This window comes from Carya illinoinensis, chromosome 5, assembly GCF_018687715.1.
Source record: "Carya illinoinensis cultivar Pawnee chromosome 5, C.illinoinensisPawnee_v1, whole genome shotgun sequence".
Taxonomy (NCBI): Eukaryota; Viridiplantae; Streptophyta; class Magnoliopsida; order Fagales; family Juglandaceae; genus Carya; species Carya illinoinensis.
In genome coordinates this window covers 31976832-32100644 of record NC_056756.1, presented here as the reverse complement: position 1 = coordinate 32100644, position 123813 = coordinate 31976832, and the positions used below count along the sequence as shown (strand labels likewise).

The 123813-nt window shown below is 36.9% G+C and overlaps 6 protein-coding genes across 15 annotated transcripts; 5 read left to right on the top strand and 1 right to left on the bottom strand.

The window, feature by feature from the left end:
• The first annotated feature begins 44222 nt into the window (after positions 1 to 44222).
• On the top strand, positions 44223 to 52976 carry LOC122309814 (60S ribosomal export protein NMD3-like). 8 transcript variants are annotated; one of them, XR_006242532.1, is made up of 6 exons: positions 44223 to 44468; positions 45799 to 45930; positions 46248 to 47839; positions 48159 to 48554; positions 48635 to 48702; positions 51891 to 52976. XR_006242532.1 is itself a non-coding variant. In XM_043123484.1 (4 exons), the coding sequence occupies exon 4, from the start codon at positions 46250 to 46252 to the stop codon at positions 47783 to 47785; it is 1536 nt and encodes a 511-aa protein (XP_042979418.1). In that variant the 5' UTR covers positions 44223 to 44468; positions 45578 to 45667; positions 45799 to 45930; positions 46248 to 46249; the 3' UTR covers positions 47786 to 48133. The 8 variants fall into 8 exon arrangements, 5 of the variants coding, with proteins under 5 accessions (XP_042979418.1, XP_042979417.1, XP_042979419.1 ...); XR_006242531.1 differs by having other exon boundaries at positions 48159 to 48702; XR_006242533.1 differs by lacking the exons at positions 48159 to 48554; positions 48635 to 48702.
• Positions 52977 to 58392: 5416 nt separating this feature from the next.
• Positions 58393 to 60258, top strand: LOC122311154. 2 transcript variants are annotated; one of them, XM_043125586.1, is made up of 2 exons: positions 58393 to 58662; positions 58869 to 60258. In XM_043125586.1, exon 2 carries the CDS (start codon positions 58888 to 58890, stop codon positions 59740 to 59742), a length of 855 nt encoding a protein of 284 aa, XP_042981520.1. In that variant the 5' UTR covers positions 58393 to 58662; positions 58869 to 58887; the 3' UTR covers positions 59743 to 60258. The 2 variants fall into 2 exon arrangements, with proteins under 2 accessions (XP_042981520.1, XP_042981518.1); XM_043125584.1 differs by having other exon boundaries at positions 58395 to 60258.
• A 313-nt stretch (positions 60259 to 60571) lies between these two features.
• Positions 60572 to 62908, bottom strand: LOC122311153 (GDSL esterase/lipase At3g26430-like). Its single transcript, XM_043125583.1, has 5 exons — positions 62571 to 62908; positions 61914 to 62123; positions 61651 to 61820; positions 61296 to 61566; positions 60572 to 61172 (listed from the first exon to the last, which is right to left on the bottom strand). The coding sequence occupies exons 1-5, from the start codon at positions 62812 to 62814 to the stop codon at positions 60916 to 60918; spliced, it is 1152 nt and encodes a 383-aa protein (XP_042981517.1). The 5' UTR covers positions 62815 to 62908; the 3' UTR covers positions 60572 to 60915.
• A 23132-nt stretch (positions 62909 to 86040) lies between these two features.
• On the top strand, positions 86041 to 95374 carry LOC122310722 (protein PECTIC ARABINOGALACTAN SYNTHESIS-RELATED-like). 2 transcript variants are annotated; one of them, XM_043124842.1, is made up of 11 exons: positions 86041 to 86524; positions 87351 to 87401; positions 87491 to 87581; positions 88811 to 88887; positions 90052 to 90140; positions 92047 to 92166; positions 92853 to 92969; positions 93080 to 93223; positions 93309 to 93432; positions 93530 to 93721; positions 94534 to 94741. In XM_043124842.1, the coding sequence occupies exons 1-11, from the start codon at positions 86228 to 86230 to the stop codon at positions 94585 to 94587; spliced, it is 1356 nt and encodes a 451-aa protein (XP_042980776.1). In that variant the 5' UTR covers positions 86041 to 86227; the 3' UTR covers positions 94588 to 94741. The 2 variants fall into 2 exon arrangements, with proteins under 2 accessions (XP_042980776.1, XP_042980775.1); XM_043124841.1 differs by having other exon boundaries at positions 86049 to 86524; positions 94487 to 95374.
• A 1265-nt stretch (positions 95375 to 96639) lies between these two features.
• On the top strand, positions 96640 to 101928 carry LOC122311202 (probable alpha-galactosidase B). The gene is made up of 14 exons (XM_043125643.1): positions 96640 to 96988; positions 97455 to 97614; positions 98142 to 98399; positions 98611 to 98785; positions 99070 to 99131; positions 99230 to 99393; positions 99529 to 99626; positions 100107 to 100165; positions 100259 to 100393; positions 100488 to 100741; positions 100876 to 101035; positions 101222 to 101297; positions 101402 to 101452; positions 101601 to 101928. The coding sequence occupies exons 1-14, from the start codon at positions 96936 to 96938 to the stop codon at positions 101819 to 101821; spliced, it is 1926 nt and encodes a 641-aa protein (XP_042981577.1). The 5' UTR covers positions 96640 to 96935; the 3' UTR covers positions 101822 to 101928.
• A 3602-nt stretch (positions 101929 to 105530) lies between these two features.
• LOC122308978 (sufE-like protein 2, chloroplastic) lies at positions 105531 to 109665 on the top strand. Its single transcript, XM_043122273.1, has 3 exons — positions 105531 to 106535; positions 107990 to 108200; positions 108300 to 109665. Exon 1 carries the CDS (start codon positions 105773 to 105775, stop codon positions 106457 to 106459), a length of 687 nt encoding a protein of 228 aa, XP_042978207.1. The 5' UTR covers positions 105531 to 105772; the 3' UTR covers positions 106460 to 106535; positions 107990 to 108200; positions 108300 to 109665.
• Positions 109666 to 123813: the final 14148 nt, after the last annotated feature.

The following is a 123813-nucleotide window of genomic DNA, read 5'->3' as shown; positions in this document are numbered from 1 at the left end:
TTTGGTTCTGTAGATTTTGGTGTAGAATTCGAGGAGGAGGAGGAGGAGGAGGCTGAGCCCGAGGATGCGGCTCCGCCGGAGTTTTGAGTCGAAGTTATGCTTTATAGTTTGGTTTAAAACTATATTTGTGTTTTTGTAATATTTTATTTATGTATGTTTTAAACAGCTTGTAGTATACTAAGAAAAATTCTGGTACTTAGTTGTGACTTTCGTTATCCGCTGCGTGTTTTTTCGTGCACATATGTTGCTTTTGCACACACTTGGCACTCGTCGATAGGGTGGTGACCCGGGTTGTCACCATCCGGACGTCTCGATTTCCCCGTGTCCATGCGTGGGGATTTGGGGGCATCACACCTAATCTCTCCAAATCTTTGTATTCCAAGGCATATTGGTAGTTTTAGGTCTAACCCATCCTTTGGAAAGACACATTCAATTGAGGCAAGGATTTATAAAACGGACTAGAAGAATATTTCTATCTTTTTCATCATGATTGTTACCATGATGCATAGACTTTCAACTAAACCAAAGTGGAATAGACAAAAGTAGACCATGGCTATTGCGAAATATCAGCACTACTAATAAAAAAAAGGGTTAGTAGATCACAAACTTAGACTATTACAAATGAAAATCATTCAGTTATATTATAAACTAAAATTGACACTCAAGACAATTAAACGATGATAATTTGAATAGTTCTGACATAGCTTCTTTGGCACATGAGTTAACTTTTATTTATTTTTAGTCTGGTGACCAAATTAAGGGTAGATTTAAAAAACAACTCTACCAACAAAGGCTTCGTTTAGATGTGAACAACTCTACCATATGTGAATAGTAATGAAATAATTTATAAATAATAGTGAATAGTTTATAAATGGTAGTGAAGTAATCTGAGAACAGTTTGTCCCAAACACAGCCTAAGGCTATTATGAAAAAATAATGATAAAATATTGAATAATAGTAAAAAGTAATAAAAATCAGAGGTATCTCATTCAGCTACTGACTCACATTCTTCCTCATTACCACTATTACTTAATATGAACAATTAGTTTGTACGCCTGATATCTAATCTAAACTCTCAAAAAGTTTAATAAAGTAATATATATATATATATAATTGAAATACATATTTTTGTTGCTGCTACTATTTTAATTCAAATGCAATCATGTGGATGATTGTTAATGGTACACACGTTGCTGCCGAGATTCAATGTCTCTGGTAGAGTCATTTTTTTCTTTTTTGAATTGAAAATCGTTGCATTGCATTTATAAATCATCATAGTGTTCCTTTGCGATACAACTCATTATCTGAGGAGGACCCTCCTCCAACCATACATATTCATCATCAAAATCTAAAGCTAGTTTGGCCAAAAGATGAGCTGCACCATTCCCATCTCCAGGAGTAAACTGCAATTTCCTGCATGAGTTATTTCCTACATGAGTTATGAATGCCTCCGCAAGAGTTAAAAATTATAAAAGTAAAGATACATAAAATATACTTTATAATATGGATAGTTGAAGGTGAAAATTTAATTATCTTTTGAACTTAGCAATCTGCAGTGAGTAAAGATAGCTAGCCACTAATGTGATTTTCTTCTAGATTCAAAAATCTCAAAGTTTCATGGCAATGCAATAGTTTCGATTTTATTTAGTACAAAATAATAGACATGTTTATTATTTAAAAATAATAAAAGTATCTATATATTTTATATTAAATAATTCATCCCTACCTATCTAAAATTGATGTTTAAAAAAAAAGGGGGGAAAATGAGATAGAAAAGGAACATATAGCTTGAGTAATAGAAAAAAAAAAAATCTATTCTAAAATCCATAACTGAAAAATATTTATATTACATAATTTGATTTGAAAGATAAATTTTAAAATTTAAGTCTTATAAATTAAATCTTACCATTTAAGTACTGTGAATGATGTTTATTTTGTTCCAAGCATGCGTATATGCTAAGTATTTATAATGACTAGGACTAATACAAGTAATCATATGTATAGAATTCGTAGCCTGCAACTTTGCAAGATTTAATTTATAAGAGATTTGAATTATAAACTTTTTTTGTAAATCAAAATTTTTCATGTCAACGACATGAAATGTGTGTTTTATACAATGGTTTATAAATAGAATTTTTCAATGTGAACAAAAGTTTATTACTTCAATGAAAATGAGAATGCAGGGTTAATTTATATCTCCAGTTATATTATTATTTTATTCTCTAATTAATCTCATAATAATTTTGTCTTTTATTTTACTAATCCTAGCTGTAGGCTGTGTGAACCTCACATTAACTTCCAGCCAAAAATTGGGAAAATTCTTAACTTCGGTCGTATGACCACCTGCATGTCCATACGTACACCTGATGAATAGGTAGCTCATAGCAAATCAAGCTCGACCTTGCATTCCAATTGAGGATTATTGGCCTAAAAATGAGACAGACCGCAGCTTTACAATTAGTAAAGGATCACGACATATTATATAACATGAAAGAAATGGCTGTTTGGGTATAGCAGCTGTACCTTTGCAAGGCATTCTTTGACTGCAAAGGCATTCACAAAGGACCTGTGGCTGCATATTTCAGCCATACTCATACTCACATATCCTTGATTTCAGCATATATACATATATATGAAAATGAAGCACATGGGGATGGCTAAGCTTTATTGTTTTGCACTGGTCCTTGTCTTGGCCTTTGACTTGAGCACCTCCACAAGAGTGCCTGGTGTGAGAAAGCACTACGTGAAATTTATCAACAATCTCAACAACAAAGTACTTAATGTCAACTGCAAAAATCAGAAACCCTACATTGATCTGAACCTTCACATTCTTTTACCCAAGGAGGAGTACGAATTCAATTACATTATTGGGCGAGACATGGCTTTCAGCTGTAACCTTCGACATGGGTTTACAAGCACGGACTTCCCTGTAAGTGATAGGGCAATCAAAAGAGAATGCGGTGGAAACCATTGCATTTGGAAAGCACAAGATGATGGAGTTTACCTACTCAACCGAAAAACGAATCAATACAAGTACAAGTATGGATGGGATAAGTGACCATGATGGTGATGATCAAGGTGATCGATGCTTTGAGCTGAAAGATAAAACAAAGCTATCTGGTTAATTAATTAGAGCGCGCACTACCAAAATGGGTTTTGTATTTTGTTCTCTAAAATACATCATTAAAAATCTCTTTTCCTATATAAATTCTTTTTACAATATCTTTTAGCAAATTTATTTTTTCTCTATATCATTTAAATATTTTTTTAATTAAAAGATTTTCCCTAACAAACAATAAATTTGCAATATCTTTGTAATTTTTTTTTTAATTTTTTATATTTGCAATATATTTCTCCATTAACAAACTCTAGAGCATTAATGATAGATAAATACTTGTTGAAATAAGGCAATGAAATAAGAGCAAAGTCATATCCACTTTCACATGATATAACCTTCAAGCCCAAGATGAAAGTGGAACTATTTATTACAAGTAAATATACATAAATTAGATTATAATATGGATAATTGAAGGTGAAAATTTAATTATCTTTAATTTTTGAACTTAGCAATATGCAATGAGTAAAGATAGCTAGCCACTAATGTATTTTCTTCTAGATTAAAAGATCTCAAAGTTTCATAGCACTACAATATATGGTTCCCATTTTATTTAGTACAAAATAAGAGATATGTTTATTATTTAAAAATAATAAAAATATCTATATATTTTCAATTAAATAATTCATCCATGCCTATCTAAAATTGATGTATTTATAAAAAAAAAAGGAAAAGGAAAATGAGATAGAAAAGGAACATACAGCTTGAGTAATAGAAAAAAAAAAAAAAACTATTCTAAAGTTAATGACTATAGAATACTGACATAACATAATTTGATTTGAAATAGAATTTGCAAACTTTTACACTATGTTTGTAATTATTGGATCTAGGACAATCCCAGTTGTGGTCAAACCTTTTAGTCTTTCTTTGACAAAGACACCAACTTTTCACCCAATATCCTAAAGAAGCCTATTCAAGTTATTCCAACACTAAACGTACGTGAATCTCATCCTGAAAATTACAATCTTTTCCCACCAACCAATAAAGAGCTACAATCCTAGTTCATATCTGGTAAGTGAAAGAAGATGCTAACACTTCCATTAGCCATACAACTTTGTACAAATAGATTACAAATTCTATGACAATCACTCCCATAGACTGAACTTAATTTGAAAGAAAAAAATTTAACTTATTCTACCAGCCGACAATGGAATCCAAAGCCTAATACAAAGAAAAAAAATAAAATAAAAAACCTAGGTACAACCTAGATAACCGGGTATCAAAATTCGATTTCATGCAAGTTCCAATTTCGAGTATACCTAAGTATCTGGGCCAAAACTCGGATAAACAGTCTTAACACTAATGGCCAATCTAATCTTTGCAAAGCTAATGATATACATAACCAAACCAAACAATCAACATGACACAACTCTAATGATTGGAAGTCTTGGCTTTGCCACATATTTGATCACAAAAATATGCCCATAGATTTAAAATAATGCATCAAAATTAGAATCTCAAGTATTTGCACTAATTTGAAATGAAACAACATATTAACTAACTCCAACAACCATGTCAAATAAGAATAATTTTTAGGAAATATCATTCAAATATCTATATATATAGATATATAATGGACAATAGCCATCAGAGATGTCAGTATCTGTATATATATATATATATATATATATATGCATCATGGTTATCCACATGGTAGAGCTTTGTCCTCGTAAAAATCAATGGAGAAAAATGATGTGTAAAGTTGTATAGAAAGAGAAGACTATACTTTCATTCATCTCATTTAGTGGCTTTTTCCATGGTAGAGAATGGTCGGAAAAAGCTAGGATTAAGTGGCAAAAAACTTTTTCCCACCAAAATCTTTCGTGGGACGTTCATGACATATAATAAGGGGCAAATACTATTTTTGCTATAAATTTTTTTTCTTTTTTTGCGAGAAAAGATATATTTTTTCCACGAATTCAATTTGTGGTAAAAACTAGTTTGGTCCATGCCAAAAACTGTTTAGATTTAAGTCCTTGTGGTTCTTTAAATTTATTTACCCACTAATGTTTTTGGTTAAAAATAATATAATTCCCACAATAATATTCATGAACAATATGGTGGCATAAAGTTTTTTGTGATATATCTTGTTGTGCCAAAAACATGTTTGTAATAGACTTCGTGATGTCAATTATATCACAAAATGAATTATAGTTGTCAAACTCTATCTTTTTCTGCCATCTTGTATGATTGCTAATGTTCATTTTTTATGAAAGTCTCTAATTTGGTGGCAAATACGTATTAGCTACCAAGCATATAGTGGTAAAAAGTATTTGCCACAAGTTATGTTCATGGAAAATGCTAAGATATTTTAGAAAAAGAAGAAGAAGAAGAGAGATTTAGCCAAAAATACATAAAAAAAAAAAAAGTTTAATATAGGCTTAAATAAATATTTTCCAACATTAGAGATCAAAATTGACACTTATAATAATTTTTAAAAAAAATATTAGAAAAATTTTTTTTTTTTTTACAAACTTATCCATTCCCAATACATTCAAATTTTAGAAGCCAATACCAAATCATGCTTTACAAACTCAAAACTGCTCTATCACTTAATCCAACACTTTAAAATAATTCAACTAATTCAACTTTATCCAACTCCATTCTATGCTCAAACATCAACACAAATGAAACCAAATTACCTATAAAATAATGGGTGTCTAATCAGCTTGATCTACAAACAACTAAAATTCAATATTTATCAATAAAAAAGAAACTAGCAAAAATGAACACTATTGTAAATATCATTTTCAATTAACATTGCTGCAATGAACACATATTTCAATGAACACTCCTTCAACCACGAGTAAACACTTTGACAAAAGGATATTATCAGTTGAATTGGGGGGCAATTATGGTCATCAAACGAGAAACAAGCCACTTAGAGAAAGACTTGAGGATTGATATATTATAAAATATAAGCATTTGTCATTGAAAAGCTTTTCCATAATGCCCTTATAATACCTCGTTGACCATTGTCGTCTGTTTCACCATGTAGGATTATACCTAGAGGGAAGTCTAAATCATTTTGTCATGTCAACTGTGAATTATGATTTATTAATAATCTAAGTCACTTGAGAGCTGTATGCAATACCTTCCAAGCTACATTCAAACGTCAAAATATCCCTCTAAAGCTATGGAATCTGATTTAAATCATGCAATGACTCAAACCATATATTTTCCACCCAGTAAATTAAGTAACAAATCATGGTACATCTTTCCTTCAAATAAGGACGCATCATACAACCTCTCAAAACAAAGATTGTACACTTTATAATTGCCCTACATGTTAAGCAAGTAAAATAGTTTATATCCATACAAATAGTAAGGGGAGGTTTGAGAATAGAGATGAGAATTTTGAGTTTGAGATGAAAGTTTAAAATATTATTTTTGGTAATATTATTGTTTTAGAATTTGAAAAAGTTGTATTAAGATTTGAAAAAATTAAATTATTTATTATATTTTATATGAGAATTTGGAAAATGTGTAATGATGAGATGAGAATTTTGAGTTTGATATGAGAATTCTTTAACCCCAAACCTACCCTAAGACAAGGACAAAATTTCATAGCACCAAAAAAACATTTTATTTCTAGTACACAATAGCAATCACAATGATAGCAACAGTACCTGAACTTGCATTCCATTTCCACTAGACAAACAAACTAACAAAAAGGTAGACTTATAGAGTGTTTAAACTTTTTTCTGATAAGTATACACATTGTTTACACTTGAACCAAATAAGGTCATAACCAATCTTAATTTATAAAAACATTACCCAAATCAAATTTTGTCCACTCTAATTTGATAGAATAGATTAAAATCAATTAGCGGCTGTATCAATCTTGATAAACATCGAAACAAAATACCAGTTAAACATTTTGTATGTCAAAATAATCTTGATACAATAAAAGAAATATCAATTTCTTAGAAAATAAATTTGCTTTCCATTTCCCATGAACATCTGTAGTGAATATTGCACCACAATTAACTATATCATGAGAAAAAAAAAAAATAGCCTAGTTGCTATGAAATGAAATGAAGGATGAACACTTCCAAGAGAGAAACTTGGATATTTCAATGATGAATCAAATATTCTTATATCAACAGAGTTGAGAATATATTCTCAACACAAATTTGCAATATATAATATTCCTAAAATTTATTTTCCAACCCTTTACCAAGTATTTTTAGTAATATGGCCAGTAACTTCTACCAAATTATTATACGTAAAATTTACTTTAAAATATCAAAATTTTCAGCATATTCACACTAGATTGTTCCACTTCATAATTAGAGATAGTTAGGAAGAATTTTTAGAGAAAGGGGTAAAAATAGTGGTGAGCACAAAATTATCTACCTTCCAAATCAAGCTGGCCAGATTAGGATCTAAAAGATAAAATGTCTAAAATAATTTAAATTTGACATTTTTACATGCAGTAAGATCAAATAATCATTGATAGGGGCTATCTAAACCTGTACATGAATATCAGAACCAAACACACCATAAGAAAACTAATCTTATTACATGCATAATGTCTTATACAAGGAAAGACAACCAAAAGACAAAACTTCATCACAAACTGTACAAAGATGCTAGCATTAATATACATTTTTATGATCTTCATGGTAAAAACATCAGAGAAATCCTGATGATAAAACAAAGACAGAGTTGAACATTGAGCCCCATGGCTTTGACATTAAATAACTGTATGGGATGAGCACATATGTTTCATAGCTCATAGAGAGATAAGATCTGTGATGACCCGCTTTCGCATGTATTTTCACTGAAAAGGTTGTTTTTATTTTAATTAATATATTAGTTTATTTATTTTAATTTATTGCGTTTTAAAATTGGTTTTTAATTTATTTGATGATGTGTTTTATTTCTTTTAGTTGTTTACGGTTTTTAATCTTGTTGCGGCGGTCTAGTTTTACTTTCCGGAATGAGGATTAGACCTCATCTTCTTTTCCCTACACCTCTTTTCTTTTTTTCCTTTTTCTTTTTCCTTTTTCTCTTTTTTCTTCTTTCTTTTTCCTTTCTTTTTCTCTTTTTTCTTTCTTTTCTTTTTTTTTTCTTTTCCCTTCCCGCGTCGACCCCCCGTCTCTCTCTCTCTTCTCTCTCTCTCTCTCACGCCGGAGCCCCTTTCAGCCTCGACCCGCCGCCGTCCGGCCACCGTGCGGCTCACCGCCGCCACCGTTCGACTCCTCTCCCTCCGGCGCACCTCCCCACCAAAACCCACCCCCATCCGGCCGGCCGTTTGGCAGGAAAACCCCTTCAAAGCCCACACGGTTTTTGGCTCGATCCGCCGCCGTCGCTCCACCTCCGGCCACCATTTCTTCACCACTTCATCACCGGTCCCTTGCCGTCCTAACCCACCTATTTTCGGCCTCCAACGACCACCGGAACAGCTCCCACGAGCTAGCTTTCCTTTTTGGGAAATCCGACCTCCCACCGCCGTTTCTGCCGCCACCCACGGCCAACCACCACTTCCAATAGCTTCACAATCATCCCTAGACCATTCCCTATCGATCCCAAGCCCTGGTTTGTCCCCGTTCAAAAGTGGGTATTTCACAACCCACGGCCACAGTGATTTTTCACTGTAACGTTGCTTTTTCTCCGCCGTTTGCAACGCCGAGTGTTTTCTAAAATTACCGTATAGCACTGTAAGTATTTTCCAAACCCTATTTTCAGATTTAAATATATATCGCTCATTCAATTTATTTTATCTGCTGGTTGGTTGATTCCGAACTGAGTCCGAGGAGTTCGGGGGTCAGATGGATGGAGGACGGAGTTGCTTGATTTATTGTTTTATGGTTGGTTGTTTGTTTTGTGCATTGATAATTGCATTTGCATGGTGCATGCACGTGTATTTTATTTTATTTGAGAAATCCTGTTTTGTTGGCGTGAATGGGTTTTCAGGTGCGTGTGTCTCACGAGCCCAAGCCGGGATGGGTTATTATCTCGGTGGAGCTCCTCTGGTCACTCGGGAGTGGATAATACTGAGTGACGTCCCCTGAGTTGTCGCTGGGCGACGACGGGAGTAGGGCTAGAGGATGGCCCGGCCAGGTACGCGCTGGGCGCGAGTCTGGGCATCGCTCTACTCACCGACTCAGTGGCCCTTCGCTGGCGAGGGCTAGAGGATGGCCTGGTCAGGTACGAACCGGATTGTTTTTATGGTTTTCAGATGTGGGTCATTTTCTGGAAAAATGGCGATGTTGGTTTTTCGAGGCTTTTGATCCATTTTTTGGGAAAATGGTGGTCTGGGCCATTATCTGGGATAATGGCGAGGCGTGGTTTTTAAGGATATGTTTTTTATGGGCCAAATGGGTTTTTTTGGCGTGCGTGGTAAAAATGTGGTTTTGCGGGACATGTGCATTGGCTTTTCTTGCATCCATGTTGCTTGAGTTCTATGTGTTTTTATTTGGTGGTGTTTGGGTTTTACTTACCTGCGGCACCATTTTTAGTTCTGTAGCTTTTGGTGCAGAGTTCGAGGATGAGGAGGAGGAGGCTGAGCCCGAGGATGCGGCTCCGCCGGGTTGCTGATGTGATGCTTTGTATTTGATATTATATTATATGTGTGTTTTGTAATATTTTATTTATGTACGTTTTGGAATAGTTTTGTATTAAACAAGAAAAATTCTGGTATTTAGTTATTGACTTGCTTTTCGCTGCGTATTTCTCGTGCACATTGTTGTTTTTGCACACACTTGGCACACGTTGTTAGGGTGGTGACCCGGGATGTCATCATCCGGACGTCTCGATTTCCCCGTGTCCGTGCGTGGGGATTTGGGGGCGTCACAAGATCCCTAACTCAAATTAAATAGGAAATGTATCCAGAATTCTTACTCAATATGAAAGAGATATTATTAATAAAGACTACTGCAATTCATGTAAAGTATGTCCCAAGTAACTCGTGAATTATTTTGTTTTATAAGTTGATTCCAATGTTAATATTTCTAGAATCAACAACATATAACTATTTGCATTGGATCTTAATAATATAACATTTTTGTTATTTATGCAGTAAATGGAAACACCAAAATATAACAATTCTGGGCCACAATAACCCAAAACAAAGACTATAGATACAAATCAGACAACTCAAACATTCAAGAGCCACAAAATCTTTGTTTTCACAGGTAATAGATGGTCAAACGGCTAGTCTGGAGCTAATCCAAGCATGATGAGTTTAACAAACTTGAAATTGAAGAAAAATTTCAAGCACAAAGTATAAGATATATTTTTTTTGTTAAGATAGACATAATGCATCCATATGTGGAAAATAAAAATCTCTTCTTTGTTTTATTCTAACGAGAAATATCTTAAAACCATATGCCAATGTAATACTAAAATATATTTCATTTAGCTCTTTTGTAAAAGACCACACCATTTACCTTGAAAAAATAATATACCCACAAAAACTATATTATCTTAGTGGAAATATACTCATCAACTACTTCAGTGTACCCAAAAAATTACCGAAGGCTAAATTAAGAAATAAGGTGAATCAATTCAACAAGAATAGAGTTATAGTATTCAACTTGTCATATGGATGAGAGCCAAAGGGTAATCAGTAATCTATTGTTGTACTGAGCAATGAGAAGGGAGAATTTTTTCTTGTAAAAAAAAAACCCACATTTATCTTATGATCTAAACATATCTGAAACAATGCTCAATCATGACAGAAAATATGAAAAAGGAGAAAGTTGAGAGGGGGGAGCAAGTAAAGGTAGCCCTAGTTCAAACCACAAGTTATTTTCAGAAAAATAAAAAATTCATATCTCTAAAACTTTCCTCCACAATTACAAAAACAAACCAAAATCGTGATAGCAAATTTAATTAAATTACAATTGCATCATATTATAAATACATGTTAAAAATTAACCAACCAAGCAATCCAATTTTGTTGAAAACAATGATAGTATGTAAGGAAATATTGACCATCAACCATAAATAGGCAAATAGGTAAAACAACAACCATATAAATAGACACTATATTCAAAACCCATGCTAAACTAATTATATAGAAGCTAACAAGACCTATAACCCATGGCACATCTTAAATTAAACACTTAAATGAATATGTCATCCCGCGCAGTGATTAAGGAAAGGAAAAAATACTTTATCTTCAACAAGCAATGGAAGATGGAGAAGAATCTCAAGCGGCTCTGTTTCCTAACAACCCATCACCCTCGAGTTCCACTCATAACATTGAAATCATAAACAAGTTTTCAAATTTTAGTTTTTTGGAGACAAAACTAAAGAAAACTACTTTCTTTAAAGTGCAAAGCAAAGACATCAATATGTAATTGAGGAGAAGAAAGCAGAGACCTTCATTAGCACCCTTCCTGAGCTGCTTGTAGTTGGCGGCTTGTTGAACAAGATTCATTATTGTGATTGTGAGTTGCGAATCCGCCAAAGGGTATACTTTTGGATTTATTGCCTCTCATGTCTGAAAATTCATATATAACAGAAAAATGCATGATCAACAAACAGATCCCAAACCAAACAAATCTCATGAGAGAGAGAGAGAGAGAGAGAGAGAGAGAGAGAGAGAGAGAGAGAGAGAGAGAGAGAGAGTGGTGGTTTGATGGTGATGGCTAATGGGCTGATTTACAAGATGAAAAATGCCAAGGATGATGGCTTGAAAATGGTACACGGCAAGAGAGAAAAATAACCAAGCAAGATCACATCAAAACGCACAGTTTTAGGGGCTAAAAAACAAAGCATAACCAGACTCAAAGCACACGGATTTGGCAAGAAACAGGGCATGGTTTGAGCCAAAAAACAACTGAACATGCAAGGATTTTTCAACCTAAATTCATAATACCAAAGGGCGACAAAAATAGAGAAAACTGAGCATGGAATGACTCATGGCTTGACCTACAAAACCAACAAAATAGAGGAAAGAAAAAGCAAAAGAGAGAAGGAGAAGCACAGCCAAACACCAGAAGAAGGGAAGAAAATAACCAAAAGAGAAAAAGAAATAAAATACCATAAGAAGAAGAGAAGCAACTGGCACAAGAGAAAGAAGAAAAAAAATGAAGAAGAAGAAGAAAGAAGCAGCGGCGTGCAGCAATAGAAAGAAGAATAAAATAAATAAGTCCTAAGTGCTATAGGCCAAAACGCACCGTTTGAGGAGAAAACGGGAAAAAATAATGGAAGTTAGGGGGTAAAATAGAAAAAAAATGGATAAAATGGGCATATGATGATAAAATGGAAAATGAAAATGTAGATATTTTTTGCAGTGCGTAATATTTGTGGGAATTACTCATTTAGTTGCAAGCAAAAGCAAATAAGCCACGTTGATGAAGGTAGAAATTAAATAGTTTTTTGCGGCGACTTTATTCCGCAATAAAAAGACAATTAACTCATCACAATAACTTATTTTCCCACTAAAGGTCCATATGCTGCCCATGTTTATTATCCAGGAAACAAGTTGATCACAAAAACTACGGACGTGGTAGGAAAAAATCTTTTGCCATCAAACATTATCGATCATGACAATCTCATGGGACAATACCTATGTTTATTCTCTTCAACAATTTTAGTGGCAAAGTGCCACTTTTTCTCACGATAGTATGCCACGGAAAAAAAATCGTGGCAAAAGCTACTCTATGTTGTAGCACGATCTATGGAAAACCTAGGAAGTTTGTGATAATGGAGGATAAAGTAAAGTAGTGAACATACACTTATTTAACTACATGTAGATGTCTCTTGCCTGAGATCACAAGTTTGAAATAGCTTACCTTAGTAAAACTTGTGAACCAAATTTTAGGGAACTTTTGCATGTTGGCACCTTGATGGGGTTGTAGTGATGGACTGCTCCACCTAGGGCTAGTAACTATGGCTCAAACTAAACATGCTGCAACGAGTGACGCTCCTTATGGTCACACCCAGATGGGGAAGCTATACTGGCCGCCCCTCCCCACTCTTTTGCGAAAAAAAAAAAAAAGAAGAACTAAATCGAATCAAGCCCAAACAAAATTATGTTATAAAAAATGTTATATTAATTTTATGTTATATAATTAATAGAAATAAATAATAAGATTAAAATTTAGAGTTATATTAGCTAGAAGTTAACATATAATATAAAAAAAAAAACTATGTGTAATATAAAAAATCATATGAAAATATTTAATATAGAATATAAAATATAAAAATATATATACCAACTGATCTGGTCCGGTTCAAATCGATATTCTAAATATCAAACCTGAAACCAGACTGATTCTTAACTGGTTTTGATCATTAGGAACTAGAACTGGATTGGGCCAGTTCTGAACTCGATCAAACACATTTGTTTGGTCTGGTTCAATCAGTTTTACCGATTCATTAGTTTTTTTTCACATCTAGTCAGTCATACTCTTGCCCCATAAAAAGAGTAAAATAGTTAATGCAAAACTTCAACTAGATAAGTAATAATTAATCTTTATTTTGTTTCCATTGTAGATGATGGGTGTTAGAGAGAAAATTAGCTTCCACAAATGTGCCTAAAGAGGAAAATATCAATCTAATCAAAGATTTAGAGTAGAAAGAGACATAGTTTATGCTACTAAAAAGGCATAAATTCTTAGTAGGTATATAGCTTAGTCATTTTTTTTATTTTGTTTTTCGGTGGAGTTTATCATTAAAAAATATTTTTTTATATATGGATTTCAAATTTATCCACATTTTTCAAAGTGAATACATAGAATTTTTATACCCTAAAAATGCAAATATTATTTATATATAATTTATTCATCAAAACTTCTAAGCTATCGGCATCATTGGAAACGTAAATTAGCCTAATATATAAAGTTGAGCAAAAATCTAAAAATCTGACTCTCACTTCAACTTTAAATTTGACATTCGATTTTGATATTTTACATATGTTATAAAAATATATGTATTTATCTATATATTGATAATATACTATTATAGTTATATAGTTATACAAATAAAACTTATATACTTAGATTCAATAATATTCAAGTATTATAATATGCTTACACTATAATATAAATAGACTAATAATAGTATATGTAAACAATGAACATCCTAGTACTACTACAATATAATACTAATGTATAATAAAACAAGTATAATAACATATAATACTAAGTCTAGTTTATAACGAAGTTAGAAATAAATAGATACTATTACGCTAACATGTAATCAAACACTATAGTACAAGTCTATAATAGGAACAAGTTAGACAGTAGTCTAGTACAAGTATAATGAGTTAATAATGTGTAATACTGTAATATAATAATATGTAATTTTCAATAATCAATATTATAGTACAAATATAAATACTAACAATTGTATTTAAACCTTATAGTACAAGTCTATTTACGATAATGTATAATAACATTATAGTATATGTAATATTAATGTATAATGTATAACACTAGTATTATAAATTATATTTAAACAATATAGTACAAGTTGATTTAAATATTAATTATTAATAAGCAATACTAACAACTAAATTGAGGGATGAAAAAAATTATAAAAACCATAAATAGAATGATAACATATAATTTGACACTATTGTATGATAAAAAGTTAAAACTATAATATGATAACATGTAATTAAACACTAGTGAATTAATATTTAATAATAATCAATACTAACAATTATAAAAACCATAAATAAATAAATAACTTAGGGTTAAAACAAAGATTAAGATTAAAATTAAATTTAGGGTTTTAACATATAATAACACCAACGCAGTTTATTTTAATTTTTTGGTTCATCTTTTATTTCTGGTTTATTGCTTCCAAATTTTGGTTCACCACACTCACCACAGTACATCTCTACATTGCCCCTTATTAACTTTTGGTTGATTTTAGTTTATTACATGTTATATGACTGATTTTGGTTGTGATTAGAATGATCATTTGGTTAGGAAAAAGGTTCATTACTTTCATTTTGTTAAAAAAATTATCATTAACAATTCATTAAATCTAGTTGAAATGGCATCTTTAGATTTTACAAAAAAATAAATAATTATAAGATTTTACCCGATTCAACATTTTAGTACATCTTTATAAATATGTAAGTTTATTATTTATATGGAGTAGCTTCTTTTGATTTTCCATATTTTTATTTATGTGGAGTCCGTAATAAGTTTTCATAAGTATGTAAGTATTATTTCATTGATATTTTATAGTCGATGTTATTTTGTGGACAAACATACATATATGTTTGTGAGTGGTGAATTTTGTGTTGTGTTGTGTTGTGTGACTTTATATTATGTAAACTTTTTGGGGCTGTTTGTGAATAAATTTAAGCTGGCGTGAAGATGTTTTTGAGCTAGAGTGGAGATGGGGTTATGTGAACGTTTTGCATGGGGCTGTTTTTGTGTTATATGATCTTGTTTTACGGTGTTTTTGGGTTGTATGAACTTGTTTTGGGGTTGTGTCTAGGTTGAGTTTTGGTTGTTTTTGGAGCTATTTTAGTTAATAACTGAAAATTTTGGAGTTGCTTTTGTGTTGTATAATTAATAGTATTCTATCTGTGTGTTGTGTTTTAATTCTTAAGACCTCATTTGGTTATACGGATGAGATGGAATAAAAGTTAAAAGTTGAATAAAATATTGTTAAAATATAATTTTTTAGTATAATTTTTTTTGAATTTGAAATAGTTGAATTATTTATTATATTTTAGGTGAGAGTTTGAAAAAATTGTAATGATTATATAAGATGAGATTAAACATCTCGGTAACCAAACCAAGCCTAAATCAAGAATTGTGAATGCACAAGCATTCCTAGTCCACCTTCGCATTTTGTCCAAAATGACCATAACTACAACAGTCTATCGAGGATACCATAATCGATAGGTATTCCTACTACCTTTCATTCTACCCAATGACCATAACTACAACTTGTAGCCATTTTGGGAGAACGTGGAAATGCCATCTTACAAGGCAAGGCACTTAGGCCATGATAGTACACACCCACCTTTGCCCCAAAAACCATAAGAGTAAATTTGACAAAAGTCAACAATTCTTAATTCTAGAGGTAAGAGTTGAATAAGGGAAAGAGGAAAAGAATCTAGGGATGACAAAGTAAAATGAGAAAGAAATTAAGGCTGAGAGGGAATGATAGTTTGAGGAAAATTTTTTTGACAACCAAACAAAGAATGTGTTTAACCACTAACACTTAGATTTCTATCCAAAACATTAATTATATGAGTGTTGTGACGACCCGCTTTTGAGTGTATTTTCACTGAAATGGTTGTTTTTATTTTAATTAATATATTAGTTTATTATTTTAATTTACATGCGTTTTAAAATTGGTTTTTAATTTACTTGATGTTGTGTTTTATTTCTTTTAGTTGTTTTGTGGTTTTTAATCTCTTTTCGGCGGTTTGTTTTGTTTTCCCGGAATGAGGATTGGATCTCATTTCTTTTCACATCTTTTTCCTTTTTCCTTTTTCTCTTTCCTTTTTCTTCTTCTTTCTTTTTTTTCTTTTTTCTTTTTCTTCTCCTGCTTTTCTTCCCGTGCGTCGACCCCTCCCCCCCCGTGCGTTTTTCTCTCATTTATCCATCCCGTCGCTGCCCCTTTGACCGGCCGGTTCTCTGCCGTCCGGCCACCGTTTGATGCACCGTCACCACCATTCTCTTCCCCTTCCACCATAGATCATCCTCACCAATTTTCAGAGCCATTGGACCAGCCGTTAGCTTTCGAGAGCCACCGGAAGTCGCTGCACCTGCTCTGTTTTTGCCCCTGTCGTCGGAATCTTCTTCAGCCCAGACCGCCGCCGTCCGGCCACCGTTTGGCTCGCCGCCGGTCTCATTCGAACCCCCTCCCTCCGGCGCACCTTCCCACCAAATATCTCCCCCATCCGGCCGGCCATTTGGCCGGAAAAGCCCTTTGAAGCCACACGGTTTTTCACCGATTCCGGCGCTGTCGCACCACCTCCGGCCACCATCTCTTCACAGCTTCTTCCCCTACCTCTTGCCGACCTAACCCACCTAGTTTCGGCCCCGATCCGTTGCCGGAGTAGCTCCCACGAGCTCATCTCCGTTCAGCCCCTTTTTGGCCTTCGACCGCCGTTTCCACCACCACCCACGGCCAAAACTCGTTTCCTTTAGCTTCATAAATATCTCAAGACCCTTCCCTATCAATCCCGAGCTTTGGTTTGTCCTCGTTCGAAAGTGGGTAATTTATTACCCACGGCAACAGTGTAAATTACACTGTTACGTTGCTTTTCCTCCGCCGTTTGCAACGCCGCTTGTTTTCTAAAATTGCCATATAGCGCCGTAAGTATTTTCCCAACCCTATTTTCAGATTTTAATATATATAGCTCATTCAATTATTTACTGTTGTTGGTTGTTGATTCCGGACTGAGTCCGAGGAGTTTCGGGGGTCGGATGGATGGAGGACGGAGTTGCCTGTTTATTTGATTTATGATTGTTGGATTATTTTATTATGCATTGTTATGGCATTACATGGTGCATGCACGTGTGTTTGTGGATTTATGTGAAAAGCCTGTGTATTGGCGTAAGTGTATTGCGGGTGCGTGTTGTGACGCCCCCAAATCCCCACGCCCGAACACGGGGAAATTGAGACGTCCGGATGGTGACAACCCGGGTCACCATCCCATCGACGGGTGCCGAGTGTGTGTCAGGCAACAAATGTGTACAGAGAAACACGCAGCGGATAAAGAAAGTCATAACTAAGTACCAGAATTTTTCTTAACGTAATACAAGCTGTTTAAAACGTACATAAATAAAATATTATAAAAACACAAATACATGTTTTAAAACAGATAAAAAGCACAGCATCAGCAACCCGGCGGAGCCGCATCCTCGGGCTCAGCCTCCTCCTCCTCTTCCTCGAACTCTGCACCAAAAGCTACGGAACCAAAAATGGTTCCGCAGGTAAGTATAACCCAAACACTACCAGATAAAAACACATATAGCTCAAACAACATGCATGCAAGAACAACCTAAACACATGCCCCGCAAAACCACATTTTTTTCCACGCACGCCAAAATCCATATGGCCCACAAAACATCCAAGAAGTCAAACCTCGCCATTATCCCCGATAATGGCCCAAACCACCATTTTCCCAGAAAATAGATCATAACCGAAAACCATACCACACCCACACTGTATGCACCATGATCTCCCCTAGGGATCATCCGCACACCCTGGCTCAGTGCCACACCGTAGAGAACGGCTACGCGTGTGACACCTAAACAAGTGATGCCCAGACTCACGTCACACGCGCGAACCATCTGGGCCATCCTCTAGCCCTCACCAGCGAAAGGCCACGGAGTCGGTGAGTAGGGCGATGCCCGGTTCCGCGCCCTGCGCGTTCGTAGCCAAGCATCCCCTAGCCCCGCTCCCGTCATCGCTCTCGACAACACAGGGGACGCCACTCAGTATTAACCACTCCCGAGTGACCAGAGGAGTTCCGATTACGCATACACCATGATCTCCCCTAGGGATCATCCGTATACATGGCTCTGTACCACACCGCAGGTAACGACTGCGCATGTGGCACCTAAACGAGTGATGCCCAGACTCACGACACGAGCGCGAACCATCTGGGCCATCCTCTAGTCCCCGCCACTAGAAGGACCAAGGAGTCGACACGACATCGTCACCCTATCGTGCGATCCGGTCGTCGCCCTGCGACAACCCAGGGGATGTCACTCAGTATTATTCGCTCCCGAGTGACCAGAGGAGCTCCACCGTGATAATAACCCATCCCGGCTTGGGCTCGTGAGACACATGCAACCAAAGACCAAAACGCTGATAAACATGAATTACACAAATAAAGCAAAACGCACATGCACGCAAATAAAATGCAACGCACGCCACACGGTCCAATCAAAACAACCAGTCACAACCAATCAAACAAACACTCCATCCTCAATCCATCCGACCCCCGAAACTCCTCGGACTCAGTCCGGAATCAACAACCAACAACAGATAAAATAAATAAATGCTTAATTAAATAAAACAATTGAATGAGCAATATACATTAAAATCTGAAAATAGGGTTTGGAAAATACTTACAGCGCTATACGGTATTTTTAGAAAGCTCGCGGCGTTGCTAACGGCGGAAAAACAGCAACGTCACAGTGAAAATTCACTGTGGCCGTGGGTCCGAAAAACCCACTTTTGAACGGGGACAAACTAGGACACGGGATTGATAGGGAATGGTCTAGAGGTGGTTGTGAAGCTATAGGAAGTGACGGACGGCCGTGGGTGGCGGCGGAATGGCCGGAAATGGCCAAAAAGGGCAAATCGGAAAACAAGCTCGTGGGAGCTGCTCCGGTGGTCGATGGAGGCCGGAAATGGGTGGGTTAGGACGGCAAGAGGTCGGTGATGAAGTGGTGAAGAAATGGTGGCCGGAGGTGGAGCGACGGCGGCGGATCGAGCTGAAAACCGTGCGGCCTTTGGAGGGCTTTTCCGGCCAAACGGCCGGCCGGATGGGGGAGGAAACCGGTGGGGAGGTGCGCCGGAGGTGGACGAAGAGGATGGTGGGGGAGGTGTCGCCCACGGTGGCCGGACGGCACTGGGTCGACGGTGGGAAGGGGTTCGGCCGTGGGTGAGGAGAGAGAAGAGAGAGAGAGAGCACGGGGGGGGGGGGTCCGAACGCGGGAGAGAAAGGAGAGAAAGAAAAAAAAGAAAAAAAGAAAAAGAGGGAAAAAGGAAAAGAAGGGAAAAAGAAAAAAAGGAAAAAAGAAAAGAAAAAAAAAAAAAAAAAAGGAAAAGGATGTGAAAAGAGATGAGGTCCAATCCTCACTCCGGGAAAACGAAACAAACCGCCAAAAAGATTAAAATCGCAAAACAACTAAAAGAAATAAAACACAACCTCAAATAAAATAAATTAAATTAAAAACCAACTTTAAAAACGCAAATAAATTAAAATAAATAGCTAATATATTAATTAAAATAAAAACAAATATTTCAGCGAAAATACACTTAAAAACGGGTCATCACATCCTCCCCTCCTTAAAAACAATTTCGTCCTCGAAATTGCAAGATCACCACCAACTTAAACCAAACCACACAAACGCACATGAACCAACTGAGACCAAGATTAAATTACATACCTTCATCATTCAAACAAATATGGATATAGCTCCCTCATGTCCGCCACTCGCTCCCATGAGAAGTCTTGTGCTAACGGATCTCCCCAAGCCACTTTAACCAACGGTATCGTCTTGGACCTCAACTGCTGCTCCTTCCAATCCATAATCTGTGACGGAACAACTTCATAAGTGAGATCCGGTTGCAACTGAATACTTGCTGGGTCGACGAAGCGTGGCTCTTGCTGTCCAAAGCTCTTCTTCAGGGATGATACGTGGAAGACGTCATGAACATCCCCAAAATAATCTGGCAAAGCAACTCTGTAGGCGACGGACCCTACTCTCTCCAGAATCTGAAAAGGGCCGACGTACCTCGGATCTAGTTTCCTTTTCTTACCAAAACGCTTAACACCTCTCATGGGAGAGACTTTAAGATAAACCCAATCACCTACTTCAAAAGACAATTCTCTCCTCCTGGTATCAGCGTAGCTTTTCTGGCGACTCTGAGCTGCCGCCATTTTATCTCTGATGATCCGGATTTGGCTTTGCATCTCTTGAATTATTTCGGGTCCAATAATTCTACTCTCCCCAACTTCATCCCAACACAAGGGCGACCTGCACTTTCTCCCATAAAGAGCTTCGTAGGGAGCCATCTGAATGGTCGCATGGAAGCTGTTATTGTAGGCAAACTCAATGAGCGGCAAATGATTTTCCCAACTCCCTTGGAATTCCATGACACACGCTCGCAGCATGTCTTCCAGAGTTTGAATGGTGCGTTCTGACTGGCCGTCTGTCTGCGGGTGATAAGCAGTACTGAACTTCAATTTAGTACCCAAAGCTGCCTGCAAACTCTTCCAGAACTGCGATGTGAACCTCGGGTCCCGATCCGACACTATACTCTTTGGTATGCCGTGTAGCCGCACTATCTCCTTAACATACAAACGGGTCAACTTACCCAAAGAGTCGGTGTTATTAACAGGCAGAAAATGAGCACTCTTCGTTAACCGATCCACAATCACCCAAACCGAATTCTTCCCACTAGGCGTTCTCGGCAAACCCACAACAAAGTCCATCGTGATGTCATCCCATTTCCACTCAGGAATTGGGAGGGGTTGGAGCATACCTGCAGGTCTCTGATGTTCGGCCTTTACCTGTCGGCATGTGTGGCATTTCTCCACATGTAAGGCAATGTCCCTCTTCATTCCATCCCACCAGTAATTTTTCTTCAAGTCCCGATACATCTTTGTACTACCGGGATGAACCGAATAAGGGGCCGCATGAGCTTCCGCCATGATCCGCTCTTTGAAATCTGAGTCCTTTGGAACCACTCTGCGATCTCGGAACCGTAATATCCCATCACTATCCATGCTATAGTGCAACGGCCCTCGAGACTTTCGAACTCTTTTCCTGATGTTCAGCAGCTTCGGATCCTTTCTTTGGAGAGCTTTCAATTCTTCAAAATCGGTTACCCGAATATCAAGAACTGATGATAAAATTTCCACTTGCTGCGAACTCTCTAGTAGGAGCCTTCTCATCCCACAAAGTAACGAATCCACTTCCGACGGCTCAGCTTCGTCTTCCAAATGTGACTTCCGGCTCAAAGCATCAGCAACTATATTAGCCTTTCCTGGATGGTACTTGATCTCACACTGATAGTCACTGATTAGCTCCAGCCACCGCCTTTGCCTCATATTTAAATTTTTCTGGGAAAACAAATGCTTCAAACTCTTATGATCAGTAAATACCTCACAAGCTTCCCCATACAAGAAATGCCGCCAGATCTTGAGTGCAAAAACAATCGCAGCCAATTCTAGATCGTGCGTCGGGTAATTCTTTTCATGGTCCTTAAGCTGACGAGATGCATAGGCTACAACCCGTCCTTCCTGCATAAGGACACAACCCAACCCAAACTTGGACGCATCGCTGAAGACTACGAAAGGCTTATGCGGTTCTGGGAGTGCTAACACTGGTGCCGTCGTCAACCGATTCTTTAATTCCTGGAAGCTTCTCTCACATTTGTCTGACCATACAAATTCTGTATTTTTCCGAGTCAAGGCTGTGAGAGGTCCGGATAGGCGAGCAAAACCTTCTACAAATCTTCGATAATAACCGGCGAGCCCCAAGAAACTCCTGATCTCCCGTACTGTAGTCGGGCGTGGCCATGACAAAATGGCTTCTATCTTACTGGGATCAACAGCCACTCCGTCTCTGGAAATAACATGCCCAAGAAATTTAACTTCTTCCAACCAGAACTCACACTTGCTAAGCTTGGCATAAAGCCGGTGTTCTCTCAATTTCTCAAGCACCAAGCTAAGATGATACACATGCTCTTCAACATCTCGAGAATAAATCAGTATATCATCAATAAATACTACCATAAAAGAATCCAGATAAGGTTGGAACACCCGATTCATTAAATCCATGAAAGCGGCAGGGGCATTAGCTAACCCAAACGGCATCACCTTAAATTCATAGTGTCCATACCTCGACCTGAAAGCAGTTTTTGGCACATCCTGCTCTCTGATTCTCAGCTGGTAGTATCCCGACCTCAGATCAATTTTAGAGAACACGGCTGCTCCCTGAAGCTGGTCAAACAAATCATCTATCCGCGGGAGAGGATATTTATTTTTGATGGTCACCTTGTTCAACTCCCGATAGTCAATGCACATACGAAGGGTTCCATCTTTCTTTTTAACAAATAAAACTGGAGCACCCCACGGCGACGTACTAGGCTGAATAAATCCCTTCTCTACCAGTTCTTGCAACTGAGTCTTCAACTCTTTCAATTCAGCCGGTGCCATGCGATAAGGAGCTTTATGCACAGGAGCCGCTCCAGGTTCCAAATCTATGACAAACTCCATCTCCCGAACAGGGGGTAGTCCGGGCAAGTCATCCACAAATACATCGGGGAACTCTTCTACAATTGGAATGTCTGCCAAGGACTTCTTCTCAGACGGCGTGGACACCATCTGAACCAAGAATGCATCCGCTCCCCATGCAATCTCTCTTCTTGCCTGTATCGCCGATATAATCATCGGCTTCTCTTTTAATCTACTCCCCGCAAATTCCAGACAATCTCCATCCGGAAGCTGAAAGCTAACTGTCCGACTTCTGCAATTAATAGTCGCAGAATATCGGTATAGCCAATCCATCCCGAGGATGATGTCAAAACCCAACAGCTTGAACACCACCAGATCAGCATCCAAAGACCTTCCCTCAAAATTTAACGGGCATCCCAAAGCAACCTTGGAACACCACACCATCTCACCATCGGGTAGTGCCACTACCATGGCCTTCGGCAACGGTTCCGTAATCAAGTTACACACCCGAGCAAACGTGGAAGATACAAACGATTGTGAAGCACCGGAATCAAACAAAGTACAAGCATAAAACTCATACAAACGGACCCTTCCTGAACCAAACACACAACCCATGAAATCCAAAAAAGCAAAGAAAGAGCCAAATGCACCAAAAATTAAATCCAACTTAAAATTAATTTAATCCATACCTGTGATTACTCCAGCATCATGGGTCGCTGGTGCCTCATCATCCACCTCTCCGGGTGTGACAGCATAAACCCGAGCTTGCACTGTTTGCCTCGGGTTGGTCCTTCCACCGCGCCTACCTCCACGGCTCCCTTGGGCTATTCGTGTACATTCTCGGGCAATGTGACCCTGCTGGCCACAACTATAACATCGAACCCCACCAGAAGTGCACTCGCCCACATGGGCTCTATTACAAACTCCACAAACAGGTACACGTCCTCCCATGCGAACACTTGAGGATGCTTGCGGTCGAGTCCCGGACCGCTGAACAAACTTCTGGGGCGAACTCGAGCTGCTTCCTTCACCAGAAAAACTCCGCCTCTTTTGCCCTGGAGGGGAGCCCATACTCAGATTATTTTCCCGCTCTATAAGGGTGGCCACATCCACTAACTCCTGAAAAGTGGATATCCGATGGCTGACCACCAAACGGCGTATATCAGGGCGTAGCCCTTCCTGAAAACGATCTGCTCGCATCTCCTCAGTGGCAACAAGATGAGGAGCAAATCGCTCAAGTTCTATAAACCTCCGGGCGTATTGTTCCACTGTTGCGCCCCCTTGGACCAGATTGGAGAACTCTCTTGCCTTTTGCTTCCTTACCGATGCGGGAAAGAAGCGGTCATTGAACTCCTTCTTGAAACGCTGCCAAGTCACCGCAGCGAAAGATCCCAATTCAGATTCCAACAGCACCCTCTTGGTATCCCACCAATCAGAAGCGATACCCTGCAAAAGATAACTGGCGTAGAGTACTTGCTGATCTTCAGTGCATCCACACACCTCAAAGGTTTTCTCCAGATCTTTGATCCATTTTCCAGCCTGAAGAGGATCCTCATTTCCAGTAAAATGTGGAGTCCGATGCGCTAGGAAGCGCTCATAGGTGCATCCGGCTTGCACCATGCTACTGGACCCTCCTGGATACATCCAAGGTCCTCCCTGATATGGCCAAGGACCTCCTGGTTGGGGCCAATACCCTCCTTGTGGTGGACAGGGCCCTCCTGGTGGTGGATAAGGCCCTCCTGGTGGTGGATAAGGCCCTCCTTGTTGTGGCCAAGGACCCCCTTGTTGTGGCCAAGGTCCTTGTGGTGGCCAAGGCCCTGCCTGTTGTGGCCTAATATTCTGTTGCATAAACTCCGTCATCTGCCTTATTGCCTCGGCTAAGGAGTCATCTCTGGAGGTATGGTCTTGCGGTTCCTGAGTATTTTTCCTTGGTCTTCCTGGTCTTCCCATTTTCCTGACACAACACCACACTTGACCCTCCTTTAAGAAAACAAATAAAACCATCACAAAACCAACATAAACAAAAACAACACAACACAACAAGAAACAAAAGAAACCGGCATGTTAAAACATAACTAAATAAATAAAAACAAGCAACCAAGCTCAAACAAATAAACAAATAAAACAACTATACTTAACATAATTTTTAAAACACAACTTCAAAACATTCTGGTACTACCTACGGGACATGTGGTTTTACCCAGAGCCAAACTGCTCTGATACCACCTGTGACGCCCCCAAATCCCCACGCCCGAACACGGGGAAATTGAGACGTCCGGATGGTGACAACCCGGGTCACCATCCCATCGACGGGTGCCGAGTGTGTGTCAGGCAACAAATGTGTACAGAGAAACACGCAGCGGATAAAGAAAGTCATAACTAAGTACCAGAATTTTTCTTAACGTAATACAAGCTGTTTAAAACGTACATAAATAAAATATTATAAAAACACAAATACATGTTTTAAAACAGATAAAAAGCACAGCATCAGCAACCCGGCGGAGCCGCATCCTCGGGCTCAGCCTCCTCCTCCTCTTCCTCGAACTCTGCACCAAAAGCTACGGAACCAAAAATGGTTCCGCAGGTAAGTATAACCCAAACACTACCAGATAAAAACACATATAGCTCAAACAACATGCATGCAAGAACAACCTAAACACATGCCCCGCAAAACCACATTTTTTTCCACGCACGCCAAAACCCATATGGCCCACAAAACATCCAAGAAGTCAAACCTCGCCATTATCCCCGATAATGGCCCAAACCACCATTTTCCCAGAAAATAGATCATAACCGAAAACCATACCACACCCACACTGTATGCACCATGATCTCCCCTAGGGATCATCCGCACACCCTGGCTCAGTGCCACACCGTAGAGAACGGCTACGCGTGTGACACCTAAACAAGTGATGCCCAGACTCACGTCACACGCGCGAACCATCTGGGCCATCCTCTAGCCCTCACCAGCGAAAGGCCACGGAGTCGGTGAGTAGGGCGATGCCCGGTTCCGCGCCCTGCGCGTTCGTAGCCAAGCATCCCCTAGCCCCGCTCCCGTCATCGCTCTCGACAACACAGGGGACGCCACTCAGTATTAACCACTCCCGAGTGACCAGAGGAGTTCCGATTACGCATACACCATGATCTCCCCTAGGGATCATCCGTATACATGGCTCTGTACCACACCGCAGGTAACGACTGCGCATGTGGCACCTAAACGAGTGATGCCCAGACTCACGACACGAGCGCGAACCATCTGGGCCATCCTCTAGTCCCCGCCACTAGAAGGACCAAGGAGTCGACACGACATCGTCACCCTATCGTGCGATCCGGTCGTCGCCCTGCGACAACCCAGGGGATGTCACTCAGTATTATTCGCTCCCGAGTGACCAGAGGAGCTCCACCGTGATAATAACCCATCCCGGCTTGGGCTCGTGAGACACATGCAACCAAAGACCAAAACGCTGATAAACATGAATTACACAAATAAAGCAAAACGCACATGCACGCAAATAAAATGCAACGCACGCCACACGGTCCAATCAAAACAACCAGTCACAACCAATCAAACAAACACTCCATCCTCAATCCATCCGACCCCCGAAACTCCTCGGACTCAGTCCGGAATCAACAACCAACAACAGATAAAATAAATAAATGCTTAATTAAATAAAACAATTGAATGAGCAATATACATTAAAATCTGAAAATAGGGTTTGGAAAATACTTACAGCGCTATACGGTATTTTTAGAAAGCTCGCGGCGTTGCTAACGGCGGAAAAACAGCAACGTCACAGTGAAAATTCACTGTGGCCGTGGGTCCGAAAAACCCACTTTTGAACGGGGACAAACTAGGACACGGGATTGATAGGGAATGGTCTAGAGGTGGTTGTGAAGCTATAGGAAGTGACGGACGGCCGTGGGTGGCGGCGGAATGGCCGGAAATGGCCAAAAAGGGCAAATCGGAAAACAAGCTCGTGGGAGCTGCTCCGGTGGTCGATGGAGGCCGGAAATGGGTGGGTTAGGACGGCAAGAGGTCGGTGATGAAGTGGTGAAGAAATGGTGGCCGGAGGTGGAGCGACGGCGGCGGATCGAGCTGAAAACCGTGCGGCCTTTGGAGGGCTTTTCCGGCCAAACGGCCGGCCGGATGGGGGAGGAAACCGGTGGGGAGGTGCGCCGGAGGTGGACGAAGAGGATGGTGGGGGAGGTGTCGCCCACGGTGGCCGGACGGCACTGGGTCGACGGTGGGAAGGGGTTCGGCCGTGGGTGAGGAGAGAGAAGAGAGAGAGAGAGCACGGGGGGGGGGGGGTCCGAACGCGGGAGAGAAAGGAGAGAAAGAAAAAAAAGAAAAAAAGAAAAAGAGGGAAAAAGGAAAAGAAGGGAAAAAGAAAAAAAGGAAAAAAGAAAAGAAAAAAAAAAAAAAGGAAAAGGATGTGAAAAGAGATGAGGTCCAATCCTCACTCCGGGAAAACGAAACAAACCGCCAAAAAGATTAAAATCGCAAAACAACTAAAAGAAATAAAACACAACCTCAAATAAAATAAATTAAATTAAAAACCAACTTTAAAAACGCAAATAAATTAAAATAAATAGCTAATATATTAATTAAAATAAAAACAAATATTTCAGCGAAAATACACTTAAAAACGGGTCATCACACGTGTGTATCACGACCCCAAGCCGGGATGGGGTATTATCCCGGTGGAGCTCCTCTGGTCACTCGGGAGCGGAATAAACTGAGTGATGTCCCCTGAGTTGTCGCTAGACGACGGGAGCGGGGGCTAGGGGTTGCTTGGCTACGAACGCGCCGGGCGCGGAACCGAGCATCGCTCTACGCACCGACTCCGTGGCCCTTCGCTGGTGAGGGCTAGAGAATGCTTGGCTACGAACGTGCGGGGCACGGAACTGGGCATCGCTCGTAGGTGTCACATGCGTGGTGGTACTCTGCGGTGTGGCACTGGAGCCAGGGTGTGCGGATGACCCCTAGGGGAGGTCATGGTGCATACGGATAAAAAATGTGATTTTTGGCGTGTGTGGAAAACTGTGTCTTTGGGTTTTGTGCATTGGGCATGGTTCATGCATATTGTTTGAGTCCTATGTGTTTTTATTTGGTAGCGTTTGGGTTTACTTACCTGCGGAACCATTTGTGGTTCCGTAGCTTTTGGTGCAGGTGATGGGTATGAGGAGGAGGAGGTTGAGCCCGAGGATGCGGCTCCGCCAGGTTGCTGATGATATGTTTTATATTTGTTTAAAACTGTATTTGGGTTTTTGTAATATTTTATTTACGTATGTTTTAAACAGCTTGTATTACATTAAGAAAAAAATTCTGGTACTTAGTTATATGACTTTCGTTATCCGCTGCGTTTCCTTTTGCACATTTGTTGCCTTTGCACACACTTGGCACCCGTCGATGGGATGGTGACCCGGGTTGCCACCATCCGGACGTCTCGATTTCTCCGTGTTCGGGCGTGGGGATTTGGGGGCGTCACAAGTGTCACGGCTCATTTATTGATAGTAGTTGAAAGTTATATAAGTGGATCATTTCATTTACTTAGATTAGTGATCACACAACAATTGGGAGAGAGTTAGAGGAGTGTATGCTTGACTAGGGTATCAACAAAATTTTTACAATTACAGTGGACAATGCTACCTTTAACGACTCTGCTATTGATTGGTTGAGAACAAAGGAAATAGGAAGTGAAAAATGTGTTGCAGATCATGAGTTTATTCATATAAATTGTACTATACACATTTTAAACCTTATTATGAGTGAATGTTTAAAAGATATTGATGACTTAATCATAAGGGTCTGCAATTTGATTAAGTATGTGAAGTTTTCTTCTTAAAAACTTGCCACTTTCAAGTCTTGTGTTAATAAGTCAAAAGTTCCATGTTCTAGTTTCTTGTGTCTTGATGTGCCTATCAAATAAAACATGACTTATCTTTTGTATGATGTGGCTGAGAAGTATAAAAAAACCTTCCAACTTATACTTGATAAAGATCCCTACTCATGAGTTCACTTGTCTAAGGATGGGCCTAGGAAAAGGGTTTGGGAGCTCCTAGGTTTGATAATTGGGAAATCATAAGAAACTTTACGAAGTTTCTTCATGTATTTTATAATGTCACATTACGTGTTTATAGTAAAGTATATGTCACATTGAATCTATATTTCTAAGAGTTTATTTATATTCATTTAAACTTAAAAATAGTTTTTGTGAAAATAATAATCGATGCTTGAGTTCAATGGCTTTTAGAATGAAAACAAAATATGAAAAATATTGGATGTGTTCAAAAGATAAATGAGTTGTTGTTTATTAATGTCATTCTTGATCCATAGTACAATTTGGTTAATTATATTGGTTCAACTAAACATTGGGGAATGAGAGGGATCAGGAATTTGTTGCACTCCTCAAGGGGGATATGGAGTTCTTGTATGAACAATATGTTACATTTGGTAGTGGGTGCACAAGTGGGTCTAAGTCAAATATGTCTCACACTTGTAATGAGGGTAGTACATCAATAGGGAGTAGTTGTACAATTGATATATTGGCCTTTTTGAGAAACTTCCATAAAGAGTGGAAATCAACAACCTTCATGGATTGTAAGTTGGAGTTCGAATGATATTTGTTAGAATATGTGAAGGTTCCTAGAGAGAGTTTCAACATTTTAATTTAATTTAGTGAAGGGTCAACTCTATCAGATATTCGGTTCTTGCTCTAATAATAAGAGATATCTTGGCCATTTTGATTACTACCCTAGTATCTGAATTAGCATTTATCACAAGAGGCCATGTCCTACATACGTTTTGGAGCTCTTTGGCTCCTAGAATTGTAGGGGCTTTCGTGTGTGCGTAAAACTGGTTGAAGTCCATTCCTATATTCTTGAGTCAAAATTATTGTGATACAATTGATGATCTAGACAACTATAAGTTAGGACTAGATAATATATTTAGAGATTTTTTAGTTTTTATTATATATCTTGACTTTGTCATTTTTTTATACTAATGTTTTATATTTTAACATCTTAGTGTAGAATTGATCACCAGTATGACGAGTTTACTACATGAATATGATTGAGGTTTGAGATGCATTTGTAAAACCGTGTAACTTCTTGTTTGTTCAATTTTGTTTGCTTTATTTTTATTAATTAATGTAGATATGTCTTATTTACTCACTATCTTGCCTTATTTTCTTTACGCATAACTTGAAATGACACTCAGAGTTTGGTTATTTTATTGATAGAAATTTGGAATAGGAAGATTTAATTTGGCTGGCACACGATATTTGTTGTTGTTGTTGTTTTTCTTTATTATTGGAATGAGAACTTCTTGTTGTTGCAGATGATGAATGATGGGTTGATTTGGATAATTTGGGAGGATGAATGATGGGTTGGTTGTAAGTTGTAGTAAATTAGTAGTGCTTATTTGTAGATTTAATTATTGTTTTTTAACTTATAGTGAATGATTTAGTTTTGTAATTTTGGTTAGGTTTTCTAACTTGTAGTGGATGATTTAGTTTTGCAATTTTGGTTATCGTTTTAGTAAAATTGAAGTAAATAGCAATGAATGATTTATTTTTACATGTTAAATATATTTTTGAAATAATTGAAATTTGAAAGCTCATAAAAATTATTTTTTTAAAAATAGGTTAAATATGAAGCTAAGAAAAAAGCCGGATAAAAAAGTCCAACCAAAAAACCCAATAGAGAAGCCTAAATCTAACTCCGACAAGTTGAAGTTGGAGTTGGATTTGGAGTGAAGGATACAGAAGGGGGAGTCAGAGTTGGAAAGCCCTACTAATACATGCCAATTTCACCTGTGACGCCCCCAAATCCCCACGCACGGACACGGGGAAATCGAGACGTCCGAATGGTGACAACCTGGGTCACCACCCTATCGACGAGTGCCAAGTGTGTGCAAAAGCAACATATGTGCACGAAGAAACACGCAGCGGATAACGAAAGTCATATAACTAAGTACCAGAATTTTCTTAATATAATACAAGCTGTTTAAAACATACATAAATAAAATATTACAAAAAACACAAATATAATTTTAAACCAAACTATAAAGCATAACTTCGACTCAAAACTCTGGCGGAGCCGCATCCTCGGGCTTAGCCTCCTCCTCCTCCTCGAATCCTGCACCAAAATCTACGGAACCAAAAATGGTACCGCAGGTAAGTAAAATCCAAACACCACCAGATAAAAACATATAGAACTCAAACAATATGCATGAAGTGATGCCAATGCGCAATCCCATAAAAACATATTTTTATCACGCACGCCAAAAATCTCATTTGGCCCAAAAACATATCCTTTCCAAATATCACGCCAAAAGTCACATTTGCCCCATATCCATCTCAAACCATTATCCAGTTTATCCGTATGCACCATGACCTTCCCTAGGGGTTATCCGCATACCCTGGCTCCAGTGCCACACCGCAGAGTACCACCACGCATGTGACACCTAACGAGCGATGCCCAGTTTCGCGCCCCGCGCGTTTGTAACCAAGCATCCTCTAGCCCTCACCAGCGAAGGGCCACAGAGTCGGTACTTAGAGCGATGCCCGGTTCTGTGCCCGGCTCGTTCGTAGCCAAGTATCCCCTAGCCCCCACTCCCTTTGTCGCCCAGCAACAACCCAGGTGACATCACTCAGTTTATTTCGCTCCCGAGTGACCAAATGAGCTCCACCGAGATAATACCCCATCCCGGCTTGGGGTCGTGATACACACGCACCCGTAAGTCCACTTACGCCAATAAACAGGCTTTTCTCAATTAACTAAAAACACACGTGCATGCACAATGTAAATGCCATAACAATGCACAAAAATAATCAACCAACATAAATCAATAAAACAAGCAACTCCGTCCTCCATCCATCCGACCCCCGAACTCCTCGGACTCAGTCCGGAATCAACCAACCAGCAGATAAATTATTGAAAGAACAATATATATTTAAATCTGAAAATAGGGTTTGGAAAATACTTACAGCGCTATATGGTATTTTTAGAAAGCTTGCAGCGTTGCAAACGGCGGAGAAAAAACAACGTAACAGTGAAAATTCACTGTGGTCGTGGGTTGTAAAATACCCACTTTTGAACGGGGACAAACCAGGGCTTGGGATTGATAGGGAATGGTCTAAGGATGATTATGAAGCTATTGGAAGTGGGTGTTGGTCGTGGGTGGCGGCGAAAACGGCGGAGGGAGGCCGGATTTTCTAAAATGGAAAGTTAGCTCGTGGGAGCTGTTCCGGTGGCTATTAGGGGCCGGAAATGGGTGGGTTAGGACGGTAAGGGACCGGTGATGAAGTGGTGGCCGGAGGTGGAGCGACGGCGGGGAATCGGGACAAAAACCGTGGGGGCTTCAAGGGCGTTTTCCGGCCAAACGGCTGGCCGGATGGGGCTGAGATTTGGTGGGGAGGTGCGCCGGAGGGAGGGGCTTCGACCGGTGGGGGCGGTGTGCCGCACGGCGGCCGGACGGCAGCGGGTCGAGGGGTTGAGCTGTTTACGGCGTGGGAGAGGAGAGAGAGAGGGTCGACGGACGCATGGGGAAGAGGAAGGAAGAAGAAAAAGAAAAGAAAAAAAAAAAGAAAAAAGAAAAGGAAAGAAGAAAAAAAAAGAAAAGAGAAAAAGGAAAAAGGAAAAAAAGGAAAAAGGAAGAAAAAGAGATGTAGGAAGAAATGAGGTCCAATCCTCACTCCGGACAACAAAACAAAACCGTTGAGAAAGAGATTAAAAAAAACCGTAAAACAAATAAATAAATAAAACACAACATCCAATAAATTAAAAACTAATTTTAAAACGTAATAAATTAAAATAAATAAACTAATATATTAATTAGAATAAAAACAACCCTTAAGTGAAAATACACGCGAAAGCGGTCATCACATCCTCCCCCCCTTAAAAACAAATTTCGTCCTCGAAATTTGCAAGATCAACCACCAACTTAAAACAAGCCACATAAAAACACATAAACCAGCTGTGACCAAGATTAAGATACATACCTTCATTATTCAAACAAGTACGGGTACTGCTCCCTCATGTTCGCTACTCGCTCCCAAGAGAAGTCTTGAGCTAACGGATCTTCCCAAGCCACCTTAACCAGAGGTATCGTCTTGGACCTCAACTGTTGCTCCTTCCAATCCATGATCTGCGACGAAACAACCTCATAAGTGAGATCAGGTTGCAATAGAATACCCTCTGGGTCGACGAAGCGTGGCTCTTGCTGTCCAAAGCTCTTCTTCAGGGATGATACGTGGAAGACATCATGAAAATTCCCAAAATACTCTGGCAAAGCAACTCTATAGGCGATGGACTCTACCTTCTCCAGAATCTGAAAATGGCCGACATACCTCGGATCTAACTTCCTCTTCTTACCAAAATGCTTAACACCTCTCATGGGAGAGACTTTAAGGTAAACCCAATCACCAACTTCAAAAGATAACTCTCTCCTCCTGGTATCAGCGTAACTTTTCTGGCGACTCTGAGCTGCCGCCATTTTATCTCTGATGATCCGGACTTGGCTTTGCATCTCTTGAATTATTTTGGGTCCAATTATCCGACTCTCCCCGACTTCATCCCAACACAAGGGCGACCTACACTTTCTCCCATAAAGAGCTTCATAGGGAGCCATCTGAATGGTCGCATGAAAGCTATTATTATATGCAAACTCGATGAGCGGCAAATGGTTTTCCCAACTCTCTTGAAATTCCATGACACATGCTCGCAACATGTCTTCAAGGGTCTGAATCGTGCGCTCTGATTGGCCGTCTGTCTGCGGGTGATATGCAGTACTGAACTTCAACTTAGTACCCAAAGCTGCCTGCAAACTCTTCCAGAACTGCGACGTGAACCTCGGGTCTCGATCCGACACTATACTCTTTGGTATGCCGTGCAGCCGCACTATCTCCTTGACATACAAGCGGGTCAACTTACCTAAGAAATCGGTGTTATTAACAGGCAAGAAATGAGCACTTTTCGTTAACCGATCAACAATCACCCAAACAGAATTTTTCCCACTAGGCGTTCTCAGCAAACCCACTACAAAGTCCATTGTGATGTCATCCCATTTCCACTCAGGAATAGGGAGGGGTTGGAGCATACCTGTAGGTCTTTGATGCTTGGCCTTCACTTGACGACATGTGTGACATTTCTCAACATATAAGGCAATGTCCTTCTTCATTCCATCCCACCAGTAATTTTTCTTCAAGTCCCGATACATCTTTGTACTGCCGGGATGAACTGAATAAGGGGCCGCATGAGCTTCTGCCATGATCCGCTTCTTGAATTCCGAATCTTTGGGGACCACTCTGCGATCTCGGAACCGAAGTATCCCATCTTTATCCATGCTATAATGCAACAGCCCTCGAGATTTTCTGACTCTTTTCGGATATTCAGTAGCTTTGGATCCTTCCTTTGAAGAGTCTTCAATTCTTCAAAATCAGTTACCCGAATATCAAGAACTGAAGATAAAATCTCTTCTTGCTGCGAACTCTCAATAAGGAGCCTTCTCATCCCACAGAGCAACGAATCCAATTCTGACGGCTCAGCTTCATCTTCCAAGTGCGACTTTCGGCTTAAAGCATCAGCAACTATATTAGCCTTCCCCGGATGGTACTTGATCTCACACTGATAGTCACTGATTAGCTCTAGCCATCGCCTCTGCCTCATGTTCAGATTTTTCTGGGAAAACAAATGCTTCAAGCTCTTGTGATCAGTAAATACCTTGCAAGCTTCCCCATATAAGAAGTGCCGCTAGATCTTGAGAGCAAAAACAATCGCAGCCAATTCTAAATTGTGCATCGGATAATTCTTCTCATGGTCCTTTAGCTGACGAGATGCATAGGCAACAACCCGTCCTTCCTGCATAAGGACACAACCCAAACCAAACTTAGACGCATCACTGAAGACTACGAATGGCTTATGCGGTTCTAGGAGCGCTAACACTGGTGCCGTCGTCAACCTGTTCTTTAATTCTTGGAAGCTTCTCTTACACTTATCTGACCAAACAAATTCTGTATTCTTCCGAGTCAAAGCTGTGAGAGGTCCGGATAGGCGAGCAAATCCCTCCACAAATCTTCGGTAGTATCCGGCGAGCCCCAAGAAACTCCGAATCTCGTGCACTGTAGTCGAGCGCTGCCATGACAAAATGGCTTCTACCTTACTAGGATCAACAGCCACTCCGTCTCGGGAAATCACATGTCCAAGAAATCTAACTTCTTCCAACCAGAATTCACACTTATTGAGCTTGGCGTACAACTGGTGTTCTTTCAATTTCCCAAGTACCAGACGAAGATGATACACATGCTCTTCAACATCTCGGGAATAAATCAGAATATCATCGATGAATACTACCACAAAGGAATCCAGATAAGGTCGAAATACTCGATTCATTAAATCCATGAAAGCAGCAGGGGCATTAGCTAACCCAAACGGCATCACCTTAAATTCATAATGCCCATACCTCGACCTGAAAGCAGTTTTAGGCACATCATTGTCTCTGATCCTCAGCTGGTAGTATCCTGACCTCAGATCAATTTTAGAAAACACGGCTGCTCCTTGAAGTTGATCAAATAAATCATCTATCCGCGAGAGAGGGTATTTATTTTTTATGGTCACCTTATTCAATTCCCGATAATCTATGCATATACGGAGGGTTCCATTTTTCTTTTTAACAAACAAAACTGGTGCACCCCACGGTGAAGTACTAGGCTGAATAAATCCCTTCTCTACCAGCTCTTGCAACTGAGTTTTCAACTCTTTTGATTCAGCCGGTGCCATGCGATAAGGAACTTTATGCACAGGAGCAGCTCCAGGTTCCAAGTCTATAACAAATTCCATTTCCCACACAGGGGGTAGTCCGGGCAAGTCATCCACAAACACATCGGGGAATTCTTCCACAACTGGAATGTCTGCCAAAGACTTCTTCTCAGACGGCGTGGACACCATCTGAACCAAGAATGCATCCGCTCCCCATGCAATCTCCCTTCTTGCTTAAATTGCCGATATAATTACCGGCTTTTCTTTCAATTTACTCCCCGCAAATTCCAGACAATCACCATCTGGAAGCTGAAAGCTAATTATCCGACTTCTGCAATTAATACTCGCAGAATATCGGTATAGCCAATCCATCCCGAGGATGATATCAAAACCCAACAGCTTAAACACCACCAAATCAGCATCCAAGAACCTTCCCTCAAAATTTAACGGGCATCCCAAAGCAACCTTGGAACACCACACCATTTCACCATCGGGTAGAGCCACTACCATAGACTTCAGCAACGGTTCCGTGACCAAATTACACTCCCGAGCAAAAGTGGAAGATACAAACGACTGTGACGCACCGGAATCAAACAAAGTGCAAGCATAAAACTCATACAAACGGACTCTTCCTGAACCAACACATTAACCCATGAAATCCAAAAAAGCAAAGGAGAAACCAAAAATACCAAAAATTAAATCCAACTTAAAATTAAATTAACCCATACCTGTAATTACTCCAGCATCATGGGTCGCTGGCGCCTCATCATCCACCTCTCCGGGTGTGACAGCATAAATCCGGGCTTGCACTGCTTGTCTCGGGTTGGTTCTTCCACCGTGTCTACCTCCACGGCTTCCTTGAACTCTGACGGGGTACTCCCGAGCAATATGTCTCACTTGGCTGCACCGGTAACACTAGGGTCCACTACTCAGCCGACACTCGCCCTCATGAGCTCTATTACATGCTCCACAAATTGGCACCCGTCCTCCCATACGAACACCTGAGGACGTTTGAGGTCGAGTTCCGGTCCACTGAACAAATTTCTGAGGTGAACCCGTGCTGCTTCTTTCACCAGAAAAACTCCGCCTCTTATGTCCTGGAGGGGAGCCCATGCTCAGATTATTTTCTCGCTCCACAAGAGTGGTCACATCCACTAATTCCTGAAAAATGGATATCCGATGGCTGACCACCATACGACGTATATCAGGGCGTAGTCCCTCTTGAAAACGATCAGCTCGCATCTCCTCTGTGGCGATAAGGTGGGGAGTAAATCGCCCAAGTTCTATGAATCTCCGGGCGTACTGTTCCACTGTCGCGCCCCCTTGGACCAAATTTGAGAACTCTCTTGCCTTTTGCTTCCTTACCGCTGCGCGAAAGAAGCGGTCATTAAATTCCTTCTTAAAGCGCTGCCAGGTCACAGCAGCGAAAGATCCCAATTCTGATTCCAGCATCACCCTCTTGGTATCCCACCAATCAGACGCGATACCTTGCAATAGATAGCTGGCGTAGAGTACCTGTTGCGCCTCGGTGCAACCACACACCTCAAATGTTCTTTCCAGGTCTTTGATCCATTTTCCAGCTTGAAGTGGATCCTCTTCTCCAGTGAAGTGTGGAGTTTTATGCGCCAGAAAGCGCTCATAGGTGCATCCGGCTTGCACCATGCTACTGGACCCTCCTGGGTACATCCAAGGCCCTTCCCTGATGTGGCCAAGGACCTCCTGGTTGTGGCCAAAACCCTCCTTGCTGTGGACAAGGCCCTCCTTGTTGTGGCCAGGGACCCCCTTGTTGTGGCCAAGGTCCTCCTTGTTATGGCCAAGGCCCTGTCTGTTGTGGCCTAATATTCTGCTGCATAAACTCCGTCATCTGCCGTATTATTTCGGCTATGGAGTCATCCCTTGAGGTATTGTCCCGTGGCTCCTGAATAAATTTCCTTGGTCTCCCCATTTTTTTCCTGTCACCACAACCTTTGACCCTCTTTCAGAAAACAAAAACAAATAAAACCAACAACAAACAAAAACACGGCGGCAGGTCGAGGGGTTGAGCTGTTTATGGCGTGGGAGAGGAGAGAGAGAGGGTCGACGGACGCACGGGGAAGAGGAAGGAAGAAGAAAAAGAAAAGAAAGAAAAAAAGAAAAAAGAAAAGGAAAGAAGAAAAAAAAGAAAAGAGAAAAAGGAAAAAGGAAAAAAAGGAAAAAGGAAGAAAAAGAGACGTAGGAAGAAATGAGGTCCAATCCTCACTCCGGACAACAAAACAAAACTGCCGAGAAAGAAATTAAAAAAAACCGTAAAACAAATAAATAAATAAAACACAACATCCAATAAATTAAAAACTAATTTTAAAACGCAATAAATTAAAATAAATAAACTAATATATTAATTAGAATAAAAACAACCCTTCAGTGAAAATACACGCGAAAGCGGGTCATCACATCACCTCTTCTCATATATGAGATTTATTAATAAAGAGATACCATATTTAAATTTAAGCGTATGCAGAGACACCATGTGTCCAGATTGCTCGTGAGACCCACTCCGACCATCTTGATAAAGTCGAGTTGACCTTAAAATTAGGTTAGGCATAATCAATTTAATAAAGGTCGGGCGAAACCATACCCCAAACATTTTAAGTTACTTATTGCATTGGCACTGACCTAGCCATTGCCAAGTCCAAAGTTTAACTAAAACTAGAGCTTTTGGTTAAAACCAAAACCAATGGAGATATTAATCCAAATTAGATTATCCATCTTAAAGTTAAAATAATAATATAATATTATATTTTAATAATACTTTTTTTATGCTTTTATTTTTTGTAAATACACTCTATATATTAATTAATAATTTAATTTTTACTTAAAATTATTATTTTTCAACTATTTTTTTCTCAACCTAATTACATATTTGGAAATATTTTTAAAGTAAAATATTTTTTTGGAGATGAATAGTGGCTAACCAAGTTTGAAAAAAGATTTGAAATTACTGTAGCTCAAGGCTCAAGCCATGGAGCTCAAAGTTACAATGTCTCCACATATTTGGATATATATTGTTCACCATCTATTAATTATTTTATCACTTATTTCTCTCTCATCTAAAATATTATTAACTTGACAAAAAATGATAGTTGGCAATTAATAATTTACTTAAATATAAGTAAATTATTAATTAACATATAGTCAGTATAATTACAAAATATAAAATATTTTATTATTATTTTGATTAACAAATGGATAATCCAATGTTAAAAGTTCTTTTAAATATAATAAGTAAAAGGTAAAATATATAGTTTTAATTAAATTTTATCTTTACTTTTACCTATACCAATGCTAATGTTGGTAGTTCTTTCTCCAGTAATCCAGTAATGAGCATTGAGCAATCCGTAGCCCCCACCCAAGACAGCTCTTTATTGATCTCTCTTTTGCTCTCTCTCTCTCTCTCTCTCTCTCTCTCTCTCTCTCTCTCTCTCTCTCTCTCTCTCTATATATATATAGATATAGGGAGAGAAATAATAGCTACAATCATGTGTGCGCAAAGTATACAAGTGCCGTGTAATCATTTTGAAAAGAGTAAATAAATATGAAATCCATATGAAAATAAATAAATTTTTTATTAGCGAACCCCATTCTTTTTCAAAGCGATTGTACGATACTTGCGCACTTATGTAGCATTACTCATGTATATATATATATATATATGAATGTATGAGTAATGTTACATACAATCATGAAGTGTGTAAACAATGTGCAGTTGTTTTGAAAAAGAGTAGGGATTCTTATTAAAAAAATTAATTTTCTTTTTGTATGGGTCTCATATTTATTCACTTTTTTCAAAGTGATTGCACGGCGCTTGTATAATTTAAAAGAAGCTCAACATGTTATGAACTTTGTTGTGAATTTGTTGTAATGTAGAATGTAGTTGTCGTAATGTAATAAGGGAACCAATAAGATGTAATAAAATGCTTTAGTAATGCAATAAGACCACGTAGGGAAGGTTTTTGATGAATATTCTCATAGACTCACATGTATTGATAAGGAAGACTTCGAGGGCTTCCAACCTCCATACAATAGATCAAGCTTTCACAAAATTCCAGAACGAATCTTCCCTCTTATCTATCCCTCCCCATATGCTCATGCAGAATAACAAATCACACAAATAACAGATTGACATGTGGAAACTAAGTAACTAACTATTGAAAGATAGAATACAAGTAACAAGCTGTAATTTTTTTCAAATGCAAAACGATGCGCTTCACATTGGTTATTTAAACGATGCATTTCTTTTGGGTTTCCAAAACAGTGCGCTACCTGCTTCCACTTCTCCCCATGCTAAAAGGTGTGTTCCTCTTCCTTAATACACTATGTTTTGAGTTCCTGTTTAGTTTACTTCATCTCTGCAGTTCCACAAAGGCCTTTAAAACTGTCCCTTCCTTTCTCAACTGCAACCCTCCCATTTTCTTGGCTTTTCCAAACCCTTCTCTAGAAGAGGCTATAACAATTTCTCACCCTTAAAGAACCTTGCCCACAAGGCTTGAGTAAAGCGCTTGCATCTTTTTTAACACCTCCCAACTATTTTCTTCAGCTGATGCCCCAACCCATTTGATTAGTACCTTGGCGACAGCTACGTGGCCCTACATCCTCAGGCCTCGATTCATGATGACCTTAGGTTCTGGCTATATTTCTCCCTGAGCGTTGACTGGGGGCAAGGACGGTAGTGCTCAAATCAGAATTCCAAGTTTCCTCTTGAGGCAGGAAACATGGAACACAAGGTGGATACGGGCGTCTGCTTGCAGATCAAGGAGATACGCCACCCTTCCCAAGCGTTCAAGTTATAATAAGCTGCGACAAACTTTTGACAATAGGGCTGTAATCATAGGTGAACCCAGTCCCTTTCTTAAATCCCCTCTCCATTCTCTTTCGATTTGCATAAAGTTTCATTTTTTACTGCGCAAACTCTAGACTAGCCTTGAGTAGTGTTTTGATTTGCTATTTGGTTCTTAGTTGTTGTCCCTAGCACATAGGTAGTGAGTTTTGGAGGGGGTACCCGTACATTGCCCCAAATGGGGACATCTTGGCTGAAGTGTGGTACGAGGTATTGTATCACCATTCAACCATGGGTAGCCACTGGGCCGAGCTTATGGGCTTCAAGTCGAAATAGCACCTCAAATAGCCCTTCAAGCTCTTGTTCAAGGCCTCTGCTTGGCCTTCGGTCTCTGGGTGGTAGGCTAAACTATATTTTAGAATTGACCCTATAACTCAAACAAGGTTTTCCAAAAAGAACTTAGGAAAATTGGGTCTTTATTTGAGACTACGGCCTTGGGCAAGTCATGTAGTTTGAACACTTCTCTTAAGAAAATCTAAGCCATTGTAGAGGCTATGTAAGGATGAGCGAGGGCCACAAAATGGCCGTACCTAGTTAGCCTGTCCACCACCACTAAAATCACACTGACTCCTTATGAAATTGGCAACCCATCTATAAAATCTAAGGAAATTTCTTCCCAAGCCCTCTCGGGTATAAGTAGTGGTTGGAGAAGCCTTAGAGATGGTATAGTTTTAGACTTGTCAACTTGGCAAGTGCCACACTCGAGCACCATCCTTTTATGTCTTTCTTCATACCCTTCCACCAAAAATTAGCCCTCATACAAGTCTTAATATACCCGAAATGTCCTGCTTGGGGGTCTTCATGAATGAACTTCAAAACCTTCTCTTTAAATGGAGATTGCTGGTTAATCATCACCCTTCCCTGTTTCAGTATAATACCGTGTTGGACAATAACTCCCTTAGGAATTTCCTCCTTAGCCTAGAACTTGGACAGAATTTGCCATAGGTCCGTGGAGGAGCAATAACTCTCATTTAGCTCCTCAATTCAACTTAGAGTAGGAAACGTAATGAGGGCCAACATACCTTCAGAACTGTTGTTAGATTCATGCATTCTAGAGAAGGCATTGGCCACCTTGTTCTCTTTACCCACCTTATCCTTAATTTAGAAATCGTACCCCATTAGTTTGGTAATCCGTTTTTGTTAGGCTATGGTTCCCACTTAATGTTCCAGTAGGAACTTAAGGGCCTGCTAGTCCATTTTGATGATGAATGCCTAGCCCAACAAGTAGGGTCGCCACTTTTAAACCGTTGTTACCAAGGCTATATCTCTTTTTTATAGGTGAAGAGGTCTAACACCTTCCCCTTTAAAGCCTTACTTAGGAAGGCTATAGGCTGCCCATGTTGTATTAAAACAATTCATATTCCACGCACACTAGCATCACATTTAATGGTAAATGGTTGAGAAAAATTTGATAGTTTAAGTACCAAGGGTGTTGTCACCAGCTCCTGAAAAGCATTAACTGCCTACTCATCCCACACAAATGTATTTTTCTTTAAGAGGGTTGTTAAAGGGGCTGTAATGAGCCCATACTCGCGTATAAACTTGCAGTAATACCCCGTTAAATCAAGGAATCCCCATAAAAACTGGTGTTCTTTGGAGTTGGCCATTCAACCATGGTTGCCACCTTCTTAGGATTTGCCTTAACTCCTTTCCTCGTCACAATGTGCCCCAAGTACTCCACTTCAGTCACCCCAAAGTGACATTTAGATCTCTTAGCAAACAAATTATGGTGTGACAGAATTTCCAGCACTTGTCTTACATGCCCAATATGCTCTTTCCAACTACTGCTATAAAATAAGATGTCGTCAAAAAATGCCAAGACACACCTTCATAACAAAAGTTTAAAAATTGCATTCATCAACCCCTGAAATGAGGAGAGGGCGTTGGTAAGCTCAAAGGGCATTACCAAAAATTCATAGTGGCCTTTATGAGTACGAAATGCCATTTTAGGGATATCTTCTGGCACCACTCGGATTTGATGATACTTGGATCTTAGGTCCAACTTTGAAAACACTTCAGCCCTATGTAACTCATCCAACAATTCATTGATGACGGGAATAGGAAACTTGTCTATAACGGTTTCTTGGTTCAAGGCATGATAATCCATGCATAGGCATCAATTACTGCCATAAGATTTTCTCACCAAGAGGACAAGGGATGAAAAAGGGTTGGAACTAGACCTTATCACCCCTGTTTTGAGAAGTTCAGCCACTATCTTGTATATTTTTGCCTTCTAGTAATAAGGATATCTGTAGGGGTGGGTAGAAATTGGGCTAGTGCCTTCCTTCAGCACTATTTTATGATCATGATCTGTCTTAGGAGGTAGACCTAGGGGTTCCTGGAATAATGGCTCAAAATCGAGTAGAAGCTGGTCCTTTTTTGGGTAGAGTTTTTTGTTGTTTTCTTGAATTTCTTGGGAAACCAGCTGTACCACGATAGCTTTTCCCTTAGTAAAAATATTTAGGGCCATTTTATTTCCCTCTACGAAGGAAGTTCCTATTAGCTTCAGCTCTGTTAATTCCACAAGGTTCCCTCCCATCGAAATTCCATGTGTAAGTTTGAGAAATCTCAAATGATGGGACCCAAGGTTTCAAGCAATTGCATCCCTAGGACAGCATCACAACCCATTATAGGTAAGACACAATATGACGGGCTGAACCAAGACCCCTAAATTTTAGTCATCACATTGCTACAGCTACCTTGGCTTTGTATGACAACACCATTAGCTACTTTCACCTTTAATTGTTTACCCCTCGTTAATGGTATATGATTCTTTCTAACAATAAAGGAATCGAGGAAGTTGTGGATACCAATATCACAACCATGCTACTTCCAATTTTCCCATATAATCTCATAGTGTTATGATAAGGTATACCAGTTTAAGCATTGAAAGAAGTTTCAATCTTACCTTTGGGCACTATTGTAATAGCCACCTTGCTGAAATCATAAAATACCACTTGACCCTTGTTCTACTGCCCTTTCTCACTCGCGAGCATTAAGTAAACCCTTGGGTCTTGCATATGTGGGAGGCGTTCCTGGCCCTCTTGCCTGCGATCCTGTGCATCTTGCCTAAGGACAATATCTTGGTGCTTCATTCTAGTGCTTTTGGCCATGGAGGATTGGTGTTTTAATTACCACTTGTTATGAACTTTGTTGTGAATATGTTGTAATGTAGAATGTGGTGACTGTAGCGTAATAAGGGAACCAAAGGGATGTAATAAAATGCTTCAATAATGAAATAAGAGCACAGGGAAGGTGTTTGATGAATGTTCTCATAGATCCATATGTATTGATGAGGAAGATTTTGAGGGCTTCCAAGTCCAAACCTCCACAGTAGATCAAGCTTTTATAAAATTTCGAAATGAATCTTCCGTTTGATCCGTCCCTCCCATATGCTCATGCAGAATAACAAACCAAAGCAATAACAGACCAACACGTGGACACTTAGTGAATAATTACTGTAAGATAAAATTCTAGTAATAAGCTGTAATTTTCTTCAGATGCAAAACGGTGTGTTTCTTCTCCAAAACCGTACGCTGCCTGCTTCCCCTTCTCCCCATGCTAAACGGTGCGTTCCACTCCCTTAATACACTGCCTTTTGAGTTCCCTTTTAGTTCACCGTCCCTTCAGTTCCACAGAGGCCTTCGAAGTTCGAAACCGTCCCTGCGTTTTGACTGCAACCCTCCCCCTTCCTTGCCTCTTCCAAACCCTTCTCTAGAAGAGGCCATAACACGACGCGTCAAGATAGGGTCTAGGGATTCCCTCTCTCGCTTCTGAATCAGCTTTACTTTTTCGGGATTCGCAGATTTCTCTCATAAACCAGCCAAAGCAACGCTCGCGATTCTTTCATCTCATTCCAGGTACCTTTTTTTTTTTTTTTTTTCCTCTCGTTTCTTTCATTATCCTTTTTCGTATTTCTGCTTTTTTATCCAATAATCACTGGTTACTGTATGGATGTCATATCCTCTCGGACTGTTATGGTCATCAGCTATTTAATCTGTTTGGCAGCCTAGAAAATTTCACACGTGAAACGGCGAAAGTTTGGGACTGCCGTGTTTAGGGCTTTTTTTTTAATATATTTATTTTTAATATCGGTTTTAGATTTTACAGATGCATATTTGAAATTAGAATTCTCCATTACCTAATACTTTACTGTATTTTCTGAGGAGCCAGCCAAATTGAGGAACTTATTCGTCGGCATTTTTTTTTTTCACGGTTTTTTCTCTTCATACCTTTAACAAGGTAAAGGCTATCACGAAGTTGGTGATTTGGATTACACATTAAGTGATTTTTTCGTGAGCCTCGGCTTTCCAAACCGCTTCTCTTAACCGGATCATTCTCCGGTTATTAGGGTTTAGCTCTAGGTTCGCATTTTATTTTATTTATTTATATAAGTAGGTTCGCTTTTATTAGTCTTCTATATATTTTTGTCTGTAAATTTTCTCTTTGGGTTGGTTACTCAGTTTTAGTATAGTTTGATGTTCTCGGGATTTGCTTTAATCGTTTGAAACCCGGTAAAACAGCCAAGAAAGAACAAAAACACCTCCACTTAGCTGAAGCAAATTTGAGTCCGACTCTTAAGCTTTGATTTTGGTTCCAAGTTTACTCTTTTTCTTTTGGTTTAATAATTTTTTGAGTTTTCTCTGTATTCTAAGGGAGGCTGTCAAATTTGATGGAACTGACTATATATTGAAAACTTTAGTTTGGCTGCCAGGGATTTGAGATTTTATTAATTGGGTTTAAATTTTTAGTTGTAATTGGGGTCGTGTGACAGGTCTTTATTTTTTGAAGTTGCTGCCCTGCTCTATTGAACAAACAATCTTGGATAAATGCAAAGCCGATAATAGTATATTCAATCCCAAATACTTTTCGAATTATTTACTTTTAATTCCTGAGCTAAATTTGTGCTGTAGTTTGTTGGGGACCTCCTATTGTATTTCTCTTTTTATTAAGGTTGTTTTTGTATCAGCTGAACGTATTCTTTTGGAAAACATATTCATCTCTTGACCTGTTTGAGAAGGGGAAAAAGTGAGGTCAACAGGAAAGGAAGCCGATAATAGTATATTCAATCCCAAATACTTTTTGAATTATTTACTTTTAATTCCTGAGCTAAATTTGTGCTGTAGTTTGTTGGGGAAAACCAGCGTCTCTTATTGTATTTCTCTTTTATTAAGGTTGTTTTTGTATCAGCTGGTATTTTCTTGGAAAATATATTCATCTCTTGACCTGTTTGAGAAGGAGAAAAAGAGAGGTCAACAGAAAAGAATCCTTCGACGTTGGGCATCTTCATCCCTCGTTTTCCTCCATTACCCTACATCAAAGGTAACTATTTTTCTGCAAACTAACTCAACTTTATACAAGGGTCGGTATAAGCTTGTCATCGATGTTGATTTCAATGGGATGGTCCTTCATGATTTCCTTGTCTCTCTTGCGCCCGATTAATTAGGGCTGTTTCTTGTATATACTGGGCTAGGCCTATTCTTTGAGTAATATAGTTTTGTTTACTTATTAAAAAAAAGTTTATCATCGATGAAATTTTTCTGTTTGAATTATCATATAGGATAGCCACTTGTATCTGTTCTAGTTGGTGTTGTTTTGTGCATTTCTAAGTGTAATGTTTTTTTGTTATCTCTTATCAGCCATGGCTGAAGAATCAGGTATGTTTATGGTTCCCCAAACAGTTGGAAGCGTTCTTTGTTGCAGATGCGGCATTCCAATGGCACCAAATGCTGCCAATATGTGTGTCAAGTGTTTGCGCTCTGAAGTTGACATCACAGAAGGTCTTCAGAAGCATGTAATCATAATCCATTGCCCTGAGTGTGACAGCTACTTGCAGCCACCGAGAACTTGGCTCAAAGCCCAATTGGAATCGAAGGAACTGTTGACATTCTGTGTAAAGAGGCTGAAGAATTTGAATAAAGTAAGATTGGTGCATGCAGAGTTCATTTGGACTGAACCCCATTCCAAGAGGATCAAGGTCAGATTGAAAGTTCAGAAAGAGGTTCTTAACGGAGCAATACTTGAACAATCGTATGTGGTCGAGTATGTTCAGCAAGAACATATGTGTGAATCCTGTTCAAGGATTCAGGCCAATCCAGACCAGTGGGTTGCAGCCGTGCAACTGCGCCAACATGTTTCTCACAGGCGTACTTTCTTTTACTTGGAGCAGCTGATTCTGAAGCACAATGCTGCTGCCTCTGCCATAAAGATCAAGCAGATGGATCAAGGGATTGACTTCTTTTTCTCGAACCGGAGTCATGGTGTGAAGTTTGTGGAGTTCGTTGGTAAAGTTGCTCCAGTGAGGAGTCGCAATGACAAACAGCTTGTTTCCCATGATACTAAGAGCAATAACTACAATTACAAGTACACTTTCTCCGTTGAAATCTGTCCGATATGTCGTGAGGATTTGATCTGTTTGCCTCCAAAGGTTGCAGCTAGTTTGGGAAATCTAGGTCCTCTTGTGATTTGCACCAAAGTCACCAACAGCATTGCTTTGCTTGACCCTTTCACCTTAAGGATCAGTTTCTTGGATGCTGATCAGTATTGGAGGGTGCCATTCAAATCTCTATCCACTAGCAGGCAGCTAGTGGAGTATATAGTGTTAGATGTGGAGATTGTTTCTTCTGAAGTTAACGTTGGTGGCTCCAAATATTGCTTAGCTGATGCACAAGTGGCTCGTGTATCAGATTTCGGGAAAAATGATACAATTTTCTCCATCAGAACGCATCTGGGCCATCTTTTGAACCCTGGGGATTATGCGCTTGGTTACGACTTATATGGAGCTAACAGTAATGATGGTGAGCTAGAGAAGCACAAGGGTCTGATCCTCCCAGAGGCAATTCTGATAAAGAAGAGCTACGAAGAGAAGCGCCAGAAGAAGCGTGGGAAGCCTCGTGCATGGAAGCTTAAATCCCTTGACATGGAAGTTGATGATAGGAAGGGAAGAGCTGAGCAAGAGAAGATGAACACCGAGTATGAACAGTTCTTGAAAGATCTGGAGGAGAACCCTGAAATGAGGTTTAATATGTCATTGTACCGTAATAAAGATTACCAGCCATCAGAGATGACGTCTGTGGCTGATGGAGATGACTTGCCTTCTGTTCCACTGGAAGAGTTGCTTGCTGATCTCGAACTAAGTGAAGAGGAGGAAGGTGGGAGTGATAGCATGATGGAGTGATGAGAAGCTTTTGCTCTTAAAATTTATTTTCCTTCCTCAACTTCTATCGTATAGGTAGCTTTTGCTCTTAAACATGTTTTGTTTGAGACAAACATTTGCGTTGTCTTTTTTTTTTTTTCTTTGCATTGTTGGTCAGGGTTGTTTGTTTTCCAGTAACTAAATTATATTGTTGCAATAGATGGTCTTTACCCACTTTTGTTCCCGTTCTCTATTGTAATGGCCATTATGTTTTAATGTTGTAAGTTGATTTATTCTTGATAGTCATGTTTTGGGATTGTTGGATGTGACGGAAGTATAAATGCAATGATTTCAATGAAATAAACCATAGAAGTTAGAAGTTTGCTTTTACATGAAGTACATCATTATTTTGTAGGTCAATTCATCCATATTTCTCAAGGAACCATAGAAAGATCGTATCATATCTTATTGTCTACCTGCACTAAGACTGTTCATCCAAGCGGGTTTTTTCTTGATCTGGTATGGAACCCGGATAATCAGATTCTGGATGCGGTTTCTGGCCTGGGTTATACCCGGGCCTAAAACCGGATCACCCTACACAAAAACCTTGTACTTGGGTTTTTTAAAAAAATTGATCCTAGTATCAAAATGACATCGTTTTAGGCTGAGAGTTAAAATCACTTACCCCGTTCGATCTCTCAACTCTCAACCTCAAAATCTCTCTCTCTCTCTCTCACTGAAACCCTAGCCTCCTGGCACTCTTCTTTTGCCGATCACTCTATTGCTCCGTCGTCGGCTTCAAGAACCCAAGGTTAGTTTTTCTCCATCTCTCTCTCTCTCTCTCTTTGATCTTTTATAACTGATGAATTCTTGTAACTCTGCCAATCGAAGCTCCGTTGCCTTGTCTCTGTTGTCTTCATCACTCTGTGTCGCTCTGTTGTCGATGTCAATAACCCAAGGTTAGTTTTTCTCTGTTTCTCTCTCTCTCACTCTCTCTCTTTGTGTTGGAGCTTTTATAACTGATGGATTCTTGTATATCTCTTAGCTTGTTTTCGAAGAGTGTTGGATTGGTAGATGTTGTATGTCCTTTTGATTCTAGCTTGGTTTGTTCTCTGCATTTTATTTTGATTTGGGTCTGTTTTGTTCTCTGTGCGTCCTATTGTTTTGTTCAATTTCTTTCCTAAACAGATTAGATTTTTTCTGTAATATTTGAGGGTTTTCGGTGTTAGCATTTTTCTTCCCAGTTTTTGGTGTGTTGGATGACTTGTTATGTCTGGCAGTCTTACTCAGATTATTGGTTTCGTTCCTTTTTGTTTTGTCTAATTGAACTCGGAATGGGCTTTATTTCCTTTTTATTTTGTTTTGTCAATTGCAAGATTGGTTGAACTAGATTGGGCTGCTGGAATCTGAATTGAATGTTGTTCATGCATGATTGGCGTTTGGGCAAACTATGGGGTTTTTTGTTGGTGTGGTTCTGTCATATAAAGTTTGGAGCCTTTTTTGTATACCATCTTGTGTACTTGAGCTATGTCTATTCTATTAATATAATCGTGTACTTATAAAAAAAAAAAAAAAAAAAAAAAAAAGAAGTTTGGAGCCATTTGCACTTGAACAAAGAAGATGGGGATAGTACCTGTGAAATAATTAGTATTTAGAAACAAAAATTGGGTTTGTTGACAGGAAAAAAAATATAATTCACTAAAACAAGACTAAGCATGCATACCATCAAAGTTGTTGGAAAGGTCTAAATCTAAAAGTATGGTTAATTTTCCAACTTCCAGGGGTATTCTTTGAAATTATTTGTTCCTAAATCCAAACTTTGCAGATGTTTGCACTTGAACAGGGTGGATGGGATAAAACCTGTGAAAAAGTTAGCATTTAGAAGTAAATATTGGGGTTTGCTAGAGAGAGAGAGAGAGAGAGAGAGAGAGAGAGAGAGAGAGATTGTCCATCGAAATTATTGTAGCTGTTTGCACTGGAACAAAGATGATGAGATTGTCCCTGTGAAAAAATTACCATTTGGAAAAATATTATTGGAGTTTGCAAACCAACTAAAGATTATAATCGAGCTATCAAGACTAAATATACCTGCAAAGTTGTTTTGACTAAGGTTTAACTCTGTAAGCTTGGTTAAGTTCTCCATTTCTGGGAGTTCACCTGAGAAATTTTTAGGAGCGACAAAAAAAAAAAATTGTAAAGTTGGAAAGCTAATTAAACAAATGTGCTGGTACTCCACCTAATATCATATTACTTCATAATTCAATAAATTTGAAGTGTAGACACAATGAAGAAAACAGAAGGCATTGAACAGAAAACTTATTTGATTTTTGGTTTTGCTGCTGTCTTTATCTTAAAAACCTGTATGTTCTTTTTTTTTTTTTAATTATTATTTGTCATAATATATGGTGGTGGTCAGCTCACTTTGCCAATTTATCATATTACTCAGATTATTGGATTTGCTGCTATCTATATCTTAAAAACTGTATGTTCAATTTTAAATTATTATTTGCCATAATATATGGTGGTGGTCTGTCGTGCTTTTAACTTGTAAGTTTGTAACTCCATTTTAATAGCAATCCAATTGCACTTTAACAGATGGAAGAAGATACTATGAGTTGTAACGTTGGTACAACCTAGGGAATTGGTGGTGACTCCTCTTCTATTTCATTGGATGTAGAGGAGCATGGGAGTCTTTCAACCCCTTCATCCACAGATACACAACACCCTACCTGTTTCTTCCCACATTTACCCAAGAAATCCAAAAAAGCACCTAGCAATTAATCAGTGGTATAGGAACATTTTACTAGAGCGGAACCTATTGACCATGATAGCTTGAAAGCTAATTAGCTTGAAAGCTTAGTGCAATTATTGCACTAAGCTATTCAATTGCCACTACAAGAATGACACTTCATACATGATGCACCACCTCTAGAATGCGTGTGAAACCTCTCCTCTTAGAATTGAAGGAGTTGGAAAAAGTCAAACTTGGAGTACTAAGAGGGATGCAAAGGGAAGAGTGTGTAGCCCACAAGAGACTTTATTTTTGTGGGCCATGGCTTTAGAGTTCAATGGTCTCAGCTTCCATGATTTCCTTGTAACTTTTTCTACCTCTTAAAACGGTGTATTCGCATGTATACTTCCAGTGTACCTGGCTTACGCCTTCTTCTCATTAATAAAATTTAATATTACTTATCAAAAAAAAAAAAAAGTGTGTATCCCACAAGGACTAGTAAAGTATGATGCAGAAAAACTTAGGGTGTCAACTACTAAGTTTTTTATTAAGTGTGAATTGCCTTTTTGGTTTGTAGAGCACGATGAGTTTATTGAGTTTATGGCCGATTTGGAGTCTAGATTTTCATGGCCATCTTGAACCACTTTACGAAGGGATTGTGTTAAAGTGTATATCGAAGAGAAGATATAGTTAAAAAAGTTTTTAGATGGTCAAAAAATTTGTCTTACTACCGATACTTGGACATCGGTGCAAAATCTGAACTACATGTGCATTACCGCACATTTTCTTGACTATAGGGGTGAAACTATTGGGAGTGTGTTAGACTTGGGATTGCATGAATGGGGTATTGATGAGATTTTGACCATCACAGTTGATAATGCCTCCTATAATGATGTTGCTGTTGATTACATGCGGATGAGAATAATTGCATGAACTTCATTTTGTTGACGCATGTATTTTCTTTCGAAGTTCATCAATGAAGATTGATACATCCAATCCCTTGGTACATTTTTCGAAAAATTTTCATTTGACTTTTTTTTATGGCTGAATTAAAGCACAAAATTTTCACCTCACTTGTTATTTCTTTTTGTAGCCCATGTTTCTAAGAGGAGAGAAGTATGTACTTGAGGGACTGATCAATGTTGAGTCTAGCACAATTAATAGTGTGTTTGAAGTAACCGAGAGTATCACTGTGGACATTCTGAACAGTGAGGGAAGTGTAGTTAATGGTACCATAGATTTAGTTCCAATGACAATGATCAAACCAGTAAAGTTAGATCTTGATTGTTTCAATCACCTTCTGATTGCTGTTAGAAGCTGTTTTTGCCTTCTGCTTTATTTATGATTCTAATGCAATGTTGTGCTTGATTACAATGGATTGAAACATAAACCAATTCCTAACACTTTCTCTTCCAGAGCCAGCTCTACTTTCTTCGCTGAGACCCCTGAGTGAGCTCAATCTGCTGTGGTTAAGCTCCAAAAGGTCTACAAGAGTTACATTACTTGAAGCAACCTTGCAGATTGTGCAGTGGTTGTGGAGGAGCTATGTTTAGTTTCTCTCAGCGTTATCTAAACATGTGAATTCTTTTATGTTCTTTAGTTCTGAATTTTGAGAACTTGATTCGATGAGTAGGAGGAAAGCATTGGACTTTGCTGCTCTAAAGCAGGGTTCTGTGTCATCCTTCGATGTTGAGAAACTAGAAACCATTGTTTCAAGGTGGGTGAGGGCAAAGAATACAGCAGCCAAGGTGCTTGTACACCATAAGAATTCCAAGCTTCTGCATAACGTGATTTTATATCTTCTTGATCTGCTGGAGAATTATTTCGATATTGATTAAGAAGAATTACTAACAGAAAAATTAAGAAGGCTAAGAAATCAAGAGATTCCAAGTATGAGAAGGCTCAAAAACTGGCGCTGCAATAGTGGGTTAATGGTTCCCACTTCAAGATCAAGGCCATTGGCTTTCCTGCAAGACCATGGACATGGAGCAGCCTGGCCTTCAACATAGCTTGAGAAGCGGTAGTGCTGAAATGTCTAAACCTTGTGTGAAGCTGGGAATGGGAATTTAAAGAAAACTGAGAAGATTGGTGGTTAAACATAAAGGGTACGGGTGGGAGGTTGAAATAAAACATGATGATGTATGGTTTATGCCATTAGTTACTGTGGATTACAGTTGGAGATGTGGGCTGATGCCGGTGGTAACCTGGATGCTTACTGCTGCTTCGGCCATTGCTGGCATTCTATTTCTTCAAGCTGTATGCTGCTTTGATGCTTGCCGCTGTTCCTTATGTTTGCTGCCTGGATATTTGTTGCTGCTGTTGTAGCTAGCAATATTGTCATGCTATTCATTTCTATGGAGCCGTGGGGTACTTCATTGTTATTAATAGAATATTTTGTATTTTGTAATGTAATGTATATATATCAAACAATGTATTATGTAGTGGATTGTATTGTAGTGCATGCATTTTACATGATGAATATAGGATTTTTCTTTTGTTTTACACGCATTTAGTTAAAAGGGTAATTAGTTATTTCTAGCATTAGTTTTTATTTTTATTTTTTATTTATAAAATTTAGTTTTCCATTTTGATATATTTCTATTACTATGTACCATGTTCAATACATTAATGTATTATGCTTTTCAACATTATTATTTTCTTAAAATAATCTAATACATATAGGCTTTTATATATACGGAAAAAAAAAAATACTGGAACTCAATCAAAGTTTTGAATGTTGTTCAGCTGGCCGTCTCGGTTAAGGCACTTGAATGAAATATTTTGATATCGGTACCATTTTAAGATAGTTTATATGTAGATAAATTAATTATATATATAAATTATATCTCAAAATAACATCAAAACAAGTTTTAAAAAGTTAAAACTCATATATATAAAATGTAATAATACTTATAAGTTTTCAATCCAACTATTTAATAAAAATAATCACTCATCTTCAATATGAAAAGTGGAGTATGGATTTGATTTTCAATCCTCGAGAAAATGGGATAAAAAAAGTTAAAAAAAGATAGACTTTAGGTGTGCGAATTGAAGTGAAAGTTACAAATAAGTAAGGATTTTTATATTAATTATAAAAATACATTAATGATCGGTACTTCAAAAATTAGCTAGTATTGACCAAAATGTATCTGTATGACCGGCATTTAAATCGATACGAAACATATATCTTCTTTATGCTGGTCATTACTTCGGTATAGTAAATACTAGTCGTATTGGCTAGTATAGCACGGTATTCAAAACCTTGACTTGGATTCCTAGGTATCAAAATTCTGTTTCATGTAGGTTTCTGTTCAAGTCATAACCCAAGTCAACCTGGGTCGGGTTAGAAATTCGATTCTGAGCCGAAATTCGGGAGAGCAGTCTTAACCTGTACAAGATGTTAGGAAGAGTGACTTATCACAAATTTTGTTCATTTTAACTCTACTTTTCATAGTTCTTTTGACCTACCAAAACAAAATCTTAGGAAAAATTCTGAAAAATATATGTTTGCAGATTTTATTTTCAAACCCAACCTATTCAATTTATAAGTGAAGGAAACGTACATGTACAACATTTTAGAGCCAATTGTCCTCATTATTTAGTAACCATTATTTCTTATCTTATCATTTAAAAATTTAGCTATCAAGTTCTTCGACCCAATTACAAGTCCTAAAAGAATCATAGACTAATGATAGGTAAAATCTCCTAATTGAAGTTGACAATTAATTTCACACGATACTCCCAAGTTTTATTCAAAAATTAATATGATCATGGATTGTGTGTAAAGTAAATATTTATAACGGTAACTTGTGGAACATTTTTTTGAAGAATAATGATAAGTGTATTACCTTCCTACCGCCCTTTTACTACTCTTTTTATTTTATTTTATTTTTTTAATTTTTTTGTTTACTTAATGGTTAAGGAAGTAATTATTAGTAAAAATACTTATATATATATATTTTAATTTTTTCTTAATGATTAAGGATGTTAAAAAATACTTAAAAGAAAATAATAAAAAAAATAAAAATTTCAAATACACTAGAGTAATAAATAAGTAATAAGAGGGTAGTAAGTATATCATCTAAACTTTAAATTGGTAACTGTTTTCACGACTCCTATCAGCATCATTTACAAAACCTACTTTCATCCGGGAAGTACTCAATGAGAGAGACTTAGCATGTTTAGCTATTTTTATATGTGGGTTGGTTTACTAATGAAGTTATGATTGTAATCTGGACTCAAGACAATATCCACTAGTTTGGAAAGTTGAATTGCAAAACACAAATCATATTCATTATTTCTCTAATCATAATTCTTTCGTCTCATGTCATTTTCAGAGGTAGCATGTGCGAACCAACCAAGTGGGGGGCTTAAAACGTCCGAGTCATCCGTGCATTTGGTTCGTTGGGTTCACCAATGGGATAATAAGTAAAACAAAAATCGAAATATGCATAAAGATGGCTGAAACTCTTGGCTCGTGCTTCTTTAAGGACCAATCCACGCTCTTTCATTTTTTATTTTAGTTTTTCAAGCACATATCGAGAGTTTTATATATATGGCCATACCGAGAGTAAACTCCAATTACAACTACGAGTGGATTTTATTAATATTATTTTCAGGCTCAGAGGAAAAAAATAAAAGAAATAAAAAGATGAGATAAACTACCGCTTGATAAATCATAAGCCAGAAGAGACATGTTAACCTCCAGTTGCTTGACAATATATGTAAGATTGGGTAACTACAGAGCAAAACATATAATAGACCTTAACATACAGGATCTATATGTTCAGGTTCAATGTATTTTCTCTTAACTCACCTTGGTAAAGGCTTACTGTATGACAAAGACAGAATTTTTAGCTTTCTCTAGAGGATGAAAACCCACACACAGAGAGAGAGAGAGAGGGGGGGGGGGGGGGAACTTTGCATGCTAGTCGCCATCAAAATCCAACGGTATGGTGCTTAGGAGTGTTCACCACCCCGCCCCGCCCCTAAAACACATGTTTCAACCCCGACCTGGTTCAAGCTATTCTGATTAAACGATTATCCGATCTGGAAATAATTTTGGAAGAATCGGGTGTTCTGACCTGATTCCCTCCTGAATGTTAAAAACATATCGACCACTTTATTAGCTCTATCTTTTTTCTAAGAGAGAGAGAAGAGAGAGAGAGATCTTCATGAAATCTTGTAGAGCCAATTGTCAAAATTTAATCTTTTATAATGAATTAAAGCATTGAGGGCACTGCAAGTACACTTGAGCAGCTCGGTTTACATGGCACTGTGCCCATTACTATGAAATTGTGTTGCATCAAGCAGCTTTGGTTTGATAGTGGAATTTGTGGTGTTGTTGCTTGAAATTGTGGTGTTGTTGATATAGATGCCTCCCATAAATGCAGGGGTGGCTCAATACAAATTGAGACCTAAGGTAGAATTGGAGTTAGAATTCGTAATTATAATACAATAAAATATAAATTATTATATGGAATACTTTTAAAATTTTCAATAAAATGAGATTTTATTTAAAATCTTTAAATAAAGTGTTTTTGAATTTATATTAAATACTATAACTTAAAATGAAGTCTCAATGCAAATTTAGCACCTCAATTTAGTAAGATCTTAAAAAATTATTTAAAATATAAATAATTCATTGTATTAAATATTAAATTTAGTATTATGAGGCCTTGCACATATTGAAAAATAAAAAAGTTATTTAAAATTTTATATAATGAGATGGTTTTTTTTTTTTCAAAAAAAATTAAGAAAAAAATACCTTATTTCTAATTTTCGAGGCCTTACATAGAATGGGGGCCTAAGGCAATGGCCTAACTGGCCTTGCCATTGAACCGGCCCTGCATAAATGAGAACACAAAAGATATGTAAAAATAAAAATATTGCATTTGTGTGAGTTTTAACATTTAGCCAACACTAAAGCAGCCATGATCCAATAACTTATGAGATGTCTCACAATTCATATATTTTACTCTCTTACTAACTTCTTTGTGGGTTTGGAATTATATAGTCACTGGCCCACTAAAGTACTGTTCATCCGAGTTTCAAATTGGGAACTTGGGTATACCTAACAGAAACCTGGGTTTTAAACTCTAGCTGGGTTAGACCTGGTTCGAAACCTAGATGAAACAGGTTATAAAAATTTGGAAGCCGGTTTTTATTTTTTATTTTTTTATTTTTTTATTTTTAATTTAAAAAAAAATGATAAGATAAGTAGGTCAAGCCTTGGTCTTTCAATTTTTACTCGAACACAAGTTAAATTGAAAATTTTTATTCTGAATTTTGTATTCATGAATAACTCATTTAATATTAGAGCAAGTTCTAATTTATTTGCAACCTGGCCTGCTTCATTTTGCTCTAATAGATTATATTATTTTATAATAACATAGTGTACATGAAGATTTATAAAACTATAAAATCTTTGTGTTTTTCTTTTGAATCAACAATTTCTCATTCTCATTCATTCATAATTGAAACATGTTCATTACAAATCATCTCTCTATTTACAATAAAATTGATCTCAGCGGGTCCATCTCCAATCCAGCAGCTTTCTCCCTTTGTCTGCAAAGCTCTCTTAACAAGTTCATGAGCAAAACTATTTCATTCTCTGAAAATAAAGCCAAACTCCCAATCTGATCTTTTAGTCAAAACACATTTGATGTCTTCTACAATCTGCCCCATCCAAGCATTTATAGGAGCCTTTTATTGATCTCTTTAACCTCCTTTTGTGCATATCCTTCAAAAATTACATTTCTTATGTTCAGTTCTAAGACCAACTCCATAGCCCTCAGCGCGTGAGTTTCACGCATTATCGTACCAGAGAGAGCTTATAGCCATTACGCGCGGCACCACTAGAATCAATGACTTCGGTTCTCTTAGAACCAACCACTAGCTTTTTTCCTAGAGTGGCGCGTGGACCACAGACAGTGAAGGTCTAATAACGACGTATCGACGCATCATTCAGTTGCTATGTTTCTGTTTTCCCTAACTAATGATTAATACAAAGTGGTCGGGGAAGACTCATACAATCATTCTAGACGAACAAAATGCAGCACACTTCATTTCACTGTGACTTTTTAGTCGCAGTTTGATAGTCTATTTATTAAACTATTCTAAAACCGCTTCAAGCGGCTTCTCCTTAGTGGGAAATGGGTGGGTCATTTTTTGGCTCTAGATTCTTTTTTTTTTTTTTTTCAATTTGGTGTTGCATTTGTTTGTTTTGGGATGATAGTTGGGGACTCCCACCCTATTGAATCTTGTATCATGTAACCTTTTAATTTATCTATAAACTTACTTGCTTACGGAAAAAAAAAAAAATAAAAATAAAAATAGGGGGAAAGAGCCCATTGATAGCATAGGATGAATGCTAAGAGAACCATTCAATCTTTAGATCCATACTCCAACTGACTGAATTATTTGTTATCAACAAGTTGTGTAATTTAGTCGTTTGTCCGGACCTGCCTTGTTTTTCTTTTGTTCCCCAGTTCAAACTTCTGAAAAGTTGGTTCACTGTTCATTTATTTTCTTTTTACTTGAACTCAAGTGCAGTGAAGACTGAGAGTTTGGACCCGATCTGTACAGATTCCTCACATTTTTCTACCCGTCAATCCTAGATTCCTTGGCTAGTCACTTTTCTACATCAGTTCCACTCAAAAGTTAAGGAAAACCCCAAATAAAAAATACACACCGTAAATACATAAAATAAGTAGAATTGTAACGGCGCACATCGTAAATCCAAATTCTGTTTAATGTCTACTACATCTTTTTCATCACCAGCCTCCTTTTCATCCCCACCCACATGCTCGTGCCTAAAGGACTGGCTCCCGCTTCCTCTCATGAACTTTTGGTTGGTACACTCGTCACATGATATACAAGACTGATCTGAAGGGGTTGGTTTCCTTTTTTACCGTTATGAGAGAGAAATCTTGGAGATAAAACCTTATCATTGAAACCAAACCGCTTTGAAGAAGGAAAAAGTAGGAAAAACAGAGAGAAAAGGGAAACACAGCTAAAAGCTTACACGGCTATGCACATAATGAATATAAAAGGTGTTGTTCTGCCATAATTCTCACTCCTCTCCAGATTTCCAATTTCCAGTTTAGAGATTGAGGACCCTCCAGTGGATGACAGCATGTAGATAAAAGAGCCCTCGGCTTTAGCATCAACGAGCCAGATCTTGTGGGTGAGACCTTGATCAAATTCTTTCATCCTTCTCTGTTTTAACAAGTGTTTGATCCTCTGTTCTTTGTCCAAAGTCAAAGTCTTTCATAGTATAAGTCGATTGATTCTCTTGCAACCTCAATTAAGTGCCATGCATGATTCAATTGGAATTCCTGCTTGTTTTTCATCCGGGGAGAGGCCAGCTGATGACCCAGCAAATGTAATCAGGTCAGGTCAGAGTGTATCTATGTCAGTATATCTAACAAAGATTGCCGGTCAGTGTCGTCTGATCAACATAACATGGTGTAAGAACGTGTTACAACATGGCCTATATGTTTCTGTTCGAGGACCAGATGGAGATGAGCATCATCGGTGCAAGGTCGAGCTCAAGGCTTGGTATTTTGGGAGGAAACAAGGCTCAAAGCATTTTGTGATTGATGGTAAAACAGTCTATGTGTTTTGGGACCTTAAAGCTGCAAAATTCAACAGCGAGACTGAGCCACAATCAGATTACTATGTTGCCATTGTTTGCGAAGAAGAGGTGGTTTTAGTTGTTGGTGATCTAAAGAAAGACGCCTTCAGAAAAACGGGTTGTAGGCCAGCTCTTATCGAACCCACTTTGGTTTCAAGGAAGGAGCATGTGTTTGGCAAAAGGAAATTCTCCACAAGAGCCAAATTTCAAGAGAAAGGTAATGTTCATGACCTCTCAATTGAGTGTAATAGCGCTATCAGCAATGAGAACTCTTTAGTTGGGTTTGATCCAAAAATGGAGATTAGGGTAGATGGGAATCTAGCAGTTCATATTAAGCACCTTCAATGGAAGTTTAGAGGTAACGAGTGCATCAGTGTAAACGACACTAAAATAGAAGTTTATTGGGATGTCCACGACTGGCTCTTTAGCTCTGGTACAAGGCATGGTCTGTTCATATTTAGGCCAATTTCATTATCTGTACCTCAGTCATCAACATCAGCACCGTCTTCTTCACCTACATCAACACATTTGTCAAATCAGGAATCCAATATTTCTGCTTCTGGAGATGAAGATAAGGCAGGTGGGTCTTCCAGGTATTCCTTGTTTTTCTATGCCTGGAGGGTAGAATGAATTTGCAGAGTGACCTCTCTGGTAATCACCATCATCAACGTCACAAAAAACACAGGCATAGCCATGTAGTTGAAGACAAAGATGCATGTTCCAAGTTCATTGAAATTTTAAATGGTGGTCTTTGAATTGAGCTCTCACAAAGAGGAAGTAGAGAAAGAGAAAGTTTGGTCTTTGGAAGCTTAATGACCAACACAAAGGGCCCAAAGTGAGTTGGTGTCGTGGTACGTATCTATAGCTGGGATTGAATAATATGGACATGATTGGACGTGCCAGATTGGATCACATCCATCTGCTAATAGTTTGATAATTCTCCAATCCCCATTACCCATCGTTAGTTGCTCTATTATGATGTGTGTGTTTTCTTTTCTTTCTTTTTTCTTTTCTTGAGTATCCGTCCAGAGGAAAAGGTTAATGAAGACCCATATAGGTGACAGAAGCACCAAACAAAAAGAGCTTGGATATATATGTGTGATGTATATATTGATATTGTATAAACTCTTCTTGTTATTGTCCTAACAGATTCTTACTAGGACCATTTTCTGCTTTGCAGGGGAAATAGATAAAACAAGGCTGAATCTGAAATAGTAATTAAAATAAAAATGCGAGTCTTCAACACTTTGGAGGATACTGATTTTTCAATCCTCTTTACCAACTCATCATCACTAAAATCCAACAAAAACAAACAGTCATTGAGCCATCTAATTCTGCAGGAAATCCTTCTTAATTTTTTCCCCTTGGAGCCTTTAACGATAGGAATTGTAGTTTTGAACCACCTCACCTCATATACTATCGTGAGTTTGTCACTTTTCTGAACACCCAGCACTCGAGATTGTGAAATCATTGTCATGATACATTATTTATTTATTTATTAAAAGAAATGTAACAAATGACACAAAAACAGAAAAAGACTACAGATGACCCATTACAGGAGGATTCTCACATGCGGGTGTAGCCATAAAGATGGAGGGGTGATGGATGCTTGCATGATTTAGGCCTGTGGTGGCCAATCTCTCTAAAAGGTTGTTACCTCCCTCCCTGTTGTGAAAAAGTTCTTTGGAAGATGAAAAAGAGCAGTGAGAAGATGATAAAGCTCACTAAGCCTGACCCCAAATAAATAAAACGGAGAGAGAGAAAGAGAGAGAGAATGTTCCAAGTGATTTCAGTGGTCCATTCCTATGAATGACAGGATATTTTCAATGAAATTGGTGGGTCTGAAAATGAGCCATTAGCTATTTGTTGGAATATCCACTTGTTAGCCGCCTCAGTGTAATGGACCCCATCCCAATTAATCCGAACCGTCGGATCTTCGCATGATTTTGCAATCACAATCTCTTTGCCATTTACAGTCTTCTTTGCTCCACACTTCATTAACCTATTGAAATTGTATTTCCCACCGTGCCCGCAGCATGCTATCAGTGGGTCCTGGAATCCTTCAAATTAAACCCCAATCAAATAATTAATTGGTGATCAAGTTCTCAACTTATCAAACCAAAGCAATTCTTCAATTAAATTTTCTGTAATGGAGAAAGAGGACACGAGGAAATTAAAAATACCATTTTCTTGGGCTTGGGTTATGAGGGTGTATTTCACTGAGTAGACATCAATGTAGGTGATTGTGGCCTCGGGAAGTTCCTTTCTGAGTTGGGCTAGTGTTTCTTTCAACCGGAGGTTGAAATATTGGGCCACCTCATTAAATGGACTGGCGCACCCATATTTATCTATCTGGGCCGCCGTGACAAGATAGCGGTCCAAAATGTATGGTAGGCAGCCCACAGGGCCTGTGTTGTGTATCCAAAATGACCTTCCCCCTTCACCATAAATCTTCTGCAATGTTAAAGAAAGCAAAGCAACCCGTGATTAAACTATATAGGCTGAGAGAAAAAACAAAAAGAAAGCCATTTGTTTTACCCTAATGACATTTGAGAACTGGCCCAATACATCAGGAATATATGCCTTGACTTGTTCAGTGGTCATGTTGAGTTTGTAACCAGCAGTGAGATCATTTTGACCAATGTCAAAAGTGTAGAGAGCTTCAGAGAAATAATCTTCCTTTGGCAACAAATTCTCAAAGATACCTCCTGTGCCAGATTTTGAAACAGTCCCATTGAGAATAATAGCCTAAACCAAGTAAAGCAATTGGCAGGAAAGGAGAGAGCAGTTATAACACCTACCCTGTTTTTTGAATACTTGGGATCTTCTGTGAAAATCTGAGAATTGAACAAACTGCACGTCCAATGAAATGGGGCTATATCCACTTTGTGATATGGTTGTGTTTTGGGGTCTGATGGTTGATCCAGCAGTAGCAAAATTGGCTCCATGGCTAAAGTTTGAACCCACCGAGTCCAGATAAGCACTTAGATAAGGTAATCCTAAGCTTTCCGCTGAAAACCAACAAGACAAGCAGTATGCTACTTATTTCTGTTTCATTCTTTGAGAAATTTTACTTATAAACAGACGTGGATAACGAAATGGGTAAAGTGTTTACGTAAAGTAATTTGATTTGGAAGATAAATTTAAAAATTTAAATTTAAATTTCATTCTCAACAAAAGCTCCTGTACTTAGTGAAAGTTGATTCTTGAGATCTAAGGCAAACAAAATAGAAAAACAGATCGTTTTCCTAATATCACAAACATCTATGCAGCCATGCTTGATTTGTTTTAGGTTTTTGATTTGCCAATTTCGAAGCTTTGAAGCAGTGTTGATCATGCCAGCAGTAGCAGTGCCATGAATCCATCTTAATTAAAATGGATAGATGATTCAAGCAACAAAATGAAATCAATAAAAATCGAAGGAAAGGGGAGAAAAGAAAGAAGAGAAACTGAAGTACCAATGAAATCGATTACTAGACGCCCATCAGAATACCGTCCTGCTGGAGAGTGGAAATAGGTTTCTCCGTTGGGTGGAGGAGCTGCTCCAAATGCTGCCGATAAACCGCCGGTGTCTGAATTTGAGTCACCAAAGTTGAAGATGGCCGGAAAATTGCATTTGGTTATGGATACAGTTGGACTTGGTAGTAGTAACATTGACATTACAAGGGGAAAGATGCCATAAATCATGTATTTAGGTTCCATGAGAGAGAGAGAGAGAGAGAGAGAGAGGAATTACATAAAGAACTTATAGAGACGAGGAATTTGCAACCGCTAATGTCTTTCTATATTTGTCTGGTCTAAAAATATGCTTCGGGCCCGTTTCTTTTTACAATGGAGAATCGGGGATTGACCCCCTTTTTTTTTTTTTTTTTTTTTATTTATTTAAATTTTTTAAAAGGAGCAAATATTTTTCTTGTTTAAAATAAGTTTTATTTTTTTATTTTAGATTCAAATATTGCTTCATTCACTATAAAGAAGCAGGTACATGGAAATACTGAAATAAAAATAGTCATTAGTCCTGGCATTACACTCTAGAACAACCCTCTGCATTCACGGCTAAACTTGCTTGAATAAAATTAAGAGGATGAAACCACCATTAGCGAGTATCTACAACAATCCATGCATTCCGGCTCAATATATGTGCTGTCTCATTCCGTGTCATCCAATATGAAGAACATCAAAAGATTGGAAATAAGATAATAATAACTTAATCTCCCTAATAATAGGACTATAGCTAAATTCTTGGTTAGTGGTTGATTGAATGGCTTTAATTACAGTAAGAGAATCTCCCTCCAAAATCAAATGGGAGATCCCCATATAAGGAAGAATTTATAAAACCCTTATGTCTTCCACCAAAAATATTCATTCTTCCTTTTTTGACATGGTCATAATCATACTCCATTTGTCATTCTGCAAGACTGCACCCACCCCAGACTTATACTGCTGGTTGAAAATAGCCCAATTGAAATTCAATTTGCACTGCCCACTTGGTGGAGGTTTTCAACATAAAGAAGTTAGTCAACAAATAACTTCCAACATAGAAAAAACAATTGCTCACAACATCACAAACAGAAACTTATTTATGCTGGAAAATATTTAAGTTTCTAAATTTCCAAACACTCCAAACAATAATCACAAACCATGTAAAAAAACACTAGGATCATTGAGATCCATCACTGCCCCAACCACTCTATCAAACCGAGAGTGCTCATCCAAAAAATTCATATCCTTTTCAAAATAATTAACCAAGACTTTTGAAATACTAGAGCATTTGTATAGTGCACGGTAAACATCTTCATTCTCCACAAGACATAAATCACACATATAGGAATCAATTATCTTACGATGATATAGCTGTCTTTTGGTGGGTAAGCCATCTACCCTTCAGGAAATTTTTTTTACTTTATTAGGTAACTGCAAATGCCAAATACTCTTACAGAATGATTTATGTGAGTTCGCATGTGAACTAGTTCTATCTATAGTAACATTTCGTAAATGAAGCACTAAATGATAGGTTGATTTCGTACTAAACTAACAATTCCGCGTACAACCCCACACTATCTTATTAGCATTCCAATGAGAAAATAATAGAATTTTAAGGAATTCAACAGCCTCAAATGGAAGAAATACCTGGTGTATCAAATTTGTCTTCCATTGACCCAACTATGAAGAGTCCAATAAATCACTAACACATGCATCAGAAGCAAGAAAATTACAAGCACTAATAACTTTCCTGTTTGGTGAACTCGACAACCTATTATTTGGCCAAATCCACACTTGTACTCCTCTTGCAATATGCTACAAATGATCAGATTGAATAACAGATTTAGACTCAAATATACTGTGCCACACATAAGATGGATTAGAGCCGAGATTAAATGATAAAAAATCAGAGTGTGGAAAATATTTGATCTTGAAAACCAAATAAAAAAGAGAGATTTGGTATGTTTGCAACCGCCAACCTTGCTTAGCTAAAAGAGCCATGTTAGGTGCTTCCAAATCCCAAAATCTCATCCCACTAGAAATTTTAGAACGACATAATGTTTCTAGCTCATCAAATGAACCCTCCTATTGTGCTCTCTTTGTCCCCACCAAAAACATGCAACTAGCCCTTCTAAATCACAAAACATCCCTTTTGGTATTTTGAAGCAATTCATGGCATATGTGGGAATGACCCAACCCACAGTTTTAATCAAAACCTCACGACCAACCTACGAAAATAACTTCTCCTTCCAGCCTCATAACTTTACCCAGACCTTGTCTTTAATATCTCTAAAAGTGGTTAATTTCGATTTGCCAACAAAAGAAGGTAATCCAAGATACCTATTTTGAGATTGAATAAAGTGAACTCCCCATAATTCCTTTATGGCATTTCTTACTTCTACATTCACATTTCGTCAATAATAACTTAGTTTTCTCCCTATTCAATAGTTGGCTTGAGGCAACCCCATAAAGAGATAAAATATTTTGAAGATTCCTATTTTCTACCATAGAAGCTCGACAAAAGATAATACTATCATCAACAAAAACTCCCTTCATCAAATATTGTAATTCAACCTGTTGCAACATTGAAGACAAAGCCTCAGCATATATAACAAATAAATAAGGGAAAAATATGATAAGCTGGTGTTGGTTTGATAAGCATTCTAAGACATATAATACTCTCTACATAGTTTCCCATTTGCTAGAACTACCGTGAACCTGAAAATAGAAAATGAGTGGCTAGGTGATCCCAATGAAGATACCTCCAACAATCAAGTTAGATTTTCGGATAATGAGTTAATCAAGATTCAAAGGTTCTAAGTCATTAGTCATACCTGCTCAGAGCACTGTCATTGGATTATCTAAATGCCAGTGAAATGCATAATTTGACATATTTTACATAAAAATATATGGATTATCCAAATACAAAATTATATGACTTTTACCTACAGTAACAACCATCCCTTCATATTTGACTCTTCATTGTTCAAAGGCCAAAGCAATAATTAATAAAACATCAAATCCAATGCTATTTTATTTCTCTCGAAAATTTCTCTTCTTTGCTGGCAAATCCATCTTCACCATTTTCGCTCTTTCCCTCTTCCCTCTTCTCTTTCCCCCTTCTCTCCATCCAGATTTTTACTTCCAAATCATCATTTTTGCTTCGATCTATGTTTATAAATGAAGTGTGGAAATTTCTCTCATAACTAATTATTTCAAGAAATCGTCCCAGGTGCGTCATTATTTCTCTGATTTTGCTTCTGGTTTCTTACTCTCTCTCGGTTTTGTGGCATAACACTCTCTTATTTTCGTGGTTCATTACACATATTCAACATCAAAGAAATATCAGCTCATGCTTGTTAAGTCTTGATATTCCATGGGACATTCACTTCAGCTAAGCTATTGGGAAGCTCTCTCACTCTTCACTCTGCTCTTGATGTTTCATTTCCCTTTTATGCTTTTGAGTTAGGAAAAAAGAGGAAAAAAAAAATACGTCTTATAAGTTTGACATATTTAAATGTATATAAGTTTTTTTTGCTAGCGCTTCTGTGGGAAACGATTGAGAGGTGCCATTGTTTTTTAATATGAGAGAGGGTACCAGAATGTTTTGGGTAGAAAAATGAGTTAATGCCCTTCATTATTACTAAGCATGGGATGATTGTAGGCATTACTTTCAATAACATCATCTTATTGCAGGTTCAATAAATCTCCCATTTCAAAAATTTCAAAAGTTTGTTGTGGACCAAAGCATGACTTCTCATATTTGGAGGAAGTGGCAAGAATCAAAGAGCAATAAAAATACTATGAAGAAGGTAGATCTTTGCTTGTTCACAATGAGTGTTGTCTATTTTGGACTATCATAACTTAAAGAATGGGACAGTGGTTCATTTTGTGTATGGTACTTACGTGCAAGAATTATTTGGTAACACTGTCATTTTGAGACTAGGTAGTATTTTTCTTATGCATTCTTATGTGTTTTGAACAGTTGGAATTACCTGCTAGATTTAGGCAGTTGGAATGATAGTTATGTGTTTTGAAAATAAGGAAGTACTACTGGTGATGGTTACCTGCTACTGTTTTCATTGTGGAATGTTGTTGTCAAATTACCTACTGCTAGGGCTGTAAGCCAATCGGTCCAGACCAGAGAAATCGATCAGATTGAGTGGTTCGGTTTGCACCGGATTGGACCAAATTTGGGACTGATCAGTTTTGGTCCCAAAATGTGTGGATCGATTGACATTCGGTCCGGTCCAGGGGTCTACAAATTTTGGACTGGATCGGGCTGAATGGACTGAACTGTATATATATATTTCTAAAAATAATTTTAATAATTTAATGTATTATTTTTATATAGTAATTATATAAATTAATGATATAATTTTCATCTAATTTATTATTATTGACCATATAAAATACTTTTTTAATGAGTTAGTTACATAATTTACATTAATAATTCACTTAATTTAAATTTAATAATTTAAATTTTTTTATTAATTTATTTGAAGAAAAAAAGAAGAAAATAATAATTTGGCCAGATTGAATGGACCGACTAATAACTACTGGTCTCATCTGGTCCCTATGCATGTTCGATTTGGTTCGATTTGGAGAAAATGATGGACCGAAAATTTTGGTCCATCATCCCCCCAGATCGAACTGGATTGATTTATACCCCTACCTCCTGCTGATGGTATTGATGTTGTGGAATTGTGGAATTAGTTACCTGCTGCTGTTGTGCTTTAATTATGGAGCATTGTTATGGAATTAGTTATTTTGTTGATGTGAATTAGCTGTCGCTTAACTCATTGGCAACATGATTAAATAACTAAGTTTTGATTTATCCATATTTACAGTTGGTATGTGGATAAACCAAAACAAATTGTGCAACTTATTCTCAGCCAATCATTTAAAGATGAATCCCGTTGCAAAGTCTCAGGGGTTTATGAATCCAAAAAAAAAAAAAAATCCATAAATTATTGATTAGTGCAATTAGATGTTGTAATTTTATTGTCTCTAGTGTAGAATATTTGTTTTGTCTAATTATAGAGTTTGTCTCTACCAGTCATATGTTAATTATAATTTGATTATTAATTACATATGATTATTAAAATTACATAGTATGACAAAAATAAATTAGAAAAAAATATTATATATCAATAATATTTTATTAATATTTTGGTTAATAGAGGGATAATTCAACGAGGAAATATCTCTAGAATGGAATAGCCAAAATGAAAAACAAACCATATTAGCCAAATTATGACTTTGCATTTGCATTTACTAGGTGAGACATTTGGTAGGAAGCTATCTCCTTCATGTTCGTCACTTCTCATTTTTGGAGTCACTTGGCTAGATGCATTTAACGTCGCTCTTGCAAAAGTTTAACGCATCACATCTAAGTCTCTTAATTATATTTCTCCAACTATCAAATGGCTATGGATCCACTTTTTGTCCCTCGAAGGATAATTATCCCCTGAGAAGTACGAGCTAAACCTCCATGACCCAGGGGCCTAGAATTGTCAGTCCACCCAACAAGAGGCCTTGGTTATAACTAGCAATCGTGCGAAAGTAAAACCCTGAACTAACCATCACCAAATAACTGGATGATAAGGTTGTTATTAATTGATTTCAATAGGATGAAGGTCTGAATTAGGCACTGAGGATAATAATCTTGCCTAACCTGTCGGCACGTTCAAAGCGCTAACAACTTGCAACCTAATATGGATCAGGATGGTTAACCGTTAGACAAGCTCTATCACTTTAATAATCGCTCTATATGTATGAAGAGAATACACAATTATATGATAACTTCTAAATTATTCTCATTCTTGAGATAAGCAGCCTATATATACTTCCCTAACTTAGGCATATGAGGTATCACATAAAACCCGAGCCTTCACTTGGTTTTTCTGGTGTAGGTCTATGAACACTCGTGAGTAGGAGTGTGAAACACATCCTTAATAGTCGGCATCGTTTGTGGGATCTTCAAAAGAAAGTACCATGTGCTTTTCGCATGCTTGACACGACGCGTTCCCAAATGACTTGAGATTAAGAGGCCACCTCGCCAAAATGGAAGGGAGGCTTGCCAAGATGGAGAAAAGATTGAGGAAACTGATGGTGAAGATGGAGACTCTTCAGTGTGAGAATGAAGCCTTAAAGTGGAGGAACACTGGTTCTAAAGGTGACACCACTCCAAGCCACAACAAGTAGGCCTAAGTAGAGTCATAAAGCACGGATAGAACCCCCCTCCCCCCCCCCCCAGGAACACTGGTTCTAAAGGTGACACCACTCCAAGCCACAACAAGTAGGCCTAAGTAGAGTCATAAAGCACGGATAGAACCCCCCTCCCCCCCCCCCCCCAGGAACACTGGTTCTAAAGGTGACACCACTCCAAGCCACAACAAGTAGGCCTAAGTAGAGTCATAAAGCACGGATAGAACCCCCCTCCCCCCCCCCCCCCGCGCCGTGGCGGTGAATAACGATGAGAAGAAAAAGATGCACCATGACTTACGCAGCCTTATAAACAAATTTGAAGATGGCCAGAAGGACCGGCGCATCCTCGTCTGTTGACTAGCTGCTTATTAGCACAGTGCATAAATAATGGCAATGTCGCTCCCACTCAAATTCAAGGTCATGTAAGTTGAAATGTGCAACTGGTCTAAAGATCCCATCAAGCATCTAGAGACTTTTAAGGCCTACATAATGCTCCACGGCTTTCTTGTGGAGATTGCCTGCCGAGCCTTTTCCTTGACATTCAAGAGAACGACAAAAGGGTAGTTTGGAGCGTTACAACCAGGCTCTATAGACAACTTCGAGGAATTGAGCAGGTAGTTCCTGACCCAATTCAAGGCCAACAGAAGGAGGAGGTAACCTGTGGCATATCTCCTTATTGCAAAGTAAAAGGAAGATGATAGCCTGAAAGCATACCTCATCAGGTTCAACAAAGAACGCATAATAGTAGATGACTAAGATAAGAAGATCACCTTGGTAGCACTATTTGGAGGAATATAGCCTAGAAACCATTTTATGGCAGAATTAGCGAGGAAGACCCTAACCACATTGTGGAAGTTTATAGACCATGCAAACAATTTCGTCAATGCCGAAGACACCCTTTGAGCTTTAATCACCCCAAGGAAGTTAGAGGTAGAGCAAGTATAAGATTGAGCGAAGAGGACCAATAGTTGGAAAGGTCGAGATAAGAAGCAAAAGGGAAAAAAGGGCTAATACGATAAAAGGAGAATTTTCCTACGAGGACTCTGAGCACTAGGGTGGCGTACTAGAACATGAACATCCAAACTAAGGGCAAGGAATAGACCCAGGGTAGTAGTGGCCATAGAGAAAGAACCCGCTGGTTTTGTACATAACATACGGAGGACTACCACTCCCTGAAATGAAGGATTGAAGAGATGCAAGAGAGTGGGGGGAATTGGAGCAGTTAGTTGCCTAGAACTCCTTGTCGCCGAGGTGAGCAGATGAAAGGAAACAAGAGCAGGAGTAAAGGAATGACATGAGTAAGAGTCTGGAAAAGGAGAACTAAGTGAGAAAACCCACTAGAGCCCCTCATCAAAGCCAAGACAGGGATGCAGCTTTGAGGAAATCCATATGATCTCAGGAGGATTGGTTGGGGGTGACTCGACGTCCTCGAAAGGAAGCTTATGCACGTAGAGCAAGGTATGAAGAGGTCTTTAACTTCAAGAGGTTGGCTAAGCAAGCGAAATCATGACAAATAGTCGCCATCTCCTTCAGCGATATGATTGTGAATGAGTCATCTATCTGCATGGCGATGCACTAGTAGAAACAATGTTGGTGGCAAACTTTACCACACAAAAGATACTTGTTGCAATGGGAGTTTGGTCAATATCATTTTTTGGGATGCTTTTGTGAAGATAGGAATTGACCAAGGTCGGCTACGGCCATCGCACACTCTATAAAAGGGTTCTCAGGGTAAGCAGTACAACCCATAGACATCATCACCCTACTAGTATCGGCAAGAGCAAGCATGCGCACTGCCACAACCATGACCAATTTTCTAGTGGTCAAGACCCGATCCTCCTACCATGCCATTATTGGGTGATCACCAATGTTGAACACTTTTCAGGCCATTACCTCAACATACCATCTAAAGATGAAGTTTTCTACGGAAGGTAGTGTTGGATAGGTGTGTGGCAAACAGGTCCTGGCCAGAGATGTGCTATGTATAGGAACTCAGGGGCGGGTGAGGAGGATGTGAAAGTATCCAAGTCATCCACACTCGATGACCGACCACCATGACCGCCTCCCAAACTCATCGAGTGAGGGATCAAGACTGAGGATGAGCAAAGCTTGAGGCAAGGTGACGCCCCCCTTAAGCTGGTCTCTTTAGATAGAACTCGCTTGCAAAAAACAATAAAAATTGGGAGCCAAGATGGGGCCTAAAGTAAGGGAACAAATGAAGCAACTGCTCATCGAGTACAAGGACGTCTTTGCTTGGAGCCATAAAGATACCTAGGATCAATGCGAAGGTGATAGAACACCAAAGTTAGACAAAAAAGGAGGAGTCTCAGCACAAAGAAGCATGAGACGATTGCAGAGGAAGTTGATCACCTCTTGGCTATGGGTTTTGTCTGGGAAACTCATTATCTAGAGTGGCTCTTGAGCATGATTCTCATCAAGAAACCCAATAGAAAGTGGAGGATATGATTGTCAATTTAAACAAAACTTGCCCAAAAATAATTTTCTTCTACCATTTATTGACTTGATTGTAGACTCAACATCGGGTCACAAGATGTTAAATTTCATGAACACCTATTCCAAATATAACCCAGATGAGACAAGGCGATCAAGAGAAGATCGCCTTCATAACAGATAAGGGATTATACTACTATCAAGTAATGTCCTTTGGCTTGAAAAATGGAGGGGTGACAAACCGGAGGTTAGTGAACCACGTGTTTAAATAACAAACATGTAAATCTGTGTAGAAGACTTAATTGTCAAAAGCAGTGAACCACAACAACACATATTAGACTTTCAGGAGGCCTTCAATGTGTTACAACGTTACAAAATGAAACTCAACCCAATGAAATGTGCATTTGGAGTATGATTTAGCAAGTTCCTAGGATTTATAGTGTTAGAAAGGGGGATCAAAGCCAAACAAAGAAGATCCAGGTTATTATCGATATGAAGTTGCCTAAAAGCCTAAACAAAGTACAAAAGCTAATAGGAAGAATAGTGGCGCTCAACATATTCTTGTCCAGATCAATAGACAACTGTTTGCCCTCCTTCCAAGTCCTACAAAAGACTTGCAACTGGGGTGGCAATGAATGCAAAAAGACGTTCAACTAGTTAAAGGAGTATTTTTCCGGCCCTCCACTCCTAAGCCAAACTAGACAAGGGAAAAACCTATACTTGTGCCTGTCGGTCATGCTAGAGGCCTTGTCAACTACCCTGGTTCAAGAAGAGAAGAAGATACAGAAGCTGGCTTATTTCCCAAGTTGAGCCTTGAAGGGAGTTGAGACCAGGTTCCCTGGGATGGAGATGTTGGTGTTCACCCTGGTGGTGGTTGCTTTCAAACTAAGACCATATTTCCACACAAATCCAATAAAAGTCTTAATGAAGGCACTACTTAAAGAGGTACTACAACGGTCGGACACATCCAGCTGCTTAGTAAACTAGTCGATCGAGATGAGTAAATTCACAATCGACTACCTTCCCTAAATCACAGTAAAGGGGAAAGCATTGCCCGAATTCATAGTCGGTTCACCAACTTTTCCAAAGAAGTACAAAGAACTTATGTTAGAAGGCCCTAGCAAGTGTATGTCAATGGCTCGTCCTGTCAAATTGGTAGGGGAATTGGTGTATATATGGTGACCAGCGACGGTGAAGAAATGTATTATGCCGTAAGGCTTGAATTTAGGATCACCAATAACGAAGCAGAATACTAGGTCGTCCTGATAAGACTCTTTGTGATGGAAGCCATGGGAGCCAAGGAGGTAGATGTGAAAGTAGGCTTTCAAGTAGTGGTCAACTAGATCATGGGAGAGTATATGGCAAAGGGCGAAAAACTTAAGAAATGCCTACAACAGGTGCTTGAGCAACGTGATTGCTTAAGCTATTTCCATTTTAGCTAGATGCCTTGAGAAGATAATTGGAAGGCCAATAGATTGGCATGGGCCCCATTGGGTATAGACGACATGACTCTACGTTGGAAGGTAACCACTAGAATGATAGGCAGCCTAGAAGTCGGGTTTGAGATCTAGGAGGTAAGGACAGAAGCCCTAGAATAGGCATTAGACATTACAAAATTCTTGTCTACTAGGGAACTCTCAGGCGAGATTTGGGAAGCGAGAAAAGTGAGGAATATGGTAGCCCGATTCACCTTGGTAGGTGGAGTGTTGTATAAAAGGGGTTTCTCCACACCCATTCTTAGATCCATCTCAAGAGAAGAGACTCAATATGTCATGACAGAATACAAGAGAGGGTATGTGGGGAACCACTCGGGCGGAAGGGCGCTAGAAACAAAGGCCATGAGAGCAAGGTATTACTAGCCACAAGCCCTTATGGACGCGGAAGAGTTAGTCAAGAAATGTGCTAAGTGCTAGCTGTACGCACTAGTACCACATTGCCCGCCTGATGGGCTTACGTCCATTATGTTGCCCTCATCATTTGCCAATGGGGGGTTGATCTGGTCGGACCCATGCCTTCGGTAAAGGGGGGAGTCAAGTTCATGATCATCGTCGTGGACTACTTCACCAAGTGGGTAGAAGCAAAGACTCTAACAACCATAACTACTAACAACATCACAAGATTCCAATGGAAGGCAGTCATATGTCGATTTGGGATACCGTGAAGCATCATTTCGGACAATGGTTGGCAGTTCGACTTTGACCACTATTGAAGCCAATGCTGCGAACTCTGAATCAAGGTGAAATATTCCTCCCTAAAGCATCCTTAAGCCAATGGACAAGTCGAGGTGACCATGTGCAATTGAGCCCATCTTTCGCCTAGTCTCAAAAGTTGAGTTTTGGACTCGCACTGTTGACCAAAGGAGGAAACAAATTTCCTAAGTGTTTCACTCCACGCTACCTGGCATGGTCGGGTCCATCTCCCACCTAGTCTTTAAAGCCAAGTTCCGTACTTGCACTGACGACCAAAGGAGGAAACAACTTTCCTAAATGTTTCATTCCTCACCATCTAGAGTAGTTGAGCCTATCTCTCACCTAGTCACTAATACATAGTGCCCTTACTCACACCCACGATCAAAAGAGGAAACAACTCCTGAATGTTTTATTCCTCGCCACCTAGAGTGGTTGAGCCCATATATTGCCTAAGCTAAAAAATTGAGAACTTGACGAGAGCACGCACACCTACAAATAGCTTCTCCATGCAAATCAGAACAACACAAACATATTCACCATTCCAACACTCAAGGCACAAACATACCCGTCATGCCCTAATTAAGGCGTAGGCACATGCACACTCACCAAGCACAACATATAAGCTAAAACGAATAAATTGCCATTACTATATGAGAAGTATTGTTGTCGAAACAGTGATATAATGCAAAGGAAAGCAGAAGGAAGAAAATCAAGGGTTGCAGTGAGCGGGAGGAGGAAAAGTATCAAACATCATATCTCTATCTAAGAAGTCAAAAACTTGGTAAGCGGCACGACTAGCCTAGATGAACTTCAAATTTAGAGATTTCAGATATAAACCAAGGTTCTTTAGCAAGTGATCCTTCAACCTTTTTATGGCCAAGTGTGTAGCCCAGACCCCATGCTCTATTACGGACACCCTAGGTAGCAACAAGTTTGTTGCCCAAATGACTAACACAAGAGGGGGGTGAATTGAGTTGTATTAAAAAAATAACAATTATAAATCAAATATATAATATAAAATATAAACAAAATATGAAATAACAATAAATATAAAGAGTAAGGGTAAGAGAGAAGCAAATTCAGTATGTTAACGAGGTTCGGCCCCACTGCCTACGTCCTCGCCTCAAGCTACCCCTTGAGGATTCCCAAATTCACTATTCAACCTCCTTCAGGTGGAAATAGAAACCTATTACACCTTTGAACAACACCGCTACAAAGGATCCGTGTAGAACACCCTCTACACTTGCAATCACCTTACAAGTGGTGATTCAACTATTCCCCGTATAGAATACTTTCTACACGCACAAGGGTTATACACACCATTTTTCTGATACAAAAGCTGATAGTGGGTAGGTTATCAGAAAACACTCCTCAATGAATGAAATAAGAACAATACAGCGCAAACTATATCTCTCAAAATGAATAAGAATTAAGGCTCAATGCTTAGAAAAGAGAGAATGAAAGCTTTGAATGAATGTTGTATGCTCTGGATGTTGTAAATGTGAAGCTCTCAAATGATCTATTTATAGGCATATGAGACTTCATATTCAAATTTAAAAAGATTCACATGTCAAAGACAACATCATTCACTTTTTCAAAAAATTCAAATAAAAGGTTCTTCTTTTTCACTTGTCAAAAACAATATCATTCACTTTTTCAAAAAAATCAAACCTAATCGTTTACTTTGGCATATGACAAAATGAGCACACTTTCCTTTTCAAAAAATTCAAACCTAATCTTTTACTTTTTGTATATGACAAAATGAGCACACTTTACTTTTTAAATTTTTCAAAAAAAATCATCTACCTTTTATATAAGTCTAAAAAAGCATCAATCACTTTTGAAAATATTCAAATAAAACATGCACATGTGAAAGATGACAATCAATCATCTTTAATATTTTCAAAGTTCAACCCTTTAATCAAGGCATGCACATGCAAAAGATGACAATCAATCATCTTTCAAAATTTTCAAATTTAATTTTCAAAAAAATTCATGCAGATGTGGAAAATGTATTTTAATGTTTTATGATAAAATATTAATTTTGAGTATTAATCCTAATTTCGAATTTTAAGAGATTTACAACATTACTCTATGACTTTAATGTGAACTTATTTCCTTTTTGCTCATGCTTGGTTCTTTGATGTGCTTGATTCCATTGTGTGAACAACTTGAGTTTGAAACTCCTTTATTCTTTGAATTCATTTGTTATCATCAAAATCCATGTGTAGATTTATAATCACATAAAACTTGAAACCTTGGGTTCAACAATCTCCCCCTTTTTGATGATGACAAATACTTGATAGAACTTGAAACCTGTATTAATACTTAAGCTCCCTCTGAAAATATGCGTTAGTTTTTCAAGCAAAAGTATAAATATAATTCCAAGCATATATAACAAGTTTAGTAATTTAAACAATGTTAATGTTCTAGTCTAAAACTTCTCCCCCTTTTGGCATCATTAAAAAGGATCGGCAGCAAGTAAATGGACTGAAGAAAATGATACGTTTAATAGTCACTGTAGATAGTTGAAAAAAGGAGCCATCCGTGACCCGACAAATGCTGCAAAGTCTCAAGGCCTAACTCCATGAATTTAGTGCGGCTGAAGATTTAAACAATCACTTGATGTTGTTGACAAACGTGATTGAAGGTTCTGAATTGCTATAAAAAAATGATCATTTTCATCTATTGGATGCCAAAAAAATAATCGCTCTTGACCTGAGTTTTGTTTTTCCACAACGATAAAATGGCTGAGCAATTCTCTTCCACTAATGTTTCAGACTTGAATCAGAAACCCTTGACGCATCAATCATCAATCTTCTCTCCTGAGACCGTCAATACTATGATAGGAGCAGTGAACCGTTTTTCTAGTAAGGCTGATTATGAGATTATTGCAGAATCAAGAATGCTCAGTAGTCAATATGCTGCCTCTGTTACGATCATGTCTCGAAGGTTAATGGCGAGGGTGAGTGAGATTGATCATCTGAACATGCAAATATTTGAGTTACGACAGAAGCTTGCTAATAAGGATAGTGAGAATAAAAGGCTAAAGCAAAAAAACCAAAAGTTGAAAAAATTTACAGATTGGTATGCTCATGATCTGCAACCACGAATAGAGGAGCTGGAACGAGAAAGGGTTCAGATACAAGGTCAACATCGGCAGATAACAGCAGAGGTTCATCGTTTACTAGAAAAATAGGGACAATCTACTGTTAATCTCGCTGGCTTAGTAAGAAAACTTTTGACAATGTGTGTCCAACATATCTTGTATTTCTTTTGACTAAATAAGATTTGAAGAGACAATAGTTTGTCTTATTCTTTATGCTATCTCTATAAAATCAATCCTGAAGTTCATCCAATCCGCATCAAGTTTTCATCTCATCTCTATAACTCATCTGCATTCTTTCAACATTCTCGTTTTAAGCCTTCTATTCTTTTCTCAATGGCTCATTCTTCTAACATTTCTCTAAATCCATCCATGAAGCATTCTACATCTCAACCTCCTGTCCTTTCTGCAGCTGTCATTGGTGCCATGTTGCAGCAAGAAAATAATAATCTGACTAATAAGTCAGATTCTGATGCTATTTATGACTTGATGAGTCTTGGGACTCACTACTCTTCCTCTATTGTTGCTTTTTCTCAGCGGCTACAAGCCAAAAATCACGAAGTTGAAAAGCTCAAAGAACAAATTTTTGTACTTCAACGAATTGTTCAAGAGTCTCACACAAGGGAAGGAATCATTTAGCAGAAGAATAAACAGTTAAAATCTTTATTAGATTCTTCATTCTGCTTGCCGGTTCCCATGGATAAGAATGACATGATATTGTATGAAGAGAATTAGCGTCTCAAACATGAGGCTAAGAATCTCAAGTTTATGTAAAAGTATTTAAAAAATTTATCTCTATTTTTATTAACTCTAGTCTATCTTTTAAGACATATTCATAGCATGCATCATACCTATTTCTCTTCTGATCATACATAATCTATCTTCTGGTAAAGGCTTTGTGAAAATATCTGCTAACTAATCGTGTGTGTTTGTGAATTCTAGTATTATATCGCCTTTCTGCACATGATCTAAGAAAATGATATCTTATTTCAATATGCTTAGTTCTAGAATGTTGTATTGAGTTATTTGAAAGATTTATAGCACTTGTATTATCACATTTGATTAGAATGTGATTATACTTGAGTTTAAAATCTTCAAGTTGTTGCTTCATGTAGAGAACTTGAGCACAACAACTACCCGCAGTAACATATTCTTCCTCAGCAGTAGATAGTGCAATAGAATTTTGTTTTTTACTAAATCAGGAAACTAATGCATGACCTAAGAAATGGCATACTCCACTAGTGCTTTTTCGATCTATTTTACAGCCAGCATAATCTGCATCTGTGTAGCTGATTAAATCGAAAGATGTGTGCTTAGGGTACCATAACCCTAGGTTAATTGTACCACTAAGATATCTAAGAATGCGCTTAACTGCAATTAAATGTGATTCTTTTGGAGATGATTAAAAGCGTGCACATAAGCACGCACTAAACATAATATCTGGTCTACTGGCTGTTAAATATAATAAGCTACCAATCATACCTCGATATATCTTCGAGTCAACTGGCTTACCGGATTCATCTTTATCAAGTTTAGTTGATGGGCTCATTGGTGTTTCAATTTCCTTAGCATTTTCCATCCCAAACTTTTTCAGTAATTCCTTAATATATTTTGATTGATTGATGAATGTCCCACTTTTTGCTTGCTTAATTTGCAATCCGAGAAAGAATGTAAGTTCTCCCATCATGCTCATCTCAAATTCTTCCTGCATAGTCTTAGCAAAAACTTGACACATATTTTCATTAGTAGCACCGAATATTATATCATCAACATAAATCTGAATCAAAAGAATATCATCATTTTCATATTTAATGAAAAGAGTTGTGTCGATTTTTCCTCTTTAAAAAACCTTTTTCAATCAAGAAACCACTAAGTCTTTCGTACCAAGCTCTAGGAGCTTGTTTAAGTCCATATAGTGCTTTTGTGAGTTTGAAAACATGATTTGGAGAAATATGATTTTCAAAACCTGGAGGTTGCTCAACATATACCTCTTCATTTATAAAACCATTTAAGAAAGCACTTTTAACATCCATTTGAAAAAGTTTGAAATCTTTATAGCAAGCATATGCAAGTAGCATTCGAATAGCTTCTAATCTTGCGACAGGTGCATATGTCTCATCATAATCGATTCATTCTTCTTGATTAAAACCTTGGGCTACAAGTCGAGCCTTATTTCTAGTAATGACTCCGGACTCATCTTTCTTTTTTCTAAAAACCCATTTTGTTCCAATAATAGTATGATTTTTGGGTCTAGGAACAAGTGTCTAAACATCATTTCTTTCAAATTGATTCAACTCTTCTTGCATAGCTAGAATCCAAGATTCATCAAGAAGTGCGTCATCAATATTTTTGGGTTCAATTTGAGATAGAAAAGCAGTATGATTGCAAATATTTCTAAGAGATAATCGAGTATTTACACCTTGTGAAGGTTCTCCCAAAATTTGTTCCACTGGATGATCGTTCACAAATTTTCACTGTTTGGTTGCATCTTGTATTACATTTTGATGATCTTTCCTGATGGCTCCATGTTGAACTTCCTCTATTGTTTTCTCTTTGTTGAGATTGAGACTTTCCGTATTATTTATACCTCCTGTTTCTTCATCAATAGATTTATTGGAGAGTGAAGAATTAGATTTATCAAATACTACGTGCATAGATTCTTATACAGTCAAAGTCTTTTTATTGAATACTCTATAAGCTTTACTATTAGTAGAATACCCGAGAAAGATACCTTCATCAGATTTTGCATCAAACTTGCCTAAATTATCCCTGTCATTCAAAATAAAACATTTGCATCTAAATACATGAAAGTAACCAATGTTGGGCTTTTTCTCATTCTAAAGCTCATATGGGGTTTTATCTAATTTAGACCTTAGCATAACTCTATTTATAACATAACATGCAGTACTTACTGCTTCGGCCCAAAAATAACTAGGCAAGTTATTCTCATTGAGCATTGTTCTTGCCATCTCTTGAAGAGATCTATTTTTCCTCTCTACTACCCCATTTTGTTGAGGAGTTCGAGGAGCAGAAAAATTATGTACAAAACCGTTTTCATCACAAAATGTTTCAATATTTTCATTAACAAACTCTTTTCCCCTATCACTTCGGATACTTGAAATAGTATAGCCCTTTTCATTTTGAATTCTCTTGCATAACTTGGTAAAGGCATTATGTGCCTCATCTTTATGAGCAAGAAAGATGACCCAAGTATATCTAAAGAAATCATCAACAATAACAAATGCATAATATTTTCCTCCTAGACCTGCAACTCTATTTGGTCCAAAAAGATCTATGTGTATAAGTTGCAATGGTCTAGTAGTGGAAATATATTTCTTAGTTTTAAAAGAAGTTTTTGTTTGTTTACCAAATTGACATGCATCACAAATTTTGTCTTTAAGAAAATTTGTTTTTGGTAAACCTCTCACAATATCATTTTTTGAAAGTTTGGAAATAAGTTCCATATTGGCATGACCTAATCTTCTATGCCATAGCCAACTAGTTTCATTTTGAATTGAAAAGCAAATAGCATCTTGTGAGGTAATTTCTTCAAAATCGATTGTATAAACATTATTGTTTCTAAAAGCAATAAAACAAATATTACAATCATAATCATTCAAAATAATGCATTTATCCATTTTGAAAGTAACTGTAAATTCTTTATCACATAATTGACTTATGCTCAAAAGATTATATTTTAAACCTTCAACAAGTAGAACATCTTCAATTATGAGAGAAGATTCATTACCAATTTTACCTATTCCCACGATCTTCCCTTTCGAGTTGTCTCCAAATGTCACGTGTCCTTCTTCTTTAGATCTAAGTTCAAAGAATTTAGTCTTGTCTCCCGTCATGTGTCTTGAACATCCACTATCTAAAAACCACTTCTTTTTGCTTGTGGATGACTTCATGCATACCTATAAAAACAATTAAAATGATTTTTCTTGGTACCCAAGTTCTTTGGGTCCTTTATTTATTAGTATTAGAAGAAACAAGATTTTTAGGTACCCATATGGCCCTAACAGTCATTGTATGATTTCTTCTAATAGGACAAGTATGATAATTATGACAATCTTGCCCTTGTTTCGATCTTTCTTTAGCAGAGGACAATCTGACTTGATATGACCAGGTTTATTGCATTTATAACAAATTAAAGTGTCATTTTTACCTGAATCTTTCTTGAAAAACTTTTTGAAGGATTTCCTCGGAGGAGTTCTATTTTTCTTCAAGAACCTCTGAATTCTTCTTGTTATCATCGCAACTTCTTCATCTTTATCGTCATTTTCCTCATCTTCATCACTTTCACTTTCATGAGGAACAGTTTTAAGTGCTAAGCTCTTCTTTGGCTTTCCTTCTTCTTCTCCTCTTTTCAATGTGTACTCATGAGTGATAAGTAACCCGATGAGTTCATTGACTTTGAGCTTCTTGGGGTCTCTAGCTTCAAGAATCGCTGTAACTTTTGATTCCCAACGTTTTGGTAAAGAGTTGAGAATTTTTCTTACTATCTCCGCCTTGGAATAAACTTTGCCAAGAGCTGTCAAGCTGTTTATGATGTTAGTAAAACGAGTGTGCATACTAAAAATTGATTCATCATCATTCATCTTAAACATTTCATATTCATGAGTAAGAATATAAATTTTTGATTCCTTGACTTGCGAAATTCCTTCATAAGTTACTTCCAAGTTATCCCAAATTTCCTTTGCCGTAGCGCAATTCATTATTCTATTAAATTCATTTCCATTAAGAACATTATATAATAAATTCATAGCAGTTAAATTTAAAGTATAAAGTCTATCGTCTTCACGATCAAACTCTTCTTCTTCCTTTTTGATCTTTACTCAATCAACCACTTTTGTTGGAATATAAGGTTCATTTACAATACATTTTCAGATTTCTCTATCTTGAGCTTGAAGAAATATTCTCATTCTAACTTTCTAAAATGAGTAATTATCTCCACAAAAGAGTGGAGGCCGACTGCTAGATTGACTTTCACCAAATGAAGCTGCAATGTTAGCCATAAGATCTTAACTCAAAAGATAGTTAATCTTATAATAGAGCTCTTAGCTCTGATACCAATTGTTGCCCAGATGACTAACACAAGAGGGGGGTGAATTAAGTTGTATTAAAAAAATAACAATTATAAATCAAATATATAATATAAAATATAAACAAAATATGAAATAACAATAAATATAAAGAGTAAGGGTAAGAGAGAAGCAAACTCAGTATGTTAACGAGGTTCGGCCCCACTGCCTACGTCCTCGTCTCAAGCTACCCCTTGAGGATTCCCAAATTTACTATTCAACCTCCTTCAGGTGGAGATAGAAACCTATTACACTTTTGAACAACACCGCTATAAAGGATCCGTGTAGAACACCCTCTACACTTGCAATCACCTTACAAGTGGTGATTCAACTATTCCCCGTATAGAATACTTTCTACACGCACAAGGGTTATACACACCATTTTTTTGATATAAAAGCTGATAGTGGGTAGGTTATCAGAAAATACTCCTTAATGAGTGAAATAAGAACAATACATCGCAAACTATATCTCTCAAAATGAATAAGGATTAAGGCTCAATGCTTAGAGAAGAGAGAATGAAAGCTTTGAATGAATGTTGTATGCTCTAGATGTTGTAAATGTGAAGCTCTCAAATGATCTATTTATAGGCATATGAGATTTCATATTCAAATTTAAAAAGATTCACATGTCAAAGACAACATCATTCACTTTTTCAAAAAATTCAAATAAAAGGTTCTTATTTTTCAATTGTCAAAGACAACATCATTCACTTTTTAAAAAAAATCAAACCTAATCTTTTACTTTTGGCATATGACAAAATGAGCACACTTTCATTTTCAAAAAATTCAAACCTAATCTTTTACTTTTTGTATATGACAAAATGAGTACACTTTACTTTTCAAAATTTTCAAACAAATTTGTATAAGTCTAAAAAAGCATCAATCACTTTTGAAAATATTCAAATAAAACATGCACATGTGAAAGATGACAATCAATCATCTTTAATATTTTCAAAGTTCAACCCTTTAATCAAGGCATGCACATGCAAAAGATGACAATCAATCATCTTTCAAAATTTTCAAATTTAATTTTTAAAAAAATTCATGCAGATGTGGAAAATGTATTTTAATGCTTTATGATAAAATATTAATTTTGAACATTAATCCTAATTTCAAATTTTAAGAAATTTACAACATTACTCTATGACTTTATTGTGAACTTATTTTCTTCTTGCTCATACTTGGTTCTTTGATGTGCTTGATTCTATTGTGTGAACAACTTGAGCTTGAAACTCCTTTATTCTTTGAATTCATTTGTTATCATCAAAATCCATGTGTAGATTTATAATCACATGAAACTTGAAACCTTGGGTTCAACAAAGTTCTTCTCTAAAGGCCTCCAACTCAGCTTCCAGCTCAACCACCTTCAGCTCAAAAACAACCAACTTCCACTTGTAGCCTTCTGAAACCTCACTCAGCTACATAAAACTTTGGTCGTGCTTCTTAAGATTCTGACTCACTTTCTCGAGTTAAGCCTTAGTGTGAGCTTTCTCGCCTTGAGCATTGCTAAGCTAAATGGAAAACTCCCAGCGAGCCTCCTCAGATTGAGTCACGTAGGCAGCATACTCAAGGCTGCGCTGCTTAGTCTCCTCTAGCTCCTTGTCTAGGCGGTAAAGATGATCTTGAAGCATGTCATGCTCCTCTTCCATGATTTTTTACTCAAAATAGCAGTGTGCCACCTCTTCATGGAATTTCTCTAGGTCATTCTAGAAATCTACCACCTTTACCTAAAGAAAAGATGTCATCTAGAATGGGGATACAATTCTGCTTGGGAGAGAGTCCTCGCCTCCCTATCCTGCTCTTCCAGAGCCATTATAACAATGTGGTAGGCCCCCTAAACATATGAGCACATCGAGTGATTTTCCTCTAGGCCGCTAGGTGGTCTACTCCTTAGAAAGCAAAAGGATAAAATGTAAAACTCAAGAACAAGAGACTCACTGAAGATAGAAAGCCTTACTGTATCGCAAACACACTCATCCCTGTAATCGTCTACTGTATCGCAAACACACTCATCCCTTTAATCGTCTGCTCACAAGGTAGCACCCTGAAGGCCCAAAGAAGTTAAGTGCTCCATTGGCAAAAGACCTGGAACTACCCACCTCACAACAACCCTAAGGCAAAAAAGGAGCAGAAAAAGGTTGCGGAGAGGTGGCCGAGTCCATAGAAGCCTCCTCAACCAGTCGCTTAGCCTAGTCCAAGGATTGAGAAAGGGTTAAGGGGTCGCTCAAAAGTTGAGATGAAGGAACCTCACCCCTTATGGGCAAGGTGTTGAAGGGTGATGAATGAATGGACACCCGGCCTCTGTTGAAGTCCACCCTCAAGGGTCCATTAGGGGATAACCCATGGTGGATCAAGGGATCTCAGGAGTTAAGCTTCTTGACCTCCGTTGAAGTCCACCCTTGAGGGTTCTTTTGGAATATAGGCTTAGATGTGGGTTAGGTCTCCCTTGGTGTGTTACAAATTAATCATGTCACTTATTTTTATAGTTGAAATGAGGCAAGAGATTTACATAAATAAAATAAATATCTCTTTATTGCATAAAATATTATTAAATGAACTTTATCTTAAATGAAAACACAATTAGAGATTTAATTTTGTAAATAAAAGAAAATGAAATAATTGTTAAGTTAACATAAATCAATTATAACGTCTGAAACTAGGTAACATTAGACTGCTCTGTTTAAGCTTAGCTCGCTTACTCGTCCTGATCATCTTCCTCACTTAGGTGATTAAAAACATAAAATAAATTTAAAATGAGTCGAAAACTCAATAAGTAACACACTATACAATAAATATAATAAAACGTAAGGTTTTTCAAAAAATGCTTGATTGAAATGAAAATTTGATTCATTCATACTCATGCTCATAACATGCATGCTTTTAAAACTTTACTTCTTTTATCTTATCTTGATTGGTCAACACACATTAACCTCACGTGTTAGGTTATGCATTGGTTCTACTGCCTGTGGCCAAAGGGGGAATTGTTAATCATATCATAATATATATGTTAGACTACGCTTAGGTTTGTGGTTTGAATGTCTACTCATGATATGTGTTGGTATCATGCATCTCTATGGCCATGCATTGTTACGTTTAGGTTTGTGGTTTGCATGTCTACCCATAATTTGCATTGGTACTATGCATTTCTATGGCCATCTTAGGCTTTTCCTATACTTACCATAAGAAGGCTTACAGAACTTATGCCATGTGAGATGTATGAATTCCATGCTTATGTATATACTCTACATGTCTTACATATTTCATGTCACACGTGGTACATAAAAAGCTAGCTTTCAAAAGAATGACTTTAATCATTATATTAACTAAAACAGCTAATTTTATGGAGAGAGGTGTGAGATTTATACGCACCACAAGATCTTGAAGTTCCTTTCATTAAAATAATTTTGTGGTTCTAATAGTCGGCCACCCTACTTATTTCGTTGGTTTTGCCCAATTGAGGTAGCCATGCCACGTTTCTGCCATCCAGATAAATGATTAAAAAACAAAAAAAAAAAAAAACAAAAACAAAAACAAAAGGCGTTCGGTTGTTTGAGAGCAAAACCCTGTGGATGAAATTTACATAGCTACCCTGAAAAATTCCAAACCAAATCACAAATACTCCTAACATTCAAATATGCATGAGCTACATTTTGCACTTCCAATGACAGAGACAGTACTCTGTATGCTTAATACACGCTATGACTCGACAATGTTGTCATCCATACTAACACATTTTGAAGCAAAGATCATTTTTGTAGACTGCTAGCTACTTGAAATTGCTGGCGAAGCATTCTAGCTTCGTGGAATGACATGCACCCTTACATCAAAGCTTCTATGGGAATGAAATTTACATAGTTTTGATACTGAGTTGAGATAATTTTTTTTAGTAATAATAAGATATTTAAGTTAAGATGAAATGAGTTAGAAATAGTTTGAATTAAAATACTTTATAAGATTTTAAAAACTGAGATAGAAAAAGTTAAATAAAAGTATTATAAAATTAAAATATTATTAGAATATAATTTCTTAATATTTTTTTTTTAAGATTTGAAAAAGTTGAATGGTTTTTTTGTATTTTGTTTAAAAGTTTAGAAAAGTTGTAATAATTTAAAAATGATTAAATAAAAAAAATTTAAAATAAAAAAAAAATATTTATATTTATAATATTTAAATATTAAAATAAAATAATATGAGGTGATACGAAAGCATTTCTCTATTTAAATCGGGCCTTATTCTCTTGTAATTAAAAAAAAGAAAAAAGGCACAAACCAACGCGGTTCACAGATCTGTAGATCTGTATCCAAAAGGACCAAAACACAACCAATAAACCTCGATCATCCAATTCTCGTATATTTATTATCTGAAAATTAAAAGAAAAACAAAAAGGTCGGTCAATGACGAAAATACCATCAACAATACGCTCGTTATTACATATCCAGTCGTTAAGATGCAGAACTCCACGATCTGAACTCGCATGGACTGTAGCAGGTAATCGGTAATAGAAACCGAAGTAAACAAAGGGAAGCCAAAAGGAATCAAAAGCAGCAGTAAAAACCCAAAATACAGAGCTGGCTTTCAGTCCGAAGCGAGCCATGGTGGAGCTCAGGCACTCGAGCTCGATCGGGAGCCGGGCTTCTTCGTCTCCGATGAAGCGCGACGACGTCTCCTCCCCTTTGTCTCCCGATAACCATCCCAGCTACGACGACGATCACGATCGACACTCCTCGAAGGATCGAGACCGTCATTTCTGGTACCATTTACCGTCCATATGCCCCTTCTTCAACGACGATGCTAGGTTTTCTCCGCACAACTCCAGGATCTGGCTGCTCTTCGTACTCTTTCTTGCTCTCGCCGGTTTCGTTTCGGTTTCCTCGATCGTAAACCGATTGGTTAGTATTCTTATTGCCCGGTGCTCTGCATTTTGCAAATCCAATTCGTATCGCCGTGCATTCTCGGTTTTCCTTCTATGTGTGTTTCGGTTGCTCAGAAAATGTGGAAATCAAAGAAGAATGGAATTATGGAACGCCAGTTAGGAAAAAGACTGAATTAGGCGCCGTTGACTGAATTTCAATTATTTATTTATGTTTCTTCTGTGATAACTTCATAGTGCTTTAAACTCTGCGTCATCAAAGAGTCAGAGACTCGGAGTACAGTTGAATTTTGACTTTGTATGATTTTGATGATGGGAGATTAGGAGGCTAATCTGCACCAAGCTTTGTATTATTGTTTGCATTAAAATTTCTTGCAGTAATTTTAGGATGGTGCTTTGGCATTTGAATTATTGGATTGATAAGTTCAACAGAGCCAGGCTTTTACACCGGGTTGGTTTTTAAAGCATGAAAGTTGACCGAATGTGTATGGGACCTAAAGCTGTCGTATACTATCCCATTTGTTGGTTTGTTTTGGTTCATGTGCTTTGGTGCACCTTCAAATGAGATGTATTGTCTTATTTAGTAAAATTTTGTCAATGATTGTGTTTTGTTTAATACCACACTTTTAGTTCTTTTCTGATGTTGGCTATTCAGGTTTCCTTGTTGAACTTCCTTCATAAGCAATGAAATGCATTATCTCATCATGAATGAAAAGGCCATGAGTGCAGATAATGCTATGAAATGTAAAAATTACTTGCATGCAGAAAAATTTGGTGTTGATATTCTCAAATATGTTCTTGCATTCATAATCTGCACAACTAACTCTCCTTTCAACTTCTTGTAGAATGCCCCTTACTTATGTAAAAAAGATGGCATTGTTCTTCACTGCCCACATGTAAGTTCTGAAAGGACCTTCATTTGGTCATTTCTTTCCTTCTGTTCATATGTTCTTGTTGGTTTGTGCCAATTGTTCACCATTTTTAGGTCAAGGAAGTTCCTTCACTCTGGGAGAATCCTTACTCTGCCACCACATCCTGGAAGCCTTGTGCTGAGCGCCGTGATGGTGGAATATCTGGTAACAGTCAGTTTTTTTTTTTTTTTTTGAATAATGTATGTTAGGTATCATCCTCTCCATTTCATTGGGCCACGTAGATAAGGATATTAGTCGAATTGAGAAGTAAGGACAGCTTCATTCTGGAAATTGGCTTCTAATTTTTCATTTTCCCATCTGCTGTGAGACTTAGGGCTAGTTTGGACACTGTATTATCAGATATTTCATTCCTAAACATCACTCAAAACACAACATTTTTCAATTTTAAATTTTCAACTTTTTTATCTAATCATTATCCAAACACAAAACCCAATACAACTTTCCTGAATTTCCAAACAAGGCACACAAAAAATACAATTTTTTCAAATTTCAAAAAAATAATATTAAAAAATTATATTCAAACGATTTTTTAACTTTATAATACTTTTATTCATCTTTTTCTCCCACCTTTCCCCAAACCCAATAAAAATCTGAATTCAAACCATTTCAGTACTATTCTCAAATATTCTAAGATATTTTATGTGTCCAAATGAGCCCTTACTCTCCATCCGTATAAGTAGTAAATCCACTATGCCCTTGGTGTGATTCATTATAATTATTTTGTTAACTAAAGATTTTATTAATATCAGTTGGCGTTGCCAAGTGCGTTGGATGTATACAATAGAGAACACCTAGCAAGGAGGTGTGATCCATCAAATTAAGTTGGACTATCAAGTATTTTTGGGGCGATGGAATATTTGAAAAAGAATCTGTTGCCTTAGTGCATTACTGGGGTTCACCAGCTGCCATAACACCCTGTTTTTGGAGTGAATGGATTTTCTTTGCCTTTTTACTTTATTTTTTGGAGAGCTTCTCTTGGTTGGAGAACTTGTCTACATATTTTTAGACCTATACACTGGGTATCTGTTATGATGATATATTTCCTCTATTCATGGCTTAAAGTTGTATGATTGGACGTGGATAAAAGGATGATGACTACTTCGTACTTTTTTTATAAGAATAAACTAAATAGACTAAAATTTGCACTTGAATCCAGATTGTGCTTAATTTTTTAGAAAGGAACCGATCAAAAAAAATAATTTTTAGAAAGGATCTGGATGATATTCTATTCTTCCCACCTTTTTTTGATAAGTAACTTCCCACCTTCTTATATATATATATTGCAAAATGCTTGACTGTTATTTTCAAGTTTAGGTCTTTTATTTTCATTTAGATCCCTTTGTCTCCAAGCAGCATTTTTGGCTCTTTTGCAGATCCTCCTCCTGAAAATGAAACAACTGGCTATATATTCATTCATGCTGAGGGTGGTCTGAATCAACAAAGAATAGCTGTATGACTTCATTTTTGCAAAATTGAAATTCAATAAAGAAAGTTCCTTTTTTCATTTATGTTGCTGTCAATCTGCAAATATTGTATGTCATTTTTTTTATCAGCACATAAGAATTTAATTGATGAGAACTAGGCATAGCCCAAGTACAAGGGAAAGAAATAATAAAATATCTTGTACAACATTGCAAAGTACAAGACATCAGTCTTCAAAACGAGGTTTTTACAGATATTTATTTTTCACTTAATTCTTTCCACCCCTCCCAATATACGGAGTTGGGTATTCATGGTTATTCAGCATATTTGTGTTGATAGAAGTAATAATGAATTATATGCACCAATATAAGTATTCGTCTTTGGAGTATATGCATGTGATTTTTGTACCTTAATGATCAAGTCAAGACCTGAGGAATTACTTGTCTTATGATATAACTTGAATGATGACATGGAGCAACTAAATCTTATTATTATTATTATTATTTTTGTTTTCATGAGTATGGAGCAACTAGGTCTGAATTACAAGTGGAGAATGAACTCCAAAACAATTTTTTAAAAAATCTTATAGAAAGAGTTAGCTGTAGAGGTTCAAACGATTATAAACAAAAGGATGATCATTGTGTTATTGTTTTGCAATAAATTAATTAATTAATCTTCAATTACTGTTGAGAGAAGGAAATGGAAAGCAATGCCTTTGGATTAATTAAATTTTCTTCATTTAATAGGTTCTAAATATTTTGATACTCGTGACTTGCTCATGAAAAAGCTTCTCCACTGCTTCTTACAATGATTATATTCAAGTCTAATTTATATCATGGGAAAAGATTCCTGGCATTATCAGAATATATCGGTTTCTTCCGATTGTCCTAGATGTAGTTTATGTGTGCTGTGGTAATCTACTTCAACGACGAAATTTTATTTCTTCAAATGAAGTTCAGCAGCATGGACTTCTACAGCTTTTGAACTGAAGTGTGCCATCCGAACCAAGATTAGACTTTTGCATTAGTTACTTGCATGTCAAGGCACAAGTTTGATATTATATTCCCCATATAAATTTTCATTGCTATTCGGTGAAGTTTCATTGAACGCTTTCTGTAAAGCATTGCTGCATGTTAATGTATTAAAGGGTTGATAAACTTGCAACTCTTAGTGAATCTTTCTTGGTTTTCAGATATGCAATGCGGTTGCTGTGGCTAAAATAATGAATGCCAGCCTTATTTTGCCGGTGTTGAAGCAAGACCAGATCTGGAAAGACCAAACGTGAGACATTGGCTGATATTGTTATACATTTCTATGTTGTAACCCATATGCTTACACAGTCATATTAGTATAGATAAGCAATGGTAGATTCGAGTCTATGATACTAGTGGTTCCTGTTTTCATTCGATGCCATAAGAAATTGAAACTTTAAAGTATTTCTCTTTCAATTGTTTCTTTTTTTTTTTTTTTTTTTTTTTTTTTTTTTTTTTTTTTTTTTTTTTTTTTTTTTTTTTTTTTTTTTTTTTTTTTTTTTTTTTTTAAACTAACTTATCAAAAAAAAAAAAAAATTGTTTCTTTTTATGTTCCTTAAAATATGATAAAAATTTGTATCATTGAAGAACTTTTTGAGCATCATACATTAAAAGGATTACACATATTACAACAATGAGAATATTTCTCATTGAATAAAGTAAATAAAAACCCCTAAGTAGGTGCATTAACATTGGCTCTCGCCAAATCCTGCTCTATATAGTAATTTATATAAGAGCAATGCTACTTTTCATGCTAGATTTTGATCATCCACATTAATATTGGGTGATGTGGCACATTGTAAGTAGCTTTATAGTTCAATCACTAAGTGTGACACATGGCTGGTGTGATTGGGGATGATAAAATTCAAGATGCAGAACGGCCTTTCTCTTTATATAATTTCTGTATTTGCCTCATATTCTTTGGAAGCCCCTTGCTGCTATTTTTTAGCCCTTACTGTGTAATCTTTTGGTATTCTGAAGTTGCAAATTTTGGAAAACTTTGTGAGATATCTTACAGATCATGTTTCTGATACATCCTGAAATATCATGGTGATATACAGTTATCTCTACTCATTCATAGACTGCAGAATATATAAATATATATATTTTTATATCTGTGGGTATCCGGGCCAGCTTGCGCGCACCTCGACTAATCCCATGGGGCCCTGAAGTTAATGGCCAAGTAAACCTCTAGTAGCCCTGAGGGGACTCAAACTAGTGACCATTGGGCAGCAAACCCAAGGCCTAACCCACTGAGTTACCCTTCAGGGTTTATAGACTGCAGAATATTAGGAAAATATGTTTTAATCGTGTACCTTTTAGTATCATTCTTTAGGCAGATAATTAATCTGATACTCTACTCAGTAAATGGATGGAGAGGGATCCATGATTTCAATTCTAATTGATTCCTTGAATTCCATTTCATCTGTTTTGGCAAAAAATTAGATTTGTGGAAGTGTTTATATGTACATGCAAACCACTATCAAATGCCGTGTCTTCTGCTTCTGACGTTAATGTCGTCAGCACTTATTTCATTTTGCCAACACCTTTAAAATACCCTATCAAAACTGTTCATGTTGCACTCACCACAACCGGTCTTATTGTCTAAGATGCTGCCATGATCATCCATTCTTTTATCACCACCTTTGGCAATTCTGGAGGACTTTAAAGCCATTCACATTAGAGGAGGTCCTAGTCCATATGTTAATTTTGTGTCTCGTAGGCAATCTTTTTCTACTCTATGAAACAATGAGATGTGCATGCTTCATCCAAAGGTATTCCTTTATTCAATTTTTTGTTGCTTGGTTGACATTTGCCTTGTCAATTTATAAAATTCTACTTCTGTAACACATCTAAACAATTTCTTTTGTCGCCATGGTTCTATTCTGACATTGTAGTATATTTCTTAGGCAAGCCGATTTTGAGAAAATTATGATTTTTTTTTAATATTTATGGCCAATAGACACTATCACTTCATTGAGACTATTGAGTAGTGGGTGGTAATGTGTTTTGATTGATAAGTTACACTCATACCCAGTCTTGAACCCACAATCTCATCCTTCATCCTAGTGTTTGCAATCTCATTGGCATTACATGGACTTTTTGTCCCTTTTATCAGGACCACCAATCTTTGCTTTTCTTTTAAATTTATGCAGGAAATTTGAAGACATATTTGATGTAGATCATTTCATTGACTACCTGAAGGATGATGTGCGAATAGTTCGTGATATCCCCAAGTGGTTTACCGACAAAACAGAGCTTTTCACAAGTATAAGGTTTGATGACTTCACATGCTTCTGGTTTAGATACATATATATGCGTCCCTGTATATTTGAGTTGAGCCTTTTGTGCTTATTAATAAATATTTCTATTTTATAAAAAGAACAGTCAATAAAGCATGTGTTCTTCTTCTTTAGGATTTATAGCACATCTTATCTGATCTTTTACACTTGACAAAATGCAGCCTTACATGATATCTTTGCACCAACTTAGTGAAATTGTCTCTGGGTGAAATTGCTCATTTGGAATACTGTACTCTTATGGAAATTGATGCTGCTTTTTGCGACAATCATAGGACTTTGAGATAGTTTATTTAAGGTGCTTCTGAGCATCCTAGTGTTCAAAAATATACTAATTAAAAAAAAATAATAATAAAAGGTATTATTGAATGCAAAATGTCTGTTATAGATTATGATGCCAGCTATTGTGATCTACACCTTATCTTGATATTTATTGATGCCAATTGGTTACAACTGGTATTTATTAAAAACTTTGTTATTACATATAGACGGACCGTAAAAAATATTCCAAAGTATTCAAAATGTCTGTTAAGGTATCACTGAATGCAAAGTGTCTGTTATAGATTATGATGCCAGCTATTGTGATCTACACCTTATCTTTATTTAATTGATGCCAATTGGTTACAACTGGTATTTATTGAAAACTTTGTTATTACATATAGACGGACAGTAAAAAATATTCCAAAGTATGCATCAGCAGAATTTTACATTGATAATGTTCTGCCCCGAATCAAGGAGAAGAAGATAATGTCACTAAAACCTTTTGTTGATCGACTTGGGTAAGTCATGGATTTTTGTCTTATTTTTAATCTATGTTGTACTTCATTAACAGTTCTGCTTTTGTGCAAATAAATTGATATTTTACAACTTGCGAATCATCTGCGTTCAGGTATGACAATGTTCCTCCAGAAATCAACAGGCTAAGGTGCAGGGTAAATTATCATGCTCTGAAATTTCTTCCTGAGATAGAGCAAATGGCTGATTTACTGGCATCAAGGATGAGAAACCGCACAGGCGGTTCAAATCCTTACATGTATGTAAAATTTGTGTTTGAAAGTTTGCTGAAATAATCTCCATCTTGTTATTATCTATCTGTATTAACAATTTACCCTAACTAGGGCTCTTCATCTTCGGTTCGAGAAAGGGATGGTAGGCTTATCATTCTGTGATTTTGTTGGAACAAGGGAGGAGAAAGCCATAATGGCAGAATATCGAAAGAAGGAATGGCCTCGACGTTATAAGGTGAAGTCTAATGATACTACTTGTGTCGGGATTCTGAGTAGAAGTTAGTAGAAGCATTGATGGCATGATTCTCACCATGTGGTGATTTGATATGCAGAATGGTTCCCATCTATGGCAACTGGCCCTGCAAAAGAGGAAGGAAGGACGGTGCCCTCTTGAGCCCGGAGAAGTGGCTGTGCTTCTTCGGGCAATGGGCTATTCTAAGGAAACTCAAATTTATGTTGCTTCGGGGCAGGTCTATGGTGGAAATAACAGGATGGCTCCCCTCAGGAACATGTTCCCGTATTTGGTAAGATTTATTAAATTTTTTTCGCGCGCGGGGGGGGGGGGGGGGGGGGGAGCATCCATCCGTAATGATGATCATCTTTTTATACTTCTAAAGTTTAGGGCGGAAAAAAAGTTCGTGGTTTGGATAAAAGAAGTTTTCAAAATTTGAGCATTTCTTGAGATGTGTTGATATATATATAATAAAAATAATAATAATTTACTCATCAATAATAATAATAGTAATAATAATAACAATAATTTTATTTGGAGGTTTTTACACCACACATTATCCATGTAGCATAATTTGATTTGGAAGATAAATTTTAAAATTTGAATCCTACAAATCAAATTATGCCACATGGATGGTGTATGGTGTAAAGGCCTTCATATAGCACTATCCTATATTTGGGTGTTTTTTTTTTTTTTCCTTCTGCTTCTTTTTTTGTACAAGTGGATTAATGTGTCTCTAATGTATGTTTTTTTATTTTGTTTTGTGAAAACCAGTGCTAGAATGAAAATTTGTTTTAGGAAATGAAAATCTATTTTGGGGTTTAAATATGTTTGGATTGAAAGTAAAATAAATAAAAAATTATATACACCATCTAAACATGGAAGAATATAAAAACCGAGAAGTTTTTGGGCATTATCTGACATGGTAGTCAACTGTCTTTTTGCTTCTATTGGCATGGGAAGATAGTCATGGAATTGAACAAGGGAGGGCCCCTGTTGAGTTCTCTTCCATTTTCCTTTTCTTAAATGACATGTTCATCTTGAGTGTTTATGGTAGGTTACCAAAGAGGAGTTGGCAACTAAGGAGGAGTTAGTGGGTTTCAGGAAACATGTGACAAGCTTGGCAGCCCTAGACTTCTTGGTCTGCTTGAAGTCTGATGTGTTTGTGATGACCCACGGAGGGAACTTTGCTAAACTGATAATCGGGGCACGCCGATACATGGGTCACCGTCAAAAATCTATAAAACCTGACAAGGGGCTCATGTCCAAGTCTTTTGGGGACCCCTACATGGGGTGGGCACCCTTTGTAGAGGATGTGGTTGTCACCCACCAGACACGCACCGGATTGCCGGAAGAGACCTTTCCCAACTATGACCTCTGGGAGAACCCCCTGACTCCCTGCATGTGTAAGGCCTGACCACAAGGATTGCTACATATGAATGTTTCACACTGAGATTTTCCTGGGGAGTACCCCATCTCCTTCAACAAGCTGTGCATTCTCATTCGAAAAGCAAGCTGTTTCAAGCCCAATGTACGAGAGAAAAATCTGCAGGGAGTGAGTAAGAGAGCTTTGAGGTGGGGAGATTTGGATGTGCACTGGAGTCTGGAGGTACTAGCCAGCAGGATGATGTTCTAACACGATCTTGAGGATCCGCATTCTGTGATTGCCTGTTGCGTGAGTGTCTTTAGCGAGACACTGGGCGGTTTTGGCCTCAGGACATTGGATCTTCTTTACCGGTTGTTGGCGCAAAAACATTAGATATTTTTTCATGTACCATTTGAAATCATGTAAATTCTTAAATGGGAGTGAATATGTACGAACAATCCCAAAGCAAAGAACAGATGGTAAACAAAGCCATTTAACTGGAGCGACAAACTTATGTTCCTATGACATGATCATTGATTCGATACTTTCCAAACCTAAAAAGGGTAATTTAATGATTAAGCCCCTTGGTCGGATTCTACAACATTAGGAGTTTCGTTGGATAACTTGATGATATATATGACATAGACGTGTCGGACACTCCAGAATCAAGGTCTCTTCAAGTTATCATCTATAGAGTTTAAAATGAATTTTGTAGTATTTATTATTGTCGGGATAATTATTTTGAGAAGATGGAAAACAAAGCCATCTAATTATGACAAACTTATATTCCCATTACATGATAATTGATTAGACACTTTTCAAAAAATAAAAAAAGTAATTTATTGATTAAGCTTCTATTCTACGTTAGGAGTTTCGTTGGGTAACTAGACGACATATGAGTTAGATGTGGGAGACACTCTATTATTACGAGAATTAAGTTCTCTTTAAGCTATTATTTGAACTTGAGAACTTAAAATGGGGTTTACAATATTTATTATTTGTCAGATAAATAGTTTGGATAGTAATAAATATATAATAATAACTATATGATTCGTCTCATATATGTCTTTCTAAATCAATAAACTTTTATTCAAATAACAATTTAGGAGAATCTTTTTCTCGATTTTGATGAGATTTGCCACGATGACACTCAAACATGATACTAAAGGTACTTTAGAGTTTGGAGAATCATTGTATGATTTGTTTCGTACACATTTCTCTGTCGACAATTTCTAATTCGAATGATAATCTAAGAGAACTTTTCTTTTTATGAGATTTGTCATAATATTAAAGGAACTTTAGAGTTTTAGAAAATTATACAAATCATTATATGGTTCGTTTCGTATACGTCTTTCTAAATTAAGAACTTTTCTTTAGTAAAATAATAAAATAAAGAAAAAAAATAAAAGAAAAGAATTGAGAACCTCGTCTTCAAACAACAATATGGGAGAACTTTATTTTCGAATTCTAATGAAGTTTGCCATAACGACACTTTACCACGATGACACCATGCGATGATATGATGAGGTTAGACACGATGGCACTTTGCCATGATACGGCATTGAGTTTGGAGAACCTTTGCCGAAGCTCTAAAAGACGTTCGACGCTTTGCCATTCCGTGACACTAAAAAAAGTACTTTCTTAATCGTAATATTATGAATTAAAAAAAAAAAAGGAAAAAAAATTAATAGACAGAGAGGAAGAGATTTCCAATGATTATCCTAAAGTCAAATTTTACAAAATTACAGAAAGATGGAAAGTAGATCCTGAGCAGTAAATTCTCTAGACCGGTGTACCTGGTCCCTGCAAGTTAGGATTCATGTATCCAGATGTCGTTAATTTGCATTAGAGAGAGAGAGAGAGAGAGAGAGAGAGAGGACTCCTTTCCTGTGTTGGAGGAATCGCCAAGACACAGAGACAAGGAGATGGGAAGAAATGAACAGTCGGAACGTTGCTGACCAGTTCCGATGGTTAAAACCAAAACGTCATTGTCAACGTCAATTACCCGTCACGCTCTCGGTTAGTTTCCGACGGTAAATGCCGCAAGGCATTGTCTTGTCGAGTCGAGTGTCTATATATATAGTATAATACCTGCGAACTCGGTGCCATCAGCAGCTGGAATCCCCACGAAGGGTGAAGCATGAAGCTCTTCGTTTTGATCTCTTTCCTACTCTTCCTTCTTCTAAATCCAAGGTGCTTCCTTGTTCTACTTCTTCTTCTTCAACCCCCCCCCCCCCTCCTCTCTCTCTCTCTTTCTCTACTTGCAAGATAAGCATCGATGATCCTAGATTTAACTATCCCTTTATTCATTTCCCGTAATAATCTTAGACGATTTTGAGTTTTATGTGTACTGGTTTGAGTTGGGGTTTGGAGGGACTCTGGTTGTTGATTTTCGCTAAATTCTTGGATTTTTTTCAATGAATTTTATTTATTTTTTTGACGAGCATTTAGGCTTTCTTTAGTTAACATCATTTAATTTTTCCTTTATCAATTAGCTCACTTTGTATTAGTTCCGAAAGCCAATAAAAATGTGTTTGTATGAAGTATGCGTGTAGAGGTTAACATCATGTGACTCGTACCTTAAGAAAAACAATTCTCTTTTTGGATTGTCTCGAGGTTATGTGAATGAATTATGGGCAAAAGCAATCTTCCATTTCAGGGTATTGTCTAAAACTGTGTCCGATGGCGGACCTGAACGTGCCAGCCTCCCACCTAGAGGTTGGAATTCCTATGACTCCTTTTGCTGGACCATTTCTGAAGAAGAGTTGCTGCAAAGTGCTGAAATCATATCTAAGCGTTTACTCCCTCATGGATATGAGGTAAAAGTACTAGATTTGAGTCCTTTTTCTGTCTTTCAAGGCAAACATCTATTTTAAAGATTCAATTTGGTTCACGAAGTTTAGAAGTTACAATCAAATCAAAGAGTTGGTAAAAATATTTTTGGATTAAAGAGGGACAGAAACAAATATCTTTTGTTATTTTCTTTGCAAATGAAAATAAAATGCATAATGGATTAGTGATATCAACAGAACAATTATCAATTGGAAATTCCATTTGTCACATTAGCTGCCACATAAGAAATTAGTGTGCCATATTATCAAATTCTGTTAGTTAAATTGACACAGATTATTGCAGCCTTTTCAATTACTTAAATACTTGCTTTCAATTTTATAAATCTTAGGGACCAAATTGGAACTACATATATCTTTTTACAGACTAAAATAGGCGTTCCCCCTGTTTTTAATTGATTTAGCAGTATTATGATTGAAAGTTTTACTAAAATGAAACTGATTAATGCTTCTTTTTTTTTTTTTTTTCTTTTTTTCCCTTCTTTCTGTCAATGCAGTATGTTGTGGTGGATTATCTTTGGTATAGGAGAAAGGTCAAAGGTGCTTACACTGATTCTCTTGGATTTGATGTAATTGATGAATGGGGGAGGATGATCCCCGATCCGGATAGGTGGCCTTCCTCCAAAGGTGGGAAAGGGTTCACTGAAGTAGCCAAGAAGGTGCATGGCATGGGTTTGAAGTTTGGAATTCATGTTATGAGTGGAATAAGTACACAGGCAGTAAATGCAAACACTCCTATCTTGGACACAATCTCGGTATTGCTCTGCACTCCCACCAACACTTTAGAGGATGGTTCATTTAATATGGTTTGCTTATGAAACAACCAGGAAGCACACAATATAAAATTTTAATCCTCAAAAACATAAATAGTACAAAATGAATATCTAATTAAACTAGATGAAAATGTGAAGAGTCAACATTAATAACATTACTTAACCTTCTATGGTTTTATTTCATTTTTGTTAGGGAGGTGCTTATGAAGAGTCTGGCCGGAAGTGGACCGCAAAAGATATAGGGATTAAGGAAAGGGCATGTGCATGGATGCAACACGGTTTCATGAGTGTAGATACCAAGTTGGGAGCTGGACGAGCTTTCTTGAGGTCACTCTATGAACAGTATGCTGAGTGGGGCATTGATTTTGGTAAGTTGACTATTGTTGATGGAATGTTTTCCTACTTAGCCCTTATGCATTACCACAATACATACTCAAGCAGTAGTATGAGTAGAAGGTGTTGGACGTCCCAAGGATTTGTGTGTGAGACACTGTTTTGATTTTTGCATGTGGTGCAATCATAACCTGTTACAATCAATGATCGTATCCATCACTGACTACAGAAAAACATTTCAATTGGATAGTCACCTGATATTGGCAGCTCAGTTGTTTGTATTACACTGATTTTGATATTTATTGATTCTCTTCTTCAGTGAAACATGACTGTGTATTTGGTGATGACTTGGATATAAATGAAATAAGTGTTGTGTCAGAGGTAAGCCGCAGAATGTGCCCCCCTCCCCCTTTTGTCGCTACTGCAACATTGGTGTAAAATTTGTGTGGTTGACTATTTAAAGGTGTGCCTCTTTCCAGGTTCTGAAGCAACTTGACCGCCCCATATTGTATTCATTGTCTCCTGGAACCAGTGTGACCCCTGCAATGGCCAAGGATGTGAACGGGCTTGTCAACATGTACCGGATAACTGGGGATGATTGGGATTCATGGAGAGATGTTGCAGCACATTTCGATGTTACAAGGTGAAAGGACTCGTCTGTTTCTGTTCTATAGTTTTGGAGTTTAGTTTACAATTCAATCATGGTTTGTTTTCCATTTGGCGCTCTTTTGTCCTGTCATTATTTTATACCAATCGATATTACTTAATTCTTTATCAGGGACTTCTCTACTGCAAGTATGATTGGAGCTAAGGGCCTGCTTGGGAAGTCATGGCCTGACTTGGATATGCTACCACTTGGATGGCTTACTGATCCAGGTTATAAGAATTTGCATGCTATTTTTCCTGCATATATAATATATCCAATGAAGAATCTTGACCCTTTCTTACATGATTTCATAAGATTAAATGAACCTAAGATCACTTGGCCATGATTCTTTTTTTTTTAACAAACAACTTTTTAGTGTCAAATAGTTTGTTCATGCACTCAAGTCTATATCAGGTCATTTTTTAACAAACAAAGCAGTTGCCATCAAAGTCCATGGGGAAACTTTTACTGGAACAGAAGTATGTCTAGAGCAAGTGGCATGGCTTCAGAAACAAGTTCTACGCCATTGTTTCTTTACTCCAAACATGTTATATTCACATAGAGCATTGCATTGTTACCATGCGTGTTAAGAATCTTAAAGATTCCTGAAGTCCCCATAAATACAAATTATTATTTGATTTAATTTTTAATTTTAGCTTTGAGCCTAGACGCAGAAACACCATTTAACTTTTTTACTTAAAAAATATTAGGTTCAAATGAAGGTCCACACAGAAGTTGTAACCTCAACCCAGATGAGCAAAGAACTCAGGTATACATATGTATAGAGAAATATATGAGTTGGTTCTTTACGTCCTTAGTAACTAAGCACTCATTTCTGACCTTACATTTTTCATCTTCACAGGTCACTCTGTGGTCCATGGCCAAGTCTCCTTTCATGTTTGGAGGAGATGTGAGAAAGCTTGATGAGAGCACATACAACGCCATAACAAATCCTACCCTGTTGGAGATAAACTGGTTTAGCTCAAACAACATGGAGGCATGTTTACCCATCTAATCTTTGTAGTCTTGAAAAAAATGAACTTTTTATTTTCTCAATATAAACATAACATAGTATTTTGTTGCTTGTACAGTTTCCTTACGTTACTGGCATGAGGGTTCATCGTACAGATGAGAGTCATTCCTATCAATCAAGAAGATATGCAATAGATGTAAGAACATCTGATACACAAGGTTTGGCCCTCACCACCTGCTCAAATTCGGAAGCAATTGGCTGGTCTACTGAAGCTCTGGACGAAGAATTTGAAAAAATATGCTGGAAAGAAAAGTTTAAAAGAAAAAATCAAGCACCGTTTTGCGTGTACAAGGGAGAGCCTCTTTTGGCATCGTAATAGTGCTTTATCCTTCTCCAATCTGATAGTCTCAGATATGTTATTGTAGTTTTCCTGTTGTTACTAATACTACAGCCTTTGTTTATGTGTATAAATTACAGAGTAATTGTGCTTTTTAATGCTGATGTAGAGATGAAATCATGACGTACAAACAAAAATATCAAGGGAAACTCCGTTTATTATCAACTGACAGAAGGGACTTTTGCTTGGGGGCTTCTTCGAATGAAAGGCTTACTGCAAAGGAAATCAAGAGAGGTGCATTTTCACCCTGCAGATGGGAGACGAACCAGGTATCCTTTTTCTTTTTCTTTTTCTTTTTTTTTTTCTTTCTTTTTTTTTTTTTCCTAAATTTATATTTCATGGAATTTTCTAAAGATGTACTTGAAATTTAGGTCATTTTCCAGGATGAAAAAATAGTTTTAACTATTGATTAACCTGTGGATTTTATTGCAAGCTAATGCATTTACTCTTAGCAGATGTGGGAGTTGAACCCTAATGGAACCTTGGTAAATGGCTATTCCGGATTGTGTGCAACAATGAAGTCTGTTAAAGGTGATAAATTTGAAACTTTCTGCCTTAATTGTATAGAATGATGTGATGACAATTTTTCCAGCAACTCTATTTCATATATTCAAATTAGCTGATCATTCTTGCAGCTGAAGTCAGCTCAGTTGGAACTCGTTCTTGGATTGCAACTGGAAGTAGAGGTATGTGACTCCCCCAACAAACAAAGAACTCTTAACCAATAGCCTTGTAGATGCACAATGCTCCAAGTTCAAGATTACTTTTTTTTTTTTTGGGTTCAATATTCTATTCTTCACACTATTCAATGACTAATCTTCCTGGCCTTTTCAGGAGAAATATATGTTGCCTTTTTTAATCTGAACACACGGAAGACAGTAATATCTGCAAAGATATCGGACCTAGCCAAGGCACTTCCTAGCCAAACCTTGAATGGAGCTTCCTGCGAGGGCAGAGAAGTATGGAGTGGAAAAGACATTGGATTAACAAAGCAATCTATATCAATGGCAGTAAACGCCCATGGCTGTGCCCTATTTGTCCTAAACTGTCATTAGCTCAGCATCAATCAAAATAAAAGACCATGTCGTCTGTGATGTGTATCAAATGCAGCTACACATAATGTATTGTGATAACAAATGAATGATGGTTCTATTAATCCTTAGGTCAATATTGCCAATAACCATATCCGAGGTGGCGACGATGACGTTTCTTTACCAAAATACCGATAAATATCATATATTGGACTGGAGCTAAACAATATCCCCTATCGATATTGTGTGATGAGAACGGAATGAGAGTGAGACAATCTAAACAAAAGCAAAGAAAGAAGGGGAGGAACTTTCAAGGAAATTGATACGAATGTCGTTGAAAGTGAAGTGAAGTTGATTGATAATAATACTAATTCCTAAAGGGTGGCAGTGGGGGAAAGGAGGTAGTGTCTTTCTGAGTTGGTCCACTTCAAGTGCATAGTAAGTTATATCGAAACTTCTTGTCTACTGTATATATCAGTCGAATGTCATGCATGATGCCATAATTCGTCCGATCAGTGGACATGACATACAGGGTGGCGTCAAATTAATCAAAGTCTATTATTTCACTTAAATTTATAAGATTTAAAATTTATTTTTTAAAATTAAATTACATCATTAAGCACGTTTTAAAAAGAATTGATTTTTTTAGGAATTAAATATATTTAGATTAAAGTTGAAGACTTTTGATGAATGATTTGAAAAGATAAAAATGATACGTTTATTACTTTTTCACGATCTTAAACGCACATTAAAATATTATTGTTGAATAGTGACTAATTTTTGCCTATTGAGTAACAAAAATACTTTAATGTTAATGTGCAGTTGTGCTAAAGTTGTGAACTAATAAAGCGATTCACTTCTCCATAAACAATTTAAATAAATACCGTACTCAGAAGTGACTAATGACAATCATGATGAAGGGGCAAGAGCCTGGTCAACAGCCACGTAAACGAATTTTTAAAACGGAAAATGCTTTCGCCACCGCTGGTGATTCCTGCTGCCGGCCATTGATGTTTTTTTTTTCCTTAATAATTAAAAAAAAATATTTAATATTATTATAAATTTTTATATTTTTTAAAATATTTAAAAATATTAAAAATGATTTGAAAATAAAAACAAAAAAATTATTTTTTTAAACTTAATGGTGGCCCTAACAGAGCGACTGGCGGCGGCTTTAGCATCATCCTTTAAAAACAAATTAATGTTTTAATGTTCAATTAATCATGATGTCTAGTCTAACATAGCTTTGACGCCTGTCCTCACCAATATATTTGTAGTTATTAGAATTGTTTGCATGTTAATTAGAGATGTGGTTTGTTTAGTTACGTAGTTCAGATAAGATGAGTTGATATATTTTGTTAAAATTTAAATAAAATAATAATATAATATTATTTTTATTTTAAAATTTTAAAAATATTAAATTATTTATTATATTTTATATAAAAGTTTAAAAAAAATTATAATGATTATATAAGATAAAATAGTTTGATTTGTATAAAATCAAATTAATCAATTAAAAATTTTTTTATAAAAATAAATTTATAAATTAATATAATTTTATATAAAAATAATTTTACAATCTAATAAAACATTTATCATGTAAGTTTATAATTTTACTTTTGTTATTAAAACATTTTAAAGTAAAGTAGATTCATTTGATTTGGTGATTGTCAATTCTCATGGTTAAAAATAGTTAATAATGGTACAAAAAGTCCACTCTTCTTTATATTTCAAATCAATTTACGATTTGATCCTTTGACCCACAATGGGTCAATAAAAAGTTAGGTATCTGGATACGAGTATTTGGATAAGCTCTTTGATTGAAGATTCGGATCAAATTATAATCTTTTTATTTTTAAGTTAATTAGAATATCATTTTTAATTTAAAGTTTCGAAGTTAAAAATTGGGGTGATACTTGTATGATATGGGGCGGGGCGGGGTGGGGGTGTACCCTTCACCACATTCCGCCCTGCCCTAGCTTAGGCTAATATTACCCATGTTCATTTGATTTAAAAATTATTTTTGAGTCTAAAAAAAATATCCAAATTATAACATAATTAAACTTGTAAATTAAGATTTATAAATACAAAAAAAAAATGAAAAACTAATAATATAGTTTTTAAACTCTTTAGAGTTGTATTTTAGATTGTCTTAATCTTATAAGATAACTTTTATATAAAAAGTCAAGTCAATATATAATCATACTTAAACAATACGAGACTTAAAAATAATTTGAATACAACTTCAAATTTTTAACAAATTGTATATATTTATATAAAGTAAATTTTGTAAACTTGAATTTATTTAAGAAAATTGCTATAGACATAAATAAATTATATAAAATAAACTCAAATACTAATGTAGTTTTATATAATTCGTTAGATATATTTTATAATAAAAATAATTTTTTAATATAACGTATCATATTAATTTATAAATTTATTTATATATAATTTTTTTATAATTAAAATATTTTCCTTTATTTAAGTGAGAGATACGTTGATGGTTGGGCTGGGGGTAATGCGGTTGGTCAAAGAAAGCAGTTAACGTGAGCAAAAGAAAAGTAATGGGTCCCATCATCATTCTTACTCTCTATATACATGCATCCACCAACATATAGTAAAGCAGACATTACACATCATGTACATATTAACAAAAATTACAAAGACATCGTAATTCAGATTTTGCATCTTTAAAGCTCTGAAACGCAATGCTCGTGGAAAAGGAAAGCTTTTGGAATATTGGAATTTAATCATGAATAGTAATATTTACCGTTTTAAAGTGTATAAAATTCTGTTTATTTGTAAACTCTATTTTTTTTTAAAAGAAATAGATGATGCTTTTATAATTTACGACTGTGTAAACTCTATTTTTATATTAATAAAAAATAAAAAATCTAAAACATCCAAATCAAGTGGCAGGAAGTAAGAGAAGCAAGAAAGAAATATATACAAGCACGAGTAGTAATCAAACACACGGACCTAATTACTTCTCCCTCTCTTAATTCTGTTTCTCAAATTCAATTTCGCTAGTGTCTGTTTGTCCGTCTGTCTTTATTTCTTATTGCCATCAATGCAAAAACGATTCAAACCTACACGTTTTCCTCAAATCAAACTTGAGTTTCGAAAGCGTAACAGATGCATACAGACAATGGGTGGTCAAAGTAGCCATCCCCACGCACTTTAATATTTGCACATATTTTTCAACAAAATTAAGTATTTTTTATATAAATAAATATAAAAATTTTATGTATAGTCATTTTTATGTATTCTATTAAGATTAATTATATTATTTTTTTAAAAATAAAATAATTATTTTTACTAACCATATTAATAAAAATTATAAAAATTAAATAAATAAGATAGATTGATATATATTATCGGTAAAGAGTAATGATATACTTATCATTCTTTTATCATCACTTTATTATTTATAGTGTATTTGTTTTTTCTTTATTTTCTTTTAAATATTTTTTTAATATATTTAATTATTAAGAAAAAATTTAAAAAGTATATAACTTTATTGATAACTATTTTTAAAAACATTAAAAAAAAGAATAAAAAAGAAGTAGAATAGCGATAACGCTATCATTATTCAGAGGTAAATATGTGTTTTCTGTTATTTTCATAGTTTTGACACGTTGTTCCGGTCTGGGCCCAGGTGGCCATGGGGGCCCCACAAACTTCCGACTATCTGGTTCCCTTGTATGTATATAAATAGATTGATAAATTGAGAATTAACTACTAATGATTCGGATTCGGATTCTGATTCTGATTCACGTAGCAAACAGAGGCTCAGGCACAGACTCCGACACGGAGACGGGCATGGACTCGGAATAGGTGCCCGTTTCAAGGATATTCTCCGTTTTACCAGTTCTCCCGTTTCATTTCCGCCTTCCTCTCTGCTCTTTTCCTTACATTTCTTGCCTTTTGATTCCTCTCTCTCTCTCTCTCTCTCTCTCTCTCTGTCCCAACATGATTTCTTCTCCCTTCAATTCAATAGTTCCTCTCTCCTTCTCTTCTTCTTCTTCTTCTTCTGGCTCCGTGATGTTACCAAATCTCTATGACTACCCCAGGCCCAAGCGCACCAATTTTACATCCAGAAACCTCGCGTTCATGCCTTTGAAATGCATTCACAAGTACCGTTTCGATTCCTCATCGGAATCGGACGCTCGATTCCCTAGTTTCTCTGCTTCTTGCTTAACGGCAACGGACGCCAGGTTAACTTCCTCCGATCTCGTCGCCGATAGGCTCCGCCGCGTCGTAGCCGAGTTCAGGTCTCTCCCGGAGCCAATCGACCGCGTCAAGCGGCTCTTGCACTACGCGGCGCTCCTTCCCCCCTTAGGCGATTCGGCTCGAGCGCCGGAGAATCGAGTCACGGGGTGCACCACCCAGGTGTGGTTGGAGGCCGAGTTGGACGAGCTTGGGCGGGTGAGATTCAGAGCCGACAGCGACTCGGAGATATCGAAGGGATTCTGCTCGTGCCTCATTTACATGCTGGACGGCGCGGACCCCGAGGAGGTGGTGAAGGTGAAGTCGGAGGATCTGGCGGACATGAACGTGGGTTTGCACGGAAAATCCCATTCCAGGGTGAACACGTGGCACAATGTTCTTATTGCTATGCAGAAGAGGACGATTGCTTTGCTCGCTGGCTCCGAATGAGTTACCCATTTTTGGAGCACCCCTCTCCTATGTTGCCATAGTCGTTGATCTTAGCGCCAAAGGGAGTTTTTAGAATGTAAATTTAGATGTTTTTTTCCTTTTTTTTTTTCTGTATAAATTTAGATGTTTTAGTGTTCCGTATATGATACGAAATAGAGAAGATAAAACTCCATATAGTCGATTCCTGAGATTCACGCTGTAACAGCGAGCAAGGTTCTTGTTCCGGATAATCTGTTAAAAAAATAAGTATATAGTCAATGAACTAAAGGAAAAGAAACTGCTAGGTGTTTTCAAAATATTTTTTCATATTCAGTTAGTCAAGAGTTTGAAGTACATTTTGTTAGGACTTCCATTTTGTTAGTTTATTAGGTAATAAAAATTTCTTTAACTTGCAAAAAAGTCTTCTTGGCATAACCCATGCTAACCCCACTTTATGAGAGAAGCATTTCACAGAGCTCTTGGCAACCTCACAATGAAGTATCAAGCGGATGCTTCCTTAGGTTGTTCGTGATTCGGATGTTCGGATCTTCCTGTCTAGGTAAAGGCTCTTTTAATAGCGCCTTACTCCAAATGTTTTTCCAAGGAAAGGGAATGCTCTCCTGTATGGTGAGGACCTGATGTACGTACAATGAATTTCTCTTTCTTTGAGAGGCTTCAAAGAATCTCATCTGAGCCTTCATCACTTAATCCTATAGAGTTCAATAAACTATATCAAGTCTGTGAGGGCGCCAACCTCCCAGTAATGAGTTTTCATGAGGAGATTGACATTCTACTATGGAGAGCCACCAAAGACTTCCAATAAATCAGCCACTGAAATCTCCTGCCCACCAGTTAACCAGGTGAATTTTTATTCTTCACCTATCCCACCCCTTTCGAATTGTGCATCCTCTTCCAACAAGTCAACCTTTACTCAATTTTTTCAATCACACCATCCCAAGTAGAATTAGCCTTAGAAGGCTCCTGAAGGAAGATCGAGATATTTCATAGGTAGGGAGTATAGCTGGTATTTCCAGATACTAATCAAACTTCCCATAGTATGAACCAAACTTCCTACATTAGGAACATTATTGGTGTGTGAGCTTTCTGTAACCTTTACAATCTTGGTGCGTGAGCTTGTATTGGTCTCCTACTTTCCTTTCATTCATGAACTTTTACCATGTTCCTTCACTTCAAAGAAGACTTGGAATATGGCATATGAAACGAAACTAAACAATTTGCGACAGTGCACAATTAAATCAAATGAAGACAGCCAAGAGTCTGACAGCTCAGAGTCTGATGGAATATGACCTGGTTCTCCAAATAGAAAACTTGGACTCGGAACCCCTCAACCCCCTTACATAAAAAAATAAAAATAAATCAAATGAAGACACATATAATGAGATCATTAATTGCCAGGATATGGCTTCCTTACTAAGCACACCCATCTTTTAAATGTTACAAAAATGTCTTAAAGATTCGAATAGACTCCTCTGCTACGAACCCTTTACCTTATGCTCTACCTGTATCTTTGTGGTGGCGGTATATATGCAGGCTGGTGTGTTCAGGATGTCAATTGAACAGTTTATTTGCACGCTAGCTGGCAGATACTGCAGCAGACCCTGCGTACATGTGTATTCTTGAGGCAGCTGCAGTTGCATCTCCTTCTGCGCGTGTTATATTATGTAAACACTTTGTAGGAGGAAAAAGCATGTGCCCCAGAGCTTGTACCTATAATTAATCATGTTGTTCAACAATTTTTCAGGTAGAATCTATTACTCTCTTTCCTTTCTGCTCTGTTAAATTATTCAGTATCTTCATATGTTTAAATGGTGATATGCTTTCTGGTTCCTTAATGTGCCAGGGATATGCTCAATTTCCAAATAAAAACTTACGTTTTAAGGACCTGAATCCTAGATGCTACAAAAAAGCCAAGTTGTTTCAGCAAATGTCTACGCTCTTATGGAAAATGAAGATATTGCTGAGAACATCCAGTTACTGCAGAGGCTCTATAGGGCATAGAGTCATTGTTGCCTCGCCTGCATTATCAACATTTAATTCTTTAGCTGCTTTAATGGAGCTAAGAAAAACTTCTTTTTTTATTTTTATTTTTATTACGAGTCCATTTTGATAATGCTATATGGATTTAAGTGCCTCATCATGGATTAATTTACTTATTTTAGGCAAGTGGGCTTACGGGATTTATATTTGTTTTGTTTACTTTCTAGATGGGACATAAGTTCAATTTTCCTCTTCCCTTTTAGCAACCGTCAATCTTTGTCGCATGCCGCCCACTCCATGTCAACGTTGTTTCTCACCATCAGCCCACCACCAAAAGGCATTTTGAGGTAGTAGATGTATAAGTTATTTTACAAAAATGTCATTCATTTAAAATATGGTTGTGTAGAAAATTGTGAAAATAAGTTGGGTATATTATTATTAAATAAAAACAATGATTTCTAACGGTATGACCGTTTGTGAATTTATGAGAGGTATTGTATAAAGTCTGTAATATATATATGGTGTGAAAAAAAGGAGTTGATTAAACTAAAAGATTATGTGTGATGAAAGAAGATGAGAGAGACAAGATAATGAGAGAACTTTCGTGAGAGCCCGTGCGAATGTTTGAAGGAACTCTCCGTGCAGTAGCTGCATGACCACGTTGAGTAAAACATTTTGATATTATATCTTAGTTTTTGATAATCTTTTAAAGACAGGTGAGTGGGTATGTATTACAACCTCAAGTCGAGATAGAACATTATCTCGACGGAATTTCTTTGGTCACTTAGGAGCATGTAATGATGGAGTGATGTCTTCTAGGTTGATGCTGGGCATCAAAGACTCGGATGAGACGATAAACTCTTATACCATAGTCATAGCCTCTTTGCTGGCGAAGGCTAGAGAATGTTGTGGTAAAGGACGTGTATGGGAAGCCAAGCATTGCTTGTAACAAAGTCTTAAGCATTGCTTATAATAAAGTCTTACGCCGAGTCGTTACATGTGAGAAAGAGAGCTAGGTGTATACAAGGTCATCATAGGGGAGGCTATGATGCATAGATACAATGTTCTGTTTTTTTTTTTTTGGATTTCTTCAAGTTAGTTAGGAATAGTGTTTGCTTGGTTTCCTCGTCGTGTTAAATTTAAAAGTGTGCATGAAGTTATTCAATCCTATTGCTCGAGGCGTGGCATACCCCAAATTAAATATTGATTACTCAAATCTTTTTTCACAATAAGTAAGTTTCTTTGACCTGATTTTCTCTATTTTTCTCTTCTTGTACACTCATTGTTATCACATATATTTTGTCTTGTCAGTTTCTTATTTTAGATTTCTTAAAATCTTACCATGATAGTCCTGTTATAATTGCATTCACGAAAATTATAAGACTTTAATATAGATTTAGATTACGATGGTTATGGATTGGAGGATCCATCCCAATTGCCAGAGTGAGAGATGGAGGCCTATCCCCACTTGAAAACAAAGTTTTTGTAAATAAATTAATATATAATATTGTAAGAGATATTGGTGAACTTATTAGGAGTGCTACTCACACCACTCCGGACGGGGCTATCCTGGTTTGGGAGGGGAGGGGGGGATTTCAAAACCAATTTGAAAAAAAAAAGAAAAAGAAAAAGAAAAAAAACTCTAGCAGAGAGAAAGAGAGATGTTGCGACAGGGAGGAGTTTCAGTTTTTAAACAAAATCTAATAAGAAACGACATCATTTTGAATAGAACTCCAAAAACCGATGTCATTTTATTAAAAAAATTATATTTCTATATATATATATATATATATTGGCTAGGCCGGACGGACATGGTAAACCCACCGTCCAACCTCAGAACTTATGATGGGATGTCATAGCTATGGTTAAATTTCGAGACTTGGTGACTTATGAATATTCAGATTATTAATTTGGTGAGCGCAATGATATCTTTGGTGCTAAGTTTGTAGCTTAAATTCATGCTGCACCTAATACCTTTCTGTTGCATGTCTTTTATATGCGCGTGCCGGACACAAAAGCGCACACATAAGCATCACAAAGGCTAGGGGTGTGACCCGCGTGAAGCACATTTCCAATTCTTGACCAAATCACAAGCGGGGGTTAAGGGTGTAACAATTTTATTTGTAATAAAACTTTCCAACTTGTGCCAAAACATATAAAACTATAAAGGGTAAATAGTGTGAACCTCTATTCATCCTGTGGCAAGCTCTGATGTTATGAAGAAATTCATGAACTTAACTCATCTCTTAAAACTGGTTCAATAAGAGAGATTTGCTTTAACCTTATAAACATACCTAAGACCTTATTTACAGATAATATGAGATTTATTCATCAACAAGTAAGTAAGAAGAATATAATATATACAATGAAATTAATTATTTTTTTGATGAGTTAGTTACATAATCCATATCAAATAAATCACTTAATTTTAATTATACTAATTTAATTATTTTTTGTATTAGTTTTTTTGTCAATAAAGAAAAAAGAGGAAAAAAAAGTTCATGGACCGAATCCGAGCAATAGCTAACGGTTTGGTCCGGTTTGAAAAAATGATGGATTGAAATTTTTGAATTATGGCCTTCTTTTGATCGATTACACTCATAGTTAGAGGTTAGATCTATGTTACTCCACCACCAATAATCAACACGTGTCCACCCATTGCATTAGCGGTGGCCTCCACATGTTGACTTTGGCATCATGGTTTGAAGACATCTTTCAACTAGATTTGAGATTTTGACGGTCCGGATTAGATAAACCGACCGGACCAGCCACTTTTGGACCGGGGTCCGGTTCAGTTTTCAAGAGACGAAGGGTTTCGGTCGGGTCCCCGTTCAGGGTTTTTTCACCTCAGACCAGACCAGATCGGACCGAATAGAAATTAAAAAAAATATTTATATATATTATTTATATAATAATTGTATATAATTAATTATATATGGTATAAAAAATATTAATAGTCTAATATAGACTATAGTTATACTTATACTAATATATAGTTATACTAAATCACTATAACTAATACTTCAACAATAGCTATAGTGACCTATACTAATAGTCTACTATTAATACTAATATACTATTATATAATTTATATAGTTATACTAATCATAATAAGTTAATAATTAAATCACTAGAAATATAACTATATATATTTAGTATGAATGTATTATTATATTCTTTAATATATAACTATAATATGTAGTACTGGTATATATTAATATATTATAAGAGTTATAGTATAAATATAATATATAAATTATAATATACTAAATCACCATAACAATATAACTAATACTAATATATAGTTATACTAATAGTCTACTATTATATAGTTATACTAATCACTATAATTAAAACTAATATATAGCTATACAATATACTTATATAGTTGTACTAATATTATTAGTCTATTATATAGTCTAAGACTCTCAATTCTGGACCGCTACTACAACCCGTTTTCTAGAGAGAGAGGCTCTAACTTCTCTCTAGAACTCAAAACAGAAAAGCCAACTCGAGGGAGGTGGGAGCCTCGGCTCCTCCCTCCCTCCCACCTTCCTTGTTTTTTCCTTGTTCTTTACTGGTTTTTCTCCAGTTTTTATTTTGTTTTTGTTTTGGTTTAGGCGCTTGAGAATAAGGACTTCGATGGTTGCAGTTATGGAGGCTCAAGGGACCTGTTTGCATGGCTGGTGCACTGTGGCTCACGTCCACTTCTCCAAAGGCTTTTTTTAAAGAAAACTCTATTGCTGTGCCGCCGAAATGGTGGCTGGGTGGCAGCGTTGATGGAGCTGGAGACCCTCGAAGTGAGTGGCGTGGTCCACCTATGATGCTCTGTTTCCGCTTAGGAAAACAGAGGTTGCTGGGCTGCCGTCGAGAGTGTTTTTTACGGTTGAAAACGCTTCTCACTACCGGTGGTGGCAGCGTTTTAGCGCTAGAGGTTCTCGGCTACAGTCGAGGGTGATGTTTTACGGTTGAAAACGCTTATTGCTGTCGGTGGTGGCAGCGTTTCAGAGCTAGAGTTTTCTCGGCGTGCAGGGGTGGGCTTGCGACTCAACCTTAGGTGGTGGATTCAGTTCGCTTGTGGTGGGCGACGGTATGCAGAGAAACGGGATGGAGCTCGGGCGTAGGCAGCAGCAAACAGAAGAAAAAAGGAAAAAGAGGAAGGGGGCGGCGAGATTGAAAGAGATGAAACCCTAAGGGGCCGGGTCTTCCCACTTGCAAATAGCTGAACCTTGTTTGGGCCGGGCCCAAGTTGTCCTTTTGTCAGTCCATGTTTTTTAGGTTTTTGTTTTTTTCATGTATTTTCGTTTATCTAGTCTGTTTTAGGTAATTTTAAAAATCATAGTCTCTAGGGCCTAGGGTCCGTAGAGTTTTGTACTCCACTCCTTGGGAGGGGGAGTTGTGTGGGCTGTCTTAGACGGTGGTCTAAGACAGAGGTTTGTCTCTCAGACTGTTTAGTCTGGAGGGCTGTCTCTTAGACGACTTAGTCTGGAGGAATTGGGCAAGACCATGTCAACTACAAAGAAATTTGTGGGTTGGGGGGCGAGTAAATGTTATAATTTGGCTTGTATTTTTCAAGTCAGAAGTTGTAATTGTCTGTTATATGAATGAATGAAACACTGTTTCACTGTCAAAAAAAAAAAAAAAAGACTCTCAATTCTAATATAGGCTATATAGTTATAACTAATACTGATATTTATATTAATACTAATAATGTAGAATATAGTTATATTAACTAACTGATTCAACATAACTAATATTACTAATATAATATAGCCAAATTGAATTACTAATAATCTAATACTAATACAATTAAATAGCTATACTAATCATAAATTCATAATAATTAAATCATTATAAGTCTATAACTATATATATTTAGCATCAATGTATTACTATATTCTTTAAGGTATAACTATTAACTATAATATATAGTACTAGTATAACCGATAAAAAAAAAATATAGTACTAGTATATATATTAATGTATTAACATATTATAAAAGTTATGGTATAAATTATAATATATTATATATTTGTAAATTTATAATAGTATTAGTATAGTTAGCTTAATATGTAATATGTTAATATTAAATCACTATAACTACATAGAGTATTAGTAATTAGAGTATTACTATTATTACTATTATTTAATATAGTATTACATATAGTTATTAGTTATAGTATTAGTACTAGTATAGTTATTAGTACTAATAGACTAATAGTATCAGCGTATTACTAATATATATAATAGTATACTATATGTATATATATATATTAAATTTATCACAATATAATTACATAAGTATTAAACAAAATGTCATTGGATAAAAAAATAAAAAAATTAAAAATTAAAAATAAAAAAATTAAAAATTAAAAAAAAAAAAAGTCAACAGTGGACCGAATGGACTGACCGGACCGGACCGGTCCTGAGGGAGTTCGGTCCAGTCCACAAAACCTCCTCAAACCGGACCGAACCGAACTCATCCAGTTTCAACCGGTTTTGGAGATATGATCTCCTTTGAGATTGGTTCTCTAACCCTCGTATTTTTTTGTTCTTAACTTTTTTTTTCTATTTTTTTCCTCTTTTCTCTTCTTAGAGCAGTCTCATCAGAATATGCAAATTTAAAATTAAAGTCACCTTTTACCTATTAGACATCAAAACCGCTTGCATCAGATTATGTCAACACAAATTTTGTAGCTAAAAAATGGAAAGAAAATATCAAATTTGATTGCAACTGTACAATCATCAAATCCTTATTTTATTAATTTCTCCATCTCTCTTCTCTCGCATAGATATATCCTAGTAGCTTTAATTCTGTCTTGCACCAGACCCAGTAGTTTTAATTCATGAACTAAATTAATTAAATAATTAAAAAATTAAAATTTAAATTCCTGATAAAATTAAATAAATTAAAAATATTCAAATTAAATATTTTTTTAGGTTAATATTATTTTATTACTATATAATGAATAAATGAATAATCCAATGTAGAGCTTTGATGTGAATGGAATAGTCAAAATTAAATTTATCTCATATTATTTTATTATTATATAATAATAAAACTATTCTAATATGGATATTTATGTGAATAGTCAATATTTAAATTTATTTTACATTCATCAAAACTGTCATTGAGATATGCATAATCCAATAACAATACTCTTATAAGATGCTAGATTTATTGATGTCACATGTTAGCAATAAAAAATGACACATGACCGTTCGTTTATTTTTTACTGGGAATTGACGAAGGTACTTAATTCATCAACCGTCGCGTAAGATATTTTTTATGACAGTTTGTGCATGATGTTTGATTAGATGTTCAACTTCAAATTTTGTGTGATGGAAGGTTTCTGTCGCTAAAGCAGCATTCGAACATAACTAAATTACGTTCGAATATACTATATTTCAAACGTATAAGGTTAGTACGTTCAAACGTAAACTATTACAAGAAAATCAATTTTTGGTGGCAGAAAAAAGTCAAATTTCTGTCACAAAATATTCTTATTGATTAAAAAAGCCCACGACCATCACAAGAACACCTTTTATACTTTTAAGGTTCGGACGTGAACATATTAATATTTAACTATGATATTATATATGAAAAAGTAATTGTATTCATACATATAAACAACTCAAATAAGAAAATGAAAAAAATACATGCAAGTCAATTGTTTAAACACAAAAAACAAGTACAAAGTAATAAAAATTGTTCTTTAACTAGGTAGGTGGGACTTCTAAACATTCTCTCTAGCATGTTTCCTAATTTTATTTGGTGTATTGCTTCTTGCAATGCACCCAATTAGTGTTAGCTCCTCTACGTTGAACCTGAAACGATAGCAAATATGTTGGACATGTCAACACCTTGCCATTACATAGGGTTACAAAACTTAGCCTATATGATTCCAGAGTCCTACAAAACTCATCTTTGCTTGGATTAGTTAGGGTATGAACCTGCGCATAGAGTGAGAACTAAAGTAAAAGGAGTCAACAATTAATGTGTAGGAAATGTAAATATGTCACTCACCTCCTTTATGATATTAATCACTGAAAATTTAGGACCAAAAAATCCAGCCTTGCACCTCCAAACATCCAAGAGACAATCAAGAAAAGGATTTTTAGACCCTTTCTTTGCAGCATCCTTCTTGAGAAACTGTGTGCTAACAAGAATTCAGTGAACTCTCCACCCCAAATTCAAGTTAGAAACTACAACAAAGTACAAAACCTGGCATGAGCATCCAGGACTTTGTTTACTTGTTGTTGAGCAGTGGGCTTGAGCCCTTCAAATGTCATCTGACATCACACTAATCACAAGAGTATCAGTAGAAGGCATCACATAGGGCGTCAACATGTTTATCCACAAGCTAGGTTTAAGAAACTTGTCCGATCCTTGTAAAATACAAGAAGTATATTGCATTAAGCCGAACATAACTATCTAAAGCATTGAAATGTTTCAGAATTATGATCCTCTTACAAACTTCTTTCCCCTAAAATTGAAATTTCTATCATTATAATTTCCATGATATGGTTCAAGTTAAGGTGTTCTGTAGTCTTAAGGTTTATCATATGAAGTACAACATCTATAAGTAACCGAGCAACCAACTCAAACTACTCCTAGAAGGATCGGTGCATACCATTGAGCTTCCCTCCTTTCATTTATAAAGACCTCAAGAATCCAAGGCAGGGAAAGTTTCATAGAAGAATCAATCATTAATCCAGTTGGTTCTACATGACCATTAAATACGCGACACAAGTTATTTATTGTAGCGGTATCAACATATTCAAACTTAAATCTTTTTGACTAAAGTAGCATACATCGTTAAGCCATAAGTCGATACATCCCAAGACCCTCTTCCATCCAAATCTTCTAGTTGAAAGCTTGTTTTGCCTTATATGCTACCTCTTTAACATTTTTTATATATGAATAGGACTCTCCACATAGGCTTGTCAAAAAGAATCTTTCTCATGTCTTCAATAACCTATATGTTCCATGTCCAACATTTCTCTCTGCTATTAAATACTTTGATGACAGCTTGAGCATCTCCTTCAGAAATAACACTTGAGAAACTAAGTTCAACACACAACTCTATAGCCCTTCTCACAGCTATTGTTTTAGCCATGCTGTGTTGAAAAAAAGAGTCTATTTTTGCACAGATAATCACTAATATAGCCCCCTCTAAATCCCCTACAATAGCACCAATCCCAACTCTCTTTGCCTTAGTCTCCACCGTGGCATCCCAATTTACCTTCACCACACGTTCTCCTGGGTTATGCCATCTACTGAAACTCCTCGTAGTTCCTGATGTAGGAAACTGATCTTGCAACCTGGTTGGAGCTTGTTTAAACTCCTCTAATCCTTTTGCAGTAGCTAAGATCAACTGTTGAGGGCCTTCAAATTTGTTCTTCAAAACAAAAGCATTTCCCCTATGCCAAATTCTTTTCATAATGGCCACCACCAACTCTGTCTCTTCATAATGTAGCTTCATAGTAATATTTTTTCAAAGCTCAAAGAAGTCAATAATTGACCTGATCACTTTTGCACTGGGTTGCTTTCTTCTGACCACACATCGCTTACTGCTTGGAAGCTCCATAAAGAGTGACATACTCATTCCTCCTCCAGAGTACATATGGGACACAAAGGAGACTCTAATACCTGCCTTTTAAGCAAAATTTTCCTAGTTGGCAAGATGTAATGACATGTTTTCCATAGAAAGAGCTTAGCACTCTCCGAAACTTGTAAACCCCATATCTATTGCCAACTAGAATCAATTTCAGACTACCTTGATGATTCACCCCTCATAAGCCCATTTTTGGAATGCTCCAAGTGATACGCACTTTTAACAAGAAAAAATCTGGAAGCCAAGTATGCTTCTCTAGGACCTAATGAGACATTCCCTGTGGTAATATCTTCTAAACTTGACCATATGTAAGAAAGTAAATTATTGAATATACTATAGGATGGAGCATTGCTGACATCAAGGGTATCAGTCCTCTAGTTTGCACTCACAGAATTTATTTAGAGGAAGATGCCAAATCATCTAGGGAGATGCAATGTAGGTTAAACCCTACAATGAAGAAGGTAGTTAGGACTGAAGTGCTAAAATTTTTAGATGTGGTGTCATATACCCCATTACCAATAGTGAATGGGTAAGACCTACACAAGTTGTGCCTAGAAATCTTAATTGTAGTTAAGAATGAGAATAATAAGTTGATCCCAACTTGTGTTGTCACGAGTTGGCGCATGTGTATTGACTATAGGAGATTGAATGTTGTCACTAAGAAAGACAACTTCCCTTTGCCTTTCTTGGATCCAATTTTAGAGAGGGTAGTTGGTCATCAATATTATTATTTTTTTGGATGGGTACTTAGGGCATCATTAAATTGAAATTACACTTGAAGATCAAGAGAAAACCACTTTCACTTACTCTTTTGTTACATTTGCATTAAAGAGGATGCCCTTTGGGTTATGTAACGCACTTGCTACTTTTCAAATATGTATGTTGAGTATTTTTAGTGATATGATAGTCATTATTTGGAGATTTTTATGGATGCTTTTATTGTGTTTGGTGACTCTTTTGATGAATGTCTATCTAACTTGGAAGCAGTGTTGACTAGGTGTGAAGAAAATAATTTATTGTTAAATTGGGAGAAGTGTCATTTCATGGTCTCAAAAGGGATTGTGTTAGGCCATGTTATATCTTCTAGGGGCATTGAGGTTGACAAAGCAAAAATTGATCTAATTTCTAATTTCCCCACACCTAAAACTATTAAAGATGTTAGATTTTTAGGGCATTCTTGATTTTATAGAAGGTTCATAAAAGACTTTAGTTCCATATTTAGACCTATGTGCAACCTTTTAACAAATGACACTCCCTTTGAATGGACCCAAGGTTGTCAAGAAGCTTTTGATAAGCTAAAAAGCATGCTTACCACTGTACCAATCATGCAGCCACCAGATTGGATTTTGCCTTTTGAAATCATGTGTGATGCAAGTGATTATGCAATAGGAGCCATTCTAGGGCAACATAAGGATAAAAAGCCATATATGATCTATTATGCAAGTAAAACTTTAAATGGTACTCAAATGAATTATTCTACAACTGAAAAATAATTACTTGCTGTGGTGTTTGCTCTAGATAAATTTCGTGCATACATTCTTGGCTCTCCTGATGTTATTTTTACTGACCATGTAGCCTTAACGTATCTTCTTTCGAAGAAAGATGCTAAGCCATGATTGATTAGGTGAGTTCTTCTACTCCAAGAATTTAACATTACCATCAAAGTTTTGAAAAAAAAAAAAAAAGAGTAGTAGAAAATATGGTAGCAGATCATCTGTCACGCCTTACTTTTGATGATCCCATGGATGCATTTCCTATCAAGGATTCATTTCCTGATGAGCAATTGTTTTCCATTGCTAGTTTACCTTGGTATGTTGATATCGTTAATTTATTGTCACATGTAAAACACCATCTCATTGGAATGCCCATGACAAGAAACGTTCCATGGTTGAGGTATGTAATTTCTTTTATGATGATCCTTAAATATTCAAGTATAGTTCTGACCAAATCATTAGGAGATGTGTCCCTGATAATGAAATAAATAATGTCATCTCCTTCTGTCATAATGAAGCCTATGGGGGCCATTTTTCTTCAAGGAAGACTATTGCAAAAATTCTGTAATATGGCTTTCATTGGCTTAGCATGTTTAAAGATTCTCATGATTTTTGCAAATCTTATGAGCTTTGTCAAAAATTAGGTGGAATGACTCATAGAAATATGATGCATCTGAACCCAATTTTATTCATTGAAATTTTTTATTGTTGGGGCATTGATTTCATATGTCATTTTTCATCCTCTTTTGGATACTTGTACATTCTAGTAGCTGTAGATTATGTTTCCAAGTGGGTAGAGGTTATTCCTTGTCAAACTAATGATCACAAAGTTATTTTAAAATTTTTGAAGGAAAATATTTTTTCAAGGTATGGGAGCCATTATTAGTGATGGGGAATCACACTTTGATAATAAACCTTTTGAGGCTTTGATGAGAAAATATGGCATTAATCATAAATTTGTAACCCCATATCACCCACAAATAAATGGTCAAATTAAGCTTGCAAATAGGGAAATAAAACAAATTTTAGAAAAAATAGTGAATCCAAATTGCAAAGATTAGTCTTTGAGACTAACTGATGCTCTTTGGGCTCACCGTACTACTTTTAAGTCCCCTATTGGTATGTCTCCCTATAGACTTGTTTATGGAAAATTTTGCCAACTACCTGTGGAGTTGGAATATAAATCTTATTAGGCTATTAAAATGTTGCATTTTGATTTAGACAAGGTTAGTTCTTTAAGAAAATTACAATTGAATGAGTTTAAAGAAATTCTTAGGGATGCTTATGACAATTCTAGAATTTACAAAGAGAAAATGAAGTTCATACGTTACAACCACATTTTTGAGAAAATCTTTTAAACCATCTCAAAAAGTTCTTTTCTATAATTCTATATTGCATTTATTTCCAAGAAAATTGAGATCTAGGTGGACTAGATCTTTCATTATTAAAACGGTTTTCCCTTATGGTGTTGTACAAATTGAAAACCCCAAGAATGGAAATAATTTTAAAGTGAATGGATAGCTTTCTTAAGAATTATTAACGTGAAGAAGAGTCCATTAATTTGGAAGATCCTATTTATCACAACTAGCCACATAATTAGTTTTAGTGTAGGTGTCTTAGTTTAGGTTGTCTTTATTTTATTTTTTTCTCCATTTTGTTTTTTTCTTTTAACCCTATAAAGGTCTTTTTTTGTTTTTTTTTTTGTTTTTGTTTTTTTTTTTTACATTGAGAACAATGAGAGTTTTAGGTTGAGGGGAGATTTACATTTTTGCATTTTTTTTTTCTTTCAGTTCAATTTTCTATTTTTGTTTTTCAATTTTTTTTTAATTGTTGCTTTAGCATGAGTATTGAACTTTAAGCTCACTATGCTACTTCTACTTATGAATTCCATTGTTTTTCTAGCTCATTCATGTTCCATTTTCAATTTAGCCTCACGAGTATAGTTTTGGTTGAAAGATGGAGATGATTTTGAAAATTATGAAGATAGCATGTGGAGACATGTAACCCTTGTGAGATTTTGAGCCAATCCATTCATTTGAGAGGGTTATTTTAAATTACTCTATACTTTCATTTGGAAGTGCATAATATTTTGTTGTTTAGTCTCATTATTCTTCAAATTGGTTGAACATTACTACGAGTACATCAAATTTTATGCTGCACGTGAAAATCTAGAAGCCATGGATATTGAAGAACTATTCTAGTCCTCAAGAGATGAGTTTAGGCCATCTTTCTTTACTTTGAGCCTTTAATTTTTTTTCTTGTGCAATATTGCTATTAACCCCTTTGAGCCTTTTATTTTAACCTTTCTTTCTTAAACCCTTTTCCCACGTGTTTCAAGAATGAATACTACAAATTTGTTTCATTGGAAAAGGCATACAAAAGATTTTGGGAAAGACACATTGAAATGGAAGTTCGAGGAGTAGGCGCAATGTCTCCAGAGAAAAAAAGTATACATAACCAAGTATGGAAAAATTTATAATGAACATGTGAACAAAAATAAGAAAAGAATAAAGCTCTAAAAAAAAGAAAAAGCAGAAAAGAACGAAAGAGAATGACAGAGAGTGTTGCATTGAAAAGTCGAAAAATGAATTTAAAAGTTAGATGATACATTGAAAGTTATTCTTTGCTTGTTCTTGGAAACACTTTTCATTATTACCCCTTACCTTTTGTTTCTAATCTTCCCAATTCATCCTACGTTACGTCCTAATAAAAATCCTAATTGATCTTGACAAAATCAAGATGGGGTGGCGTAAAATTCTTAATATGTTTGGCATCCCTTCATGAGACTATCTATTTTCTTCTATTTGCATTCTTTCCTTTAATTTATATGTGAGACAATTGTTCTTGTTATACATTAATCTACTCACATATATTTGAGAGTGTGCACAATGTTTAGAGTGACTTTATTCTTTTGAGTGTTAACACCAATGAGGATTGAGTCAAAACATAATTTTGGATAGAGATTCTGGTCTATTTTGAAACTCGAAACATATTTGTGTTGGCTAAACCCCATTTCCACAATGAGTATTGATAGCACATGGATATCTTTTGTAATTGTTAGGTTCGGTTTGGCATTTTAAAATTTTCATCTCAAACTCAAAATTCTCATCTCATCATTACAACTTTCCTAAATCCTCATATAAAATATAATAAATAATTCAATTTTTTCTTAACTTTTTCAAATTTCAAAACAATAATAATAAATATAATATTTTAATATTTCATCTTAAAACTCAAAATTCTCATCTTACTACAAACCTTAGTGTTTTAACCTCTGATTAAATTCTTCATGCTAAAGTAATAAAAATTTCAAGTTTTAGTTTCTCATTTTATGCTTCTATGTTGAGTCACTTGGATTGCTATAGACTAGCAATGAGTTAGTTGGGGGTGTGATAATAGCTTAATTTTGCATATTTATCTCATTAGTAGATAGTTTCATCACATTTAGTTTAGGTTAATTCATGCATATTATAGGTTGTTTTAGAATAATATTTTTTTCTTAAGTTTGTACTTAAAATGAGTTTTAATGCATAAATATATTTTTTGTAGGATTTGAAAGTAATTGGATCAAGAAAAAGAGAAAGAAATCACAAAAGAAATTCACAAGAAGTCCAAGTTCGAAATGTGCTAGGAGACTCCCAAGACACGCTTTAGTTTTTCGATCATAACTTTCTATTCACATATCCGATTGATGCGATTCTTATAGGCTAGAAAAAATATCTTAAAGAGCTACAACTTTGAATTTAATAAGGATTTCTAAATTCTGACGCCTAAAGCACCTATGAGGTTGCCAATATAAGTCCTTAAAGTTGGGTATTTTTTTTTTTTTTTTGTGGGAATCATGAAAACATTAGGGTTTCTTTTTTATCCTATATAAGCATATCATTAGCATGAAATTGAGAGGAGGTAGGCCAGGAAAAACCCTAGTTTATTGTTTTATTTTCTTTTACTTATGGATTGCTAAACACCTTGTTAAGGTGTAGGGTAAAGTCCAACCATCTTTTGGTATGTTCTTAAAAATCTGTTTATAATTTTTATGCTTAAGTTTTGATGTTTTCAGATTGATTTAAGATTTTAGAAAAGAGATTTATTCTGTATAATTCTTTGATTTATAGTAGACTTCAGGCATGTTGAATGCTTAGAATTCCGTGCGCATAAATTCTCTCAATCTGCTTTGCTTAAAATCAGTCCAATTTATGAAACTATTTTTGAAAAATAATATGTGCTTTAATTGCTAAATCTACTAAGATCATCGTTGGTGTGAAATTTAGTTGAGTTATAAAATAGATTGTCGAAACTATCATTAGATGCATTGTTTGTGAATCCCCAAGCCTTAGTATCTTAAGATATTTATATTTTTCTCCATAGTTTTAACCCTTTTTTTAGCAACTGAGTCAACCTTTGATAATTTTTCCTATTAAGTTTTCTTGTTCTATTTTAGTTTTTTGCTTTGGATTTCAATTATACACCATTCCCTATGGATTCAATCTCGGGCTCATCGAGTTATTACTTTGCGACAATTCTAAACTTAGGAGCATTATTAAAGTCATAGTAGACCCTAAGGGAGTTCATAGACCAAGCAGATAGATTCATCAATGTTGACGAGACCCTTGAAGCCCTGATGGTTTCGCGACTATCCAAGCTGAAGCAAGTAGATAGGAAAATGGCTGGACAAAGGGGAGGGTCCAGCTGTGAAGGAGGCAAGAGAGGAGTGCTAGAGATAAAGAGAATGGGGAAGCACCAGCCCAAACACGTGGAGGGACCCATGCACACACGAACATGGCTGTAGAAGGGGAGTGAGCCCCAAGCCAGCAGAGGGAACCACTGCGGGGCAATGAGAGCTACCAATACTGCACCTACCACATGATAAACTGACACAGCACTGAGAACTGCTATACTTTAAGGCGGATGAGGGAAGTGCTAGAAGACTTGCGGAACCAGCAACAACGATAGGACCAACAGGAGCGGTGCGAGGGTCGTTGTCTAGGGCATAGGTAGTGTGTGAGCCCTATGAGGCAATGGGCTAGAAGAGAGGCTCGAAAGATCCCACGATGCAGGATCCCTGTGAGGACGGACGGCTCGATCAGGGAGATCAACACAATCGTGGAGGGATACACAGGAGGAGAAACCACCTCATCAGCCTGGAGGGCACATGCTTGAAGAGCATAATATGAGAAGGTGTTCACGATGGGAAAAGTCTCCACTGGGGCTTGAAGACAGTTCGGGAGTACCACGATAACCTTCGACAATAAGGATGAAGAAGGCA

What these genes read in the sequence shown, in the direction of transcription:
- LOC122309814 (XM_043123485.1), top strand. Translation starts at nt 46,250, where the DNA reads ATGGCTGAAGAATCAGGTATGTTTATGGTTCCCCAAACAGTTGGAAGC.
- LOC122311154 (XM_043125584.1), top strand. Translation starts at nt 58,792, where the DNA reads ATGCATGATTCAATTGGAATTCCTGCTTGTTTTTCATCCGGGGAGAGG.
- LOC122311153 (XM_043125583.1), bottom strand. Translation starts at nt 62,814, where the DNA reads ATGGAACCTAAATACATGATTTATGGCATCTTTCCCCTTGTAATGTCA. An exon ending in CCAAGTATTCAAAAAACAGG is followed by an intron (nt 61,821 to 61,913) that starts GTAGGTGTTATA and finishes AATCTGGCACAG; the next exon opens with GAGGTATCTTTGAGAATTTG. An exon ending in AACCCAAGCCCAAGAAAATG is followed by an intron (nt 61,173 to 61,295) that starts GTATTTTTAATT and finishes TTTAATTTGAAG; the next exon opens with GATTCCAGGACCCACTGATA.
- LOC122310722 (XM_043124841.1), top strand. Translation starts at nt 86,228, where the DNA reads ATGGTGGAGCTCAGGCACTCGAGCTCGATCGGGAGCCGGGCTTCTTCG. An exon ending in CCGTGATGGTGGAATATCTG is followed by an intron (nt 87,582 to 88,810) that starts GTAACAGTCAGT and finishes GCTCTTTTGCAG; the next exon opens with ATCCTCCTCCTGAAAATGAA. An exon ending in CAGATCTGGAAAGACCAAAC is followed by an intron (nt 90,141 to 92,046) that starts GTGAGACATTGG and finishes AAATTTATGCAG; the next exon opens with GAAATTTGAAGACATATTTG.
- LOC122311202 (XM_043125643.1), top strand. Translation starts at nt 96,936, where the DNA reads ATGAAGCTCTTCGTTTTGATCTCTTTCCTACTCTTCCTTCTTCTAAAT. An exon ending in TACTCCCTCATGGATATGAG is followed by an intron (nt 97,615 to 98,141) that starts GTAAAAGTACTA and finishes CTGTCAATGCAG; the next exon opens with TATGTTGTGGTGGATTATCT. An exon ending in GCAGATGGGAGACGAACCAG is followed by an intron (nt 101,036 to 101,221) that starts GTATCCTTTTTC and finishes TACTCTTAGCAG; the next exon opens with ATGTGGGAGTTGAACCCTAA.
- LOC122308978 (XM_043122273.1), top strand. Translation starts at nt 105,773, where the DNA reads ATGATTTCTTCTCCCTTCAATTCAATAGTTCCTCTCTCCTTCTCTTCT.